This window comes from Bubalus kerabau, chromosome 1 (genome assembly GCF_029407905.1).
Source record: "Bubalus kerabau isolate K-KA32 ecotype Philippines breed swamp buffalo chromosome 1, PCC_UOA_SB_1v2, whole genome shotgun sequence".
Lineage (NCBI taxonomy): Eukaryota > Metazoa > Chordata > Mammalia > Artiodactyla > Bovidae > Bubalus > Bubalus kerabau.
In genome coordinates, this window is record NC_073624.1 from 7,680,369 (window position 1) to 7,824,547 (window position 144,179).

Genomic DNA, 144,179 nt, shown 5'->3' on the forward strand with positions numbered 1-144,179 from the left:
GGGGGCTGCCAGAGCTGGGATGCCCGCCTGCCCGTGATCGGGAGGATGGGGCGGCACGACCCCCCACAGGCACACCCCCAACCATTTGTCTTGGGCTGAGGAGGGGGTCGCGGTCGGCCAGAGCCACGAGCACAGTGACTGGCACTCAGCGAGCCCTCAAAGTGTCCCGGCCTTGACTGCAGCCCCCCGAGCGGGGAGAAAACAGGAGAGGGAGTGCCCTCTGGACTGACAAGAAACTAACTGCCATTGTTAGGTATCCAGGCTGGCCAGGCAGGGTCGCCACCGCATCCTTCTCCTGAGGCGCACGGAGCAGTCGTGTGTCCTGGGAGGTCGTGAGAGGCAGTGCTGGGGTGCGAACCCCGGGCCGTTTTTGTCTCTTGCCCGCTGCACTTGGCTGAGGAAAACGCGTACTCGAACCAGGCTTTGAAAGTTGAGAAGGGTTGGATGGTTGCAGATAACCGAGCGAGCTCTGCCCTGGTTCTCGGTGAGACCTTGGGAAGACGTTTGATCTCTGTAAGCCACACTTTGCTCTGACGTGAAAACGGCTGGACTTAGGAAGACATAACTATTATGTGAGTAGTGCTTTGCAAAGGATAGAGCACTTTCAGATACGTTGTCAGAGATAATTCCTCACAACGCACTGAGGAAGTGTTTTATTAGCCTCCCTATATAGACGGAGAAATTGTGTCCTAGAGACGTTTATAAAATCAGGGAGCAGGGGCAGAGCCTTAATGTTGAATAAATCAAAGGTATGCAGGAATACTGCCTGGCTGAGCATAGAGCTCTGAAAAGCTCAAACAGGCTGTGACCTCATCTGAGCTCCTAGCTATTAGTTTAAAGCAGCTCTTTTGCGGAATCTGCTTGCCCCTTCCCAAGTCCCAACGACTGTGTCCCAGCAAACAAGATCACCAGGCCCCAGCAGTTTGGACTCATACTATTTTTTAAACATTTCTTGGTTTGGGCTGGACCAACTATGAGGAGTCCTATAGGCAGAATCAAAAGTGGGAGGTAGGTAGAGAGGGGGTTGATTGAATTCTGAAAATTCCAGCTGACTATTTTGGGTTTTCTAAGTGAGCGTTCTTTTGAGGGCGTTGGTGATAGATAATTTTTGTCCTTCCTATTGACAGGTTCACCTCCTAGCAGATTACTGGAAGGCAAATGCAAAATGTAAGTAGGAATTTTGAAGTATCAGTTAAAGAACTGAAATAGTTTCTTTGTAGAATAATGGCAGTTAATTTGGTGGCACCACTTCTAGGTGTACAGTTAATTGATGGGTGCTTATCAAATGCCCATTTTTGAGGGGTGTATTTACTAATACATGTAGCAAGGTCTACGCAGCTGGCAGTTTATTATCACAGACACTGACAGGGACCCTAAGAGATGCTGTGTTTTTTTCAGTCCCCATCGGCCTGTGAAAGGGAGAGAGGCCAAGCGTTTTCTTCCGTGATGTGTGTCAGGTGTTTCCAGGCTGCCTGTTCTCACTGATCCTGTAACTTTGTTTTTCCCCACAACAAACTTAAAAGGCCGGAGGGGTTTTTATCCTTTTTAGAAATGAGGAGAGTGAAGCTTAGAAAAGTTAAGTAAATCAGCCTTGTTGGTGCTGAAAAAGCTTTTCACTAAACCACACTTTTCCCATTGTTGATCAATCCAGGTTCAGAGTCTGTGAATATTTAATAAACAGCTCCTTAGGCCCGGTGCCTTTGAGTATTTTATTTAATCCTCATGACAACCCACCATGCTTTTTGCTCATTTCAGCTGATCACCTTGAAATCAACTAGGAAACCTTAAAAAAAAAAAAAAAAAAGCCCAATCCCTCCTGCAGGGAAGGGGATAAACATTTATAAATCCATGGTGATGTTCTAGCCCCTCTTTCTAAATGTGATGTAGTGCTGTGGGGACACATGAAGTAAGTAATTCCTTTAACGCAATCCTGACACTTCAAAAAGGGAGATGCAAAACAAGTGTGGGCCTTATCTAACAAATTGAATAGCAGGAGCATATTCTTCCACTGACCACAATTAAATCTGAAAATGTCACTGGTTTCCTATGATAAGCGCACTCAATAGTGATTAGTGGGACTAAGCACTAGTGTGACACTTGGACCAATTCAGTTCCGTCGCTCAGTCACGTCTGACTCTCTGTGACCCCATGGACTGCAGCACACCAGGCCTCCCTGTCCATCACCAACTCCCAGAGCCTACTCAAACTCACGTCCATCGAGTCGGTGATGCCATCCAGCCATCTCATCCTCTGTCGTGCCCTTCTCCCCCTGCCTTCAATCTTTCTAAGCATCAGGGTCTTTTTCAATGAGTCAGTTCTTTGCATCAGGTGGCCAAAGTATTGGAGCTTCAGCTTCAACATCAGTCCTTCCAATGAATATTCAGGACTGATTTCCATTAAGATAGACTGTTTGGATCTCCTTGCAGTCCAGGGGACTCGCAAGAGTCTTCTCCAACACCACAGTTCAAAAATATCAATTCTTCAGCATTTAGGTTTCTTTATGGTCCAACTCTCACATCCATACATGACTACTGGAAAAACCATAGCTTTGATTAGATGGACCTCTGTCGGCAAAGTAATGTCTCTGCTTTTTAATATGCTGTCTTGGTCATAACTTTCCTTCCAAGGAGCAAGTGTCTTTTAATTTCATGGCTGCACTCACCATCTGCAGTGATTTTGGAACCCAAGAAAATGAAGTCTCTCACTGTTTCCATTGTTTCCCTTCTGTTTGCCATGAAGTGGTGGGACCAGATGCCTTGATCTCAGTTTTTTAAATATTGAGTTTTAAGCCAGCTTTTTCACTCTCCTCTTTCACTTTCATCAAGAGGCTCTTTAGTTCCTCTTTGCTTTCTGCCATAAAGGTGGTGTCATCTGCATATCTGAGATTATTGATATTTCTCCCAGCAATCTTGATTCCAGCTTATGCTTCATCCAGCCGGGCATTTTGCATGATGTAGTTGGCATATGAGTTAAATAAGCAGGTTGACAATATACAGTCTTGTCGTACTCCTTTCCCGATTTGGAATCATGCGATTCTAACTGTTGCTTCTTGACCTGCATACAGATTTCTCAGGAGGCAGGTAAGATTTTCTTAGGTGCTGCAGTTCATGGGGTCACAAAGAGTCAGACATGACTTAGGGACTGAACAACAGCAACAACAACAACAACAATGCCTTCGAGGTCCACCCATATTGTTGTAAATGGCAGGATTTTTTTTTTTTTTTTAGTGACTAGATCATTTTCAGTTGTATCTTCTGCGCTCAGTCGTGTCTGACTCTGTGACCTCATGGACTGTAGCCCGCCAGGCTCCTCTGTCTATGGGATTTTTCAGGCAAGAATACTAGAGTGGGTTGCCATTCCCTACTCCAGGGGATCTTCCCTATCCAGGGATCCAACCTGAGTCTCTCTTGTCTCCTGCATTGGCAAGCACGTTCTCGCCACTGCAGCACCTGGGAAGCCCCTATTCAATTGTATACATTTAACATATTGTATGTATTCATTTATCCGTCAATGAATGGACACCTAGGTTGTTAATATATCTTCACTATTGTAAATACTGCTGCAGTGAACACAAGGGTGCAGATATCCTTTTGATTTAGGGTTCATTCCTTCAGATAGATACCAAGAAGTAGAATGGCTGGTTCATATAGTTCTATTTTTAATTATTTTAGGAAACTCCATACTGTTTGCGTAGTGGCTGTACCAGATTTACATGTCCATAATAGTGTACAAGGATGCCCTTTTCTCCACATCCTCACAGACACTTGTTATTTCTTGTCTTTTTTGATAATAGTCATTCTAAAAAGTGTGAGGTGGTCTTTCACTATGGTTTTTATCTGTGTCTCCCTGATGATTAGTGGTGTTGAACACCTTTTCATGGGCCTGTCGGCCATCTGGTGGTCTTGGAAAAATATCTTTTCAGATCCTCTGCCTATTTTTTAATTGGATTGTTGGCTGTTTGTTTTGCTGTTATATGAATTCTTTATATATTTTGGATATTAAATCTTATCAAAGATATGATTTGCAAATATTTTTTTCCCATTTGGTAGGTTGCCTTTTCATTTTGCAGATTGTTTCCTTTGCTGAGTAGAAGCTTTTTAGTTTGATGGATGTTTACTTTTGCTGTGTTTGTTTGTTTTTTTGAATACCAGTTTTTGTTGTATTTATGATTTACAGATATTTACAGATATTCTCTTCATATGGCTTGTTCTCTCATTGTTTTTGCAAAGCAAGTTTTACATCTTGATAAAGTCCAGTTTATCATTTTTAAAGAGATATATCTAGGAATTCTTTGCCTAACCCAAAGTTACAAAGATTTTCTCTATGTTTTCTTCCATGAGTCTTTTTCCAAAAAAGATTAATTTATTTTTGGCTGCTGGGTCTTTGTTGCTGCATTTGGTTACTCTTCAGTTGCCCAGAGCGGGTGCTACTCTCTAGCTGGGGTGCACGAGCTTCTCATTTTGGTGATTTCTCCTGTTGTGGAGCACAGCCTCTAGGGCACGTGGCTCAGTAGTTGTAGTGCATGGGCTTAGTTGCCCCTTGGCATGTGGGATCTTCCCAGGCCAGGGATTGAGCCTGGGTCCCCTATAGACAGGTGGATTCTTTTCCACTGAGCCACCAAGGAAGTCCATGTTCTTGAATCTTCCTTCATCTCAGTTTTCTCATGTGAAAACTGGAGTACTAACAGAACTTACCTTGCTGGGATTTTGTGAGTGTTGGGTGAGGCAATGTATGGGAAAGCTTAGCGGTACCTGGCAGGTGCAAGTTCCCAAGAACTTTTGGCTGCAACTGTTCCCCCTGACCAGAATCACCCAGCCAGTGGGAACCAGGGCTTAAACGGGTCAACAGGGTTGAAACAAATAATAAACAGGAAAAGTGTTGGTTAGAGACAGGGTTCTGGAGCACATCGACATAGGGCAGTGTGCCAGAGGGCAGTGGTCAGGACCTCTTTGAGGAAGTGATGCCGTCCCCGAGAGCTGCGTGGTCAGCAGGTGCTCGTCACACGCTGGTGGGGGCGGAGGCAGGACTGGCAGAGTGCACACGGCTGGAAGGCAGGCTAGCAAGGAATGTGGTGCTGCACAGTGGGGACAGCATGTGACCAAGAGCCCAAACGTCCTGTGACAGCAAGTGCTCTGTCCATCGAAGGAGGGAGTCTGTGTGCCAGTTATCAGGGCAGCTTCCTGGAGGAGGAGGCCTTGAGCCGCCATCAAGCACTTACAGTGTGTCCCTGGCCCTAAGCTGAGCCCCATGGCTGGTGTGGTCCCCTGCAGAGGAGACCTGCAGAAGAGCTGGGGAGTCCCCTGGGAAAGGCTAGCTGCCCCTGGACAGAGTCCAGCGGGGGCCCCTCGTCACTTTCGCCAGCCAGCTTGGTCCCTGTGAATCTCCGCCTGCAGGCTCAGAAACCTGCCTCAGCATCAGGAAGCTCTTCCAGTTCTCACGCCCCAGGTGCCACAGGCAAGGGCGTGGGCCTGATGGACACACGCTAGTTAATGTATTTGCCTGGAGAAGTAGAGGACTATTTCAGCCATGTGGCCAGGGGCCGGGGATGGAAGGAGACAGGCAGTCCCAGACTGTGGCCCCACATCTGGGACCACACCCCAGGAGGTGGTTGGCATGGAGAGTCTGGATATCCCTGGGCTGACCCTTTGCCAGGGCTGGGACGTGTGTCTGCAATGGCCTGTCTTCTCTCAAAGCCATTGCTAATGGGCCCTTCTAATGGGGTAGCAGCGACGTTGGGGACGTCAATGTAGGCGTGGCAACTGTGCTGTTTCTTTGTGATGATTTTGTATCTTTGAGCTGATCCATTAGAGGACAATCAATTTCACGTTTCCTTTTTTAACCTGAGTGGGAGAAGCTTAATATTTTCCCCATAGACTGACATAAGGGATCTCGCAAGAGTCCCACTTTATTCACTTGTAAAATGAGGATTATGGTCCTCACTTCTGGGAGAGCTGGAGCTGTGCTGTCTACAGTAGCCATTTCCCTTTCAATTCACTAAAATTAAAGAACAATTCAGTCCCCCAGTTGTAGGAACTGCCTTTTCAGTGCTCAGTCGCCACGTGTGGCTAGTGGCTCAGTATAGGACAGACTTTATATTTTAGGGTTAGGGCCAAGGTCTGCACCACCACAGAACATCCTTACCAGAGAGTTCAGTGAAACGCTGTGTGTCAAGCACGCTGCACAGTGTGACGTTTGGTGTTTGCTGGCGTCAGTGGCCTGGCAGTGGGGGAGGCTAAGGAAGATGCGGCCTCTGGTCAGGAGTCTTCTCTGGGGTGAGGTGAGATGCGGTGAGTCTGGTTCGATGAGTACCCTCACTCCCACACAAGAAACCAAGCATTCCCACCATCCCAGGGAGTTTACCGATAGGTGCCTTCACAGTCAGGCCATACTCTACCCCCGTCTGGCCCTTGGCAACCACTGTTCTGATTTTTGCTACTAATGGACTAGCTTTGCCTTTTCTAGAATTTCACATAAATGTAATACAGTATATGCTTTTAAATTTGGCTTTTTTCACTCAGCATCACGCTCTTTCGAGGCTCATCCTCATTGTTGCATGAGTGAGGTTGCTTCTTTGCTGGGCAGTGTCCTGGTGGCTGAGCGTCCATCCACCTGGCGCTAGACATTAGGTTGCTTTCAGTTCGGGGCTGTTAGGAATAAAGCTGCTGGGAACGTGCATGTGCAGTTCTCTGCATGGACAAATGTTTGGGGTAAGTACTTAGGAATTTCATAGAATTCCTGGATCTTAGAATACTGGTATGATTGAATTTATAAAAAACTGTCAAACTGTCTTCCAGAGTTTGGCATTTTACACATTGAATGGCATGCTGGGAGAATTTTAGTCGTTCGGTGTTCTTACCAACATTTGGTATTGACAGCCTTTTCAATTTGAGCCATTTTAGTGGGTGTATATCTTGTGGTTTTGGTATCTTGTGGTTTTAATTTGCATTTCTCTGAAGACTAATGATGTTAAGCATTTTTCATTTGCTTATTGTCATTCACATATCTTATCATGTGAAGTGTGTGCTTAAATCTTTTGCCTATTTTTTAATTGGGTTATTTGTCTTCTTACTATTAAGTTGTAGGGGTTCTTTATTTTAGATGCTGGTCTTTTTTTAGTGTATCAAGTATATGTATTATGAATATTTTCCCAGGTTGTGGGCGGTTCACATTTTCTTAATGGTGTTTTATAAGTATTAAACTGTGTTTTACTCAATAAAAAAAAATTTTTATGAGTTATGATTTTTGCATCCTAAGAAATCTTTGCCTCTCCAGATTTGCAGAGATTTTTTTTTAGTATGTTTCCTTCCAGAAAATTCAGTAGTTGTAGCTTTAACTTTTCAGTTCAGTTCAGTTCAGTCGCTAAGTCGTGTCCAATTCTTTGCAACCCCATGAACCACAGCACGCCAGGCCTCCCTGTCCATCACCAACTCCTGGAGTCTACCCAAACACATGTCCATTGAGTCAGTGATGCCATCCCACCATCTCATCCTCTGTCGTCCCCTTCTCCTCCTGCCCTCAGTCTTTCCCAGCATCAGGGTCTTTTCAAAGGACTCAGCTTTTTGCATCAGGTGGCCAAAGTATTGGAGTTTCAGCTTCAACATCAGTCCTTCCAATGAACACTCAGGACTCATCTCCTTTAGGATGGACTGGTTGGATTTCCTTGTAGTCCAAGGGACTCTCAAGAGCCTTCTCCAACACCACAGTTCAAAAGCATCGATTCTTTGGCACTCAGCTTTCTTTATAGTCCAACTCTCACATCCATACATGACCACTGGAAAAACCGTATCATTGACTAGATGGACCTTTGTTGGCAAAGTAATGTCTCTGCTTTTTAATATACTGTCTAGGTTGGTTATAACTTTCCTTCCAAGGAGCAAGCGTCTTTAAATTTCATGGCTGCAATCACCATCTGCAGTGATTTTGGAGCCCAAAAATATAAAGTCAGCCACTGTTTCCACTGTTTCCCCATCTATCTGCCATGAAGTGATGGGACCAGATGCCATGATCTTCGTTTTCTGAATGCTGAGTTTTAAGCCAACTTTTTCACTCTCCTCTTTCACTTTCATCAAGAGGCTCTTGAGTTCTTCTTCACTTTCTGCCATGAGGGTGGTATCATCTGCATATCTGAGGTTATTGATATTTCTCCCGGCAATCTTGATTCCAGCTTGTGCTTCCTCCAGCCCAGCGTTTCTCATGATGTACTCTGCATAGAAGTTAAATAAGCAGGGTGACAATATACAGCCTTGACGTACTCCTTTTCCTATTTGGAACCAGTCTGTTGTTCCATGTCCAGTTCTAACTGTTGCTTCCTGACCTGTATACAGATTTCTCAAGAGGCAGGTCAGGTGGTCTGGTATTCCCATCTCTTTAAGAATTTTCCATAGTTTATTGTGATCCACACAGTCAAAGGCTTTAGTTTGTATATGGTTTGATGTGTAAATCAATTTCTTTTTGGTGTTTTACTTATAACTGCTTGTTTCACTATCATTTACTTAAAAGATTATTCTTTCACTGTCAAATTACCTTGGTGCCTTTGGTGTGCATAAGTTGTCCGTGAGTATGTGGGTCTCATTTTCTTTCATTATTTTATTTCACTGCCCCAGGTCTTAGTTGCAGCTATAGAAACTCTTAGTTGCAGCGTGTGGGATCTAGTTCTCTAACTAGGGATTGAACTTCAGCCCCATGCATTGGGAGCACAGGGTCTTAGCCACTGGCTCAACAGGGGAGTCCCTGACTCCTTTGCATTTCTATATGCATTTTAAGATCAGCATGTCAATTTCTGCTAAAAAAAAAAAAAAAAGTACATTTTCTTGATAGGGATTGCATTGAATCTGTAAATTAGTTGGAGAGTCATATAGGTGTACCTCAGATATATTGACAGTTTGTTTTCAGACCACAGCAGGAAAGCAAGTATTGCCAAAAAGTGAGTTACATGAATTTTTTATTTCCTAGTGCTTAACTCTTAAAATTAAGAGTTATGTTTACACTGTCCTATAGTTTATTACATGTGCAATATCATTATGGCTAAAAAACAATGCACATATCTTTTAATTTTAAAAATGTGAGACTTCCCTCATGGTCTCGTGGTTAAGAATTTGACTGTTAATGCAGGAGACATGGGTTCGATCCCTGATCTGGGAAGATCCCACATTGCCTTGGAGCAGCAAAGCCCACGCACTGCGTCTGCTCAAGCCTGCTCACCTACAGCCTGTGCTTTGCAATGAAGCGTAGCCCCCGCTCACGACGAGAGAAAGCCCATGCACAGCAGAAAAAAGACCCAGTGCAGCCAAAAATAAATAAGTAAATCATTTCAAAATATTATTGTTAGATTATACTATTGTATACAATTATACTATTGCTAAAAATGCTAACCATCTAAGCCTTCAGTGAGTTGTAACCATTTTGCTGGTGGAGAGTCCTGCCTCAATGTTGATCAGAGTGGTTGGGGTGACTGGTTATTTCTTTTTTCTTTTTTTTTGGTTATTTCTTAAAATTGACAACAGTGAAGTTTGAATCATCAAGTGACTCTTTCTTTCCCAGATGCTTTCTCTGTAGTGTGCACAGCTGTTTGGTAGCATTTTACCCCCAGTAGAATTTCCTTCAAAGTTGGGGTCAGTCCTCTCAAGCCCTGCCACTGTTATCACCTAGGTTTCTGTAATCTTCTACCCCATTGTTGTCCAACAGTCTTCACAGCATCTTCACTAAGAGTAGGCTCCATCTCAAGAAACCACTTTCTTTGCTTATCCATGAGAAGCAACTCCTCACCCAAATTTTATCATGAGGTGGCAGCAATTCAGTCACTTCTTCAGGTGCCACTTCTCATTCTCTTGCTGTTTCCACCACCTCTGCAGTTACTTCCTCTCACTGAAGTCTTTTTTTTTTAATTAAAAAGATAATTTATTTCTTTTTGGCTGTTCTAGGTCTTTGTTGCTGCATGAGCTTTTCTCTACTTGCGGTGAGCAGGGGCTACTCTCCACTTGTGGTGCTCGGGCCTCTCATTGCCGTGGCTTCTCTTGTGGAGCACAGGCTCTAGGGAGCTCGGGCTTCAGTAGCTGTGGCTCCTGGGTTCTAGAGCACAGGTTTAATAGCTGTATCACACAGGCTTAATTGCTCTATGGCTTGTGGGATCTTCCCGGATCAGGGATTGCACCGATGTCCCCTGCATTGGCAGGCGAATTCTTTACCACTGAGTCACCAGGGAAGCCCTCCACTGAAGTCTTGAATGCCTCAGAGTCATCCACGAGGGTTGGAATCATCTTCCAAACTCCTGTTAATACCTCTTGCCTTGCATCTGTTGGCAGCTAGATTGGTAAATCCTTTCCAGAAGGCTTTCGGCTGATTTTGCCTGGATCCATCAGAGAAATATCACTATCTGTGGAAACTATAACCTTATGAAATGTGTTTCCTAAAAATAAGACTTCAAAGTAGGAGTTACTCCTTGAGCCGCGGGCTGCAGAAGGGATGTCAGCAAGCATGAGGACAATAGTAATCTCATTACATCTCCGCCAGAGCTCTGGGGGACCGGGTGCATTGTCAACAAGCAGCACTATTTTGAAAGAGATCTTCTTTTCTGGGCAGTATGTCAACAGTGGGCTTAAAATATTCAGTAAACAACATTTATACAGAAGTACTATCATCCAGGCTTTGTTTTTCCATTTATAGAACCCAGGCAGAGTAGATTTAGCCTAATTATCAAGTGTCCTAGAATATTCAGAATGGCAAACGAGCCCAGGCTTCAACTTCAAATCATCAGTTCTGTTATTCCCTAAGAAGGGAGTCAGCCTGTCCTTTGAAGATGTGAAGCCAGGCATTGCACTGACTTCTCTTTAGTTATGAAAACCCTATATAGTGTCTTCATTTGTTATTGTTATTCAGTTGCTCAGTCGTGTCTGACTGTTTGCGACCCCATGGACTGCAGCACGCCAGGCTTCCCTGTCCTTCACCACCTCCTGGAGTTTACTCAAACTCATGTCCATTGAGTCGGTGATGCCATCCAACCATCTCATCCTCTGTCATTCCCTTCTCCAGCCTTCAGTCTTTTCCAGCATCAGGGTCTTTACTAATGAGTCAGTTCTTCACATCTTCATTTGATGTTTTATCTGCATTGAAAATGTTTGGTGCAACCACTGCTGTTAATTATCTTAGCTAGATCTTCTGGACAACTTGCTGCAGCTTCTTCATCAGCACTTGGTATTTCACCTCGTACTTCTGTGTCATGGATGTGGTTTCTTAAACCTCATGAACCAGTCTCTGCTGGCCTCAGATTTTTCTTCTGCAGCTTCATCACCTCTCTCAGCCTTCCTAGATTAAAGAGGTAGGGCCTTGCTCTGGAGTAGGTTTTGGCTTAAGGGACTGTTAGGGCTGGTTTGATCTTCTTTCCAGATCACTAAAAGTTTGTTTTCCACATCAACAGTTAGGCTGTTTTGCTGTCTTATCATTTATGTGTTCATTGGAGTAGCAATGTTAAGTTCCCTCAAGTATTTTTCCTTTGCGCTCACAACTTAATCTGTTTGGTGCCAGAGGCCAGCTTTCAGCCCAATCTTAGCTTTTGACATATCTTGCTCACTAAGCTCCATCATTTCTGGCTTTTGCTTTAAAGGGAGAGATGTGTGACTCTTCCTTTCACCTGAACATTTAGAGGCCATCATAGGGTTATTAATTGGCCCAGTTTCAATATTGTTTTGTCTCAAGGAATGGGGAGGCCTGAGGAGAGGGAGAGAGATGGGGGGATGGCCAGTCAGTGGAGCAGTCAGACCACCCACATTTATGGATTCGGTTCGCCATCTTAGATGGGCATAGTTCTTTTTCCCAAGACAATTTTAATAGTAACATCAAAGACCACTGACCATAGATCACTGTTTTGTTCTTTAGTCGCTAAGTCATGTCCAGCTCTTTGCCACCCCATGGACCGCAGCACGCCAGGCTCCCCTGTCCTTCACCGTCTCCCGGGGTTTGCTCGACCACAGCACGCCAGGCTCCCCTGTCCTTCACCGTCTCCCGGGGTTTGCTCGACTTCATGTCCCTTGAGGCAGCAATGCTATCCCACCACCTCACCCTCCGCCACCCCTTCTCCTCCTGCCTTCAGTCTTTCCCAGCATCAGGGTCTCTTCAGTGAGTCGGCTCTTTGCATCAGGTGGCCAAAGTTTGGAGCTTCAGCTTCAGCAACAGAATCAGTCCTTCCAATGGATATTCAGAGTTGATTTCCTTTTGGATTGACTCGTTTGGTCTCCATGCTGTCCATGGGACTCTCAAGAGTCTTCTCCAGCACCACAATTCAAAAGCATCAATTCTTTGGTGCTCAGCCTTTTTTACGGTCCAGCTCTCACATCCATACATGACCGCTGGAAGAACCACAGCTTTGACAGTACAGGCCTTTGTTGGCAAAGAGACAGCTTTGCTTTTTAATACCATTTGCCACAGCTTTCCTTCCAAGGAGCGAGCACCTTTTAAATTTCACGGCTGCACTCACCATCGTCCACAGTGATTTTGGAACCGAAGAAAATAAAATGTTACTGCTTCTGCGTTCCCCCCTTCTATTTGCTATAGCAAATATAATAATGAAAAAGTTTGAAATATTGGGAGAATTACCAAAATGTGACACAGAAATGAAGTGAGCAAATATCATTGGAAAAATGGCGTTGGTAGACTTGCTTGATGTAGGGATTACACAAATCTTGCTTGTAAAAAAAAAGTGAGTATCTGCCAAGTGCAATCAAGTGAGGCACAATAAAACAAGGTATGTCCGTACTTAATTTTAACAGTGTGTGGTCTTCCCAGTCTTCTGATCCGTGAACAAGGATGTCCTTGCTTTCTTTAGGTGTTTCATTTCTTTCATTCTTTCAGTGATGTTCTGTAGTTTTCAGTGTACAATTGTGCATGTCTTTTGTTAAATTTCTTCTTAAACGTTTTATCCTTTTTGATGCTGGCCCGTGCGCTCCTTGAACAGCATAACTACGTCCTGAACTTAACACTTCGGGAAACTGTCTAGAGATCAGGTTCCCTGGTTGGTGAACCCTGGAACTTACGTTTATTATTCTAGTTTTTGTCCCTTCAGTTTTTAGCCTGTGTTTTGGATTTGTTTGGAATATAGCCCTGTGTCGTCAGCCATCACAGGGGCTTCTCTGCAGTGAGAGAAAGGATGCCAGGGAAGGCAGGGCTGGAGTCCAGCAGCCTTTGGCTCGCTCTGGCTGTAGGACCTTGCGCACACATCCATGCTGCAGTCTTCTCATTTGTCAGCTTTTGGAGCTGGTTTTGAGGATTCAGTGAGCTAGTAAATGAAAAAGCACCTGGACACTGCTGCACCCATTTCCTAGACTGATGTCTGAGAAACAGCCCAATTGGAAACTTAGGGCTCCTTTTAGACCTTTTGATTGTGATAATTTTCAAATACACAGAAACACTGGAATCACCTTATTGTATCCCTGGCTGTGTATTAATTCAATCTTTCCTCTCCCTAGCACTGCCTCTGGCCTGGGCGAGGACAGCTTGTGTCCTCCTCCCCATTTAATTATTTCTGTCCCCACTTCCTCCTTGCAAAATTGTGAATGTTAACACTTCAATCCAGCTGTATTTGGCCAAAGAGGCTAGGGTTACCTATGCTGGGAATCCACTGCTTGGAAATGGATGGAATTCTAAGTATCTTCCCTGTTGGGCGCTCAGATCTACCCTGGGTCTCTAGTTGTGGGGACCACACTGGGGACCTTTCTGTAATAGGGACTCACTTCTTCTCTCTGGTCAGTCATGGGGACCTGAAGCTGTTTTTTTTTTCCCCAGTAGGAACTGACTCTTCTCTTCAGGGGCAGAGACCGTCCTCACCTCTCTCCTCTAGATCCCATCCATCTCCCCCACAAAGCTGTGTACAGTCCCCACAAAGGAAAGTTTAAGTGCTGTCCTCCCCAGAAACTTCCCAATAGCCAGAAGCTTTTACCCCTACTTCCTCTGTTCCCTGCTTACACCACTTAAGACTTTCCACTTTATCTTGCTTAAGCATCATTCTGTCTTTTCTTCTAGATCACAAGCTGGCTAGCCTGAGGGCAAAGCTGCACCGCATCCACGTGTGTTGTCCGGCCTGGCACAGAACGTAGGCGCTGCATGTATGTCTGCTGGACCACTGACCTGAGGCAGGTGGACACTGGGTAACATTTTCTGGGGTGGGTGCTGAGTGTGCTGGTCCACCTCACATGGACATACTGGTTATTTTTGCTGAGACCAAGTAAACTAGTGGAAAGGCCAAACAGGAGTTTGAATTAAGGTACTTGAAGAGGGTCTTCTTTCCTTAGCCTTTAGCAGATGATCGAGTCAATGTAAATTAAAGCTCCATTAGAGTAACAAGGAAGGCCTGCCAAATGCTGCCAGAGCAGCTCACTCCAGGGTCCTTCTGACTTTTCAGACTTGTCCACAGTGGATGTAATATTCTGTAGAGGAAGGGCCGGTTCTCTTTCTGTTCTTCAACACCCATCTCAGTACCAGACTTTGTGCTAGTCTCTCTCAGCCTTCCCACTGTGGGTTTTATTTCCAGAGTGTCTTTTCCTACAGCCTCGTCCCCCCAGGACTTCTTGGCTAGCAGTCAGCAAAAGTGTGTATCACAGAGAACAGGGCTGTATTGTTGCCCCAGCTTCCAGTGGAGCTACTTGTGACTTCAGCAGGTATGACTCCTCTTAGGTGGTCATTCTTACTCCTGTAAGATGAGGGTGACTGAATGAAGACCATGCGGTCATACATAGGGGACCATAGAGAAGGAGCTGTATCAAGCTGATAAAGGTTTGTTATCAATTCAAATGGATACAATTAATGTTTAGCTGGTGCTTGTCTTTTTCCCTGGCAAGTCTTTTTCCAAAATTTTGGATGAATTTATCAAAATCTATCTTATCACAAAATCACTTCATATAGTAGTTAGGGAGGGCTGTTAAGCCAGTGCTCTCATCTTCCGCCCGAAATCCCAGGTGTCAGGCATTTAAACCGATGGGTTCCAACACAGAGATGCAACCGCAAGAAGTGAAACAAAATCAGGGGTCTGTCTCACACGGTTTATTTAACAATAGGTAATAAGAAATCAAATTTAACAGTCTATACAGTGATCCAAAGTTCATATTTATAAGTAATCAATTTTAATCGCATGATTTACAAGTTGAGGGTTTTTGCTTTCTATTTTCAAGTTTTACAGAAAGTGTGTGTGTGGGGGGTGGGGGCAGGGTAAGGAGGAAGAAAGCAAGCACAGAAGAAACCCCAGGGACATTCTGCGTGTTAAAATCATCCCACTGGAATCGTTTCTTACCCTCTTTTTAATTTTTTCCTTTGTTAGATGTAAAAATAACGAAAAAAATTCTTTCAAGAAACAGAACCACAATATATATAATACATCAATTTGGCAGCTGCCCCTGTATATTTTGAAAAAGTCATTTTTCTCTCTACATGTACAAATTACTTTAATACTTGAAGTTTTTACGATCAGACTTACGGAATAGAAAATTTTCTGGAGCACAAAAGTTGACTTGAGGGGAGCAAAGGGGTTTTTTTTTTTTTCTTTTTTCTTTTTTTAAACATTTTTAAAAGAATGAACGTCTTTGCACCCAGAGAAAAAAAATTGGTATTTTAATATATATTTATATATATTTATATATATATAGAATGTAATTTTAAAGTAACATTAACCCCTTTTGTCCTCTGGTTTTAGAAATGTTCTTTTTTAACTCTTTCATAAAGTGAGGAAAATAGGGAAAAATGTCAACCATCTGCACCAGTAAATAATAACTATTAATATTACATATTTTCATTAATTTAAAAAAAATAATAAAACCTATTGGAGGTGCAAGGCAGGAGCATGTGGTTGGCTTCACAGACCTCAGCCTCCTCCCAGTGCACACTTGAACCAAACACACAAGGGAAAAAAAACAGGCTGGTGGTAACCAGCCATTAACAAAAATATATTCTTTGTATTCTATCACCCCTCAGGTTCATCTCGCATGTTTGCTCGAAACCACAAACAGCTACTGCACAGTTCTTATGTGTTCCAAGGAAAATTGTCTCTTAGGCTAAGAAAGATTCAAAAAAATTGTTTGCAGTACAAAAAGTCTTAAGAGAAAATAATTTTTTTTTTGCTCCCAAAATACTACAAGGTGTCTCTAGTGTATGTCTAGTGTACTCTGTGAGAGGTTTGAATTCAAGTCTGAGTTGTCGGTGCCGAGTCCCAGGTCCGTGGCGCTCGCACCATGGAGGTTTGCCATGCCTGGATTGCTAGCGAGCTGAGAGAGCATCGAATTCTGGTCCGGGCTGGCAAAATGCCCTTGTTCCATGGGGTTGCCCTGGGCAGCGACCAGTCCAGGATGTGGAGAACTGGTCTGTGGGGAGACGTGGTGTGGAGAAGGCTGAGGCTGCATCCGTGGGGAAGGGCTGGAGTGGGGGGGCTGGGACTGAGGCCGCGGAGAAGGGACAGGCTGGGGAGATCGCACTTGATTGGAGAGAGACGGGATCTGCTGGCCTTGGAGGTGCGGGGACTGAGCCTGACTCGGGAGCATGTGCTGCTGGGGGCTCATGGGGTTGGGCTGGGCCGGCGAGCCCATCTGTTGCTGAAGGAGCCGCTGCTGGTAGGCCTGCAGACTGGCTCCCGCCTCTGCTCCCAGGGCCTGCGGGAGCTGGCCCATCTGTCCCATGCTCCCTTGCGGTATCTGCTGCATGTGATGCTGCATTCGCGGTGGCGGCTGCTGCTGTGGGGCAGGGTAGCCCACGCCCTGGGGAGGCTGGAACTGGTTGTGGTTGGCCAGCCCCGGGCCCATCCCTGGCCCCGCTCCCTGCTGCTGCTGCTGCATCATCTGCTGTCGCCTCAAGATGTCTCGGAATTGCGAGGGCATGGTGCTGTGATTCATGTTCATCTGCTGAGCCTGTGGGCTCATCCCGCCCATGGGTGGTGGGAGCTGCTGCTGCTGCGTGGGCTGCTGGGGCAAGCCGGCCCTCGGGACACCTGCCTGCATGGGGTTCAAGTTCTGCATGGCGGGGCTGGAGTGGACCCCCTGCTGACCTGGCATAGCGGGGGGCTGCAGGCCCGGCTGCCCGGGGAGGGGCTGCGGGTTGGAGTTGGCGTACTTGGCAGCCCGCTGTTTGATGAACGCAGCCAATAGCTGGGGGTTGGCATGAAGGATACTGAGCACCTGTTGCTGCTGCAGGGGGGAGCTGGGAGACCTGAGAGTCCGCAGGAGGTTCTGTAAGGCTTGTTGAGACACAGTGCCTGGCTTGAGAGGGCTCACACCTACCTGGCCCAGGCCCGGCTGGGGAGGCATGTTCAGGGGCTGCCCGTGCTGTGACACGGACATCATGGCTGGCCGGGGCATCCCGGACTGCAGCTGCTGGGGCTGGGGCAGTCCTCCCTGGGCCCATGGGGGTTGCTGCTGCATGCCAGTGGGCCCCATCCCTGGCTCCAAATGCCCACCAGGCCCTCTGGCCATGGGGGGCGGGTTCATACCCATAGGGGCCATGGGAGTCATCTGCGGCATCTGGTGCTGGATCGGCCGCTGAAAGATTTGTACGTGGGCCATCTGGCGTTGCGTCTCGGCTGCCCTCTGAATCTGCATGGCCACTTCCACTGCTGCAGGTGGGGGTCCCGGAAGTGGGGGCTGAGCAGTCTGAGGAGGGGTCGGGGGGGTCACCTGGCCTGCTGCCTTGCCCTGGGACACTGGGCCAGCAGCTTGAGTCCTGGGCAAGTAGGGTGGCATGTTGTTGGGAGGTGTGGGCTGGGGCTGAGAGGGGGGTGGGGGCTGGGGTGTCTGCGGGGTGGTGGGCTGCTGGCCCGTTGGCGTGGTCGGGGTGGCAGGGGTAGGGGAGGGCAGGCCCTGCTGCTGCCCCACCACGCCAGTCCGCTGCATGCTGGCCATCCTCCTGCGCAGCATCTGGGCCTGCTGGAGCCTGTGCTGCAGCTGCTGCTGCCGGAGCTTCTGCTTGATGTTGAGGCAGAAGGGCACGGGGCACTTGTTCTCCTGGCAGTGCTTGGCATGGTAGCAGCACAGGGCGATGAGCTGTTTGCAGATGGGGCAGCCGCCGTTGGTCTTGCGCTTGCAGCCCTTGGTGTGCTGCACCACCCGCTTCATCTTCTGGCAGGACGGCAGCGAGCAGTTGGCGTTGCGGCACTGGCAGGCATGCACCAGCGACTGGATGCAGCGCTGGATGCTCAGGCGGCGGGAGTCTCCCGGGCTCTGCGTGGCGGCGGCCTGCTGGTTGTTGCTCTCGTCATCAAGCCCCAGCCCGAGCTTCTCCATCTTGTGGTCGTGGTTTTTAGTGTTGTAGCAGGTGATACACAAGTCATAATCCTGGGGAAAACAGAGGCGCAGGTCAACACTCCAGGATTCAAGCCATTCAAAGGCATTTACATATCCTGCTTGGGCTAAAAAGCCCTATTTTAGAGAAAGCTTCTTTAGCCCAACCATTCAAATCTGACACCAGACCCCACCTGGCCTGTTCTGGTCCTCACACTGGCCCCGGAGCCTGCCCTCAGGCCAGTACCACCTCTGAACTGCCTCTCAGGTACCTGGAACCCCCAGCCCTCCCCGCCAAGGGACCGACCTCACACACGGTGCAGTGCCAGCGTGTCTCCACGTGGTGCTTGCACTCGTTGCAGGTGTAGACAAAGCGGTCCTGGCTCTGGGTGTGCAGCTCCACCAGCATGCACATGGTAGACCACTGGGCTCTTCGCAACGACGAGAACTCCAGGTGCTTGTCCCTCGCAAGGGTGAGAAAGGCATCCCGCCCATCCATCAGGTCACAGGGAATGAGGGGATCGGGGTCAACAATGGGAGGCAGGGAGTTGGCGGCAGGGCCAGCGATGAGACGGATCACAAAGAAGACCTGCAAAACAGACAGTCTCCTCTGGACTCTGGAACTAGAGTATTGCAGACAGCTGGGCCAGGCTGTGCACCTGGGGGGCTGAGATGCCTGGCTTCGTTTTGTGACCACCCTGCAAGGTTACACGATACTGCCCTTGTTCTCCTGCTTCACGCATTTCTGTTCTCTTTTTTGAAACTGACTACAATGGGCCTAAAACATCTACATCTTATGTTTTCTATCTCATTCAGTAATTCTTCAAAAGAAGAATGGTCTGACACAGGGCCATTCTGCTTCAAAGACGTCAACTTTTAAAATGCAATCCATGGTTTAACCTGACTCTAATTATAAGGAAACAAATCAGAAAAACCCAAATGGATACATATTCTACAAAGCAATTGGCCTGGAGTCTTCACAAAATGCCCATGTCATGAAAGAAAATAAAGCTAGGAACTGAGACATGGCAACTCAACATGGAGCAGAGGAGCAGATGGGAGGTGGCTGCAGGGGTGAGGTTTCCTGAGTGTGAAGTCACAGCACGCTTATGCAGAGCGTGTCCTCTGTCTTAGAAGGAGCTTACTGAAATAAAATGTAGCAGAACGTTAACTGATGAATCTAGCTGAAGGCAACAGGAGGGCATCTTCTGTAGAACTTTCCTGTAAGTTTGGAAGGAAAAAAAATTGGCAGGGGTGGGAAAAATAAAAAACCAAAATCTTTTTCCTTGCTACAGAAAAAAAAATTTTTTGTTGAAGTTTAAAAACACAACACAACCACTGTTTCCCATAACTACTGGTATAAAGGCTGCAAGAGGAAGCTGCTGTTATTTCTGTAATAAAATGTAAAATGGAACCTTCAAGAGATCAAGAACTTGTAACTACTGTATTGCCCACTATATCCTGTCAGTATTTTTGAGGCTGAAAATCTGTGCAAACTGGCAATAATATTTGTTATATATCTGGGCAGCAATGTTGGCACAGAACAAGAGTCTAGAAAAAGAACACAGTGACTTTCTTGGTGGTCCAGTGGTAAACACTCTGCACGCCACTGCAGGGCATGGGTTCAGCCCCGGGGTGAGAGCGGGGACGGGACATGGGACTAAGACTGCACATGCCAGAAAACAACCCAGGCAGGACAAGAGCATCCACACTGAGAAAAGACGCATCAAAGCCAGAGTTAAAAGCTCAAGGGGGGACCTGTGATACTGGGTTTGCTACTGTGGCTCAAAGCAAGCACTCATAGAGTGAGGAGGAGTGTTGTGAAAATGCGATCACACACAGGGAAGTACTGTATCTAACAAGTGGGGGCAGATCAAACCACCTGGTGACTCCCTAGGAAACCTTCACTATGGCCAACCTCCAATAACAGCCATCGTGACTGACTCTGCTGAATGTCACCCTAGAGCTAAAACAATACCTAAATTTAATAAAATGATTACAATTAGATTCTAACTCCTAACAGGAGACTACTACCCACAAATTCTTCAGATGTATCTACAACTGAAGTCATACCTACTACAACATACTCTAAGGGCCTTTCCTAATCGCTGTTATTTCAGAGTTCCACACCTAAAAACAAATCATCAGTTCCATCTCCACATTAATAGCCTCTTCCTGTAAGAACCTGATGTCTGAACATGGAGATAAACAGATGTTTAAACAAAGCAACATCTTCAACACGCCTCATCTTACCAACAATAATGTCGAAGGGGAAAAAAACCCAACATACTCAGTTATATTCCCAAACAACAAATAACGAAATAATTCAAAGTTTTAACTTTGCTGTGAAGGCATTCACAAATGCATATATCAAAGTTTAACTTTTCTTCAATTCTCTCCATTTGCCAATTCCCTTTCAGTAAGGCAAAACATTCATTCGTTTTGCCAAAGTTCCACTAGAAACTTGAATGGCCAAATAGAGTTCTAAGGGGCTTTGGTCTAAAGCAAGACCACAAAGATACCCAAAAGATATCCAACAAGCCGACCTTCTGAACAATGGACAGAAACACAAACACAAAATGGTTACAAACAATAGGGTCAGACAAACTATGCTTACACTTTTCCCAACACCATATAGCTTTGTAACAGCTACACATCTAAGTAAGACACCTTACCATTTCCTGTTCTCACCACCCTCTTTTTGCTTTCTTCTCCCTCAAATGATTTCCTTCCGAGTTTCATATGATCTGGTGCTCACATCATAAATACCAACTACGGTGGGCAGTTCTGGAGGACCCTGGCCTTGGTTTTCCTGCTCTGAGGCTGTCCTCTTACCTCTTTGTGCTTCTCCATGGTGGCATACAATTTCTGTGAGAGGTCGTTGGATACGTTAGGCATGCCTGGCTTCTTCTTATTGCCGCGACTCAGGCTGCTCTTGTTTTTGCTCGTTTTCTTGTTGTTTTTCTTTTTAGCATTTTTGCTGTCTCCCTTTGTCACCTGCAGGTTAGCATAAGAAAACAAGAAAATGTTAATAACTCTTTGTTAAGAGACTGTTTAGAAGTTTAGAACAGTTATTTGTTAATAATAACTGTTAAGAACAAGTTTCTAATGGAGGAACAGATCATAACCTTCTAACAGCTGCTCTCTCTTCATTGCTCCTCTCTCTTTTTAAAGCTGTTGGTTACAGTAAACTAAGGTTTACTAATGTTTTTGCATTAATTTTCTCTCACTGAAAAATCTCTCTGCTATCTCTTCATTAGGCAACAGCAGCCTTAGCTCCTTGGCCAGCAGAAGCTGCGGACCGGGAGACACCTCAGGTGGAGCCAGGCCATACCAAATCTGAGGATGGAGAGGAGTGAGCAGCAGGTAGTGAAGTGTACATGGGAGCAGGGAGCCAAAGGCCCTGGCTCTATTTCCTTCGACTCACTTTCTAAAATTTCATGGACCTACTATTTAAAAAAAAAAGAAAACCCTTGAAAAACATTCAATCGAGGAATCTAAACTGCAGGCTGTAAACAGTTCTTAGACTAAGGGTGACTTCAGTAGTTCAGGCTCAGCAAGGGCAACCGAGACATACTGCAGGGAAATAAATGACAAGGAAAAACTCCTCAGGTGACCTGCTATAAGGCAGCTTCTGTTGGGGGGACTGGTAAACTCTGGCCCAGATCTGTTTTTTGTACGGCTAAGAATGATAGTTTTTACATTTAAACGGTTGTTTAAAGAAGAAAAAAAGAATGTGCTGGAGACAATATAAGGCCTGAAACATTTAGACTTTTGCAGCAACAGTTTATCAACCTCGTGTTCTAGACAGGTAATATTCTGTTCTCCAGGGTTTCCATTACTATGAGCTCTGGTGCAATGGCACCCCACTCCAGTACTCTTGCCTGGAAAATCCCATGGATGGAGGAGCCTGGTAGGCTGCAGTCCATGGGGTGGCTAAGAGTCGGACACGACTTAGCGACTTCACTTTCACTTTTCACTTTCCTGCATTGGAGAAGGAAATGGCAACCCACTCCAGTGTTCTTGCCTGGAGAATCCCAGGAACGGGGGAGCCTGGTGGGCTGCCGTCTATGGGGTCGCACAGAGTCGGACACGACTGAGGTGACTTAGCAGTAGTAGCTGGTGCAAAAAGAGCTTAAAATCTCTAAACTAGAACCATAGTAACTTATCTATACCAATATTCCCCGCCTGCCCATTTAGAGAGCTGGAGCTTCAGGGCCCGTTGGAAGCCTCAGCTCACGTCTGGGTCATATGAGCGGAGGCAGAGGTGGAAAAGGGAAACACAGAGCACTCACATCTGTGCTCTCATTGCTGGTGTTCTCCTCCCGCTTCCGCTCCTCCTCCTCCTGTTCCAGTTCCTTAATGCTCTCTTCCAGGACGTTGGGCCAGAAATCACCCTCAAAGTAAGGCAATTCCTTCGCGCTTGTCAATCGATCTTCAGTAGCTTGTTTTAAAATGTCCTGTGAAAATATCCAAGAACAAATAGCAATGTCTATTTTTTTTGGGGGAAAAAAAAAGTGTTTATTATATAGCAGCAGAGTCACAGCTAATGGATTCAAGAAACGCAAAGAACCAGATTTGTCTTCTGGAAGACAGCAGGGATTTTGTGCAAGACAGCAGGGATTTTGTGCCCAAGCCTGGTGCCTGGGGAGACAGTGTCACCAACAGGGAAAGGTCTGGTCTGAAGTCAGTATTTCTGGCTTCCTCTTTCCTCTACCCGTGAGGATGGGGAGATTATCTGCCTTTATGTAACCAAGTGACAAATGCCTCTGTCGGGAACAAAGGCTGAGGCAGCAGCACTCACACCCATGCCTCCAGCACTTCTGAGACAGAATGCAGTGTGATGGGAGGCGCGCTGGCCTTGCAAAAATCCTAGAAATATTGGCAGTTTCTACTGAGACGTATGTTCAGAAAAATCCCAGTTACAGACACTGGAAACCATATAGCTAAGAACGATTTTCTGGGCTGCTTATTAGGACAATACCAGTTCATGGAGAAGGAAATGGCAACCCACTCCAGTGTTCTTGCCTGGAGAATCCCAGGGACAGGGGAGCCTGGTGGGGTGCCATCTATGGGGTCGCATAGAGTCGGACACGACTGAAGTGACTTAGCAGCAGCAGCAGTTCATGTTTTCCCTCCCCATGAGTAAAAACAGGTAAAAAATTTAACAGTTCAAGTTTCTTATTATGAGACATCCTACAGTCACAAATGGTTGTCTTAAATTACATGGAAGAGTGAGAAGAAACACAAGATTTTTGTTAAGGTAGTAAAACAAGCCGAATACAGAGCAGCAGGACTAGTCAAGCCACGGTGCTGCCATCCCCCGTCCTGACCTTATAATCATGGACGATTCGCTCGGACACAGCTTTGTCGAGCATCTTTTTGTACCACTCCTGCAGTCGCTTGGGCTTGGGTATCTTCTGGTCAGGGGGGTGGCAATGGAAGATGTAGTCGTCTCCTTCACTTGGCGGACACGCCCAAATATGCCCTGTTGTGTATCTAACAACACAGACAGAAGGAACATTGAAGAGAAAGATCATCCATTCCAGAAAGAATGCTACACTTTAAACCACAAAGAGGAATCAGTACAGAAACTAACGATTCTCCAAGATAACATGAAGTGTGTGATCTATGCCAGAACTAGGCATAACCCTGGATCAAAAAAATCCCCAATTTGCATTTAAAGATCAAACAAAAGCTACAATGCAAAGGAAAGTCAATCCATGTCAGCAAGAGAGTTAAATGAAATGCAAACCATCAGGAGGAATAACCTGCAAGATGACGTGCTGAACATTCTCAAGCATATATATACCTTGAAGGTAAGGAACCAGTACAAAGGAGTTTTGTATCTTCAGACCTTAGTGTGATTTTGGTTTTGATACTCAGAGGTGTGAAAGGACCAAGTGCAGTTTAAAGTTCTGGCTTTTCAAATCAAACTGTATCAAACGGCTTAACTGAACAAAATAAAGTAATTTGGGGTGGGTGCAACTAGCATCACAATACCCATTTCTTTCCCATGGCAAAGCCAACAATTTCAAAGGGGCTCTAAATTATAGTTCTGCCAGATGAAAACCAAAGTAGAGGAGAAAAAACCAAAGTTACATATTTGCATGTACTGTGTCTCACCAAAATACCACAGTGGTGATCAGTTTAAAACTAATCAGCTTAAACAAGTTGTTTTTAAAACTAGCATTTGTTTTTATGCTTACCCTAATTTCTTGACATATTCCAAATATCCAATTAGGATTTCATGATAGACTGCAGTCCTCAAGCATTTAGGACGGAAGAAGTGAACACTATCGAGGTATGATATGTATACTCTCCTGTATCAAATGAGGAGAAAGAAGCCAGGTCAAGTTGCATAATGAGTTTCTGACGATGTGGCTCAAGACATCTCTCTTCTCTGTGCCCTTGGCTCACCTTGTCATTTTTAATGTTTATCACACAATATTACAGTTATTTAGGTAAATGACGAGATCATGAGCTCATCAGGGAGTTTTGTGGGTCTGTGGCCCTATTACCATCTCAGCACCTAGCGGGCCTGAGACACAGCATAATTAGTCACTACTGAGCAGTCCAAATACATTCTGGCAGACTCTTATTCTGGCCTTTATACTACGTGGAGAATTCTACACCATATTCTACTTCATTTGTGTGATATTATTTCACATCTCAAGAAGGTACTCGACACAACCTAGATTTAAGTGCATTTTCTGAAAAGTCATATTTTAGGCTGCCATTCATATCTCTTACCCTGTTATTATGAATATGAAAGAGCAGTATTTTCTATTTTTTTTTTGGTTTCACTTCTGTACTACACACTTGAGAACCTGCATTTCCAAAAGAAGCACATCAGACCTTTTCTTATCCACTATGCTTGTTCACCTTACTGTAATTTCAAACTTCCACACAAATTACAGAGTAACCACAGTAAAGTCCTACCTCTGGTTGGGCGGAGGGCAGTCAGAGCCATACTCTTGAACATGCATACCAAAGAAGCACAAGTCAACACCATCGATCTCTTCGAAGGCAAAGAGCGCTTTGGTTCGATATGGAAAGGATTCTGCCATCTCTCCACTATCTACAAATCTATACAATTCATAGTGCAGGGAAGAAGTACAACATTTCATTCAGATTAGAATCATCAACAGTAACTATGTGTGAGCAATTGTGGATCCACAGAGAAGGGGGAAATAACTAGATACCTTGCTTTCATGCCTGGTTTGACTTCCACAGTTTTGTCAGAAGCATGAACTACTCGAACAGTGACCTCTCCTGACTCAGGGTGATTTTGTCGCCTCAGAAACTCATTCACACGATTCTCCAGAAATGTCCCAAGCCTGGTAGATGGCAGTCCTAGGAATTTACAAGTTCAGGAGAAACCAAGGTGCACATTTATTACTATCAGTCAAATTTCAATACCATATCTCATTTCTGCCTTTTCAATACTAGCAAGATTATCACGGACTCAATGGCCATCAATTTGAGCAAACTCTGGGAGACAGTGGAGTACAGGGGAGCCTGGCGTGCTGCAGTCCAAGGGGTCGCAAAGAGATGGACTCAACAACAACACCACCGAACAGCAAAAAACTGCACAGGCATCTATCTCCAGAACTAAAACTACTGCCACCCCCAGCCAACTGAAAAGATCACACAGGGCTAAATGTAGACCCTACACAAAACTGAGGGAATCACTCACGGGATGGCAATTCTGGCCTCTATCAGGAAATGTGCTGAACAAGAAAAATACATCTGCTCTTTTTTACACATTATTAGGTGTAAGTAACTTCACACCAAAAAGGATACTACAGTTCAACTTCAAGTACATCATGGAAAAATTATTTGTTGTTTAGTTTGGTTAAATATTTAAAATAATGTTGAAACAAAATAATTCATTCTGGATGTTAATTTTTAACTATGTTTCAAGCGAAGTTTTCCCAAAATTTACGTGTAAGAAAGGAACTTACTTTTAGCAGAAAACTTATTTTCTTTTCTAGTTCGTGCAGTCTTCTTTAAACAACCATCACAGACAAATCTAAAATGTAAACCAAGACTTTGTTTAAACAACTTAGAGAAGCATTTCAAATAACACACTCTACAGAATCTATCTTATGTATGCATAAAGTTGAAAATAAAAAAACCTGGGAGAAATACAACCAATATACAAAGAGCTTTCAGAAAACATTAAGAGAAAAAAGATAAATAGGTAGAAGACATGAACAGCGTATAAACTAGCTTACATGTGCAAAAATGGTGAAGATCACAGATTAAAGCAGAAATTTTTGTTTTTTGGCCAATCACATTAGCAAAAGTGTATATGTTACAGGTGGGAATATAAAAAGGGACATTTTGAAAGCAGCATGAATAGATTTTATATGTACATTCTCTTTGTCCCTGAAATTACATAAGGATGTGTGCATAAGTAGAATTTTCAGAAAAACTGGACACCACATAAGTACTCATCAACCAGCTGGCTGACCTTCAGTTGCAAGGATCACTGCAAGTCTCATGATCCTCGCATCCTCTGTAATTAAGGAGAGAAACCTATCTAAAGACAAGCTTATCTACTACTATTTTCCTTAGTGTTTTTTTTCTGGAAATTTTGTTCTTTAGCCTCATTTTCTCCCATAAACTCTAAACTAGCATCAGGTTAGTCCAGGAAAAAAGCAGAGGCGAGAGTAGAGCTCCCATCTTGATGAGAGTCACTTAATGCACAGACATCCCCTCCCCAACGCTTCCCTTGAACGGAGCTGGGAGCAGCCTCATTCCTGGAGAGCGAGAGGTAGCCGTGGCAGTAAACACTTGGCAGTGTCACAGTGGACAAAAATCCACTTATTTCCGTGAAAGGCACTGATGATAGGCAGCCTGGGTAGATATGTGGAGAATACTCAAGACACTAAACACAAGGCCCACGCCTATCTAGCTCACTGAAGTCTGTATCTCATCATTTTCATGCATCTCTGCCTTGCAAGGGGGAACACCCATGTTACCTGTTATCCAACTGCCCAAAAGACTTTAAATAATCCAGACTAACCAGGGCCACCATTCAGTATACAATCTCACTGTAATGTTCTCTCGGAGGCAGAAACAAAGTCGTCGTTTTGGCGTTCTCCATTATTGACATCATCTAGTCTGTCTACTGCAATATTAGCAACGTTCAAAATCTGTCAAGTTTAGTTGACACAACTAACACTTTAAGGGCTCTCCTGTGGCTCAGTCAGGAAAGTCTGCCTGCAATGTGGGAGAGTTGCGCTCTATCCCTGGGTTGGGAAGATATCCTGGAGAAGGAAACGGCAACCCATCCAGTATCCTTGCCTGGAAAACCCCATGGACACGGGAGCCTAGTGGGCTACAGTCCATGGGGTCACAGAGAGCTGGACGTGACCGAGTGACCAACACTTAGTTGTGTCTAACATTTCCTTTCTAGCTTCTAGGTGCTACAGATTTCTGTTACCTCTACTGATAAATCCTCTATGTTTACTTTTGATGTGCAATGACCACCAAAGAATTTAGAAACAGTGAACCAGCAGAGAGAAGTGTTTATACATGGACTAACACAATGCAATAAGAGAAGGACTGTTCTGGATTCCAGGTTCATTACTGTTTCAAAACTGAATTTTAATGACCTTTTCCCAATCCAGAGAATAATTCTAAGAGGAATTAATTTTGATGATAAAATACAATCATTGCAAAGATGACAAAAACTTGCTAAAGTTTGCAACAAAGTCTGGGGAAAATACTGATGCCTCACCCCGATGGCCAGATGATCTCATGATGGAGGACACAGATCTGATGCATCTTTCTCCCACACTCTGTACACTCAACAAACCTGCAAAGGCAAAACGTCGAGTTAAATCCAAAACTTGAACCAAATGAAAACTGCCGTTATTTCTCGTTTTCTGACAATTCAAAAGATGGCCAAGATCATGTCCAAAGAATTGAAGTAATAGTATTTTTAAAAGCTCTTTAGTGTAACAGAGCGAATCTCAAACACAGTTAAATTCAGTCATTTTATGGAGTAAAAAGTGATAGAAAAAATGACTGCTGCTTAAACCTCCGAGTCTGACACCATCCTGTCCATTCCAGGAATGTCTAGTACCAGTACATCTCTGTACCTCTGAAAGGTGTCACAATAAAGGAGGCGATTACGAAACGGCTGGAACACAGAGAGGACAAGGTTGGAATAACGGCACTGAGCAGAGATAGCCTGGTGCTTCACGTGAGCCTCGAAAGCACCAAAACACTAGGGAGGGTTAATGAAATGCAAATGTAAACCATAACCTCAATTTTCAACATTTCTACCTTTCCTGCTAGATGTAGGTTACAGATTTAGCCCAAGAATAATAGCATCACCACACTGGTTGCACAAACCAAGAGAATGATAGGAAGAAGGACAATGAAAGTGTACTACTCAAGGGGAACTACTTACAGTTCAGGATCCAGAGTGTCATTTTTTCTCTTTGAAAATTGTTCTTTATTTATTGTACTAAGGAAAGAAAAGGATACAATAAGAAAAAGCAACACAGGAAGATTAGCAAGTTGACTATTGTTCTAATAACCAAATGACAAAAACCCCACCCTGTAAGGAGATTATTTAAATCTAAGACTATATCAAGGATACAAGTGGTACATTCTTAGCTCCCACAAAACACACATTTACCTGCCTATGTTTTGGGAAATGACTTTATAGTAAATCTGTTCCCACTAACAGGACAACCCAGTAAGACCTAAAAATGAATTTGTACTTTTTTCTTTTCCTTTAAAATCTTGCCTACTACTCTTAGTGTTATGTATTTATACCTTTGAATAGTTTAATGTTTCTAGACAGCTCAGTCTAGCAGTATGAAAGAAAGTACGTATAGAGGCAGCTAAACCACTATTGGAAAAAAAAAAAAAAGCATTTTTTAGGACAGTCCAATCAAGCAACTTTTTATATTAATAAAAAATTTCAGCATTAAGAATACACATAGTTCAGGTTACTGATAGGATTAGTCCAAAAAAAAAAAAAGGGTTCATTAAAATTTTTTCACATGGCCTCCTATCCTGAAATCTAGCCTACTACTCTGCTCATAGTCTCACAAACACAAGAGGCCACCTACAACAAACTTAAAAAAATTTTAAAGTTTTTTAAGCTAGGGACCTAACTTTGACTACTGTGATTCTTCCTCATAAAAATGAAGCGATTTCCCCATTGAAACTGTTTTCTCCTAGTTACAGACTCCAGATTCATCGCTATGTGCCCTAAGATATTGCTACCCAAAGTGAGTTTGGAAGACTATCAGCCTGGATGGACCTGGGAACTTGTCAGTAACGCACACTCTCAGGCTCACTGCCAACTGCAGAACTGGAAGAGGGGTTCCTGCACACTTCAAAGTCAGAGACCTGCTGTCCTAAGGTACAGAACTTGTGATAAGGATGCCTCCCTTTTTTGCATCAGGGAAACCTACCTAGACCTGACTTCCCTGGTTAGCCAAGAGTTAGAAAATCTCAAGGCTCAAGGGGACCCAAACCAGTACCAGACCCCAACATTTTATATGTCAATGGTGACTGAAGGAAAAGTACAACTTCAAAATCCAATTTGAAGACACCAAGTTTTTCTCAGAAGCCCTGTTTTTACTAGTAACATAACAATTCTGAATTGCTATGGGAAATATTCTGAATTGCTTATTTATTGTAGGTTAAATCGGAAGAGAAGCTGAAGAATATTTAAAGGATACCAAATAGTTCTTTCTTCCTAAAAGAGTTAAAATTTGACGGTTTGAATCTTAGAGATTAGAGGCAGTTTAGGCAATGTTTAAAAAATTTTTTTGGCATTTACCGAACCACAAGAGCTTGTGGATTGCAGAAGTCCAACCAAGTCTCTTTAAAATAAGTCATTCTCACAACCTCCTAAATCCCTAATGATATTATGATACACATGATTCTAAGGATTTTGGTATTATTAACCTTTATGAGAAGGCTGTATGGTGGTTACTTGTTCAATTCTCCTCAAACTCAAAACAATTAATGATGAAGTTACCTTGCACTCCACACTTGCACTTTTTGGGAGAAGCTATTTCCTTGTAGAAGGAATCTATGACCATCCAGTACTGCCGTACCCCCCTAAATCAGTACCGAGAGAACTTATGCTATGATCAAAATGTTCTCCATCTATGCTGACCAATATGGCAGTCACGAGCCACAAATGTCTACTGAGCAACTGAAATTAGAAATTTTAAATCTTATTTATTTTAATTTCCATTTAAATAGCTACCTGTGGCTATACCATCCTGGACAACAAAATCCAAGACCACTTAGAAGCCTGAGCACGATCATCTGACAACAAACTGAAAAGACAGTACTTGCTAAAATAATAGTTACTTACGTTTGAGGTTGGGAAGGGTCATCCCCCAAAGAAACGCTCTCCCCTTGGATTTCATTGAAACACTTCTCACAGAAATGATACCTGTCGGCAAGAAGGCCATACTGGGGTGAACTGTTCCGTTCACACAACACAGCCCAAGCCAAGCAACGAAGCCACCAATCACAGCAGGCCAAGGAGGGGGACGGGAGCAGAGAGCAGGTCATCAACGGCGACAAGGACATTCAATGATGCAGATTTATGGGCACCACAGTTTGGGTTTTGGTTTTTGCAATCAAAGCCAAGTGCAGACAACGACAAGCATGAGGGAGAAAAAAAAAAACACAAAACAAACGAAGAAATGAGGGATTGCAGGGCAACAAAAAACATAAAAGCAAGACAAGACAACACAAAGCAGAAAGCCAAGGCAAAGCACAGATTAGCATTAAATATCTCAATGGGATCACAAGTAGCAAATGATTACAGCAAATAAACAAGCCTCACACAGACCTATACCCTTTCATTTGAGTAATTAATGCTACTTGATGCAAATAATCAAAGATAGGATAAACAAAAATCCACTATGAACACAGTACCAGGAAATAATCATCTAAAAACAATTTTGGTCTGAAAAAAACAAAAAACACCAATTTCTCTTTGATCCCAAGGAAACCTCAGTGTACAATAAAAAGTCTGCACAAGCAGTTAAATACTGATTGTAGCCACCTAGTTTGAGAGGGAAATGAAAGGCCGTGGTATATGCAGACACGTGATTACATATTCCTTGGTACAAAGACTGCAAGCGCTGTAGACTGGTGTTTAAAATCCAAAAATGGTATATAAACGCCAAGATGATAGCATGAGACTATAGCATGCCAGCTGTCACTTGGTTTTTTTGAATATAAGGTGCTAATAACAACTTGACACCCATTTTTTCCTAGGTTTTCATGAATAAAAAACTGTGGATTCTTACCACTACAAAGCATTAGGAGAACGCACCTAACTTTTTGTAAATAAAACAAAAAGTTTAAGTGACTTTTTCAAAGCTAGAAATACAGCTGTAGTGCACAAGTTCAGCAAAAAGCCACCACCATGGGGCTGCTATATCAAAGTACTGACTATCCAGCCATGCTCTTACACTGTCTTAGAGCCCCAAGTCAACACCCTATGCCAGGTGCACCGCTGACTGATTTCACAAAATAAGAGACAAATCATGATTAATGAATGCAGTCTGTGTGACTACATTCCTTACTTTAGCAGGAGAAAAGGCCAAAGTGTCTAACTTGTTAAAAGCACACCATCCACGGTCATGTGCATCTTGTAAGGAACAGGCCGGTACCGAGCTGTTTTTGGAGGTGCTCCTTTTGATGTACTTAATAGAGAAAAAAGCAAGTACCCTGGGATCCTCTGATTTTATATGCTCCAAGAAAAACTGAGGAATCCATTGCACACAAAAAGGGAATTATTTCCTAAAAGATACAGCTGACTAACAAATTTCTGGTTAAAAGTTTTCTGGGTAGTTTTGGGAATTTCACGGAGAGATAGACCAATTAGTTTGACAATTTTCTGTTTTGCCAGAGGCTGTGGTAAGCTATAAAAAGACAGTGGGAAAAGAATGTGGAGCCTGGGACATAATCCCATGTATGCTACCAACTCATAAAGTTGCTTGACTTCTTCATGCCTTGGGTTCCTGGCTTATAAAAATACGGGCCCAGACAACTGACCCAAGGCTCCTTTCTACTAGAAAATCATGCAATTTCGCAAAGGCAGAATGCAAAGACCAGAACTTGTGCTGTACAGCTGTGTTCAAGCAAGCCACACACAAACCATGACTGTATGTGTGCTGGTCCATCCGCATGCACTCCCTGGACACGTGGACACTGTGACCTTGGTCCACACAGGTCAAGCTTACCTGTTCTGATAACTGTAGTAAGTGGCATCACGAGGGATTGTGCATAACTGTTTGCCATAGCAACAGAGTGTCTGTGGAGAGAACTCCAACTGCAAGAGAAACCATTTGGTGAATATGGTTTGAAGGGCAAGCTAAAATATTTACACTGGCAAATCAGAAAGAGAACTTAAGCCTCAGTCCTCATTATGTCTCTCACGATAGGCAATTTCAGATTCCAAGACAGTTCACCGAACTAAAACTACTCTCGTTTACTACTGTATTATTCCACCACTCTGAGGTAAGCTTAATAGCTGTTACTTCTCCACCAGTTGCCAAACAACTGAAGAGGGCAGAAGCAGCTCAGTGTGAATTGGCACGCACAGGGAAACTAGCACATGCCAGGCACAGTGCCCCGCAGGCAAAAATGACCAAGTCCCTAATTCAAGATGAACTTAAAACCTGATGATCCGAGGATTCTAACTGGTCAAGTTTTCACTGTAATTCTTATCTGTGCAAAAATTTCCTACCTTTCTGCCACAACAGTATCCAAGGCTTTGCATGACAGGGTCAATTTCTTGTTCGAAGACCTCAGACAGCTTGGAGCAGTATTTGTACACCCGTGATGTTTTCCGATTATATAACCAAGCATTGTTGAACATGAGCCAAATGTCATCCACATACTGCCAGGGCTCCTGATATTGTCCAGTATCTAACTTCCTCTTGATGGTAGAAAGATCCATAGGGCTCTTCACAATATCAAAGTAATCCTAGAGGGACAAGTGACACCAAACAAATTACCAGAAGTCTCAGTATATTCAAGGTCCACAGTATAACCATTTAAAATTTTCTAGGCAATGCTGAATCTTTGATGTGTCTTAATGTCCAAATAAATGACTGATGCCCATCACATCTTTATTTATTTAAAATATATTTTTGTTTATTTGGCTGCATCGGGTCTTAGTTGTGGCATGCGGGACCTGTCCTTGCGGCACATAGGCTCCCGAGTTGTATAATGTGGGCTCCAGAGCACTCAAGCCTGGTTGCGCCACAGCATGTGGGATTTTAGTTCCCCAACCAGGGACTGAACCCAAATCCCCTGCATTGCAAGGTTGATTCTTAAGTCACTGGACTACCAGGAAGTCTCCCAACACTTCCTTAAATCATCAGTCTATAGACGTACTAAGCAGACAGGGGCAGAGAGAATAACAACTATTCTCGAGCTTCTTATTGTTCAGTTGCTCGGTTGTGTCTGACTCTTTGCGACTCCATGGATTGCAGCACACCAGGCTCCTCTGTCCTTCACTATCTCCTGGAGTTTGCTCAAACTCATATCCATTGAGTCGGTGATGCTATCTAACCTTCCCATCTTCAGTCGCCCTGTTCTCCTTTTGCCTTCGATCCTAGACTTTCTAGTAGCAAGCTAATGGTCTACAGGAGCGATTCCAGACACTTTGTTATAGTATGTGTGTGATCAACTTCAAGACCAAGAAGTCAAAGACTCTTAGCATTTTAGTACTAGATGGGGCCTACAGATGAAACTAAGATCATCTATAAAAACAGAGGGAAAAAAAAACAAAAGATTCCAACAGATTTTTACCCCTTGAAGCACTCCATTGCCTTATCCAACACCACTTAAAATCCTCAAATGAAACTTGCCAGTAGTCTGGTGTATAAAGGCAACTTTAAAAGCAGATGAAGCTAATTTGGGTCTATCTTTTCTATCATGAAACTACTGCTGCTCAACTGATAAAAATAAAGCATATGAGCCAGCAGTCCCATTTTTAGATATATACCCAAGAGAAATAAAAAGACACACACACACAAATTTGTATGTAAACATTCATAGGCATGCTATCTTCAATAGCCAAAAAGTATAAAAAACCCAAATAACTACTGACTAATGACTGGGCAGAGAGAACGTATGTATATCCACACAAACACTGGTGGGCCATAAAGAATCAAGTACTGATTTGTGCTACAATATAGACAGATTTTGAAAACATTATGTTAAATGAAAAGAACCCTATCACAAAGAGCCACATACTACAAGGCTCCATTTGATGAAATGTCCAGAAAAGACAAACCAGAGACTGAGAGCAGACCAACAGCTGGTTGGGAGTAGGGGGACTGTGGGCAGGAAGGGAAGTGACTGCTTATGGACAGTTTCTTTTTTGGGACGATGAAGAAAAATGATCCAAAATGGACTGTGGTGATAGTCGCACAATTCTGTTAATACAAAAAACCATAACATTGTACACTTAAATGGGCAGTTTGTATAATATGTGAATTCTATCTTTAAAAAAAGCTGTTACCAAATTGTAAGAGAAATGAGAAGTAGCACCCACATACTTACAGGGATTCCTAGAAGCTGAGGGTCCACAGGCTGACGAAAGGGAAGGGATTCCGGATCCTGTCGGTAAAGTGCCTCCAACGTTGACATCAGTGCCTGTCGTAACTCTTCAGGTTTGAAAACTGAAAGAGTATATTAGAAATTAGTTACCAACTAAGAGAAAGAGGGAAAAAAGTTCAAGTCGAAACTATAACATATATGAGGTATACACAAAATTCCCTACGTTGTCCCCATCAAAGATCACTACGGGTGTTTCTATTTTCTGGTTCAGACAGATCCTTTAAAACACCCTGTCTAGTCATCTTTAAATACCCTTCATGACTCAGTTAAATTTCTTAGTCAGAAACCCACTTAGTCTTGACCAAGTAGCAAGAGAATCCTAAGTGCTCCAAAAATTTATGAAAAGACTTTGTCAGCATATTCCAAATGATACAATGGGCAGGGGATGCTGTCAAGCAAGAGGAGCAAGAAGCCCCCTCTTCACAATATCAGAGTATAACTAGTCAGAAATTAGACCTGGTATTGTCTCATCACCAAAGGAATCAGAACCAATGAAGGCCAAGAGCCCTTCGTTAAAATGTTTGATGTTTTAGAGCTTCAGCAGTAGACATATTTACTGTTTCAATGGCAAATGTTAGTTTTAATTCTAAAAAAAAAAAAAAACAAAACCCTAAATTGTTATCACCAGAATGATGTACTCAGTTATCAAATTATGCTCAAATGTGTTCTCAGTATGTTTCCCAAAAGTCAGGAAGATTTGCTGGTGTGCGCCAAATGGAATTAATTTATGCTCCATTTAAGAAGCTGGCCATTCAGGGTCCATCACTGTGAGCAGAGGCTTATTTCTTCTATTTACAAATTAATTTCATCTTCAAGATGGTATATCTGTCAGTACCTTGAGTATTTTTTCACCACGTGGTGGGGGCTGCCATGAAAAATTCAAACAAATAGATGGGAGAAGCTTGTCTCTTAATATATTAATATTTTGCTGTGTTCAAAATAAACAGAATTTGAGCAAATTTGTGAGATTAGCTGTTTTAAATATAAATTCCTAATAGTAAGACTGGGTCTGTTGCAGCCTACATCAAAATCACATCTCCATATATAAAACTTTATTTTTATTTATTTTTTAGAAGGATCTTAGTTCCCCAACAAGGGATCGAACTCCATATCTCCTGCAGTGGAAGCATGGAGTCTTGACAGTGGACCACCAAGAGGTCCCAACAACCTTATTTTTAAATAATTTTTTAGCCCCATCATTTTAAGGTACATTGTATTCATGGAACACTTTCATATATATCATCTCAGGAGCTAGCAGACCCCCTCTAAGGTAAGTCCTACCACCTGTGACACTGAAGGGGTCACCAGAGCCATAAGAAGTTCTAGTCCTAAACTAGCTAGTAAATTAACTTCCGTGGGACCTGTTAAACACTTTCTGCTGAAGCATACTTGCTTGCCTCATTACCATTCAGTAGCATGGTTCAGAGCAGAGACTCTGAATCAGCCTGCCTGGACTAAGAGAGCTGGGATAAGTTACTGGACCTTGCTGAGCCTCAGCTTTCCCGACTGAAACAGGGGTCAGGAACCTCACTCAGAGGGGCTGTGAGGTTCTCGGATGAGACAAGGCAGCTTGTGGTACAGTGCCTGGTGCACAGCAGTTAACAAAGAAAACAAAGAATATTATTATTGCTGTTATTTTCTGCATTTTGATCCAGACTATTATTTAATAATTTCTGTCCTCTGAAAGAATTCTGAGAAGTTGTTTGCCACCCAGCGACTGCTGGAAGCAAATACACTTAAAGGAAAGAAAATTCCTTCTCCAACATTAGTAATAATGAAGACCAGGCCCAGGGCGCCAGGCTTAATGAAATCACATGAGAGTTCAATTCCAAGGCCCAAGAAGCCCAATCTTGCTCTACTGAAGTCTTTAGTTTTCCCTCTGCCTCCACGAACCCAGAGACTAAGAAACTTACTCTTCTTCTTTGACTGTCCTGGGGCTGGAGATGACTGGGTTGCTGAAGTACTTGGCTGGTCGTCTTCTTCTTTTGTCTCAGTTTTTAATTCAGTGCCTCTCTCTTCGGTTTCTGTAGGTTCTACTTTACAGTCTTCTGCTTTAGTCTAGAAGGCAAGGTAGGAATTTTTGGTATTCCAAAGATAAGTAACTGAGTAGCAGTACCATCATTATCTTATTTCCTCTCCCCTTGTGAATGGAGCTCAAGACCCTTTCTCATATGGAAATCAGTAAAATGAGACCTAATTATCAGAGTCCTTTCCTGTAACATGTTCCTAACCCAAAAAGGTAGTAACTGCCCTCCTCTCACCTCTGGAATATCCTCCGGCTGAGTATCTGCTGGTTCTGGTGCCTCCACTTCCATTTTAGGCTCCATTTTTACTTCCTGTGAAGGCTGCTTCTCAGGAATGGTCTGAGAATTCACTTCCGTGCTACTAGTGGATGGAGGGTTTGATACCTGCCCTTCAATGCTTACAGCTGGCTGGGAAAGCTGGGTAGAAAAGGGCAGGGGAGAGAAAAAAAAAAGTCTGTCTATTACAAAACCAGAGTTTAGGCTATATGACAAGATGGCAGAATAACCACCTATTTCTAAGCTAGTGTCATTACACCCATTTATGGTGTTTTGGGGCTAGTAAAAAACTGCCTGCAATGCAGGAGATGCAGGAAACATATTCGATCCCTGGGCGGGGAAGATGCCCTGGAGGAGGAGGAGGGCACAGCAACCCACTCCAGTATTCTTGCCTGGAGAATCCCCGTGGACAGAGGAGCCTGGTGGGCCACAGTTCATAGGGTCGCAGAGAGTCAGACACGGCTGAAGTGATTTAGCACACATGTACACGCATGGTGCTTTCACTTACTCTACCTAGTTGGCCCCCCTGAAGTAAATGTTGCTTAAGAAAAGGAGACCGAGGACTAACAAATATCGGTTGGCTGGTTGTAGACACAAGAGTCAACAACTGTTTCTCCAGTACCATTCTGTGACAGTGCCTGGGAGGGAGGTTTCAGAAAGGACTGCCCCAGAGGAGCTCATGTTTATAGAAAAATGGAAAGAAAATAAGAATGACTGATGGGCAATCTTTTAGTTTTAACTTCTCCTTAGAAAAAGTTTCATATGTACAAGTTGGGAGAATATAATAAATACCCACCATGAGCAGCTATTTTGAGTCATCACATTCTAATGGATAACTAACAATCTCTATTTTTCTTAAGTCTTCCAATAACATACCTCTTAATGGGAAGTCAGTATTTTCCGAATCTATCCTACATAGAATAAAGATGCCTTTTTGCATCCTGCCTTTTCTTACATATCAGAGGCTAAGATGAACCAGTCACACATGAACAATGTATTAAGAAGTAGCGATGACTCACAGCACTTCTCAGTTTGCCAACAGGACAGAGAACTGAAGTGTTAGTATCAGCGATCATGTAGAAAGTTTGAACAGTGACACGCAGAGTTCTGTTAATAAGGATGCAACTGTCAGGTGGACATCTGGATCTCTGCTACACAGGTAACACATCTTTCGCAAGGAGTGTTTCAGGCCCTTATGAAACACCTTCTCATGAATTTTCTAACTTTGGCTAGTACCACAGACATTCATAAATCAGTGATTTTGTTCATTTGCTCTTGAGCACAGCAGTTCAGGCTGTTTGAAAAGACTCTTTAAATATCTGTAAAATTCACGTGTAGTATTAAATGTCTGGTCACTCTTCTCCCCTTACATGCTTTCAAGCCTCTGAATACAACATGACCGCGGTCAACATAAGATCTAAACAAAATCTTTGAGGTCCTTCTATGTGAGGTATGACAGCAAAAGTCCGTAAACGTAAGAGGTTCCGGTCTGAGGAGGCGACGACGAGAGAAGAAATGACAGCAAACAGACATGGCGGAGGAAACCCCCCGAGGTCCAGAGATACGGACTCGGCGCTCTCACTGCCATGGGCCCAGGCTGGATGCCTGCTCAGGGAACTAGGGTCCCGCAAGCTCACCACCCCCACCCACCTCCCAGCAAAAAAAAGAAAAGAGAAACCGCACTGAAGTAGTGTAAAACTACAGCACAGCTGACATGGTTCTGCTGAAAGCCCAGACTCTGCTTACTGGAGTTGCCGGCTGCGGAGGCAGCAGGGGTGCCGTCGGGGTGGGCACAGAGGCTGCTGTGCTTTGCTGGGACAGAGGCTGCTGCTGCTGCGCCTGGTCCACTGAGGGAGCAGCAGGAAGCGAAGGCTGCACTTGGGGAGGAAGTTGTGTTGGTGGCGGCGTAGGCGTCTGTCTTGGAGGCGGATGGAGAACCTGGGACTGTGGGCCAGGTGGCATGGCTGGAGGCGTAGGAACAGGGGCTGGGATTGCTGCTGCTGGTGGCTGCTGAGCCCCTATGCTAGGGGGAGTGTGGTGAGGGGTGGGGGTGCGACTAGGTACGGGTGAGGGTGAGTTCTGATGCAGAGCTGGTTGAGGGAGAGGGGGACAGTGAATGTGGCTCCCTTGAGACCCAGGAGGCATTATAGGAGAGTTCACAGGACAGGAAGAACTGGACATCTGTGCCTGTTAAAAGGAAAAACAAAACAAGATGCAATTCAGAACAGAATCAAAGAAGTATTTACGTAGGCAGGCTATATACATTTAACAGAAATCAGCAATGAGTGTCTCCATTTCAAAATGTGTCAAAAACCCGATTACTGGGGGCCTGTCTTTGGAAAATCCAACCAGTACAGTACTTAGTTAAGTGGATGTCTCAGGTGCTGTGGGGGCATGGGCAGGTGAACATGTTGTTTTCTAGCTGTCCAATGCTCTTTCAGCCAAAGTTCTCTCTTCTGCTTCATAGCACGCAGTAAGATACCACTTTTAAAGAGTTCACGGTTTTAAAAACTGGCTAAAATGGTTTTCTTTAAAATCTAATCTCCTTCTTACTTGGGCTTCCTGGTAGCTCAGTTGGTAAAGAATCCACCTGCAATGCAGGAGACCCAGGTTCAGTCCCTGGGTGGGGAAGATCCCCTGGATAAGGAGATGGCAACCCACTCCAGTATTCTTGCCTGGAAAATCCCAGAGAAACCTGGTGGGATGTAGTCCATGGGGTCAGAAAGAATTGGACACAACTGAGCAAGCAAACAAACCACAGTCACTTTTTTCTTACTTATTAGCAAGGAATACCACTGGTGTATCACAGAGTCATCACTTCATGTTCAGAATACTATGTCCATAACTATTTTTATTAAAAGCTTAATTTTTCTGCCCTTCTCTGTAAAAACCTACATCAAGAGAAGCTTCAAGAATTACACAAATTTAGAACAACCATCTGTGAGACATACTTGAGACACTGGTGCTTGACCGCCAGACGGAGCCAAAGGCATATTTGTTACATTCATTCCCTGTGTTGAGAATTGAGTCTGAGGAAGAAACTGGCTCTGGCTGGAAGGCTGCTGCATGCGAGGCCCGTAGCCCATAGGCTGTACACACACACAAAAAAACAAAACACAGAGCACCACGTTGCTTCATTTTAGTTATTCTACTAAGGCTGGAATCACCAATTAATTGCTCTGGCCCTGCTATGGGAGGGTGGGGAAGAACAAGAAGAAAGTGGCATGAGAGCAGCAGACACACTCATGCCAAGATAACGGAGAACAGCCTCACTACTTACCCTAAAGCCCACTCTAAAGAAGTTACACACACGCATATAGACCGAGGTACAGAGGTAACTGTCTTTATACACTGTTTTATAAGTGAGAAGAGCAAATCAGTTTCATGAGGTTTTTGCTTATGTAGGTATTATTAAAGCACAAGCTGTAAGACTCTAAAATGAGTAATTATGGATACCAAAGGCCCAAAACTTCATAATCTAAGAAAGGCACTTGTCTCATAGATTAAAATGAAAAATAAAACCCCCCATTAAACACAGCAGACCAGAGGCGAGACAATTCCAAAAAGGCCCAATGACTGATAGTACTAACTCTGAGAGGTAGGGTAAGGGCTGGGGGCCAACATGGAAAGGTGGATGACAGGTTTAGAATCTGCGTAAGGAGGAAAGAGATGCTCAGAGTCCCTCTTCTCCACTCTTGAGAACCAGACAACTGCCCCTCCATCACCCTTGACAGGTTCCTCCCTGGGCAGGCTCTGTGTTTGGGGAAGATAGGCATTACGGAAGAGAGAGGACTCTGTCCAAGTGTGCAGACTACTCAAAGCTGAGTGAGACTCTAGGCAGTGCTGACTGGGTGCTGTTACAAGCTTTTAGTACTGTGACTAGATATAAACAGTATTTGGAAGCAAATCTTTCTTTTAGTGTTTATTTTATATAAATTATAATCCAGAGAGAGTTCTGTACAGTATCCTATATACTTTAGACACATGCTTTTCCCAATTAAAGCTGTAAACAACTTTCATGCCATCATGTAAGTTCTGAAATTACCACTTATGAAGCATTCCAATTTACAGATGTACCATAATTTAACCATAATGAATCCCTTAATGTACATTCAGGCTATGGCCATTTTCTAAAACACATTATATAATATACCATCCTTAATATGAATTTTCTTCAAATTATATCCTTTCCGTATCTCAGGAATTATTTCTATAGGATAAATTTCTAAAAACAACAAATATAGGTAAACAGAGGTAAGTGAAAATTAAGAATACTGTCTAATTGTGGTATATGGTTTAGTTTTAATCATTTAATCATGTCTGTGATAAGGGCTAAATACAACAGAATTCCACACAAAACAAAAACAAAACAAAAAAACCCAAAAACAACAGCATTAAGAACTAATTGCATATAGTTAGCTGTTTAAGCAAGTGTTAGAATTTGTTGTCTCAGAGAAAAGGAACTTTAAAAAGGTCAAGTAAAGGCCAAAAAGATGACCCAGAGGTCAAACTTACCGGGTTAAGTGTTCCAGTTTGCGCTAACTGTACATGGTGCTGAAGAGGAGAGGTTTGCCGGGGTCCGATAGGGGGCTGAGGCATACTCATCTGGCCAAACTGATTCAAACCTGTAATCAGTACAAAATACTAAATCTGAACACCATGTGACTGGAGAATAAGAGTTCTTCTTTACAATTCTATGTCATTTTATCAGGACGAATAAAGGAATGTGCTTCCAACTGTGAAAGAATCTCTGTTTCATTCCCAACAGCTACAGAAAGGCACTGTTAATTAATGTATGGTCTCAACCAAATTTGGATGGAATAAACCTCATCTTGGCTAGTTGTTTTTGAATGAATGCGTGATCATTTGTATCTTTTGCTCCTAGACCTGCCAGTCAACCTGCTCTTCCCACTTCCCCCCTCCCTGGGCTCCTAATCTAAAAGGCTTTCTGATTTCTCAAGTAGACAATCGTAATACCTGCTGCTGAGTGGCAGCAGGAATCAAGGAATCATTTTAAGCTTGTAATACACTAGGAATTCTGTTAAAAAACAAAAACCTTACCAGGTTGTGGAGTTACCCGAGGCATCATCTGGTTTGGCACACTGCCACGGATCATAGATGGATCAGGGAGAGGGCCATCTAGAGCAGAACAGAGAAATGGTTAGAAATGCACCTTTCAGCCAGGTGTTCCCATTTAAATAAGAGTAGTAACTTACAGAATTCAGTCTATCAAAAGAATAAAGGTTTGAACCAGAGAGGAATCTGAAGAAAATGCTTTTCTGCAGTACAAGAAAATACCCCAAAATGGTTTTAGTCCATTTCTTTATGAACCAGGGTGCTTTTGCTGTTGACAGGAAATGATCTAAGATCTTATATTTTAAAAGACTAATATAGTATTTAATATGCTGTCATTTGATTAAGCCTGATTATTTCACTGATAAAAAGAATATCTCTATAGACAAGAGCCACGGATTTTGTCCAGTGACCAATTTTGATTGTGTACCCCCAATAATGTGTTTTGATGTATACATGTCCACTGTGAACACTGACTTTAAATAATATACATATTATATTGAACTATATATCATGTACCTCTTAAATACAAAAACAGAAATAATTAAGAATGATTAAAATCTATATGGTCTAAAATCACCTTTGTTATGAAAGGTGGTTTGCTTGGTTCCCCTGGTTTGCTCATTAGTTATGTTTATGGTTAAAAAAAATTTTTTTGGATTCTGCTACAATTTATTTCTGTTTATGGGATAAGAGAGGGATTTCATTCCATAAACACGCACTTAGGGCTACTCAGTTCCACTAGTATTTGTTCCTGCCTACACTAGAACCATTGTTTGTATTTTAAAATACAGACTACAATTTAATACCTGACAAACTTTAAACTTGGCTCCAATTTCTGAAGAAGTCAAGTAAATTGCACCACACTCAAATATCTCAAACTTATCCACTTGTCTCTATATCGTAGTTACTGCTCTAATTCAAACTATCAGCACTGAAGCACTGTCCTCAACCCAATCTTGACTTTGTTTCTGAACAATTGTTCTACCTATTCAAAACAAAACAAAACAAAAAAACCAACCCAAACCCATACACCTGCAATTTTCCCTTGCTAGTGGGGCCTCCATGCATGTTGCTCTCTCTGCCAGAAATGCTGTTCTCAATTCTTGTCACCATCATGGTCCAATGAGAAAATGTATCCAGCACACCACAGTTAACACATGAGGCTGCTGAAAGCGCTCCACCTGACTACTTCAAGACCTGTGGGGTGTCAATTTCTCAGCCCACTCACCATCCACCAATGGCCTAAGAGTCGGTACCTGCTGGCTCAGTTGGCACTACTTACAGGTAGCCAGCTTTTCCCGACTTAAAAAACCACAGGTTTTCCCCATCATAGCCGTTCACACATCATTTAAACAGTTCTTAGCCTATGAACATACTGGGTCAAGAAGAAAGTGTGACAAGGTAAGTAATCTGATACTGTTTAGGATGTACTGAAGCCAATGAGGTGCTTGTCTGCTGAGTCTACATCAATTGGCTGCCTACCACATGCAAGTCAGTAAAAACCCATGGGCTATCAGTTCCTAGGTGTCACTATGAGAGAAGAATACCTTTGGCACTAAAAATGATGCCATATTGTTAAGACAAGTAGCAAATCTAGGAATCTTCAATACACTGTTTACTGTTTTTACTAGAGAACGAACTACATTCTTTGAAAAGGCAATAGTCATTTGAAAGCTCTAGAATAGTAACATAAGCTAATGCAAATTAGTGAATTTGGTTTATTTCAGTTTCTCCTAAAAATACATAAAAAGCACTTACTAGAAGTCATTCCTGGTTGTGGCTGCCCCATGTTAGGCCCTGTGTTCATAACTGGCACCATACTTGCAGCACTTGGTAGCATGTTCTGTTTCTGTAGTCTAGTCCTTCGCTTTTCTTCTAGTTCCTTCTGAATCTTATAGATCTTCTCAGCTAGCAGGTGGTAGTATTCCGCCTTTTTGAATTTTGTTAAGTAGAGATGAGGAAAAAAGACGAACTACCATCAGGTAACAGAAAAAATGAACTAAGAGCGAATATTTGCTTCATTTAAAAAAGGCAGAAATGAAAAGGGAAAAGAAGCATTCTAATCTACTTTCTTAGATCATTCCAAATATGAGCTCACATTTAAAATTATCAGTAAAAAATTGCTATATAATGAATCTACACAGTAAGGCATGACTTCTCAAAGTACAATTCCCAACATGTGCCAAGAATATGCTACTTCTTAAAGAAGTGCCAATTTAGAGAAGAAAGTTCAACTGATACAGAAATACTACTTGAGATGAAGATACTAAGCAGCTGATTCACCACCATATTCCAGTGAAAATAGCACGGAGCATGGTAACAGCTCAACCACTTTTTAGCTGCCAGAAGGACAACCCAGATAAAGTGCCACATGAGTGCGCTGTATTAAGAGGAAAAATGCAAGATTCTTGACATACACTTTAAGAAAAGTGTTTTGTTATCGCAACTCCACAGTGCATTACAGGACAGAATGGCTAAAGGGTGTCCTCTGAGGTATAGTGTTCTGTGTACATGCAACAAAGAGGAACAAAAATAAACAACCAGAAGAGGTCCACTTTTGCTTTAAATAGAAAAAACAGATGCTCACTCGATTGTTTGCCGATTCATACATGTCCCCTTCCACTTTCCGGGCATATGCAACTAGGTTTTCCATCCGTCTGTCTTTTAAAGCAGCAGGATCCGGAGTGGGAAATATGGCTTGAACGCTAGGAATATAAAATCCTACCACTGTTATATCACGTCAGCTTTTTTTTCTCATCATAGAAACACACAGTATTTTAAATATTTTCCTGGTTAGTATTTTCTCATTTTTATACAATGAATACTTTGGATAAAATTTTTAAATAAGGCTTGAGATGTGTTCAAACATAAATTACTGACCAAAAGAAGTATCTGTATTAATCAAATCAAAGGGTTTTCCTGATCAGAATATAAGAAATGACTCCATAGAAATACTCTGGTCCCTATTACTCTAATGTAAGGCAAAAAAAAAAAAAAGAAAAGAAAAAACTGTGCTATCTGCATAAAGGGAAGTGAGAAAACCTGACCTTTGCTATAGCATCACGTAGCAAAAGCCTTAAGATCCTTCTACTCTTGCACTCAGCTTAGTAAAATAAAACCTAATAGTCTCTACAAAATCTTAAAAGATCAAAAACTTGAAGTGAAGGCAGCAAAAATGCAAAGAAAATTCTGCTAAATTCAATGTCTTTTACTCTCTAGCAATTCCCCAAAATGCTTGGCACTAACTTTCCTGAAGGCACCAGGTGGAGAAGAAATAAACGGAAATCCGAGTTAGTAAAAAGTTCCCAAGCATATAATGTTAACATCAAGTCAGATGATCAATCCCAAATAACCTATTGTTTCTATTAAGTTTCTAAACAATTTGATCACAAGATAAGTTTGTTTTGGTTATTCCTTATTAATTCATTGTATTAAAAATAATCTGTTTTTTCTTTGTGTCAAATTCCATTTCTGGTGCTATCATTTGAGAATTCCTAAATGAAGCTCAAGTATAACTGATAAGCTAATGTACCATAAAAATAAACTAAGAAGACAAGACAGACTACCCTGTTTCAAGGTAATAAAAAAAATTGGATGAACTGGAGATCCCTCTATTAAGTAGAGGGAAAAAAAAAAAACAAACAAAACCCTGATTCTTCCAAGAAAAAAAAAAGTGCTGCATTTTGTTGAAGTATAAGCTCTGTAACTAGTGAGGGCAAAGCTCTATTTTTAGGGTATTGGGTATATTACATTTTACCATTCTATATGCCTTACGCCTCTTTCATCCAACAAGACAGTGTGAGGCAGTGTGCCTGGCATACATTAACTTCACAAAAAACAGTGCACAGGTATTTCACAAGTAATTGCTATGTACACATTTAGAAGACCAGAAAACCAGAGAGGCCACCCAAACAGATTCAATTTGTCAAGATAATAAAAATTTTACCAAGGATAACAGAAGGCTGTGTTGCCACTACTATTCTAATGATCTAAGTTAAAACCTAGTTTTTCTTTTAAAATATGAGCTTTGTAAAGGAAATGATTATTATAATGAATAATCTTTAATATATATTGATTAATGTCACTAGACAGAATCCTCACACATGGTTAAAAGCTAAAAGACACCTAAGAAATAATGGAGAAAAAGTTGAGAAGCAGAGAATAGAAGCAGGAAAGCCACAGGAGAAGTATCAGTAGCAACCAGGCTAGAGAAAAATCAGTAATTTCTCGTGTTTAAGTGCCTGGCAGATTGACCTTGTAACTCCTTATGAATAAGACATGCCAACAATCTTACAGTTTGTGGACAAGATGATTTCGAAGATCCTGAGTAATATCCTCATGCCATTGCTTCCGAATTCCAGTACTGGATGGTTGAGCTGCTGTTGGCATAGGACCCAGAGAGGCCACACTGCCATTGTCACTCATCATTGGGCTTTAAAAAGGAGTGAAACAGTTTTAGCAAAGAAGGGTAGTAGGAGAAAGAGGCTCTCATTTAAGAGCTAACAGTGATGACTGCAATAGGGCCAATACACTAGGACACGTCTATTTACACATAAATCTGGGGGAAATGGTATATATGTATTTGTACTTGTGAGGGGAAACAATTAAAACACACAACATTTCACTGTGTGGAAGGGTGGCTGATATCTTGTGTTTAAAAGACTAAGTCTTGTGTTACAAGACTAAGCTGTCATTTTGACACAGCTTACCCAAGAATCCACTGGGTGATGGACTAATTGCTAGCATTGGGATAAAGCAAACTCGCTTTTTACGCAGCTGCATTTGTTAACTTCCTACTGTATTTGTACAGGTGTCAGTTACCCCAAATAATTGATATAATTTCTAAAGAGGTTATACAGAGCCTAAAGAAAACACATAATTTGTCATCATTCATCAAGGATATTGTCAAATCAAGTAAACTTAAAAAGCTCAAATAAGGAGCTCTAACAAGTGTCTGAAATCTGACAAAGGGCACAAGACAAGATTAAAACTTACTTTTGAGAATTTATGGCTGAATGCAACATTGAGTCAGAAAGAAGATTTGACGGTTGAACCCCTACACCTCCATTTACTCCCATAGGACTAGCACCTATATCAAAACAAAAAGCAAGAGACGGTATTTTAAATACCAAAAAATGATAACAAAAACAACAAAAATTAAGGATAAAAAGAAAGGAAGAGGAAAAACTATGAAAGTACTAGAATAAAACATTACAAAAATTTTTTGTCCATTCAAAAGACCCAAAACAGAAGTTTTAAGGATATTTAGAAATGTAACAGCAATTAGTAATAAGTAAAATAATCACCATAAACCAAATCAAGAGACAGATGACAAATCTGGGGGGGAAAATGCTAATATTATACATGATAATTATTTGCAATATAATCAGCAACACATATATAAAGGCTACTACACAAAGTTCCTTTATAGCACAGTAAGAAAACATGAACAAGAGGAAAAGAACTTACATAAAAAAAGAAATACAATGGCTTAAAAAATATACATGAAAAACATATAATTTTTTTTCATGTATGAAATTCCAAAAACTTTTTTTTGGGGGGCCACTGGGCTTGTGGGGACCTTAGTTCCCTGAACCAGGGGTTAAACCTGTGCCCCCTGCAGTGGAAGCATGGAGTCCTAATCATTAGACCATCAGGGAATTCCTATGAATTCCCTTAAAGTTTGAGAATACAAAATGTTGAGAAAGGTTTGGGAAAAGAAGCATTTCTCTGAAAATTCATAGGTGTGTAAACTGATCCACTCTTGGGAAAGCTATCTGGTAACCGTTAAACAAATGAAAAAAAAAAAAAATGTACACACATTTTCACCAACTTAGATTTCCACTTGCTATTCCATCTTACAGTTATACTCACATACATATGGATAAACATAAGAGTAATGGTGTCAAAAGAAGCAAAAAACTAGAACTAAAATTGTTTAGGGAACTGAACTTAACACATGCACGTGTTTTCATAAGCACCATCTATGTAAGAACATAAGAAAGCTAAGGATGATGATCCCCAGAGAGGGGAATTAAAGACAGTATTTGCATTACACATTTTAAATTGACTACTCCTTCAAACTGGCTTGAATAGCTCTATGTATTCCTATTACTTTTTAAATTAATGATTTAATGAATATTATTTCTTTAAAACAAAGAAAACCATACTAAACCAGATTTTCATGTGGTTAAAATTTTTTGATTAACAGTTTTATTAATATATCCTTCAATATATTTAGTTAAAAATAAGAAAACAAAACTCCTCCCTAAAATGCAAATAATTGACTGGATTTCTCAACAGTGTCTAATAAAAATCCTATTGCCTTCTTTCATCACGCTTCCCAAATGGTTAGGCAGAACTCTCCTAACAGCATCAAGGCAGGCTCTGAAATGCAGTTGCTGGTAGTGGCTTATCTGTCACTATGAAAAATTCATTTTTAAGAAAATTACACATCCTTAACACAGATTTGTTTCACTGGTGGTAACAGTATGAAGGTAAAGAAAAGAGTGATTATACTATTACTGATTTGCTTATTTTACTGCCTTCTGATGGCACACGAAAAAGACATTCCCTCCAAAGTATCCAGGTTCATTTAATCTTTGGCATTGATTGCAAGTAATGGCTCAATCTAACTTGAGAAAGATACCTTTACACAGATTTGTATTTAAGACCCTAAGAGAGCATTCACTTGAGACACAAAAATGTAGGAATAAAAACACTACTGGCACTGACAGCGAGTAAGTCAGAAAGAAAAAAAAAATGAACAAAAGAAAAATTCAAAGCACCTAATAAGGAGAAAACATGTAATATTTTAAGCCCTAGGGAGAATCTTAAGCCTTAGGAGAACATATATTTTTTTCTAAGCCCCAACAAAATCTTTATACATTAAGTGAATCCAATAGTAATCAGAAGATTAAGCATGTGGTTAAACAGGGTCATGGGGGCCTTACAGAGAAAAGCTCTAATGCAGAGTTCCAGGAGTGGCTCCCTCTTTCCCTTCTCTGCTACAGAATTTCTATTACCTGAAATATGCAGTAGAGATCCTGCTGTTTTGTCTCTGTTCATTTACCTGCTCATCCACACTAGAGATGTCTCAAAAGTAGGGACAACCAGTTACTGAGCCCCTGCGCCACAACTACTGAGCTCGCAAGCCTAGAGCCTGTGCTTCGTGACAAGAGAAGTCGCTGCAAGAAGGCTGCCCACCACAACGAAGAGTAGCCCCTGCTTGCTGCAACTAAAGGAAATCTATGTACAGCAATGAAGACCCTGCCCCCCCCCAAAAAACAGAAGAGATCAAAATTAAAAAAAAAAAAAAAAAAAAAAAGAAGACTCAGAAAGGTAAAAAATCCAAGCAGCTAACTTGCAAATAAATTAAACTCCTCTCTCCATAACTCTTTAACAGGTTAGCATTCCTTGTTATAAGAGAGTGTATACTTTCTTAAGTTAAAAATAATAAAAATCAAGATTTACATTTTTATGAGTAGCGTGCCCAACTTGGCTTTCTCATTTAGAATCAAACAACAATGTGCAAAAACTAAAGCCTACTACACCTATCAATAGAACAGCAAAAATGAGTTTCCCACAAAAAAGCATGGTAGATCACTTCACAGCAGACTGCTGTCTAGTTACAGAGAGCTTCATCACCAAGAACGAGTTCAGAGTAAGAAGCAAAGCACTAAGTCATGGGCTTACCAAAACTGCTTAGATGTCTAACTGCTTGACAGTAGAGACATAGTCTTAGGGTCAATCTCTTTCCCCATATAATTATAGAATAGAAACCACCCTCAAATTAGGGTATAAGAACACTGCTCACTCTTCCCCTCCCTCTGTTCTATCATAGAACGAGGTTAGGCAAACAAGTGTATCTGATAAACTATTTGAAAGGCAAATCACTCCAGCTACCAGATACATTGAAATCTGTATAAACAATTATCAAACACCTCAATCCAAAAGAATACTTCCAGCCCAAACACAACCATTTCTTTCTATACTTTAAAATATCAAAAAATTTGGAAACTTAAATGTCCACCTATAACAAGACTGTTCTATACAACAAAATACTACAGAAGCATCAAAAAGGATACATTAGGTACAGAAACAGAAAGATGTTCACACTGTATGAAGAAACAGTCTTAAAACTCCTGGGATCCCATTGCTAGAAACAGAAACTAATAGAAACAACAAGATTAAGAAGGATATACATCAATAGCTGTTGCCTCTGGTACATGGATTACAAGGGGATTTTTACACTATAATCTTTTAAAAGTTATTTCAAAAAATTAATCATGTATCAACAACAAAAAAGATGGGGAGATGCGGGAACAAACAGAGAGGGAATAAAAGAGACATACACATATACGCAGACTAAAATAAACCAAGGAGCTACCCTTGCATGTTACATGGCAATCACACACACAGCTGGTGTCAACTCTGTCATGATGAGGACACAGACTTACTCATGTTGCTCATGGGCCGCATCCCTTGGGGAGACTGCCCAGATTGCTGGTTCTGCTGATTCTTCGCTTGCACCTGGGGCTGGGTCGGCATCTGATTTACTTGATAGGGCAGTCCAAGGGCTGCATAGGCTCTTTCTATAGAGCTGGGATCAATCTGACTGACAGTGCTTAGGCTGGGAGTGGACTGTTGACCCACCCCTAGAGAGCTAGTATTGCCAAGTCCAACTGGTGCTCCAGTCAAAATTGCTAGGGAAAACAGAAGAAAGAGTATTACAACATTAAAGATGCTGAGACAGGAAATACTATCATGTCTGAGTTTTAAACACAAAAATACTGTTGTATAATTATGAAATACATGCATCTTGTTTCCCATTATTTCCTTAAATTTCTAAGCATAGAACTGATTGGTCAAAGGGCATCACTGGCATGAAAAACTTTTGATCCAAAATACCCAAAAGCCTTCCCCACAAGCTGTATCAATGTTCCCATGAAGAATGCATGACAGCGTGACAGGAGAGAAATGGTATTTTATTTCATTACTTAATTTAATAGGGAACTTTTGGGTATTTCCTCCTCCTAGTGAACTATTTCCTAGTCCTAATTCTCTACTAGGATATCTATGATTTACTCACTCATTTATGGATTTTCATTCCTTTTAAAAATATGCTATATGCAGTTCCAAATTTATTTTTCAATCCTAAATGCCACCTTTCAATCCTAAAACCTAAATTTAGGATTTAAATTTTTAAATCCTAAATGAGACTTGGTGGCTGCACTTTCTACTTTTGATACTTTTTTTTTCTCTAAGAAAAGCTCATCAACCCCAGGCTTCTAAAAATAACCTCAAACTTTTCTTTAACATTAATTTCAAATTATCTAAATATTTAGATCACAGGTAGAGAAGAGTAATAATCTGCCCAATGTCAAAGCAATGATCTTTCTGGATCTTATTTTAAGTAATAAATACTTCAGTTCTAACCTTATTATTGTGAAGTTTGTGATAAGTGGAAATAATCTAGTATGACAGCACTGGCAGTCACAGGAACTTCATACAATCAAGAAGTATGTTAAATTCATCAAACTGCACTGGTGAAGAGTCTAAGAATACTTTGATATAAAAGTTTCAAAAGATTCCATCACTTACACTGTTGATTTCTCTTATCTCCAGCATTTTTCAGGGGGAGACACACAGGACAATCATGCCTTGTACAATTCTTCCAGTGGGAAATGATTTGTCGAGAAGATGCACAGTGTGCCACTGATAAGAAAAATGATTTTTTACATTATTATTAGCTAACTTATGGACCATCTAATGAGTGCTACAAATGTTATTAATGCATGTTCCTAACACCTCCTAAAGGGTAGTTATTAATCCTCAAATTTTACAGTTGAGAAAATAGGCAAAAACTGGTTAAGTGATTTGAACAAAGTCACAGAGCACCCAAAGTGGGATTCAAACTCAAGCAGTCTGATTTCCAGAGCCTCTATTTTTGACCACAACACTGTGTGAGAAAAATCTTTAAAACACAGATTTCTCTTAAAAAAAAAAGGGGGGGGGGTGGTGGTGGTACAGGGCTTCCCTGGTGGCTCAGTGGATAGGAATCTGCCTGCCAATGCAAGGGTACTCTGGTCCAGGAAGATTCCACACGCCACAGAGCAACTAAGCCTGTGTGCCACAACTTCTGAACCCTCGAGCTCTAGGTCCCGAGAGCCGCAACCACTGAAGCCTGAGTTCCTACAGCCTGCGCTCCGCAACAAGAGAAGCCACCGCAGGGAGTAGCCCCTGCAGCCTGCATGCAGCAATAAAGACCCAGTGCAACCTTCCCCCCAAAAAAGGGTACAAATGAACTTATTTACAAAACAGAAAAAGAGTCAGAGATGTAAAAAAAAAACCTTCTAGTTACTGGGCAGGGGAGGTGGAAAAATTGGGAGATTGGGAAGGACACATATATACTACTATACTCTATGAAAGAGATAACTAGTAAGAATCTACTGTATAGAATAGGAAACTTTACTTAATACTTTCTAATGACTTACCTGTGAAAAGAATCTAAAAGAGAATGGATATATGAATATGTGTAACGTTCACTTTGCTGTACAGCAGAAACAAATACAACATCGTAAAGCTACAATGCTTCAATAAAAATACAAACAGATTCCTAATGGCTCTATAATTATATTAAGTTGGGTAACATTCTTTTTAGTATTTGCCTACATGACAGCAAACTCTCAATATTTAAAGCTATGCTGGGGCAAATAAAAGTCCCTTGTAAAAGAGAAGTCTCTAAAACTTCCTCTACTACCACATCTCTAGATACTCACAAAATGATACTGAATTTTATCATAACATAGAGTAAGGCATTATCAGTAAGGAGTCTCAGGAGAGAGAAAATGTGATCAGCTCTAACTATAAATAAATATTGATTGCAGAGCATAAAAAACCTCTGAGCCCACTCACCTTGGCAGGACTTGCCCGACTGGCAGTGTGTCATGTGGTTTAGGACGTTCTTCATGGTTCGACAGTGGGGAAGGTTGCACTGCCTCACCTCCCCGTTGGCCTGCTCCCGGCGCTGGCACTTGTGAGCGTGCAGGAGGAGGACAAGCTGCTGCTGGATGAGCTTGCGCTTCTCCGGATCAGCCGTATGTGCCCCAGAACCCATCCCCTGGGCCACCGGAGCCACCAGGCCTGGCTGCTGGACCGGTGGGGCCTGCTGCTGGCCCTAAGGGGTACAACAGTAAAGACACATTCAATGTTAGGTGTCACTGGGTGCTACCTCCTGAATAAATACGGACCTGCAGATTTTCAATGAAAACCTTTAACAACATGTCATCTACTAGGTGCCAGACCCAATTTTTTAACACAGGAGATTCTAAGATAAATAAATGATGGCTTCTGCCATCAAGAAGCTTAATTTAACAAGAAAATAAATTACTATTACTATATTAACAAGTAATATAATCAAAGTATGTGTAACATACAGAGAGTAAAAGAAAGAGAAGGACATGGTAAAGTCCAGTGCGAGGGGGAAAATAAAGGAATCTGTTGTGAAAGGCATGTTCAAGTTAGGTTTTGAAATAGTGAAGAGCTTCTCAGAAGACCTGGCAGGGGCCTTTCAGGTGGGTGAAAAACTAGTTTTTGTAAACTCTGGACAAAATTCGTTTTGTCCTATAGAAAAGTAGACATTTCTGGAGACAGAGAAACGTGTTAATCTTTTGTCTCCAGTACTTAGCAGAGTATCTGAAATACAGGCATTCAGTGACTATGGGACATAAAGCAAAAAACCTAAAATATCTGAAAAGGAAATAAAATTCCTACAGTACAATTTTTGAATACAAACATGGACTATCTGACACATTTACAACTAGAGATAGTTTTACTTTAGAAAAACAGCAATGTTAGAAGAGTTGGAGATTTTTCCATAACAGTCACTGTTAAAAATAATGTGTAACTTTGAGAGGGAGGGAAGTTACTTCTGTCTAACAGTACCAGATATAAATCAATAGATATCCAGATGACTGACTGAAGAGGAAAAAGGTTCCACTTTCCTATTCTATAGAAAGAACTGCATATACAAGGAGTTGAATATAGCAGGACCCCAAAACTTTCATTGTGGCAGCCCCACTTGCTTCTGTTTGAGCTAACACCTTTACTGATCAATACCCAAGTAAAAAAACACCATGTGAAATGGAAGGCAGGCATAAGCTTCCTTGATCACAGGGACCATCCCATTAAATCCTAGTGTTGTGCTTTATAGCAGAACAGAAAACATAAAAGTTTAACAGAATTCTTTAAAAAAAAAAATCTTTTGGCTGCACCAAGCATGCATGGCATTTGGGATCTTAGTTCCCCAACCAGGGATGGAACCCACGCCCCCTGCATTGGAGGCACAGAGTCTTAACCACAGGACCACCAGGGAAGTCCCAAACACATTTCTTTTGCTCAAGTGTCAGATGGAAAACAAATCTGCAGACAGATTACTACCCACCATATTGGGCATTCCTCCACCAGGAACTGCCTTTTTGTCCATTGCAAATGGAGATAAGCTATTTGGTAGTACAGACTTTGTCGGAATCTGGAGACCAAGGCCACTGGCTCCCATCTGCTGTCCAGAATTCTGAGTGTATGGTGAACCGTAAGGATTAGGGTTGTTCATCATTCCCATCTAAGAACAAGAAACAGAAAAGAAATTACATCTTATTCCCCACACTAACAGGACATAACTATTTCCTTTCCTTTTCCACTTCCTAATTTACAAAGACAATTTTAAAAGAAATTCTCCGTATATAAAAAGACTAGGGGCCTGAGGTACAGTGAATTTAGAGGTATTTCCTGTAAACATGAGATGTTACTAAAAATGTGTCTTCATTTAGCTACCCTACTAAGCAGGTTTTGCCATTCATCTCCACTTTCAGTAACTAAATAACTTTCATTTAATGTGCAAACTATAACTTAACAAATTCAATTCAACTCAATAAACCATCTAATCCTTAAATATATTAGAGAACTTGATATACCAAAGCATTTGAATGCTTATTCCAGCATTTAAAAAAAAAAAAAAGGAATGGGGGAGGGGACTTCCCTTATTGTCCAGTGGTTAAGACTCTGTGCTTCCCGTGTAGGGGGCATGGGTTTGAAGTCAGGGAACTAGGATCCCAAATGCTGTGTGGAGTGGTTGGGTTAAAAAAACAAACAAACAAATATCAAAAACAAGGTAGAAAACTGGTAGTTTGGGGGATATGTCTTTTTTTTAAATTTAGGGACACAGTAGAACAGTGATTTAAAATTTTTTTGAATCTGAATTATCTAGATACAACGTGTAAACTTTAAAGCCTGCATTTCTTGATATCTTAGACCTAGCTGCTTTATTAAATTGCCTCCTTGGCTCTTAAATTAATCTGAGTGTATCTGTAATCCCTATGTACTTTAAAAAGGAAGTTTGGGGACTTCCCTGGCAGTCCAGTGGTTAGGAATCTGCACCTCCACTGCAGGGCACACAGGTTGGATCCCTGGTCGGAGAACTAAGATCCCATATGCTGCAGAGCATGGCTTTAAAAAAGGTATTTCCCTGTCTTTATCTAAGTCTGTGTGGAGCCATCATACTGTAGCTTAAAGAACACAGATTAATTATTCAAAAGCCAACTGTTTTATTGATAACAATGATGCAACTCACAACTCTATTCTTCCACATAAGACCCCCGTGTAAGTCAATCACTGCCTACTTGCAAGCACTCAGGATACAAACTAAGGATGCTAAAGGAGTCATGCCAGATTTCTCACCTTTCTTGGACAGATCCAATCTATCAAAGGGTCCTTCAAATTCTACCTCTAGCCACCCAGTCCCATGCATCCGTGCCCACTGTCACTGTCTTAATTCAAGTCCCTGAACACAGCTTTTGTAGACTATATCTAACAGGTTTTCTTGCCATCTGTCCTCACTTTTTTCTACTCATAAGGGGGAAAAAAATGATGGTATACCAGACCTTTCATCATCTTCATGAGAACTTGACTACTTCTCCATGGCAGAAGTACTACTTATCTCCCTTACCCATTTACTTGCAAACCTGAGAGCATCATGTTTCTTGAATCTCCAACATCTGCTTCAGCTTTTCCCTTTCCCTATAACTAGGCAGTGAGTGGCACACCTTCCTTCCCTATTTTTTGGCTCCTGAATGCTACCCTGTAAAGGAAATAAAATACTAAATTCACAAAGAGGCAGGGATGATGATAGGGAATGAGACTGAGGAAGTGGCATCGTTCCGGTGAAAGCATAAAAAAACAGGCAGCCTCAGTGGGATGCAGCCAGAGTAAAAACGTATTTGGTCTCCAATAACTGGAATTTCCTATGTGAATCTGACCAGTGAAAATGTAGGGATAATCAAATACAAAAACAGGCTTACGTGAAAAGTTTCAGTTTCTTCTGGTAGTTCCAAATGGGGCTGGGAGCACTGCTGCTACATGTTGCTTTTAAAGTACTGATATTTACACTAACATAGTTCCAACAGTGTGCTCGCCTACACTTGGGGGAGTTGGATTTCACTTGTGTTTCTTATTAGCATGGAAATCCACGGTAGATGTAAAACAAAAGCCATTTAAGAGTCCACAATTTATATAAATAAAACCCTGGAATTAGTAAGATGCCTTCACGTCTCTTGTTTAGACGCATAATGTCTTTATCAAGTACATCCTCGTACAATTTGGTCCTTCACACATTTGTTCACACAGACATCACCTTGACTGCTCACACCAAGTTTCAACAATTCCTGACACTGCTTGTTCCCTCAATCACAATGCATAACCTGGAAATTCCAAGTTCACTCTAGCAGAACCTGGTCTCAAATATACAGACTGCACTAACTGCTGGTTAGATGGCAGTAATTCATTCCTAACACTTCTGGTCACCGTGACCAACAAAGACCCTCAGGCTTTCTGTGTGCCATCTCCCTCAGAGTTTTGCTGCCTGTGTTAGAAAATAAACACCACCAACCCCCTAACCCCTACCGTTTCTATCTACTCAACCCCCTCTACTCTCTCACTAAGTATAACAGGAAGGGAATATACTGTACTTAATTTCTGCTACACTGTAGTGAGTTATCTCATCTTGTTCCCTTCCCTTCAGCTAATGTGATCCAGATGTCCAACTACCTACCACCTACCTGGACCACAGCGATACAGATCTCCACCTCAACTGAAAAGGCAGAGGACCAGGAAGCCACAGTCAGTTCTAGGCAACTAAAACCAGAGGAACCACAGGGGAGTATTTTATCTTTCTTTAAAAATAAATCTGACTCTACAGGTTGTTTCTTAGCGTCTGATGCATTAAAAACAGAAACTTAGGGAACACAGGAACACATAAAACACACAATGGTAACACACATGACAAACAAAAACCAGTGCCCAGAACACAACAACGTGAACAGTTCAGGAATATTTAAGAGACAAAATCCCTTAATAAGACTTGCATGCATCAACAGTAATGCACACACTCCATGAATCCCCAAATAATAAAAACAAAATTAAACTACATTCTGACCTGGTCTACCTAATGGATTTGATAAATACATCTATATCCAGTCATTCCCCAGGCACTGTGTCAACTGGTGGTGGGTGGGAGAGGCGGTGGCAGGGTGGTATGTACAACGATAAACAAGGAAGACTAGGGATCTTTCAGAAGCGAAAAGACATCTAAACATTTTCCATACTCATTCCTATGACTCTTACACTGCTGACTTAATTCAGGGGCCTCACCTCCCCATAGGGACTATTTTTCAAATTGATATGGCACACCTGAAACCACACCCATCAAGACTGCAGATATGGAGTAAGAGTCTCCTTTAAAATCCATCAGGATTTGGCATAAAGACTTGTCTTTTTCTCTCTCAGCATGGATTCTTCCTCTCTGCCTCATACTTAATACTCTTACTTTTAAACTTTATGGGTTCAGTACTCTATATAGGTGGTATTCACTTAAAACAAATATTTTAGTAATAAAGTCTTTATATTTGAATTGCCCCTCCCCATGCAAATATAGGCTCCATAGAGCCAAGGATTTTTTTGTTTGATTAATTTACTGCTATATATCCAACCTGAAACAATGCTGATGTAGAAATGTGTGATTCAGATTATAAATAGAACAGTGATCCACTCTCAACCTAGGCATTCTCCTAATGAGCCTTTTCTTATTTTTCTTCACAGCACTACCTGGAATACTATTAATTTACATCTTATGTGTAGCCTAGAAAGTAAGTTCCCTGAAGTGAGTTTATCCACTGCTCTAGCTTCAGCATCAAAGCCACAACTCAGTAAATATTTGCTCGGTCAGTGAAGGTGTAAGGTGTGCCATCCCTGCCCCATATAAACATCAGGGGGCAGGGACTCCTAACAGGCATATCCCCAGAATCCAGAAGAGGTACTTAAACACTCTACCTTCTTCTTCCTCATTCCACATATTTTAAGTGAACCACATCAACACACAACATGACAGTGCCCGAAAGGGAGAACCCAAGTAGGCAGCTGACACCAAACAGAACCCTTTCCTAAGTTGTCTATATTTTTTACCCTGTAGCTATAAAATATATATATACACACACACACCCCCCACACACATATATTTAAGGGCTTTCATTTATCTGCGTGCCCTCAGGGTTCCCGCTCCCAATTCATCCACGTTTTACTTTCACTCTAGAACCCTCACCATATGATTCTCAGGAATACACAAGTCCTAATGTTGCTCAAATTACTCCTCTTACAGAGCATGCTTGCTCCTAACTCCATGTGAAAATCTCTCCCACCTCTAATATCACCTTACAAGTGAAGCCATCTCTTTCATTCAACAAGAACTTAGGAATAATTACATGTCAGAGACTGGCAACTATAGTGTGATGCCATTTCAAGAAAAAGGAATAAAATGTGCAGGAAAAATATGGAGGAATAAACATCAAATATACACTGATAAAATTTTAATTACACAGAGTACATATTTAAATGTATTTTAAAATGTATTTAACATTCTTTACTTGATAAGGCTAAGAAAGTAGGCTTTTTAAAAGAGAGAAGTCTTTCAAATAACAGCCAAGATCAGGTTAATTAGAACACCTGGAACGTTGGTTGGGGCTTAATGGCACACTAGTGCATCTTAGGGTTTCCCAGGTGGCTCAGTGGTAAAGAACCTGCCTGCAACGCCAAGAGACGTGGGTTAGATCCTTGGGTTGGAAAGATCCCCTGGAGAAGGAAATGGCAACCCACTCCCATTTTCTTGCCTAGAAAATCCCATGCACAGAGGAGCCTGGCAGGTTGGAGTCCATGGGTTCCACGAGTTGGACACAACTTAAGTGACTAAACAAAAACGCATCTTAATATCCATCAACCAATAAGGAAAAAAAATAACACATCTCTTAAAAACCAGGGACATTCCAAGCAATGGGAACAAATGAAGTCTATCTGAAGATAGTATAATGCCAGCTCTCTCAAAACTGTGTTTTAAGGGAGGCTATAAAGGCTAAAAGGAGATGAAAATATTCTAATACTTGTGTCACAGGGAACAGGAATTAGCTGGCAATTATTTGAAACAAACTGTGAAGGTACTCAAAGTTGTTAAAACAAATTTATCACTTACATTTAATGTAAGAGCATTATAAAATTTGTGACAATAGATCCCTGGCATATAATATGTGGGAGATGCTACATAATATAAGAGTAAACATGAACAGTGAAGAATGAATGAATAACTGACCTCAGGCCCACCTCCTCCACCCCTGGAACACTCAGAAACACACTGACAGGGCACACAAACCGAAGCTGCACTCACCTTGAGAGGCTGGGGGCCTCTCAGTCCCGTCTGTCCTCCCATCTGGGGAGAGCCTTGCTGCAGCGGCTCAGTCATTAAGTTGCCAGCACTTCCCATGCCTGGGTTCGGGTACTGCATATTCGGTCGCCCCCGGCCTGCTCCAATTGAACCGTTCATGACTTGATTAGGCATCATCCCTTGTCCACTGCCGGCAGTCAGCATGCCAGGATTCATGCCAGCGTTCATCCCCGTGTTCATTCCCATGGCAGGCTGATTGACGGGACTGCTCATCATACCTGTTGCAGACGGCGTGGGACCCTGATTTGGTCCACTACTGCCCATCCCCATGTTGGGAGAAGTCAAGCCTGCCTGGGCCATTGGGCTTTTGACCATGCTATTTATCAAACCTAATCCAGGACTGTTTTGTTGGGCTTGGCTGGCCATGCCTTGGCCTGGGCCACCAACCCCCATATTGAGGTTAGGGGAGCTACCAGACCGTAGCAATTCTGACAGTTGTTTATGTTTAGAGGCTGCATCTTGTACTATGCCAAGACTTGTCTGAAGCTGACTAATATCACCACCATTGGTTAGTCCCAATTCTGTAGAGTTGATTAATTCATCTGGTAAGTCATGCTCCAAGTCAAACAGAGAGCCAAAATCTAAAAACAAAGAGGAAAGATAAAGGTTTAAGTATGACAGTCAAAATTACAAATTTCTCTATACTTGTTCTTGATAAGCATTAAATATCATCTCTAAACCTTACCCCACGGAATACTATCTGTTTGTATTAGTTTTTCATGTTACACTAAAGTTTTATTTTACATGTTTGTGTGTGTGTGTACATATAAAATATATATAAAAGAGTACTATCATGCCAACAAGTTTAAACATTTATAAACTGTACCTAAAATAAAACCAAAGAATACATATTAGTGTGATACACATTATAAGTTGCTGAAAGTTTGTATTGACAGTCATGAAAAAGATATATAATTAAAATTGTTTACTATTCCAGAATTTCTTACAAGGGGTTAAAATAACTAATCTATACACAGACTAAATCCAGAATCTATACACAAACTTAATTCAGAATGAAACAAAAGATTAAAAATATAGTAATTATAAAAAAGACAACTCATAAAAAGAAAAAGACCTGCTCTTTGTAGACCACTCAGGGTAAGCTCCAGGAAGACAGGAGCTGCTTACCTCTAACTGCTATCACACAGCGCCTGCCACAAAGCTGAATGAAGCTGTGTTCACCTGACTTCAAACCACAGATTAGTTTTCCTTAACCAAAATCTCGCTGAGTAAGATATGAAACCATGCGTCTAGTTCCTTCACTAACCTACAAATCATCACCACTCTATCTCTGCCCTACCCCCGTGCCAAAAAGAAGATGCGAAAATTATAGATTAACCTAGGGTTCCTTGTCTTGGCACTACTGAACATTCTAGGCTAGATAATTCTGCTTGGGAGGAAGGAAAAATTGTCCTGTGCACTATACTCAGCAAATCCCTGGTCTCTCCTTTTAATGCTAGTAGTACCTCTAACCAATTTGTGACAATAAAAAATGTCTCCAGATATCACCAAATGTGCCTTGGAAGTGTAAAACTGTCCCTGGTTGTTGACAATATTAATTCATTATACGCTGATGGTGGAATGTTTCCTTGTGTACTCCAGTAGAATGAAAGCTGCTTAAAAGTATATATGATTGCTGCTACTGCTAAGTCACTTCAGTCGTGTCCAACTCTGTGCTACCCCACAGATGGCAGCCCACCAGGCTCCACCGTCCCTGGGATTCTCCAGGCAAGAACACTGGAGTGGATTGCCATTTCCTTCTCCAATGTATGAAAGTGAAGTCGCTCAGTCGTGTCTCTTAGCGACCCCATGGACTGCAGCCCACCAGGCTCCTCCATCCAGTGTTATGTAAATAGAAGGACTGAGGTGTTTTGAGTTTTAATTCTCCAAGTAGTTTTAACATTAAAAGGACACTGCTGAACTTCCTTGGTGGTCCAGCGGGTAAGAATCTGCCTGTCAGTGCAGGGGACACGAGTTCCAGCTGCAACTAGGAGCCCAAGTGCCACAACTAGCGATCCCATGTGTCCTAGAGCCTCTGCTCAACAAGAGAGGCCACTGCAATGAGGAGCTCCAGCACCACAGCTAGAGAAAGACTGTGCGCAGGAAGCAAAAACCAGCGCAGCCAAAAGTAATTAATTTTAAACAAAAAAGGCCCTACTGGGTATTTAAAAAGTAAATATAGTTGAATCTACAACTGATAATCCTATTAGAGATAATTCATCCAAAGACAAGATACCACTTTAATAATGATCTTCTTGGTCTAATTACCCTCAGTTCTTAAGTACAATTCTTCTTCTATGTGAACTTCCTGTTCTTTTGCATTCTGTCATGGCACTGAAATCACAGGTGTGTCTCTTTCTCTTCCTCCTCTCCTGCAGTCTTTCCCCCCCTACCACCCCTCACCCCACCTATGCACCCAGACTGTAGCTCTGGGAATGACATGAGTTACTTACATACCAACTCCTCAAAGGGTGATATTTTAGTTGAACTGAATTGTACCTCAGGATCTCAGGACGTGATTTAGAGTACAGGATTATTCTCTTTCCTTCTGAAAAATCATGTGCCCCTCCATCATAAAAATAAAGTACCTCATGATTAGTTTTGGAATATAAATAAGGTTTCAAATAAAATTTACCTGACATCACTACTCAAGACAACTGCTTAATTACATATTTCTTTCATTTCCTTCTGTTTACATAATTCACAACACTGGAATCATACAAACTTTTAAGCAGCTTTGCATTCTACTGTCCCCCTGGAGTACACAAGGAAACATTCCACCGTCAGCATATGTTTAGTGTTTAAGAAAAAATAATCTCTACCTATTTAGAAATTTAAAATATACACATGGGGAATTCGCTGGCAGCCCAGTGGTTAGGACTCCAGGTTTTTACTGTCTGGGTTCAATCCCTGGTTGAGTAATGATAAGAATACATTTCAAAACTTAAAGGAAATAAAGCTAGAAATCAACAAATATCTAAGATATTTGAAAAAAATAGTAAGAAAAAGATGATCAAATAAAAAAGCAATGCAACAAAAAAGAAAAATGGAGAGGTTACTAACAAAACCAGAAGTTAGTTCTTCAAAGAGAGTAATAAAAGATAAACTTCTGGGAAAGTTAAGGAGAAAAGACAATAAAAAGAAAAAGTGGCATTACTAATCATTTTTATACCAAGAAAAAACGGAAAAGTGACAAAATTAATGAATTCCTGTTAAGCACTCAATAAACCTCAATCAAAAAGAAATTATACATATCCCTGCATCTCCAACAAGTCAATGGTAGAAGTTCTCAAGAGATTCAACAATACCTCGTTTGAATACCTGATTCAAACCCAACTGTGGAAATACATTTTAAGAAGAGAATCAAGATAACACAAATACTGATTAATGGATAATATTAAGAAAATCATTAATTTTGTTGGGTACGACAACACAATAGTTATTAAAATAAATCCTAAGAGATACATATTTAAGCATTTCTAGTGAAACAAGAAGCCTGGGATTTACTTTTAAAAACTCCAGCAGAAAAAACAGAGGGGGGGAAGAGACAAAATTATTAGTAACCTGAAGTAACAGGCACATGGGAATTCTTTTTTCTATTAAATTGAATTCTTCCATTTAAAAAGTTTAAAAGGAAACAGAGAAACCCTGAATATTCCTATTACTATCAAAGAACCATAGCTTAATTTTCCCATAAAGACCAAATATAATTATTTTTGCAGGCATGTCCTACTGAACTTTCAAGGAAAAGACAATTCAACCTCACACAAATACTTCTAGAAAAGAGAAATACTCTAAAAACCACACATGGCCAGTACAAGAAAAGAAAATCATGAACATAGAAGCAAGAATCCTTAAAAAAGAGCAAACCAAATTTATCAGTGTCTTAAAGGTGTAATCTCATGATCAAGTTGGGATCATCTCAGGAATCCAGGAAAAGAGAGGTTTGCATATTCACCATAGTAACAGAGAAGAAAGAAAACATTAGGTTCAATGACTGGAATAAAAGCACTGGATAAAAGTCAATACCCAATCACGATTTTTAAAACAAAACCACAGCAATCAAAACCCGATGGGAAAAAGAATAGACATACGTATAACTGAACCACTATGCTGTAGACTTGAAACTAACACAAGTGTAAATCAACTATGCTCTCGTCTGTAGTCATGTCTGACTCTTCTTGCTACCCCATCGACTGTAGCCTGCCAGGCTCCCCTGTGGGATTTTCCAGGCAAGAATGCTGGAGTGGGTTGCCATCTCCTTCTCCAGTGTATCTTCCCCATCCAGGTACTGAACCCACATCTCATGCGTTGGCAGGTGACCCTTGAGTCACCAGGGAAGCCTGTGTAAATCAGTAACACTCCAATAAAACACACACACACACAACTGATGAGAACTTCCTTAAATTGATAAAAAGGGCTCTTCCAAAACCTAAAAACTGACAGCAATTACGGATAACGCACCATTAAAAACAGCCTCTTTAGCATCAGAACAAGACAAAGATACCCAAAACAACCATTTCTATTCAGTGCTGAACTGGAGTCTCTAGTCAAAGCAATAATACAAGAAATATTCATGAGTCAAGACTGAAAAGGAAGAAACATAATTACTGTATGCAAACAATACACCTGTCAATAGTGAAATTCCAAGGCAAAGAAGTGGAAATAGTAAGAGGTTAGCAAATTAAATTGCATTTCTGCATATCAGTAAAAAATGATTAGAAATAATTTAAGAAACCCTAACCTTTCCTTAAAACTTGTTATTTTCAATGATTAAATTAATTAAATTTGGAAGACTATGCTAGAGTGTCACAGGCTTCCCTGGTGGCTCAGTGGTAAAGAATCCGCCTGCCAATCCCTGAATCCGGGAAGATCCCACATGCTACAGGGTAACTAAGCCCCTAGGCCACAACTAAGGAAGCCCGCGCACCTACAGCCCGTCCTCCCCAACAAGGTGAGAAGCCTGTGCACTGTGAGTAGAACAGCCCCGCTCACCGCAGTCAGGGAAAAGCCTGCACAGCAAAGAAGGCTCGAGAGTCGCATCTACTTTGAACCACGACTAAACAGATCTTACTATTTCATTTGATTACCACTGACTGTTCTGAGCTAGTCTGATTGTGCCTCTGAGTTCTGCACATTTAGGATTCCCAAATGCCATCAGCCATCACTGGTACCTAACAGCACAGTTCAAGGGGTCCAAATACCTGGGGTTTAAAACCTAATTCTTACAAGCTGACTTAATTTACCAATTACTTTCCAACTGAGCTCATGTTACCTCTTCTATCAAAAGGCTACTTATTCTACCCCCATGAATGAATGGAGGTTTTTTTTAAAGAACTAACGAGATGGTTCTTACATATTTAAAAAAAAAAGTAAAATTCCAAAGTATATAAATGTATGTGTCTATTAAAAAACGTGTAAATTCATTAACCCTCTTTTAAAAGTTATATACCAGTTGGGGACTGAGCAAAGGATCCTCAGATCACCTAGTAGTGTTTACTTGGAAACAGACTGAATATAAAAGCAGAACCATACTGGGCTTCCCAGGTGGCGCTGGTGGTAAAGAACCCACCTGCCAATGCAGGAGACTCAAGAGACACTGGTTCAATCCCTGGGTGGGGAAGAGCCCCTGGAGGAGGGCATGGCAACCCACTCCAGTATTTTTGTCTGGAGAAGCCCATGGACAGAGGAGTCTGGTGGGCTACAGTCCATAGGGTCGCAAAAAGTCAGACATGACTGGAGAGACTGAGCGCACAGCACACACGGGGTGGGGAGGAATTGGGAGAGCGAAGATGCATTTTCCTCAGCCTCTTAGAGAACACGGCCCCTGCCAGGGAGGGCCCAAGATCAGAAATGACTGATTTTCTCATTTTATAGGTGCAGTTAGTGATCCATCACCAGCTTCCCTGAGATTGTACTATTTTGTTACTGAATAGGGACTCTATTAAAGCCCCTGGATTCCAGCTGAATGCTCTATGTAAGTAAGCAAATAGACGTCATTTTTAGCAGTTGTTTTAGAGTAGTAGTCAACCTTATGAGAAATATAACTTTTCTGAACATTTTTAAACTGAGAAAACATTTTTTAAACAAAACTTAAATATTTACAGACTAAGAAAAATTACCCAAACTGTATCAGTTCTACACTGATAGAGTTAAGAGGTGTGCTCAGTCGTATCTGTCTCTTCGAGACCCTTTGTACTGCAGTCCGCCAGGCTCCTCTGTCCATGGGATTTTTCAGGTAAGAATACTGGAGTGGGTTGCCATTTCCTTCTCCAAGGGATCCTCCCAACCCAAGGATCAAACCTGTCTCTCCTACATTGCAGGCAGACTCTTTACCCACTGAGCCAACAGGGAAACCCCAAAGGATTAAGAGTACTAAAGCTCAATAAATGTAATACGAGGGTTTTACTTTAACAATCAAACTTCCAATCTTTCCCCATTAGGTTCTTCTGCAAGGGGCTTCCCAGAAAAAAACCTGGTTCCAAGTTCATGAGCAGCATATAGGAAAAAGATTACTAAAAATGAGATATTATGTCTTTAACCAGTTTGTCATAAACAGAAATAAAACCCAATGGTCTAAAACTAGTAGAAAAGCAAATCCCAAACAAAAAGTAGTATGTATGAAGATGCAAGGGAAAAATAATTAGAAATTTAAATGCCAGGATTTAAACAAATACTGAACAGTGGGTTTCAATACTGACCAGCCTCAATCCATGACTAAGCTCCTCAGCTTCTTCCTTTTCCTTCAAGGAAAGGAAAAATATAAAGGTTCAAATAAATCACCTTCTGAGGCCCCCATCTCAACTTGCCCTGCACAGGGATTAGTTCAGATCAGCTGAATAAAATTTACGTGTTCAACAAATAAAAGCAGCAACCTAGAGGATCCTTAAGGTTAATACCTTGGGATTTTTACTGTAAAGAGAAAAACTGCCCAACTGAAGAGTTGGGCTTCATGAACAAAGGGCTTCCCTGGTAGCTCAGCTGGTAAAGAATTCACCCACAATGCAGGAGACCCCAGTTCAATTTCTGGGTTGGGAAGATCCACTGGAAAAGGGATAGGCTACCGACTCCAGTATTCTTGGGCTTTCCTGATGGCTCAGTTAAAGAATCTGCCTGCAATGTGGGAGACCTTGGTTCGATCCCTGTGTGTGGAAGATCCCTGCAGAAGGGAACGGCTACCCACTCCAATGTTCTGGCCTGAAGAATTTCACGGACTTAATATAGCCCATGGGGTCGCAAACAGTCAGACAGGACTGGGCCACTTTCACTTTTCAGGATATGAACAAATCTTCATGCTCTAGCTCACTCAGACAAAGAAGATGAAGAATAAATCGACAGACAAGTCTAGAGTAAGGCAGACTGGTGAGGAGGCTGCTGCTAAAGGGGCATCAAAGAGGTCTATCAGAAGAACTCTCTAACTATAGTTAGGGGGTTACGGAGAGAAAAAGAGAGGAAGTTACTCTCTTGGATAACCTGGACATGCCCGTATTTAAAGGACAATGATCTTACCAGCAAAGGATGCTAAAATTCAACATCCTCCTCCAGTCCATCTACCCGGAATACCGTCCTGGAAACCAGGTTCCAAGAAGGCAATGTTCGTGGTGTTCCATGCTTGAGAGAGAATTCACTGAATATAGATAACAGGAGATAGTTGGTGGTCTAAGTTAAGAGCAGTGACGCGCATAAGCCAGACTGCAGTGGACTGAGAAATACGAAGTTAAGATAGTAAATGACAAAAAAAAAAAAAGGATAGTAAATGACAGAGAGAACTTTTTCTAGATAGTAAGGTGAGCTTCTAACATATTTAACTTGCTGACTCCCCTTTTTCTTTGATTAGAAATGTACAAATCTGAAATTTATCCCATTACCTTTAAAGTATCCCATGACAAACACTGTAGAATAGTATCACGAACAACTTGAACGTCTTATCCTGTAAGACGTTTCCTGCTTACTTTCCAAAGTATCAACCGATCAACATCAACAGCAGGCTGCTTCTATCAAATAGTTTATTGACAGGTTTCCACATACAGTTCTCAGATGCTCAAATACAAAAGAACTTTGAGTAAAATGCTTCTTCGGGACTTCCCTGGAGGTCCATGGTCCATTGCTTCCATTGCAGGGGGCTTGTTTCAACCCTGGGTTGGGGAAGTAAGATCCCAAATGCCAGGCGATGTGGTAAAAAATAATGTTTCTTCACCTGAGTATACATTCAGTCCAAACATGGTGGCACAAAATGAGCCTAAGAGGACAGATTTTAATCTGGTTTGAAAAGTTTAGCATAATACATTAGGTTCAGCCAATGGACCGTGGATAAGAAATGTGACTATTTAAACAAAAATGAATTTGGACTGAACATGTAGGAAACTAGTGTTGAGTCAAAACACCCTTTCATTCTTACATTCTGATTCTGTAGATTACCCTTGGTGTCTTCTCTATTTCTGTGGTCCTCACAGCAGATTTAACTGTATCATCTCTTGTACAATAAATACTTAGCTGAGAAATTGGGCAGACATTCACTACTGTGAAATATATAACTGAAGTATAACTTTCAAAATTAGGATTACTAACAATATAATCCCAAACAGTGGATTGTCTGAGTATAAAGAAAAGTTTAAAGCTACAAACTAGGATGCAAAACTGAAATAATGTTGGCTCAAAATCTAATTCTACTGCTTAAGACAATCTCTTGCACTGACTAATTTTTTTCCCCATTTAGAAAGTTCAAACTTTATTTGCTGAATAAACAGGCTTATTTTTTGTACTTCAGGTAAGCTGAATTCAAATAAAAATTCAGTTCTCTTAAACTGTGTACATTAAGCGAAATACCTGTACAAATTATTCTAACACTAGTCAATTTGCAAGTATCTGCTTAAAAGACAGAATCTATCCATCCACTCCTCTAAGCTAGCTTTCTCTGTGATATTAAAGGACTTCCCTGGTGATATTAAAAGTGCCTTTAAATTAATGTACAATCCAGATCTCAAAACCTTTCTTTCATCCCCGTGGTGGGGCCAGAGGACGAGTAGGAATGGGACGAGTTAAGAGTGGAGAGGAACTGAGCCACAGCAAACTGAAGGGCAGCCAGGTGAGTGACGAGGTGGGCAGAAATCTGAGGTTTTAAAAAAAATAGGGATTGGAGATGAAAGTCAAATCTACAGAACTTTAATAATTCTGAAAACGGTTTGGCTAGATATGAAACCATCAATCTCACAAAGATCTCTCCTTAATGGTTTGGGGCACTTCTATTCTTAAATTAACTCAGCTGTTTTGGGTGCTTAAAAAAGCACAATGTTGGCCTTTAAAATCGAGGCAATTTTGTAAACTTCATGATAGGTAACTTCTCTTCAGTACTGTAATTCATAAGTATTTTAATACTCTGTAGATGAAGCAGAATTAATCTAACCATAAAAACCCACCTGTCAAGGAAAAGATCACAGACACTCAAAACTACAATACTGAGCTTAAAGGAACACTAAAAAATGTAATGAAATATTCACAGTGGGGGTTCCGTGGTGGCTCAGTGGTAAAGAACCTGCCTGCCAACACAGGAGACATGGGTTCAATCCCTGATCTGGGAAGATCCCACAACTAAGCCCATGCACTGCAACTACTGAGCTGTGCTCTAAGAGCCCAAGAGCCACAGCTACAGAAGCCCATGCGTGTGCACCCTAGAGCCTGTACTCTGCAATAAGAAAAGTCACTGCAATGAGAAGCCCACACATTGCAACTAGAGAAAAGCCTTTGCAGCAACAAAGACCCAGCACAGCCAAAAATTATATTAAAAAAAAAAAAAAAAATCCATGCTGGAGAGACAGGTTAAGACTTCTACTACTTTACGAAACATGTTTCGTAAGATACAAGTTTGATCAAAGACGATAATCAATATTAAGTTTTATAGGATCACACAGCTATGCATGTTGGCTGGTGCTGAATTTCGAAAGCCAACAGGCAAAAGCACGTATTAATTTTCAAAATATGCATTCTTAACAGTCTTGAAACCATGACATTAAAAGGTGTACCTATACTTTGCAAAGTGACTGACCTGAAGTTTTATTCTTAACCCTAACACATTTATGATATTTCTTGGTGTGAAATTCAAAAGATGAGGACACTATTATTTTCATTTCAATAAATACCCACTTTACCAATCAACTCAATTACATGTTTATATTAAGCCTAAACGGCATGCTAACATAACTACCACTGAACATTTCTTGATTTTGAGTATAGTAACATCTTGTGAGAAGCTTTGCTCTGAGGGCTGGATTTGTTTGCCTAATTGGAGTTTGTTCCAAGGGAATGCCTAGGGGACTCCTAGAGAAGCTATCATACTCTTTCTTTAAAAAAAAAAAAAAAAAAAGCCTCCTAGAAACTGTACATCTGCAAAGAAAAAGAGGAGCATGACTTTTTTTAATCGGCTGTATTTTCTACATGTATGACAAACAACTGGTAACAAAACTTGGATCTTAAGAAAATAAACAATTCACTTTGAAAAGTACAACTTACCAAAGCCCTCAAAGACAAATGATATGTGCATGTCCAAGAGATAAACGACAAACCCTAGGTCTTCCAGCCATTAGGTTCTGTGGCTGTTACTGATTCCGTACAAGGCTTCTGGAACTACTCTTCCCCTGACCATGCCACTATTCTCATAAAATGTTTATCCTGATGGTGAGATAAATATCAAATTCCTTAGCATACTTCTGTCTTTTTCAAAATAGGACCCTAACATCCTTTCCCATCTGTCGCCTACGAAAACATTCCACCATATAGTCTGTGTTCTGGTCACATATAAACTACTTATGTTTGTTCCACCTGAAATACCATTCCAACTTTCCCTACTTCTTGTTTTTTTTTTTTTAACTGGCCCATGCGGTTTGCAGGATCTTAGTTCCCTGCTGAGAGACTGAACCCAGGCCCTTGGCAGTGAAAGTGCAGGAGTCCTAACCACTGGACTGCCAGGAAATTCCCAACTTTCCCTACTTCTAAGAAAAGGTAGGTCATGCTCTCCTACTCTTACCCATTCTGTCAAAAATAATCCCTGGACTTACCTGGTGGCACAGTGGATAAGAATCCACCTGCCAACACAGGGGACACAAGTTCGATCCCTGGTCCAGGAATATTCCACATGCCTCAGAGCAACTAAGCCCACGTGCCACAATTACTGAGTCTGTGAGCCACAACTACTGAAGCCCACTCAACCTAGAGCCAGCAAGTAGCCAACGACTGAGCCCGTGCACCTAGAGCCTGTGTTTCCCAACAAGAGAAGCCTGTGCACCGACAGAGAAGCCCCCGCTCCCTGCAACGAGAGAAAGCCTGCCTGCAGCGAGAGAAAGCCTGCCTGCAGCAACAGAGACCCAGTGTGGCCAAAAACAAATAATAAATATAGCAGCTGTACATGTCAAGAAAGAAATAATCCCTATCCTCTGCCTTCATCTAACCCATTTTAACAACTTGTATCAGAGTATAACTTATGGGAAAACTGTGTAGATATGTATACCAATTCCAGCAGATTCTAAAGGCTTTGAGACCAGAGACTGCACCTTGCTTTCATCTTTATGTGAGAACACTTATAACTCGGTAGGCAGTCAATGTTTGTTCGCTGAAATGAAAAGTTTTCCAAATGAAAATAGTGACTACTCAATTCAGGAGAATTGCACAACTTCAAAATGTGCAAAACTTAACTCACCAAAACCCCTCCCCCATCCATACCCACACACATCTCTTCCTATGCTTGCTGTCTCAGTAAATGACATCCTCATCAATCCTGCTGCCCAAGCCTGAAATCTGGGAATTTCCCTCTCTGGCAATATCCTGACATTTAATTAATCACCAAGCTCTGCTGACCACCCATACCCCCTCAAACCTCACTTCTTTTCATCTACTAATCCAGGCCACTCTCATCACAGCTGGAATTCTGAAACAGTTATCTCACTGGTCTCCCTATTTTCTCCTTTTCCTTTCCAAATCATTCCTCATTCGTCAATCATCTCAGCCTTAGACTCTAAGGTACAATTCTGTCTATACATTTAAAAAAGCTAAAATGTAAAGTCTAAACTCTAGTAAGCAGTAACGCCAGTAAGTCCTGTATGACTGGCCCCTTGCTAACTTATGCAGTTATATTTCTTGCTGTCCCCCAACTAGATGACATGCAAAGATTCCCTGACAGACCAGACTCTTCTCCTTAACCTGGGCTCACTCTTAGCAGCCCTGTCTATCCTTCAAATCCCAAGATCAGATTCCAGTTTCTTCAAAGACAGCCACCAGAGCAACAGTAGCTACAGGTTAGGTACCCCCATTTCTCCCACTGTACACTGTACTTCCCAAATACAATACTGGCCCCATCAGACTTGAATGTTGTTCTCCTCCCCTTATCTGCAAACCCCAGGAAGGAAGGGTCCATGACTTTCTGGATTACCACAATATTCCTCATTCTGAGGATAAATGCCTAGCACACAGAAAATGTTGGTCCAACCCAGGACAACTAACTGGCAGCCTGTCAACTCTTTTAAACTAGTATTTTTCAAATACTAGTCATGAGCCACAAGCCATGGTGGGTCATGAAATCAATGTAGTGGATCACAACCACCACTTTTTAAAAAAATAAAATGCAACAGAAAGTATCAGAGTAGATCACAAGAAGCAAGCAGGATAAATACTGTTTGTTCACTTGCTGAGACAGGGTCTCTGGTTCTCCATATAAACTGTAGTTCTTATTGGGTGCGGCCAGAAATACTGAAAAGCTGTACCCTGCTCCTTCTACTTTTCTTCCTCCTCCTTTAAGAAAGTTTTAAGATAAATAAAAAATGCTCAACCATACAATTCTTTAGAAAAAAAGACATTCTTACCTTGAGCATTTCCAGTAAGAACAATCTTTCTTAATTGCCTTCAATATGTGACAGTATATATATATATATAAACTCTTAAATCTCTACCATATTATATTCTCAAAAAACTTCACATTTGAGTAGATGATGTATAGGCTAACTCTGCACCATATGCCTTACTTTTAAGACTACTCTCTCATTATCTTTAGCCAACCTATCTGTATATCCATTAAAAAATATACCTAGAACTGCTTTTGTGCGGTATATTTAGCAGTAAGGTTAAAAACACTTAACACCTAATAAGCTCATACTATATTACAGCAAGCACCACCCTAAGCGTTTTTAATATTTATTTATTTCATTTAGTTATTTGGCTGTGCCTGGTCTCAGCTGCAGCGTGTAGGATCTAGTTCCCCAACCAGGGATCGAACCCAGGCTGCCTGCATTGGGACCACGGAGTCTTAGCCAGTGGCCCACCAGGGAAGTCCCTATTCTAAGCATTTAATAAAGAGAACTCTCATTTATTCCTCACCACAATCCTACACATTGGGCACTACAGGTGAGGTTGCTGAGACAGAAAGATTAAGTAACTGGCCTAAGGTGCACAGTTAACAAAGGCAGGCCTGGGATTTGAACTCTGCTAGTTGGACTCTAAAACCCATTCTCTCAGCCACTCACTTTCCCAGTACTGTACATTTTACTTTTTTCCCCATTAGTTTAAATTTTACATTCTCAACTAAATCACTCCTAATTGACGTTGGGGGCATTTATTTTAAAAAATGTACATTCAAAAACAAATGATATCCAAATTGTTCAGAATAGGCCTTAAAACCTCAATATTTATTCTCTTAAATCTTTTTCAAGAACTGAGCAGTAATAAAAAATTTTCCCATTAAAATTTTAGAAGAAAACTACTATCCACATAATTAAAAAAAAATCATCTGCAATAGCCAATGTTTTAAATATTTTACACGTGGCATAATTTAAGTTTCAGCTTGCCCATTAATTTCTCTTAATGCCTTGCCATACTGGGGGGGAAAAAATACCAACTTCAGAAATTCTCAAAGGAGGAAACCTTAAAATTTAAATCACACCAAACAAGATGTCTTATTTTTCCATTAATTGTTGGGTCTAAGAACTGGCAGAATAACTCGTGAATTGTTTTTGTAAATATACCAGGAAGAAGCTTTTTACACTCCCACTTGTATCTGCAACATTCTTCCTACTCTTTTTTTCTTTCCTATTTACCGCTTACTGTTCTTACAAACCCACTATGCACTAATATTCAATTCCCCTCCGTTTTACAGAACAGACTAAGCAGAAGGTTCAAAAGCAAAGTAAAACAGAAAACAATGCCAAAAGGCAACCAAGGCAGAAAGCCTTTCCTCCCTCCCCTTCATCCAATCGCTGGACATGGCAATGCATTTCTTACCTCCACAAAATAATGTGAACTCTAGCTGAAAAAGGGAACCCTACTGCAACACACACAAGATTTACAACTTAACGTCATCTTATCTTACTATCAACCACAGACAACTTTCTGGGAGCCCTATAAATGAACTTACAAAGTCTTAAGAATAAGCAATTACCAGAGTTTAAGGCACTTAAAATGTTTTGTAATTTAACTTAACACAAGGTCAGCAGTACTTTGCTGGACTGAACAGCCATAACTCAAAAACTTCAGAAGCAGAACTCTCAAGCAAACCTTCATGCCCCCAAAATAAAATTAAAACATAGTATCACCGGTGTAAGAGCTAGAAAGCAAAGTCTCCAATCAAAAATATTTTCCTTGATGATAAACCACTAAGACACAATAGTGTCCTGAGAAAGAAACAGACATTTAAAAAATCCTTGCCACACACACAAAAAATCCATTATGTACCATAATCTAGTGTTCAAATGCAGCTATAGCTGTCCTTTGCCTTCAAAATGAAAACGGGCATAAAATCCAAGCTAATTCTCACACAGAGTACACTGTAGAGCCACAAAACTGTATCAAGACCACAAAGAGCCTACTAAACATACCAGATCATGCTCATGCCTCTTTCCAGACTCTGTCCATACAGCATCCAGTGTACACAAAGCAGTGCTAGAACACATCCAGTGAGCAATGAAGCAACGTATCATCCCCATCTTTCCCGCCACTTAAGGTATTACCAGAAACAGGTTCAAGAAATATTTGCAGGACTTACATATTAACTATTCTGGTCAATAATTTTACCAAAACAATTTTTTTTACAAATGCTTTTATGATGTAGGGCGGTAACAGACGTGGTAGGACAGAAAGTCATGTAAAAATTTCAACGGATCATGTGCGAATATTGAGACAAGACCATAAAGATGCAAAAGCTGTAATTCTCTTTCTCCTCATTTTGACATGTAAAACTTGAACTTAATTCAAGCCACTATAATCAACCTGGAAAATCTTTTAGAAGCATCTCTGAGAATTAAATAAGTCATTTTCATTCTGCATCAGTGGATAACCTTAGAAGTTCAAATTTGGAGATTCAAGCACTAATTCTGTTTTGTAATGCTTTAGCATGTCAACCCAATTGTGTTCCAACTTTCTTCCCTATAAAACTGGCACACGCAAACACTCTTGGCAGGTACACGTACACTATTAAAACTGCAAGCCTCAACCATTTAAAAAAAGTTTCTGGAGTCTAGAATTCGGGGATCATTTTGAACAGTTCTAGATAAAATCAATCAGTAAGTACTGAGGCATAATTTACGTTCACATTTATAAACTACCTAGGGTGGCAACTCTAAAAAGGCAAAAGTTACAAGTTTAAAATGTAAAGTTTTAAAGAGTGAAGTGTTTCTATTAAACTTACCTGCAAACTTAAAACTACACCGTGCTGGATGTAAAAACAATCAATCGATAGAAATACAATGGTGCCCAATGTGAAGTTCACAGGGGGACAGTATATCCTTCCTCCAGCCCCAATCAAAAAATCCAGACTGGTTAGGATTAAAAATTAGATACCAAACAATTCCTGGATTAGAATCTTAAGTGGGGCGGGGCGGGGGGTACAAAAATCAATCTTCACTACAAAATTTAGAGTAAAGTAACTAAGATAAACTGTTAATACTAAGACTGAGTTAAATCTCAATGTTGAGGAATTTTTTTAATATAAAACCCTACTTGATACATTTAGTACTCTTACAATTATTCACAGGTATTTCAAGTAGCAAAACAGTTTCTGTGTATAAGTCAGGTGAAACACTACCAAAGTAAGTTAAAGTTACCAAGTACACAGATCAACCTGAACAGAAGTATCTGATCAACAGAGCAGTCTCCTTTCAGGCCTTGCAGTACTCCCAAGACTAAACTGCTTAAATGAGGAATTGGCAAAATAGTACAGGTAAAAAGTTTTCTTTACAATATCCCCAGTCACTGGCTAACTCAAATCTATTACCATATTACACAAAAACTAAACAGCAAAAACTACCACAGTACACAAAAACTAAAGAAACAACACAAAATCTACAGGTGGAAAATGAGTCTAAAGGTAATCTGAAAGTTGTCCTGAGCGACATTTTAATAAGCGCAAAGGAATACGATACTCAATACGTGTATGAATTCTGAGGGAAAAAACAGGTTAAAAAAAATAATCCCTGAAGACTACAGAAACTTCAAGGAATGAGGACAGATCAAAGTTCATGTACTGTCAATGTTACAAGCCTGAAGAAGAGGAACTCTGCAAAAATCCTCAATCTTTGCAGGTTATCTTAAACTCAGGATACATCTTATAAAAGCAAAAAATCCAAAGCATTTTGCCATATCCTTACATTTTCACCCACTGAAAGGAAACCTACTTAGAACCATGCTTTCGAAGTTCTCTACAAACTCAAAGGGTACATTTAACTCCATTATGCACTATCACTGGCAGATGGAGGGATGACGTTGAGCCTGTTTTCTCAGGGTGTTAAAGAGATGCTCCGTAGTAAAGGGGAACATCTTGTAGACTGTCAGATGGCCAGCCATTCTTCGTCTTCATTATCCTGGCACCTCAAACAACTATGACAGCCAAAGGGAAGGTCGGTGCCCATCAGGATAGCACCAAACTCACTGTGAGAAGGGAATGATACAAGTCTCATTTCCCTTGACAAAAGGCTGGTCCACAACTGAGTGAAGTAAAAAATTTGAAGTTTTTTTAAACTGCAATCTGGATCCCCATACATTGTTTAAAGTGTAAAAAGACAAAACCCACAAATACAAAACTTAACACACATTTTAAATTCTTGTATGATCAGTTTATGTGGGCAGTTCTTGATTGGGACTCTCAATTTCTAGTCTTGATTTCCAAGTACATAACTCCATAGAATCGGTTAACCCCCCAACTCTTCCCAAAGAGAAAGTAACTACAAATTGCAAAGAAAATGCCTCTGCTCTCTTCCAACCTAAAACCCCAGAATTTCAGACATTTTGGTCTGGCACCAAAGAAATGAGAGAGATAAAATGAACTGCGCTCCATATTGATTTTTAAAGCAAATAAGGGGGCGGAGAGAGCTAGGAATGGTTAGTAAAATAATTCATACCAAATTTCAGGCTTGACGTTTAACTTCACATCAAGCCTGAAATCCTGGATCTCACATACACAAACAAGTAAAACCAAGAATTTTTACACCTTCATCCTCAACAGAAAATCTTATGCAAAAAGGAATTCTTGAAGAGTAGTAGAAAGTAGAGGAAACAAGACAAGTAACGATCAGGAAGAAAGAATTCACAATTCCTCACTTAACCACAATTTACAACTAAAAGTGCGCAAAAAAAAAAGAAAAAAAGTCCTTACACTCAAATGCACTAGCATTTCCAAAATTAAACTGCATGATAACGACAATAAAGGCCATTTTTACAGCACCACTCAAGAGCCCTAATTCCAGAACACACATCGATATGACATAGTGTGGCAACGAATGTTTAGGAAGCAAAGAAAATGGTTCGGCTACTGGACGCCTTCGATCAGCTCATTCAAACACCTTTAAAATCAATCAAGAGGCAGAGAACTAGGAAGAGAGAAGAAAATATGGACGAATAAAGGTGCAGCGAGCAGAAAAGATTGAGGAGGAGGTGGAAGGCCAGGGCTCCAGAGACTAACCTGTGCCATCGCTGGCGGACGCCGAGAGGGCCGGAGATGAGAGTTTAGGCCGCTTGGCTGAAGGCGGCCCCGGTTCCACGACATTCTCGGCCATTTTTAATTCTTTCGGAGATACGGGCGAGGAAAAGGAGAATCCTCGGGAAATCTCTTCTTCAGCACGGGGTCCCCGCCCGGATCCCGAGGGTGGGCTTAGGGGGCTCCGCCGGCCCCCGAAGGGGGTGGGGGGAAGTTCCTTTTTCTCTCCGCCGGATCGCGGTGGCTGAAGAGGGATGTGGACTCGATAGAAAAGGTAGGGGCAAGTGCGAGGGGCCGGGCCTGAGCTCAGGCCCGGAGGAGGGCACAGGCACACAAATGCGCCGAGCGCGTCCGCTGCGGCGAATCCCCGAGAACTCGCGACTCTAGAGGCGCAGTCCCCGGCCCGCCACGGCCGGCCCCTGCCCAGCCGAGGTCTCTCGGAGCTCCGCCGCCGCCATCAGCTTCTTCCTCCTCGGCGCTGTCCTCCTCCTTCTCATCGCCACAAGGAGGCGGGGGCGAAAAGCGGGGAGAGGAGGAGGCGACAAGAGACACTCACCTCCTCCTGGTGCCCCCTCCCGGACCTGAGCCCCCACCCTCCGAACCCTCCTCCTCCTGCTGCCGCCGCGCTCCGCGCCGCCACCGCCGCACCGGCCCCTAATGGCCGCAGAGAGCTCGCCCGAGCTGAGAGCCAGGCTGGCGCCGCCGCTTCACATCGCGCGGCGGAGGCGCGGCGAGGACGCCGGGCGCGGAGCTCGGCGGCCCAGAGGGCCGAGGGGGGCCGGGCTGAGCAGCGCCGCCTGCCCGCGCCGACGCCGAGCCCACCGAGGAGGCCCCGCTTCTGGCGAGCGGCGCAGGCGGCTTCCTCTCGCGCCGCGCTCTCTCCTCCTTCGCCCTCCCCTCCCGCGGAAAATAAATAAATACGGCCGCCGCTACGGCCCCCACCCTCGGCGGCCAGGTGCCTGGAGCGCCCGCCCCCCGGGGCTCCGCTCGGGGCCGCCCTCGACGGCGGGCGAAGGCGCCGCGGGGCGCGGGGTTATGTAATGGTCCCCCCTTAGGCGTCGACGCCGGCCCGGCTCCGGGGCCGCGGTGGGGGTGTGTGCGGGCGGGAGGGGGCTGGGGGTCGCCTCAGCCCGTGCGCCCCGGGCCCCCTGCCACTGTCTCGGCCCCCTGCCGCCTCTCTCCGGCCCAGCTCCCCTCCGCACTCTCGCTCCCGCAGTTCGCACTCAGCCCGGCGTCCCGCTTGCCCACTCTCGCCCGCTCCCTCTCGCCCTCTCTCCCCCCCAAGCCTAGCACACAAACAAGATGGCGGCTGTTGTTTCTTCCCTCTGCCGAATCCTCCTTACAGGCTAGCGGTAGCAGCGGCGGCCGGAAATGAGCCAAGGAGGGGGGGGTGAAAAAAAGGGGAGGGGTTGGGCCTCCGGAGGGAGGTGGCAGGGGGCGGGGCCTGGGCCCGAGCCGCTCACACAATGGGGGACGAGGAGCCGGGGGGCGGGGCCGGGTCAATCACGGGATCCGCCCAAGGCCCCAACGCGGTTGGCGCTTCCGCAAACTCCCCCGGCGTCACCCGGTGGCTCCCTTTAAAGGGGAGGATTGCGGGGTGGGGGGGGTCAGGGGCGGGCTTGGGATCTATTTTCAGTCGGTGGACATTTACGGGGGAAGGTGCCTGGGTTGGGTCTTTGCGTAGGAGATCGGTGGGAACTGGGTGGCGGGGTGACGGGGCCGCGCAGCTACTCAGGGAAGGCGACAAGTCGCCACACAGGTGGCCGAAGAGGAGCGCCTTGGGGATGGCACTGCGCCCGGGGCCCTTGGGAAGCCAGTCTTCCCAGCCCTGTTAATCTATTAGGCAGGGGTACCCCGCCGCCCAGTATTCCAGGCCACAGATCGTGCGTTCCTCTCCGTCGCTTTCCCAGGGCTCCCATCCAAAAATCACACCAACTACGAGTTGTTTCCTTTTTCTTTTAATGTTAGGTTTTTTTGACAATGAACATATTTTATTTTGATAATCAGGAAACAAAAATCACAGCAGTGGGAAGATTTTTTAAGACCAGATCTACTAAACTCGTTTCTTGCCCACCACGTGTACACATGCCCCTACGAGGCGGCACTCTCACCAAAGGAGCCTTGAATTATTTTTCTGAAATCATCCAGGACCTGATGACATTTTAGGGTGTTTCTTTTAATTCGCTCTCAATAATACAGCTTTAAAAAAAAAAAAAAAAAGGCCATGTTTAGGCAGTGCTTTAAAGATAATGTAATTATGGGGAAAATGATGGAGGAAAATGCTTGAATATAAATAAAATGTGTTTATGACATCAGTTTTGCAGAGGAAGGCCTCACCAGCATTCGTATCTACATGTTACAGGATTTCTCTGTGTTTGGCCTTGGGTAAATTGATGGCAAGGTCTCCCCAAAGAAAACCCTAAGCCAGTTTCTATGGAGATAGTTAAAAACTTTTAAACATGTTTCAGATCTCATGCTTCTTAGTTGATGTTTCCTTACTGTCAAGTTTACTTTGATTTTTGTTCTGTTCAGTCCAGTCACTCAGTCGTGTCCGACTCTTTGCGACCCCATGAATCGCAGCACTCCAGGCCTCCCTATCCATCACAAACTCCCGGAGTTCACTCCAGACTCACATCCATTGAGTCAGTGATGCCATCCAACCATCTCATCCTCTTGTCGTCCCCTTCTTCTCCTGCCCCCAATCCCTCCCAGAATCAGACTCGGTAGATGTTGTTTATTGCCTTTTAAATGAATGACTAGGAGAATAAATAAGAACCTAGAAGTGAAAATCTTAATAAAGCAATTCAGGTTGCCAACAGGGATGAATTCTGTCCCGTGACTTCAGGCCTTATTTACCCCAAACTGCAGTAGAAAGGGCAGAGAAGGCAATGGCACCCCACTCCAGTACTCTTGCCTGGAAAATCCCATGGATGGAGGAGCCTGGTGGGCTGCAGTCCATGGGGTCTCTAAGAGTCGGACACGACTGAGCAACTTCACTTTCACTTTTCACTTTCATGCATTGGAGAAGGAAATGGCAACCCACTCCAGTGTTCTTGCCTGGAGAATCCCAGGGACGGGGGAGCCTACTGGGCTGGCATCTATGGGGTCGCACAGAGTTGGACACGACTGAAGCGACTTAGCAGCAGCAGCAGTAGAAAGGCAGGCAAATTGAAAAGGGCAGTACCGACTTACCTTAAAGTTGTTATAGGATGGATTCACCTTGTTGGGCTACAGTCAGAACTAGCCTTTAGGAATAATTCAGTTCTCTTTAGTAGTTTATACCCACGTTTACAGTAAAGAGGACAGAGGGAAAAAATATGCACAACACCTGGAAATTTTGCCCATCATTTCCTCCTGAGAGGTTTCTCATCTGATTTTTTTTGAAGAGTTCATGACTTCTGGGGAAAGATTTGCCTTGTTTGCAGATGGTGCAGCTTGAGGCTAAACAGCATTCAAACGTCCCTCGCCCACCTAGCCTCAAATACCATGGGACTAGGTATGGAACACCTATTAGAGAAGATCCTGTGAAACATCTCAGGGGAAAATTCTGCAGAGAGTAGTCAGGGGCCATGGACCTGGCAAAGGGAAGGCTCTGCTGTAAACCGGGAATTCTGATTCGACGCCCTTCTCTCCAGGCAATTGACTCCTCTGGGTCTTCACCCAGAATCTGACACTGAAGTCAGCCATGTTGCGAGTGACTGAAGGAATTTTATCACACAAAATGCGATCAGGGTGAAAACTTCACATGTTTCCAAAAACATGGAATTGAATCTTCAGCTTGGATTATATCTAGCCTAATCAAATGGAAATCTAATCAAATGTGGAGTGCCATGTGTAAATGAAGAGTATATTCATAAAGAAGAAATTGCCTGCTAGTAGCTGGGTGGTGGGAGAGTGGGGGACACACGCTAGGCAGTAGAGACGGGCAGATAAGAAGTCAGTCAGGACGGGGTTTAAATCCTGACTCTGTCGCTTGGCAGCTGTGTGACTTGGTTCCTCGTTGCTAAAGTGGACTTCTTGATTAGACTTACTTTACTGTTTCACAGACGAAACGTGATCATTTATGAATGGTGTTTATCACAGTGCCTGGAATACAGCAAGTACTCAGTACACCTTAGTTGTTTCTGGTCATTCCTTCTAAAAGGGAAGAGGTCTTACCTAATTCAGAGAGTTGCTGGGAGAATGCAAATGAGATCACTGCATGTAAGGTGATTAGGCCTGCATGTCAGGCCTGGCTAGCGCTCCTGAGCTACCACACTCATTTCTCCGTAGTCAGAAGGAAATGTCTCACAGGGTCATCCAACTCCTTTTAAGACATTCTCGGTTCACCTTGAAACCCTCTGATCACTAATTCAGCTTTCCAGATGCCCTGATTGCCAAAAGAGACATCTAGATATTGGGGATTCCCAGGTGGCTCAGTGGTAGAGTCCACCTGTCAATGTGGGAGATGCAGGAGACAAGGGTTCAATCCCTGGGTTGGGAAGATCTCCTTGAGGAGGAAATGGCAACCTACTCCAGTGTTCTTGCCTGGAGAATTCCATGGACAGAGGAGCCTGGTGGGCTATGGTCCATGGGGTTGCAGAGCTGGACATGAGTGAGCACAAACACACATAGATAATGGGCACAAGAATAGGAGGAGATAGATGTTACCGCAGGGTGTATCCATCAGTTGCATCTGGTCAAGATACTACCCCTATGACCCGCTGGCACTGTAGCTTAGTTCACCCCTGCCCCCTTTCCCCAGGATCTATACCTTGTGTTTTGTGTTTCTTATTCCTACGAATAACCCCACTATCCCTCTATCTGTGGATGGATATCTGGGACCATCCATGAATCCACATAGTCTTCTTCCCTGTTCCTTCTTCCTCACACCAAGTCATCAAGCCCTATGAATACTACTTCCTGAATTATCTTCCAAATTGAGGATGTTGAACCACGTGCAAGTATCACCTATTCACAAAAATTAAAGCAAACTCTTACAGGTGTGGCCTCAACAAAGTTTTTTTCCAAAGCACTTGTCATCAAGGGAAAAACAGTTCACGAACTTGGGTTGCTCCTGCAAATGTGAGCATGCACGGGGAGGTGAAAGTGACTGTACACCCATTACAAGGAAGTATTGATTGATGTACTGTATGTAAAATGTTGTCCACATTTGCAAGAACACATTTTTTATATTACTCATTTAATAAGGTATGTTCTTAAAAAAATTTTTTTTGTGATAGCCGATTTTGGCAAGGATGGGCTTCCCTGTCTCAGACGTAAAGAATCTGCCTGCAATGCAAGAGACACAGAACACACAGGTTTGATCCCTGGGTCAGGAGGCTCCTCTGGAGGAGGAACTGGCAACCCACTCTATATTCTTGTCTGGGAAATTTCATGGACAGAGGAGCCTGGTGGGCTACAGTCCACGGGGTCCCAGAGTCGAACACAAGTTAACAACTAAATAACAACAACAATTGGCAAGGATATGGAGAATTGTGGCTTTCATACACTGTTAGTAGGGATAGAGCATGGTATAAATGTTTAGATTCATACCAAATGTTTACAGACTTTGAAAATTCCAGTATCTCTAGGATGTATTATACAAGTACACAGAGATGAGAATATCCCTCACCCAAAAAGGGGAAACAAACCAATTGCCTATCTCTATGTGAATGTTTTAAAAAGCAAAACAAAATGCTATGGCTATGTTTCCACTTATATAAAGTACCTGGAGCAGTCAAATGCATAAAGACAGAAAGCAGAATGGAGATTGCCAGGGGCTGGGGGGAGGGGGGATGGGGAAAGTAAAAGTGAAAATCACTCAATTGAGTCCAGCTCTTTGCAACCCCATGGTCTATACAGTCCATGGAATTCTCCAAGCCAGAATACTGGAGTGGGTAGCCTTTCCCTCCTCCAGGGGATCTTCCCAACCCAGGGATCAAACCCAGGTCTCCCGCATTGCAGGTGGATTCTTTACCAGCTGAGCCGCAAGTGAAGCCCAAGAATACTGGAGTGGGTAGCCTATCCCTTCTCCAGCGGATTTTTCCGACCCAGGAATCAAACTGGGTCTCCTGCATTGCAGGCAGATTCTTTACCAACTGAGCTACCGGGGAATATACTTTTTTTTTTTTTTTTTTTACCACAATACAAAGCAATCAAACAGCCTTACAATGATGGGATAGTATGTGGTCATTTAAAAACTAGTAGGTAGATATGTACTACCATAGAAAGATATCCATATTACTAAGGACAGGGAGAAAATGATAAGACGGCAGGTAAAAAGAATGGCTCTATGTTTACAAATATTATTAATGATAATAATGGGAGTGAATATTCACTGAACTGTTACCAGTGTCGGAGTGAGAGCTTTCATTCTGCAATTTCTGTGGTGTATGACATCAGAGCCCAAAAGTGTTTTTTCAAAAGCCTTCAATAGTTCCTCTTTATTGTGAGGGCAAAGTTTCATGTTCAGGAAATGGCTCTTGCCCACCTGTCTTATTCCTTTCAACTTCCCTCCTTGCAGCCAAGTGGAATTATTTCTGTTCTGTTCGAGCCGTGGTTTCTCTGTGCCTGGGACAGTCATACAAATATTCTTTCTGTCTGAAACACCACCCTCAGCCCTTTTCCCCACCGAATTGCCAGTTCACCCTTCAGATCTCAGCTTACACGCCTGTTTCCACTTAAGTCCTCCCCAGTCCCTGACTCCTCCCAGGGCCTCCATGGCCAGTATCCTATACTTCTGAATTGCCCCATATTACACGCTGTTACACTCCTTGTTGGTCTTTCCCTGTGACAGTGAGAAGGGTGACCATATGGTCCATTTCTCTCTCCCCAGCTCCTAACTCAAGTGGTGGTTTAGTCGCTAAGCCGTGTCCGACTCTTGCAGCCCCAGGGACTGTAGCCTGCCAGGCTCCTCTGTCCATGGGATTCTCCAGGCCAGAATACTGGAATGAGTTGCCATTTCCTTCTCCAGGGGATCTTCCCGATCCAGAAATCGAACCTGGGTCTCCTGCATTGCTGGCAGATTTTTTTACCAACTGAGCTACAAGGGAAAGCAAGAACTCAACTCAAATTTCTTGAACAAATGAATGGATATCATTGACTTGTGAATCTGGTCTGGGTGGGCAGGTCTCCCTTCCCACCCTCATCTGTTCTAATGCAGCAAGGAGGACTTTCTGGCCCTGAAAAGGACTTGGTCTTTTTTTTTTTCTTTTTTCCTGTCCATCAAGATGCCAGTCTATCTTCCTTCTCCTGGCATCTTGAATATCTTAACCCAAATTATTTACAATTACAACAGAAGGAGAATAAGTGTTTGTATTCATTGATGATCTAGGAACCTAGGACTCTAAGGCAAGTGAAATGTCCTGTTCAGGACCCCAAACTGAGGCAAAGACAAGGCTTGCTTGACCGTAGGTCTTCCAACCCCACATACAGGCTTCTTACCACTGAACCTTTGGGGTGGGAAGCACCGCTTCTAAGAACTGCCACAGAATTCAGAGCCAATGTGTGTTTGTTGAATGAATGAATGAAGGAAGAAGACAGTTGTATACATAAACATACAGTCACAATGTCTTTTCTATAAAATAAGAAAACAGACTGCCAAGGCCACAAAAACAACCATAGAACGTGTAATAACTGTCCATGTCATTAGGCACGGTGTCCCACCGCCAGGACTGAAGTGGACTAGCAGAGCCTGAAAGGTACCTAAAGAATTTGTATTCTTTATACATGAACCAACCTTTCCTGAGCATCTTCTCTGTGCCCAGCACTTTGCTGGATACTGTAGATTTCAACAAGGGAAAAAGCACTATTCCTGTCCACTGGGCACACCGTCTATTTGGAAAGAAACTCATGGAGGTAAATAGTTCCTGGACAGAGCAATAGAGGCTCTCTCAAGGCAAACAAAGATGGATAATTCATGAGCGAAAGCACTTGTCACATTGGTGCCTCGATGTTGCTCACCAAGGCTGGAGCATATGCTAATGAGAACAGCCAGGGAGGAGAAGATCCCGAAAAAGTAGGCCTGGCCAGGCCACAAAGGGCCCATGTGTCATGCCGGGAAGTTTGGGCTGAGACCTAAGTCCTGCTTTTTTGTTTGGGTTTTGTGGCCATTTGATCTCTAAATTAGCACATCTGTACAGTAATTCAGTGGAATATTAAAATATGTTAGTAGTATTGCAGATGAAAAGCTGATTGACTGAACAATAAGAAAAACCATGACCTAAAATGTGGTACTTCATATTCTAAAAGGGTGCTCCAAAGGATGGCAAAAGAGACAGATATGCAAATAAGATGTTTTCAGTGCCTTGTACCCCTAAGCTGAGGGTAGCTTGCCACAACGCGTGGGCCTATCAGACTGTGACTTTACCTAAAGGATCTCAAAATAGCTCTGCTCTCTGCGGCAGGCAAGCTTCTGCTCTCTGCGGCAGTAGCTCATTCTTTACTATTGTTGCTATGTGACAAACTATTGGCTCTCAGTGTTAATCCAAGCCTGCTAGAGAAAGAGGGCGGGCCGAGGACTCTGGGAGAAGCATCTTTACTCGAATCTAATGGAACTAACGTGTCCTGAGCATTTCCCAGGTACCCGTATGGTACCTGGGCCTGAAGATATAGACACCCAGTTCAGTTCAGTGGCCATTTATTCAATAGCTCTTACATTGGAGGTCTGGGCTGGGCTCCAGGGATACAAAGATAAGTAAAATTCATATGGTTTCTGCCCCCAGTTTCTCACTAACTAGTGGGAGAGATAGTTTTGTTAACAGAAAACTACAACCTACATGCAAAATGCAATGAGGACTTCGCTGGTGGTACAGTGGATAAGAATCTGTCCGCCAATGCGGGGGACACGGGTTCAATCCTTGGTCTGGGAAGATTCCACGTGTCATGGAGGAACTAAGCCCATGCACCCCAACTATTGAGCCTGAGCTGTAGAGCCAGGGAGCCACAACCACTGAAGCCCGTGCACCACAGAGCCAGCAAGTTGCAACTACTGAGCCTTTGTGCTGCGACTACTGAAGCCCGAGCACCTAGAGCCTATACTCTGCAACAAAACACATCACCGCAAGAGAAACCTGGGCACCACCATGAAGAGTAGCCTCCACTTGCTGCAACTAGAGAAAGCCCTCGAGCAGCAACGAAGACCCAGCGCATCCAAAAATAAATAAAAATTTTGAAAAAAGATGCAATGAAAGAGGCTTGGGTGTTATCTGGACACTTAGTGGGCAGGGTGCATCAAGTGAATTCAGCTTTGGACAGGGTGATCTGCTTGTGGGACACCTGTATGGAGTTCTCCAGTGGACAGCTGGACATACAGGGCTGGAGGAAACGCAAATTCCATCCTTGCCTTGGAGGGTCTTGCTATGGAGTGAAAGAAATAGAAATGTGAATATATTAATAATAGATCAATTACAGTTCTCTGCAGTGAAGGCTAACTGGTTGATGGTATGACCACCTTGGCCTGGAAGTTGTGATGTCCCTCTAGGAGACAGCCTAGGAGCTGAATCTGGAATGATTCAGAGTGTTATCCTTGTTTTTGTTTTTTAAAAAGGAAGAGGCCTATGTGAAAGAGTTGAACAACTCCTTTTTGGCTCTGTAGTCCAGGCACAGGTAAGGGAAGAGTGCCCAGAACTGGCACAGCACACATTATCTTTGCACTATTTCTTTTTCTTTTTAAAAATGTATTTATTTATGGCTGTGCTGGGTCTTAGTTGTGGCATAAGGGATCTTTAGCTGCAGCATGGGGGATCTTATTCCCTGACCAGGGATTGATTCCAGGCCCCCTGCTTTTGGAGCACAGAGTCTTAGCCACTGGACCACCAGGGAAGTTCCTCTTGGCACTATTTCTTTGGTTCATCTTGGCATAAATCAAAGTCAGAGAAACTTCAAGTCAGGCCCAAATCAATCTTCTCACCTGTCCTTGAATTTTAATCAAATTCTGTGCTTTGACCCAGTTCAGCTTTCCAGGTAAGAGAAACAGACTCTACAAAGGCCCAGTGAAGTCACTCTTGCTGTAGCTAAAAGTGTGTGAAAGTGAAAGTTGCTCAGTCCTCTCCATTTCTTTGGGACCCCATGGAATTCTCCAGGCCAGAATACTGGAGTGGATAGCCTTTCCCTTTTCCAGGGGATCGTTCCAACCCAGGGATGGAATCCAGGTCTCCCATGTTGCAGGCATATTCTTTACGAGCTAAATAGAAGATTCATGAAGTCATTTATTAATTTATCAGAAATGATTTGAATTGGCACTTCATGCAGCAAACAAAGGGTTAACTTATCCACAGGTCTCTTGCAAATAGATAAAGGAAAAAAATAAAATAGGAAAATATTGGGGGAAAAAAATCTTCCCAAATAATAAACAGTTGTGGTTGACAAGCACTAAGGTGACTCCCAGTAATTCCCACCTCCTGGTTGGTGTCCATGCCTTGGTGTAACTCCCTGCCCTTAAGTGTGGGCAGAATGTGTGACTCACTTGTAACCAGTAGAATACAGCAAAGATAATGGGAGGACACTCCCAAAACATGCTGTGTTACCTATGACTGCTTTTAGAGCAGCCCCGCTGGGAAGCCCACCTGGCAAAGTGGTCTCAAGGAATTGGGACAAAAACCTGGGGCCCTCAGTCATACAGCTACTAAGAAATGAATTCTGCCAACCATCTGAATGAGCTTGGAAATAGATTCTTCCCCATGTGAGCCTCCCAGTGAAAATACTGCCCAGCCCTTGTGCAGCCCTGGGAGACCCTGAGTCAAGGACTCAGCTAAGCTATGCCTGCACTCCTGACCCACCTAAGTTCAGCTCAGTTCAGTCGCTCAGTCATGTCCGACTCTTTGTGACCCCACAGACTGCAGCACGCCAGGCCTCCTCAAACTCATGTGCATTGAGTCAGTGATGCCATCCAACCATCTCATCCTCTGGCGTCCCCTTCTCCTCCTGTCTTCAGTCTTTCCCAGCATCAGGGTCTTTTCAGATGAGTCAGCTCTTCGCATCAGGTGGCCAAAGTATTGGAGTTTCAGCTTCAACATCAGTCCTTCCAATGAACACTCAGGATTGATCTCCTTTAGGATGGACCCACCTAAACTGTGAGATAATAAAGGTATGTATTGTTTAAAGCCACTAAATTTGCTACTTGTTATGTAGTAATAGATCAAGAGAGAAAATACCAACAGAACTTGTTTTCTTTAATGCAAATGTATTTTTAAGTGAGTAGTATATTAACATGATTTAACACTGTGAAAGGTATCTTTTCTTTCTTCTTTTTTTAAAAAAAATATTCATTTATTTGGCTGTACTGGGTCTTAGTTCAGGCATGTGGTTTCTAGTTCCCTAATCAGGGATCAAACCTGGGCCCCCTGCATTGGGACCATGGGGTCTTAGCCACTGGACCACCAGGGAAGTCCCCAGAAGTATCTTTTTCTTCCTGCTTCTGCCCCTCAGTGACCCATTGCCTCATTCCAGTGATGATCTTTGTTACCAGTTTCTTCCATAAGCTCCCAGAGCTGATCAGCGCATAGATGAGGAAATAAATGTCTATTTCTTTATATTTTTAAAACTTTTTTCTTTTTAATTAAGTGGTATTATACATATGTCATTCTGAACTTCTTTTATTTTTTTATCATACCCACAGAGGAGTGTATGAAACATAAACGTACATTTTAAAGACGTAGCCGACACTTTCGGAACCATCACCCACACAGTGAAATAAATAAAGCCAGCATCTCAGCAGGGCTTTTCTCTATTTGCGGTGAGTGGGGGCTACTCTCTAGTTATGGCGCTTGGGCTTCTCATTGCAGTGGCATCTCTTATTGCAAAGCGCGGTCTCTGGAGCCTGAGGACTCAGTAGTTGTGGCACTTGGTCTCTGGAGCACAGGCTCAGTAGATGTGGCGCACGGGCTTCGTTGCTTTGTGTCGTGTGGGATCTTCCCAGATCAGGGATTGAACCCATGTCTCCTGTATTGGCAGGTGGATTCTTTACCACCGAGCAACCATGGAAGCCCTTCTTTATCTTTTTAATGTAGTTTTTCCTTCTGTGTTTGCAGCCTCAGACACTGTACAGAAGTGTAGCTCACCTGTTTTTGACCTTTATATAAGGTGAGTCATGTTCTTCTTTTGTGACTTATTTAGCTTGCATTTTTATGCAACCCAGCTATGTGGATGCATGAAGTGGTGATTCCTTCATTCTGTTACTGTATGGTTTTCCACTGTTGTGGAGATTTATTTTTTCCAAAATATTTTTTTTTTATATGTGTCTTATATTTTATTTGACCATTTGGTTTTTAGTCACCAAATCTTATCAAAATAAACAAATTCCAAATGTGTTCCTATACTCCTTGAGAAACAAAGACCAAAATTATGATTATCACTATAAACCTGAATTTTAAAAATAACAGAAAATTAATAGATACTAGAGAACTCTAAAAAGTGGTTCAGTAAGAAACATGAAAATTAGAGTTTAGGATGACTGATTCTCAGCAGTAGGTAGAATTGCAAAAGAAATCTGTCAGTAATGGTTTTCAACACTATATCAAAGAAGGAATTGGACTGTGGAATAAAATCAATGTCTAGGTCCTTATACATTCAACTAGAGATCACAGTGGTAGGATACTGAGTAGTCAATAACCTTCAGCTGGAGTTTCCTCATTTCAACTCCACATATAAACACTAAAACAAATTCATACTTGCACTGATTTTTCTCCTGATTAAAGAAGCAATTCTATAGTTCAAACCCTCCTGAAGAAATTCACAGGTATATAAATGTACAGAAGTTAAAAATTGATGAGACATAAAATAACACACTGACCTGGAACGAATCCATTTCTACATGCTGGCTCTGATGCCTTAGTTTATTACATCAGGGTTGTTCAACAACACTGTTGAACATCAAATAAGTTTTCCCTTTCGTTATGATTACTCACTCTCCTGAGCCTAGTCTTTTTTATTTAATTTATTTATTTATTTATTTTTTGCCATACAACATCCAGTGTGAGGTCTTAGTTCTCTGACCAGGGATGGAATCCATGAACCCTGCAGTGGAACTAACAACTGGAACGTCCAGGGAAGTCACCCCAAAACTTGTCTCAACCAGGACTAAGCTCCATGTAAGTATCCCATGCACTGCTGAACATATAGTAACAGTTTCTATTAACTGAGATCCTTTAATCTCATGCTTCACCCTATTTCCAAAAGCCTACTTTTATTAATTTCTCATGTTTATTTTATGTTTGACTGCTCTTGCCCAGGATATTTCACTTCCCATGTAACATGCCAGACCTATGCCCAAACCTAAGATGGCAGTGAGCATGCCACTCTAAATACAACAGATAAAAAGGGTCAAGTGGCAGCATTCTGAAAAAGCAAACTTTTTAAAAATCTGCTTTTAGGCACATTGGATATTCAGGTTCAGTTCAGTTCAGTTCAGTCACTCAGTCATGTCCAACTCTTTGCGACCCCATGAATCACAGCACGCCAGGCCTCCCTGTCCATCACCAACTCCCAGAGTTCACTCAAACTCATGTCCATCGAGTCGGTAATGCCATCCAGACATCTCATCCTCTGTCGTCCCCTTCTCCTCCTGCCCCCAATCCCTCCCAGCATCAGGGTCTTTTCCAATGAGTCAACTCTTCACATGAGGTGGCCAAAGAGTATTGGAGTTTCAGCTTCCAATGTACATCCAGGGCTGATCTCCTTTAGGATGGACTGGTTGGATCTCCTCGCAGTCCAAGGTACTTTAAAGAGTCTTCTCCAGCACCACAGTTCGAAAGCATCAATTCTTCAGTGCTCAGCTTTCTTCACAGTCCAGCTCTCACATCCATACATGGCCACCAGTGAGACAAGGTGGCTATGGTTCTCCAGCATCACATCTCTGTACAGGGTCCTCTGAGCAGGATTCACATGCTGCCACTCCTTCCAGGTAAACTTCACACTCACATCCTTGAATGACACTGATGTCTGTGAAGGCACATTTCTCATCAATCAAAGCTCAAGGCCACTCGAAGTCGCGTTGTGATGCCTAGCTCTCGCACCTGCCGGTAACTGAGAAACCCCACGAACTTCTCACCGGACCTGCAAATGCGGACGGGAAGAAGAGGCTATTTTTTCCAAAATATTATATGTTTTATTTTTAATTATTAAACATTAAAATATTTTTATAAAAAATTATAAAAATGAGTAAACAATTTATTTTCCACTTTACTAGAATGGATAGTTAAGGTTTTACATTTTTTTTTTCCTAATAAAAACAGTTTTGCCCTGAAATTCCTTTAACTTATCTGGTACACATGGGCGAGACTTTCTCAAGGACCATAGATGCCAAGAGTAGAATTTCTGGGATATAAAGCATTCATATCTTCAGCTTTTCTGAGCAGTTTATCAATTTACACTCCTGCCAGAAGTCTGTGAGAGTTCCTATTCTCCACATCATCGGGGACATTTGGTATTGTCAGACTTCTTAATTTGAGCTACTCGGGTGAGTATACAGTGCAGTCTTGGTGTGATTTTAATTCATATTTCCCTTAATGCCCATTTGGATATCTTCTTTTATGAAGTGCCAGTTCAAGTTTTGTTTATTTTTACACTGTTTTTTTTTTTTTTTTTTTTGCTGTTCTTCACAGAATATGGGATCTAGTTCCCCAACCAGGGAATGAACCCGTGCCCTAGAGTGGAAGTATGGGTGTCCTGACCACTGGAGCATCAGAGAAGTCCCCAGTTCAAGTTTTCGTTCAGTTTTCTGTCAGTTCGTTTGTCTTTGTCTGATTGATGATTTGTAATTTCCCACTTTGTCATTTGTCTTTTAACTTTGCAAATGGGATGCTCACCCTCAGGTATAAAAAGAGATGACAAAGCTATGACGGCATTCTTTTTGCTATTACCAGATCAGCCAGGGATCAAGGCGTCTGGTAATATTGTGCTGACAAGCATGTGAAGGATATATAGCAGTACATTACACACGGGTGTGTAAACTAGTGAACTTCAAGACGAGTTTGGCACATCTAGCACAGTGTGAAATGAGGGTGTGGTTTGACTCCAGCCCTTTCATTTCTAGGAATTTATCCTATGACACACACAGTCCCTAACTTCTGATGGTTCAACCTTGGGATGGTGTGAAAGCAACATTCACTCAGTAGAAAGCATACTTCAAACTTTGAATTTGGGTCTTTTCCCAGGCTAGCAGTATTTGGGAGAAAATTCTCTCAGGATATTGGTCAGGGCAGCAGCCACAGCTCCCAGCCAGCCATGTGATCACCAGGGTAAACAACCGATATGGCTACAACCATTCTGAACCCAGACGGTCATTCTGTGTTTCACTTTCAGTACAGTATTCAAAAAATGACATGAGGTAGTCAACACTTTATTATTAAATAGGCTTTGTGTTGGATCGTTTTGCCCAGCTGAAGGCTAATGTAAGTGTTCTGAGCATGTTTAAGGTTGGCTTGGCTAAGCTTGATGTGCTTTTAAGGAGTGTTAAATGCATTTTTTATAAAGATGTATTTGTTGTGTTTATCTTATTTATGGCTGTGCTGGGTCTTTGTTGCTGCATCTGGGCCTTCTGCTGCAGCGAGTGAGGGGGCCACACTGCAGTTGGCTGTGCTGGGTCTTTGTTGCTGCATCTGGGCCTTCTGCTGCAGCGAGTGAGGGGGCCACACTGCAGTTGGCTGTGCTGGGTCTTTGTTGCTGCATCTGGGCCTTCTGCTGCAGCGAGTGAGGGGGCCACACTGCAGTTGGCTGTGCTGGGTCTTTGTTGCTGCATCTGGGCCTCTGCTGCAGCGAGTGAGGGGGCCACACTGCAGTTGCAGTGTGCAGGCTTCTCATTGCAGCGGCTTCTTTTGCTGCAGAGCACAGGCTCTAGGCACACAGGCTTCCATAGTTGCTGCACGTGGGTTCAGCAGTTGTGGCCCATGGGCGTAGTTACTTCTCCGCATGTGGGGTGTTCCAGGATCAGGGATCAAACCCATGTCTCCTGCATTGGCAGGCAGATTCTCTACCACTGAGCCACCAGGGAAGCCCTAAAGGCACTTTTGACTTACAATATTTTCAACTTATGGTGGATTTCTAGGGACGTCACCACATTTTAAGGTCGAGAAAGGTATGGATTCAGTTATCTGTGAAATGATACGTTCAAAGATCTTCAGGGTAACTTTGTTTATAATAGCACAGATGGAAAACAAATACCTAGCGGCTGGGGACTGCTTCAGTAATTTAAGATACATCTTTACAAAGGAACATGCAGATTATTTTTTAAGTTATACAGGCTGAAAATGAATATCTTTTAAGATACATTGTTAAGAAAAAAATACAGGGAATTCCCTGATGGTCCAGTGGTTAGGACCTAGTGCTCTTACTGCTGTGGCCTGGTCTGGGATCTAAGATCTTGAAAGCTGCACAGTGTAGCCGAAAGAAAAGAAAGAAAAAAAGAAAAAGAAAAATAGCCAGGTGTAGAATACTGTATATAATATGCTACCACGCCTGCGGTATATGTACATATATGCTTGGATTTGCACAGAATGTCTTGGAAGGACCCTTAAGAAAATAGATATAGTGATGATTGGGTAATCAGGGTGAAAAGAGATTTATTTTTTACTGTACATCTCTTTGCACCTTTTGGGTTTTCTACTAGGTGTACATTTCACCTATTAAATGTAAGTTTTATTTTATTTATTATTTCTTGGCTGTGCTGGGTCTCTGTTGCTGTGCATGGGCTTTCTCTAGTTGTGGCAAGCAGGGCTACTCTCTAGTTGCGGTGCCTGGGCTTCTTATTGCAGTGGCCTCTCTTGGCAGAGCACAGGCTCTAGGCGCACGGGCTTCAGTAGTTTCAGCACGTGGACTCAGTAGTTGCAGCTCATGGGCCCTAGGGCGCAGGCTCAGTAGCTGTGGCCCATGGGATTTGTAGTTCTTCCGTGGCACGTGGAACCTTCCCGGTCCAGGGATCAGACTCGTGTCCCATGTATTGGCAGGCAAATTCTTATCCACTGTACCACCAGGAAAGTCCAAATAATTTTAAAATGTACTGAGATCCAATTATGGGCCAGGCCTGTGCTAAATCCTAGCGATACCGTGGTGAACAAAACAGAGACTTTACCTTTTGGAGTTCCTGGTCTAGTGAGGGGTGACAGTCACTAAAGCCATCATTATGGTGCCGTGATGAGTGCTATAATACAGGACATTGAGGCACTTTGGAGGAAACTGACACAGAGCAGAGTCATCAAAGAGAGCCTTGTAGGTGGGCAGCCTGATGTTTACATGAGGAGCAGAAGGACAAGGGAGCCAGCCTGTGGAGCTGGAGACCACAGGCCCGGAAGAGGAAACAGCACTTGTGGAGGGAGAACAGAGAGCTCTGGCCATTTGAGGAACTGAAAGAAGTTTGGCCCAGCCAGAAGTTAACATGAACTGAGTTGGTTTTCAGAAAAAGCCACAGTCGAAGTGTGAGGAAAGGATTGAAAGGGGGCAAAAGTGGGGTCCAGAAGACTGGTTAGGAAGCTTCTGACATCATCAGATGACAGAAGACAGGTGGTTGGACCGAGAGGGTGGCAGTGGGGCTGGTGAGGATGGGTCAAATTCCAGAGATTGAGAAAATAGAATCACCAGACTTAGTGGCTGGATGACAGGGAGAAGGAGAGAGAAGATCAGTATAATAATAAAAGCTACTATTTGGTAAGGACTTTCCACGTGATATTACCTGCCCAGCATGACTCTGTTGTTCAGTGGTCTCAGTGATCGGGAAGGTATGTCTGCCACGATGAGAATGTACAGATTTAAAGAAGGTTAAGGAACTTGCTTGAAGCCACCTAGGTACTAAGCAGCAGAACCAGCATCTGAAGTCATTTATCTGGCTGCCAAGTTCATGCTCTTAACCCATTTCTAAAGGGCGACTCCCAGATGTCAGGTTTGGGCAATTCAGTGGTCGATGATGCTATTTATTGAGAGAAAACACAAGAGAGGAAGGAGTTTCGAGAAAGAAAATGTTCATCTGATTCTTCCAATTTGAGGTTCCTGTGAGACCCTAACTGAGTAGGTTAAGTACAATAGGCAGTTTAATATATATATAACTGGAGAAAGTTCTGGGCTGGAAATTTGGGCATCATCAGGATACAGCCTGAGGTCAAAACAGTGGATGAAATTAGAATGAGACAAGTAAGTAAGAGCAAAGACAAGCCTGAATAGTTTTTTAGCAAGGAAGTCACATGAACAAATCTTGTTTATTGGAAGACAACTCTGGCAGCAATGTAGAAGATTGACTGATTTGGAGAAATAGGTTGCAGAAAATCTGACACGTGTATTCATGTGTTTTTATTGAGTCATCTTCCAAGTATCACCACACACTTTGTGCCAGGGATCACCAAGCCCAGGGAACACAGAGGTAAACCAGACGCTGTCCTTGACCTTGTGGGACTTTGGGGCCAGGAAGGAGTGAGATTAGGGAACCTCGCACTACAGGAGGAGTAGTTGGGCACACTGTGCTATGGGAGCACAGAGGAAGGAGAAGAGACCTAATTCCACTGTGGGCTGGGGCTTCCATAATGGAAAGTATGGATGGCTGGGGGTTTCCTGGTGGTCTGGCGGTTAGGCTTTGGTGCTTTCACTGCCGTGGCCCAGGTTTAATCCCTGATCGGGGAACTGAGATCCCGCAAGCCATGAGTCATGGCCCCAAAAAAAAAAAAAAAAAAAAAGGCAAAGAAGATATGGGTAGAGGTAGACCTTGATGAACAACTAAGCAACACCTAGGTGAGTGAGGAGCAGAACATGGTAGGCAGAGCCAGCAGAGTGGGTGCATTCAGTAACTTCACTGGGATTCAGTGAGACTGGGGGAATGGGTGCCTGTATGGGGAAGGCGTAAGCTTGAAGATCTGGATAAGCTCCTGAAAAACTGGGGTGTGCTTAAAGGAGATTGAATTTTAAAATTAAATTAAAATTTTTTACCGCGCTGCTCAGCCAGCGGGATTTTAGGTCCCTGACCAGGGATTGAATCTGTGCCCCAGGCAGTGGAATCTTGGAATCCTCACCACTGGACCGCCAAGGAATTCCCAGGAGATTGAATTTTATCTGAAAAATGAGGCTTTGGAGGTAAGCAGGGAGGTTGTGTGATCAGATATGCCCTTTAGAAAGATCTCTGTGTCTGCAATGTGGAGAATGGGCAGAAGGAGGCCAGATGACCAGCAAGGAGGATGGTGGGGAGGATGCTGCAGTGGGAGTGGGGAATGCTGGCAGTGATCCTGGTAGAAATGATAAGGACTCGAACTCAGGTGTATGTAATACAGCTTTCTCTAAGTTACGCTGCATAACAAATACTTTAAAATCTCATGGCATGTGGCCACATACACTTTATTTTTTGCTCAAGAAACACAAAGGTTGTAGTTTAGCTATCTTTCCTCTAGATGTGTGCATACTAAGTGGCTTCAGTCTTGTCCGACTCTTTGCAACCCTATGGACTGCAGCCTTCCAGGTTCCTCTGTCCATGGGATTCTCCAGGCAAGAATACTGGAGTGAGCTGCCATTGTCTCCTCCAGGGGATCTTCCTGACCCAGAGATTGAACCCACGTCTCTTATGCCTCTTGCATTGGCAGACTAGTTCTTCACCACGAGCGCCACCTAGGAAGCCCCTTCTTCTAAATGCAGCCGCACAAATCTTTTTCTTCCTGGAACCCAGGATGAAGGAACAGCCACCTTCTGAGACGTGTTCTCATAGTGGAGTGTTGGCGCAAAAGCCCCCCAGACAAGCCACACGATTGGGTTTAAAGCTCTGCTCAGTTGTGATAAAGGTTGCCTACACTCACATCCCACTGGCCAAAGCAGATCAAGTGGCAAGATCCAAAGCAGTAGGCCAGGGAGATATGTGAAGGGTGGAAAAAAAAAGTATTACTCTCTCAGTTGCATCCAACTCTTTGTGACCCCATGGGCTGTAGCCCACCAGGTTCCTTTGTCCATGGAATTCTCCATGCAGGAATGCTAGTGTGAGTAGCCATTCCCTTTTCCAGGGGATCTTTCTAGACCTAGGGATTGAACCTGGCTCTCCCGCATTGCAGGCAGATTCTTTACCGTCTGAGCCACCTGGGAAGCTCCATGTTATGGGTTGGAAGGAATGAATGACTATGAATATATAAGACAGTTTATTGCAACCTGTCATTGAGGAAAGAAAGGAAAAGTTGATTAGAATCTTGGCATTTGGTGGGATTTGACTGGATGTGGGGGATGTGCCAAGGATTCCCTCAGATGGTTAAGGATGGTACTGCTCACTAAGAAAAGGGATACAGGAAGAGGAAACTTGCAGTAGATGATGATCTGCATCCAATCTGCCTTCTTGAGATAATGGTACCCTGGTTTTGCCTTAAGGGAACCATTCTTCCCCTACTTTCAACCATAATGCTCTGGATGAAACTTCTTCCAGCCCCTTACCAAGGATGAAGCATGTGAGCTAGTCTTAAGTCAATAAAAACATTCTATACTCTTGAACACAATCATTGGTTCAAGATGGGGTTCATGATGCAAATCTGGCCAATCAGAGCCAGTGAGGCTCAATTTTAGGTCTTACTTCCTGACTTGAATGAGAAAGACCAGAGTATCTGAGGCACAGGGGGAATGGAACCTAGGAAGAGTCATCGTGGAGGAAGCAGAGCATGGAGGAGATATGAGACTGGTTCCTGATGACGTCACCTGAACTTTGACCAAGCCATATGAGGAGCAATCCCAGGGAAATGCTAATTCTAAGCAACAGAAACCCAGAGGGAAAAGCTAGAGAAAGTGGTTCATGGAGGTAAGATAGTTCAAGCAAGAGATAATGCGGAATGGAAATAAACCTGTGACTTTGGAAATGGCTAGAAACACTGAATGACAAATGTATTTAAGGACCATGGAATTTGTTGGCTCACAGCATATATGGATTAAGGAGAGAAAGACGATGATGATGTTCTAGTAGACAGTGAGGAATATTTGGAGAGATGGTGAAAGCATTGAGATCAAGAGTACAGAAAATGGGGCATGATTGAGGGTCAAGGAATAGGTTCTGTTTTGGGCATGTTCAATGAGGCACCTACAGAAAGACTGATTGCAACATGATAAACAAGAATGGAGAGGCAGACTTGGAAAATGTCACATATAGTTAAGAGTTGAAGCTAAGGGGTAACTGAGCTTTCCCAGAGAGAGCTAATAAAATTGGAGTGGAAGAGGGTCATGGACCTTAAAGAATCATATCCTTTAAGGAGCTGGAAGTGACTGTGGAGCAATGGCAAGACTGAGAGTCACGTCTTGGGGGAAGAGTGAAGTGCTGCAGAAGACAAGGACTTGCCGCTGCTGCTAAGTCGCTTCAGTCGTGTCTGACTCTGTGCGACCCCATAGACGGCAGCTCACTAGGCTCCCCCGTCCCTGGGATTCTCCAGGCAAGAACACTGGAGTGGGTTGCCATTTCCTTCTCCAATGCGTGAAAGTGAAAAGTGAAAGTGAAGTCATTCATTCATGTCCGGCTCTTCGTGACCCCATGGACTGTAGCCTACCAGGCTCCTCCATCTATGGGATTTTCTAGGCAAGAGTACTGGAGTGGGTTGCCATTTCCTTCTCCAGACAAATACTTGGGGAATCTCCAAAAGTAAAGGGTCTTTCTTAACAGCCCCCTCTCCCACAGAATCTGTACCCAATTTATTGGCATGCTTAGACCAAAGTGCGTGCTTAGTTGCTCAGTCGTGTCTGACTCTCTGGGACCCCGTGGACCATAGCCCACCAGCTCCACTATCCATAGAATTCTCCAGTCAAGAATACCGGAGTGGGTTGTCATTTCCTTCTCCAAGAGTTCTTCCTGACCCAGGGATTGAACCGGAGTCTCCTGCATGGGCAGGCAGATTCTTTACCACTGAGCCACCGTGTTTATTTTATAGTTTATTTTATTCATTTATTTTTTGGTGGCACTGTGAAGCTTGTGGGATCCTAGTTCCCCAACCAGGGACTGAACCCAGGCTCATGGCAGTGAAAGCGTGGAGTCCTAACCACTGGACCACCGGGCTGAAATCTCTCCCTGTATCTCTATCCCCACCACCAGCAATGTGGCCTGAACTTCACCTGCATCAGAAGATGTCCTCACTGGTCTTTACTGCAGCTGCTCTTCCCGCCACCCCCCCCACCCCCCCACCCCCGCATCAAAGCCATTCTCCACATAAAAGCCAGAGTGATGTTTCCAACATGTGAATTGAATCATGTCACGCTCAAAGCCCTCCGGTGGTTTGCACTGCTTTCAGAACGAAGCCCACGGATGATAGGGTTGTGACAGGGAACCCATGGTGGGCTTTAAATAAAAGAATGACATCACCAAATTTCTGAGAATTTGAAAGGCATCTGAAAAGTTACTGTAAAAGCTGGCTGGAGTAATGGAAAGGAGAGAAGTAGGAGTCCAATGAAGAATTTGTTTTACACAATGAAAGAACATTGCAGAGGGGATGGGTGTGAGGAATATGTAAGCAATTGAATCTATAAGCTTGGTGGTTGAGTGACTGGCTCCTTGTGGGGCTGAGGTTTCCAGGTAGGGGACAGTAGCATTATTAACCAGGAAGAGGAGACAGGGAGAGGAGGCAGCGATGTACCAGGCAGCCGTACGCGGTATGGGCAGCTGGTCTGGCTTAAAATTCAGGGTCACCTGTCTCCCTGGGCCTTCTAATATTGCTGAGAACATTACCCAGCATCTCTGGTCAGCTCTCTCTCCTGGTCTTCACAAGACTCTTGCTAATCTTTTTTCTTTTCTTTCCGCTGAACTATGTACTTCTTTGCCTTCCTCTTTCACTCTCAGTAAATGGCCTTGTGTAGTACATTGCAGGGCAAAGAGAAAGCATCAGAACACAACTCCTACCCTTTCTCTGGTTTCAACAGTGTGGCAGAAGGAACCAAACCTTTCCTAGATTAAAGGAGGAATTTGGGAATCAGAGAAGACTTATGCCAGAAAGTGCTATCCTTCCCTGGTACCTCAGGTGGAGGCATTACCATATAACATTTTTATGGAAAAAATCCCCAGGAGGAAAGCAAATGCATTTGGGGTCAAAAAGCCCAAGGAATTTTTATCATTTCTTTAGGGAACAGAGCAAAACCTTATCAATCAGAAGAAATTGTGCTTGTTTGTTTGTTTAAAATATTTATTTATTTATTTGGCTGCTCTGGGTCTTAGTTGTGGCATGCAGGAATCTTTAGTTGTGGCACATGGGATCTAGTTCCCTGATCAGGGTTCGAACCTGGGCCCGCTGCATTGGGCGCTCAAAGTCTTAGCCACTGGACCGCCAGGGAAGTCCCGGAAATTGTGTTTTTCATTGGACTGGACAGTGTGGAGTTAGAAGAAATGAATTCTGTGGTGGGAAGGTCAGTTTGCCTTTTGGGAACTGAGGGGCGAAACAGCTACAGCTTCTGCTGATGCAGAGTTTAAACTGAACACCTAAGATGTTATATCCCTGTTAAGAGTACAGGGCAACCCCCATTTCTACCCCCATCTGGGCATCATCCTCTTGGAAAGTGGTAAACACCCAAGCGCAAGAGGGCTGCGCTGACATCCAACTGAAATACGACACCAGAAGGGCTTCTCTCATGCCTGGAGGGATGGGGAGTCCCAAGGGGAAGAGGTGCGTGTGCATTCAATGGTGTCTGACTCTTTGTGACCCCATGGACTGCAGCCCGCCAGACTCATTTGTCCATGGGATTCTCCAGGCAAGAATACTGGAGTGGGTTGCCATGCCCTTCTCCAGGGGATCTTCCTGATCCAGGGATCCAACCTGTGTCTCTTTATGTCTCCTTCATTAACAGGTGGTTTCTTTACCATTAGCGCCACTTGGGAAGCCCCCCAAGAGGCAGGAGCGGGGCTCAAAGTGAGGAAGGGCCAAAGAGCCAGAGGAGAGAATGAGAAGATCCACATGCCAGAAAGGGCAGCCTTCACTCCTCCTTAGTTTCCTTTTCTGGGCCCTCCTCTGTCTTTAAAATGCTGAGTGGAATTCCATGGTGGTTCAGTGGTTAGGACTCCATCCTTTCACTGCCAGGGGCACAGGATCCCTAGTCAGGGAACTAAGATCTTGCAAGCTACGTGGTGCAGCCAAAATTGAAAAAAAAAAAAAAAAATGCTGCACTCCCCAAGGCTTAGTTCTTGGCCCTCTAATACCATTCTCTACCCCTGGGCAGGCTTTTAGTGCCATCTGTATATATGTCCAGTATAAGTTTGTTGAATGAATCGTGCGTGAATGAAAGGGAAGATTTCTGGAGCAAGATGATGTTAAAGGTCAGTTATGTCCCACCCACAAATTCATAAAGTCCCAATGCCCAGTATCTCAGAATGTAACTTATTTAAAGATAAGATGTTTAAAGAGGTATTTAAGCTAAAATGAGGCCCTTAATCCACTATGTGTATGTGAATGAAAGTGAGCTCAGTCATATCTGACTTTTTACAACCCCATGGACTGTGTAGCCCACCAGGATTCTTGTTCCATGGAATTTTCCAGGCAAGACTGGTGTTTAATAAGAAGAGGAACAGATAGCAGTGATTGGATCACACAGAAAACAGACCATGTGAGGACATAGGGAGAAGGTAGTTGTGATGTTATGATATAAGAAATATACATTTGGTCTTTCATCCCCATTTTATGGGCTTCCTATGTGGCATTACTGGTAAAGTACCCGCCTGCCAATGCAGGAGACATAGGAGATGTGTGTTCGATCCCTGGGTCGGGAAGATCCCCGGGAAGAGGAAATGGCAACCCACTCTAGTATTCTTGCCTGGAGAATCCCACGGACAGAGGAGCCTGGAGGGCTACAGTCTATGGGGTCACAAAGACTGGGACATGACTGAAGTGACTTAGCACACATGCCCTACTTCATGGCAAAGACTTCCTAAAATCCTAGTAATTTTCTGAGCAATGGGGGTGAGAGGAGTGTCTTGTTATTCATAATAAGCCCCTTTCAATCATACTGGAGTTTATGCTAATGAGGTGACTCTTGGTGGGCCCCCTGGATAGCTTCAAGATGGAAGCTCCTTACCAAAGGAGGAAGCCCTGGGATTAGAGAGATGGAACTTTCAACTCCATCTTTACCCACTCACTTCTGGGAAGAAGGGAGGGGCCTGATTGGATCGATCATTCCTCCATGATGGAATCTTCGTAAACCCTAATGGCAACCCACTCCAGTGTTCTTGCCTGGAGAATCCCAGGGACGGGGAAGCCTGGTGGGCTGCCGTCTATGGGGTTACACAGAGTGGGACACGACTGAAGCGATTTAGCAGCAGCAGCAGCAGCATGGAGCTTCCAGGTTGGGGAATGCATCGACATGCTGGGAGGCTTCACCCCCTCCCCCATATTCTGCCTGCCCGGTGTGTCTCTTCCATCCCCTGTTCCTCAGTTGTGTCCTTTATAATGGAGAATAGTCAGGAAACTGCCTTCCTGAGTGAGCCATCTTAAGAAATAGTTGCACTGGAAGAGGGGGTCATGGAAACCCCTAATTTAGAGCCTCCGTCAGAAGCATGGGAAGCCTGGGACTTCCCTGGCTGTCCAGTGTTGAGACTCCGGTCAATGCAGGTTTGATCCCTGGTCAGGGAACTAAGATCCCACATGCTGTGTGGTGCAGTCAAAAGATTAAGGGGGGGGAGGATATATATATATATATATATACACACATACACACATATGAGAAGTCTGAGAATGGCGATTGGCATATGAAATAGGGGACAGTCCTTGTGAGACTGAGCCCTAACCTGTACGGTCTGGTGCCTATTCTGGGCAGTTTGTGTCAGAATTGATTGAATTGTTGGGCACCCAGCTGGTATCTTGGAGAAGGCAATGGCACCCCACTCCAGTACTCTTGCTTGGAAAATCCCATGGATGGAGGAGCCTGGTGGGCTGCAGTCCATGGGGTCACTAAGAGTCGGACACGACTGAGTGACTTCACTTTCACTTTTCACTTTCATGCATTGGAGAAGGAAATGGCAACTCACTCCAGTGTTCTTGCCTGGAGAACCCCAGGGATGGGGGAGCCTGGTGGGCTGCCGTCTATGGGGTTGCACAGAGTCGGACACGACTGAAGCAACTTAGCAGTAGTAGCAGCAGCAGCTGATATCTCAAGAGCTGGAGAATTGGTTGTTGGTGTGGGAAAAGAAGGAAATGGCACCCCTCTCCAGTATTCTTGCCTGGAACATCCCATGGACAGAGGAGCCTGGTGAGCTAAAGTCCATGGGGTCTCAAGGAGTCAGACATGACCGAATGACTGAGCACATTGAAGAAGAACCATACATGTGGTCACGTGGTATTGTAAAAAGAGTTCAGGGTAGCCATCTGCCAGTCAAGGAGAGAGGTCTCAGCAGAAACCAAACCTGCTGACATCTTGATCTTGGACTTCTAGACTCCAGAAGTGAGAAAATACATTTTGTTTTTCTTTTCTCTTTTCAGGCTGGATCTTAGTTCCCCGACCTGGGATTGAACCTGAACCCCCTGCAGTGGAAGCATGGAGGAGTCTTAACCATTGGACTGCCAGGGAAGTCCCCCCAAAATGCATTTCCGTTGTTTAAGCCACCCAGCCTGTGCTATGTCATCATGGCAGCCCTAGTGAGTTAACACTGTTGGTGAAGTCCTTGCAATAGAGGGACCTGTGGATGGACTGTGGCCCGTTGGCAGTGGACAGTTGGATGTGTGCGTCTCAGCCTCATGGGGTGATCTGGGCTGGGCTGGACAAAGCGGTTCTGGAATTGTTGGACGAAATGTGTAGCAGAGTCTTTTGTCTGTGTCTCCACAGGAGACTATGGAAAGTGAGAAGGAAGAAAACCAATCTTCACCCTCTTATACAGTATTCAGTCTGCAAGAACACTGTTGGTCGACTTCCCAGTGTTCACACACCCTTCCTTCTTCCTACCAGAGCCTCGGTTTTGTTCAGGTGTTTGCCCCCTCACTGCTCAGCCCCTGAGAACCTTGGGAATCTGACTCCATTCCCAGATTGTTTTGTTTAAGCCAATATGGCCAACTCATTCCTCTCTCCAGTGATCCGTTCCACAACTTTCATTGAAGGTAATCACCTCAAGCCATATCTCTGGTCACTGTCATTGTTCTAGGGATGGGCAGTAGTTCTCAATATCCCTTCTTCACTTAGAATTCTCAATTTTTAGCTGGACATTTGCCACTCTCCGCATAAAGACTATGTTTTCCAGCACCACTTGCAACTGGATGTGGTCGTGGAGCAAGTTTTGACCAATCAGCTTTAGACATGCTTGGTGAAGGCACTTCTGGAAAGTATTCTCAAAGGGGAATGTTTTATCTATTGCTGCATTAAAAATTATCCCAAAGCTACAAACCTGGAAACAAGAAACATTTGTTTCTTAAAGTTTCTGCAGGTTAGGAATCAAGAAGCAACTTAGCTGGGTGGTTCTTTCTCATGTGATCAAGGTATCAGCTGGGGCGACAATCACCCAAGACCCTGCTGCGGGTATGTGTGGTGGGGGATTTGCATTTGCGCTCACTCCTGTGGCTATTGGCAGTCCTTGAAAGATGCATTTCCAAATTCCCTCCAATAAGGCTCTGCACAGGACAGCCCTGCAACATGGCAGCTGGATTTTCCCAGAGTGAGCCATCCAAGAGAAAGAGAAAGCTAGCACATAACACAGAACCACCATCTTTTCATGGACTAATCTTGAAAGGAACATTTTACCACGTCTCCTGTATTATCTTCTCTGTGTGCATGTGCTCAGCCACTCAGTCATGTCCAACTCTTTTGCAACGCCATGAACTGTAGCCCACCAGGCTCCACTGTCCGTGAGATTTCCCAGGCAAGAATACTAGAGTGGGTTGCCATTTCCTTCTCCAGCTGATCTTCCTGACCCAGGGATTGAACCCATGTCTCCTATGTCTTCCAGAAGTGAATAAATAAGTCCAGGCCATCCTCAGGAGAAGGGGTTATACAAATATATGAATACTGGGAGGCAGGGATACCTGGAAGTCATTACAGAAGCCGCTCATCCTGGAGTGGGGCTTCCCAGGTGGTGCTAGTGGTAAAGAACTGCCTCCCAGCGTAGGAGATATGAGAGACGTGGGTTCGATACCTGGGTGGGGAAGATCCCTGGAGTAGGGCATGGCAACCCACTCCAGTATTCTTGCCTGGAGAATCCCATGGACAAAGGATCCTGGTGGGCTATAGTCTATGGGGTCGCAAAGAGTCGGATACAACTGAAGTGACTTAGCACACGTACACACACACACCATGGAGTGTGGGGGGAAGGTGTGCTCAGTGATTCTTTACCTTTCCTTCTGCCTGTTGGCTAGAAGACAGAGATGACTGCTGGAACTCAAGCAGCCACCTTGTATTATGAGGTGATTTTGGAAGTGGAAGATGTAAATGGCACAGTAAAAGGGCCAAGAGGGCCAGAATCCCTGTCATTGTGGAGGAACCATTCCCTCCATGGGCTATGTGTCTCTCAGTTTTTATTTAGGGAAAGAGTAACTCTTATCTTGTTTAGGTCATCATTTTTTTGGATTTTCCAGTTTCTGCCAGTCAAAGCTAATCCTCAATGATCTAGGTTCTCTTTGGTGTTGCCCTGGAAACTACTTCAGTTAGTTAAAAGGCTAGTTTCTTATTATTCTAATGCTTTAGATATAATCATTACGAGGACTTGCTCCTGATGTATGTTCATTGAAATCACTTTCAATCTCTTGCTCTCTCCTTCAAATTCAGCCCCAGACTGTTCTGTGTTCCCTCACCCTTGACTCATCCTCTCTCCCCTTTCAGCTGTTTTCCCATTGAGAGGCAGATACTCGAACATATTCATAGAATATGGAAAAGAAATTGACACAGGGAAAGAAATTAAAAATCCAGAAGAGAACAGGGATTCCTGGCAGAACAATGCCCTAGAGAAGGGGCTGGCAAAGAATAGCTGCCAGTTTTGTTTTGTTTTGTTTTTTTTCCAGCTGCCAGTTTTTGTAAATAAAATTTAATTGGAGCACAGCCCCACCCATTCATTTACCTATTGTCTACGGTTGCTTTCTTGCTACAAGGGACAGCAAAAGGATAGCAAAGCCTAAGATATTTGCAGTCTTGCCCTTTACAGAAAGTCTGCTGACTCCTGCCTTCGAGGAGGCAGGGGTGAGGGTTAGGAGCACAGAAGGAGTCAGAAATGCTGGTGAGGCTGGAGAGACAATAAATTGTTCAAGAGAGTGACAAAAACAGCCTGCTTACCGTGAGGCCAAGAGAAAGAAATTCAGGGTGGGGAGAAATGGGGAGGCTGAATGCTTCAGAAAGGCAGGGGAAGTGGGTATGCAGAACAGCTGGAGGGGATGCTAGGGACTAAGATTTCCCCAGAAATCTCATGCCAAGCTCCTCATGACAGCAGTTCAGACCCCGAGGTCAACCATGAGCCCAGCTCTCTGGCCCCTCTGCTTTCCACTGCCTGCCCCTGCCTGGGGCCCTGGTGCCGAGTTTTTGATGAGTAAACAGTGGCGGGAGGTGGCTTGAAGAGACAAACAGTGAAGGGCTGGCAGGAGGAGACTGCAGAGTTAGAGCTCCGGGCGTAGAAGGTGAGGGGGCCCGGAGGAGCCTCTTTCCCATAGCTGCTGGGACACAGCCAGCTTCTCCGGTTGCCAGTGAGAGCAAGCTGCTGGAAGTGAGGGTCCAGGCTGAGGGGCTTTGTTTGCCACAGAAGGGGGAGCACAGGGCTGAGAAGAAAAGGAAGGAGGAGGTGTATTGGGTGAGGGAGCTTGAAATTGTCTAGCGCTGAACAAATCAAAGAAAGCCAGACTTAAGGTTGGGTTTCCACCAACTTAACCCCAAGATCATAACTATCACATTTCAAGCACTAAAACAATCAGTAACTAGCTACTGAGAATACCTGGAAGAATTAGAATTAGAAAACCTCAAACCAAACAAAAATTTAATTTTGCCCCTGGTAAAAGTCCAGAGGTAGATGGTCCACAGCTGGCATTAGGGATTCCAGCAGGCATGAGAGACCCAGCCTCCTTCAACCCCATCTCACTGCCTTGTGCATCTTCCTTTCCTAAATCATCTCTGTTCTGAGATCTAGCAGCCAGGATATTTCCATCCCAGTCAGGAGAAAGAGATCCCTGTAAGGACCCCCCCCTGGAAACGGTAGTGGCTGTTACATATCCCACTGGCCAGAACTTAGTTTCACAGTTATGCCTTGTCACAAGGCAGCCTTGGAAATATGGATTTCATTCTGAGTAGCCACATGCACACCTAAATTTTATAGGCCAAGCAGAGAACATATACAGGGAAACAGTTTTCTCTGCCACATTTCTTCCATATGTCTATATACACAAAAGACAACCATACATCCCAATTTGCATGGGATTGCCACAGCTTACACGATTATCTGTGTATTAATAGAATTCCTTTTCACTCAAAAGGGTAGAAAAGGAAAAAGTTTGGTGGTTCCTCAAAAAGTTAAAAATAAAATAGCCATTGTGGTTCATTCACTAAGTCGTGTCCCACTCTTTGCAACCCCATGAACTGCAGCACCCCCGTCTTCCCTGTCCTTCGCTATCTCTTGGAGTTTGCTCAAACTCATATCCATTGAGTAGATGATGATGCTATCCAACCATGTCACCCTCTGTCACCCGCTTCTCCTCCTACCCTCGATCTTTCCCAGCATCAGGGTCTTTTCCAATGAGTTGGCTTCTCACATTAGGTGGCCAAAGTATTGGAGCTTCAGCTTCAGCATCAGTAGTTCCAATGATATGATCCAGCAATTCTACTTCTAGGTATATACCCCAAAGAATTAAAAAGAAAAACAAACAACTCAATCAAAAAATGGGCAGAAGAGCTAATCAGACACTTCGTCCCAGAAGTCATACAGGTGGCCAACAAACACATGAAAAGATGCTCAACATTGCTCATTATTAGAGAAATGCACATCAAAACTACAATGAGGTAACACCTCACACTGATCTTCTGGCCCTCATCAAAAAAATCTACAAACAATAAATGCTGGAGAGGATGTGGAGAAAAGGGAACCATCTTGTACTATTGGTGGGAATGCAAATGATACAACCATCATGGAGAACAGTAAGGAGATTCCTTAAAAAACTAAGAATAAAACTACCATGTGACTGTGCAATCCCACTATTGGGCATATACCCTGAGAAAACCATAATTCAAAAAGACACGTGTACCCCAATGTTGATTGCAGCACTATTTACAATAGCCAGGACAAGAGGCAACCTAGACGTCCATCGACAGATAACTGTATAAAGAAGCTGTGGTACATATATACAATGGAATATTATTCAGACATAAAAAGGAATGAATTTGAGTCCATTGAAATGAGGTGGATGAACCTAGAGACTGTCATACAGAGTGAAATAAGTTAGAAAGAGAAAAACAAATACTGTATATTAATGCATATATATATATAGAATCTAGGAAAAAGGTACTGATGAACCTATTTGTAGGGCAGGAACAGAGGCACAGACATAGAAGATGGACTTGAGGACACAGTGGGGGAAGGAGAGGGTGGCACAAATGGACAGAGTAGCGTTGACAAATATACACTCCCTTGTGAAAATAGATAGCCAGTGGGAAGTTGCTGCATAACTCAGAGAACTCAGCCTGCTGCTCTGGGATGACCTAGAAGGCTGGGTTGGTGGAGGTGGGAGAGAGGCTCAAGAGAAAGGGAATATACATACACTTAAGACTGAGTCACATTCTTATACAGCAGAAACCAACACAACATTGTAAAGCAATTATCCTCTAATTAAAAATAAATTAAAAAATAATAACGGAAAGTAGGGATTCAAACAGATACCTATATGCCAGATACCTATATATACTCATAGAAGCATTATCCATAATAGCCAAAAGGTGGAAACAACCAAGTGTCCATCGACAGAGTGAAGGATAAACAAAATGTGAAATATACCTACAAGGGAATAATATTCAGCCGTTAAAAAGAATGAAATACTGAGACACGCTACAACATGGAGGAACCTTGAAAACACTATGTTAAGTGAAAGAAACCGGACACAAAAGGGCAGATCCTAGATTACTCCATTGATACGAGTTATACAGAATAGGCAAATTCATAAAGACAGAAAGTGGTTACCAGGGCTGAGAGGTGGGGAAATGAGAGCCATTGTTTCACAGGTACAGGAGTTTCTATTGGGATGATGAAGAGGTTCTAGAAATGTATAGAGTGATGGTAACACAATAATGCGAATGTATTTAATGCCACAGAACACTTAAAAACTGTTAAAATGATGCATCATATGTTATGTGTATTTTGCCACAGTTTTTAAAAAGTGAAAAAAAAGCTTAAGGTATCTACCTAAGAGAAAAGAAAGCATATATATCCATTATAAATAATGACAGTTCAGAGCAGCTTTATTTGCAATAGCCCCCAAATGGAAACAACCCCAACATACATTAAGAGGTTAACGGATAAACAAACCCTGGTATATCCATACAATGGAATAGTGTTTGGTAGTAAAAAGGAATATGTTGATGATACCTACAATGAGATAGATGAACCTCAAAATGATTATATTGAGTGAAAGAAGCCAGTAAAGTAGTATATGCTGGGGACTTTGCTGGTGGCACAGCAGTTAAGAATCTACCTGCCAGTGCACGGGTTCTATCCTTGATCTGGGAGGATTCCACGTGCTTCAGAGCAACTAAGCCAGGGAGCCACAACTACTGAAGCCCGCCAGCTCTAGAAGCTGTGCACCACAGCAAGAGAAGCTATCACACTGAGAAGCCTGTGCATTGCAAACAACAGCAGCCCCTGTTTGCCACAGCTAAAGAAAGCCCGCCCAAAGCAACGAAGACCCAGTGCAGACAAAAATAAGATAAACAATGAAATAAATAAAATTATAAAAAATAGTATATGTCATATTCATACATAGCAGTTATATACATTCTAGAAAATGCACATTACTGTATAGTGGGAGTATACAGTGGTGGCCTAGAGAGATATCCAACACTTTGGCCACCTGATGGGAAGAGCCGACTCATTGGAAAAGACCCTGATGCTGGGAAGGATTGAAGGCAGAGAAAGGGATGACAGAGGATGGGATGGTTGGATGGCATCACCAACTCAATGGACATGAGTTTGAGCAAACTCTTAAGAGACGGTGAAGGACAGAGAAGCCTGGAGTGCTGCAGTCCATGGGGTTGCAAAGAGTCAGACACGACTGAGAGTGACTGAATAAGAAAGTTAAGCGGGAAGAATCACCAAGGAACACTAGGAAGCTTTGGAAGAGGTGATGGCTAAGTTCATTATCCTGATTGTGGTGATGGTTTATATATGTATATGTCAAATTTTTTTAATTCATACACTTTAAATGTGTACAGTTTTTATATGTGCTATTAAAATAAACATGCACACACAATTACATTAACATCCAAATAAATAATATTAAAATAAATGGCTTTCTGGAGAGGGACTTTGCTGGCACCCTGATGATTAAGAGTCTGAGCCCCCATGGCAGGGGCACAAGTTCGATCTCTGGTTGGGGAGCTAAGATTTCTCATTCCGCACAGCTCAGCCTGCATCCCCCCTCAAAAACAAACAAACAGTTTTTAAAAATTGTCCTAGTTTGGATGGTAAATTAAATCATCACCCTATATATTCTTCTCTCCACTTATAAAACATACTTACTTGCTCCCCAATAAAGAAACTTCCAAATCCCACTGTATCCAGCTCAAACTATAACCTAAGTCTGTAACTACCCATCGGGTTCAGATAAAAGTTTTTAAAGGTTAGTTGCTCAGTCGCATCTGACTCTGCGACCCCATGGACTGTAGCCTACCAGGCTCCTCTGTCCATGGGATTTTCCAGGCAAGAGTACTAGAGTGGGTTGCCATTTCCTTCTCCAGGGGATCTTCCCAATCCAGGGATCAAACCCAGGTCTCCCACATCGTGGACAGATGCTTTACCATCTGAGCCACCAGGGAAGTCCTGGTTCAGATAAAGGTGCAACCTAAAAACTAAAAGACAAACTATCTTTAAATATATACTAGCGGAGAAGGCAATGGCACCCTACTCCAGTACTCTTGCCTGGAAAATCCTATGGACGGAGGAGCCTAGTAGGCTGCAGTCCATGGGGTCACTAGGAGTCAGACACGACTGAGTAACTTCACTTTCACTTTTCACTTTCATGCACTGGAGAAGGAAATGGCAACCCACTCCAGTGTTCTTGCCTGGAGAATCCCAGGGACGGGGGAGCCTGGTGGGCTGCCGTCTATGGGGTCGCACAGAGTCAGACACGACTGAAGCGACTTAGCAGCAGCAGCACTGGAGTAAGAGGGGCTTCCCAGGTAGTTCAGTGGTAAAGTATCTGCCTGCCAATGCAGGAGACGCGGGTTCAATCCCTGTATCAGGAAGATCCCTGGAGAAGGAAATGGCAAGCCACTCCAGTATTCTTGCCTGGGAAATCATGGACAGAGGAGTTTGGCTGGCTGCAGTCGATGGGGTCACAAAAGGGTTGGACCTGACTGAGCGACTGAGCACATGCGCACAGAGAAGATAATACAGGAGAAGTGGCAGAATGTTACTTTCAAGATTAACTCATGAAAAGATGGTGGTTCTGTCTTGTGGCCTTAACTTTCCCTTTCCCTTGGATGGTTCACTCTGGGAAAATCCAGCTGCCATGTTGCAAAGCTGTCCTGTGCAGAGCCTCATTTGAGGGAGTTTGGAAATAGATCTTTTGAGGCAGAGGAGCCTGGTGAGTTGCAGTCCATGGGGTGGCAAAGAGTTGGATACAACTGAGCACAGACGCACGTAAGTGGAGTGAGAACAAGATTATCACAATGACTATTCTGAAAATGTCCATTATTCTCCAAGGACGCAAGGAAGGTGGGCACTGAGGAGGTGGCTTACTGGGGCCACATAATTTCAGTGTTTGCCTCCTGCTGATGCGGGTTTCCTTCAGGGTTGAGTAGTCACAGATGTTCTCAAGTTCGTGGTTTCTTTGCTAATACAGTAGTCCCTTCTTATCCCCGGTTTCAGTTTCACTTACACTTTGCCCCATTTCAGTTAGCCAGGGTCAAACGCCATCAGAAAATATTAATTGGATAACTCCAGAACAAACTATTCATAAGTTTTAAATTGCACAGTGTTCCGAGAAGTGTGATGAAATCTTGCCCCGTCTAGCTCTGTCCTGCAGGGACATGAATCATCCGTTTGTCCAGTGTATCCACACTGCACACATTTCCCATGGAGAAGACATTTAGCACCCTTCTTGGTGATCAGATCGACTATTTCAATGTCCCAGTGCTTGTGTTCAGATTACTCATTTCACATCATAATGACCCCAAAGAACAAGAGTAGTGATGCTAGAAATAACAATATGTATGGGGTTCTGTACTATCTGTGGTTTTAGGCACCCACTTCTGGTCTTGAAACGTGTCCCCCGAGGACAAGTGGGAACTACTGTTTAATTCTTTCTCTGAGCAGCTCCAGATTATTTGCTTCCTGTGCAAGGAAGTGCCCACAGCCAAAGAGCTCACCTACTTATAACTTTTAGGCCTGGATACTTTGGTCTATGGGCTTCCCTGGTGGCTCAGTGGTAAAAAATCTGCCTGCCATTGGAAGAGACGTGGGTTTGATCCCTGGGCTGGGAAGATCCCCTGGAGTAGGAAAAAGCAACCCACTCCAGTATTCTTGCCTGGAGAATCCCATGGACAGACGAGCTGGGGGCTACAGTTAATGGGGTCGCAGAGTTGGACACGATTGAGGTACTAAGCACGCGTTTTGGTCTACAAGTGAATCCCAGGGCTGAGCCTGATGGCCGCCACTTTCAAAGCCTCTAAAACAGGGTGGGGAGGCACATTCCTTAATCCTATTTTTGCCTTCAGGCTCCTGGCCTCTGGGGGAAAGTTAGCCTTATCTCTCACTGCTTTAAGCCACTCCTTGTAATTGCTTAGGTTTGAAATACCAAAGCAGATGGCTTCTTTCAGCCCTGAATCATCTCTGTATTATGGAACTCTTGGACAATTTGGATTGGGGGCTGCCAGCAGAGTACATTCCTTTGTACCTCTGCTGAAGACTGGAGCGCTTCTGTGTCCTGCTCTCTGAGAACTCTTGAAAGCAAACAGCACCCAACACACCCAAAGACTGAACTTTCTCTACCAGTTCTCCAGTATTCCTGCCCTGTTGGGAACATTAGTGTGTTGTGATGTCAAGTGGGCCACAGCCAACTTTTTTTTTTTTTTTTTAATAAGTTAGAATAGAATAGAAAATATCAGATGCTTGCAGCTCAGGGCAGGAATAGAAGCTTCACTCCACAAAGTTCCCTGCTCAGCAGCTTCCAGCACCTTGGCTCACCCTCCATGGCTAACTGATGGCTTTCAGACTCCGGCACTGATCTCAGAGGGAGAGCAGTGAGCGGTCTTCAAGGAGATCTTGGTTCCCTGCCCAGGAATTGAACATGGGCTGTTGATATTGTTCAGTCACTAAGTCATGTCCAACTCTTTGTGACCCAATGAATCCACACCAGGATTTCCTGTCCTTTACTAGCTCCTGGAGTTTGCTCAAACTCATGCCCACTGAGTCAGTGATGCCATCCCACCATCTCATCTTCTATCACCCCCTTCTCCTCCTGCCCTCAATCTTTCTTAGTATCAGGGTCTTTTCCAGTGTTCCAATGTCAGTTCTTCGCATCAGGTGGCCAAACTGTTGGAGCTTCAGCTTCACCATCAGTCCTTCCAATGAATATTCAGGACTGATTTCCTTTAAGATTGACTGGTTTGATCTCCTGGCAGTCCAAGGGACTCTCAAGGGTCTTCTCCAGCATCACAATTCGAAAGCACCAATTCTTCGACACTTAGCCTTCTTTATGGTCCAACTCTCACATCCATACATGACTACTGGAAAAACCATAGCTTTGACTATATAGACCTTTGTTGGCAAAGTGATGTCCCTGCTTTTTAATAAGCTGTCTAGGTTTGTCATAGCTTTTCTTTCAAGGAGTAAGGGTCTTTTAATTTTGTGTCTTCAATGATTTTGGAATCCAAGAAAATAAAATGTCACTGTTTTCACTTTTTCCCCATCTATTTGCCTTGAAGTGATGGGACCCGATGCCATGATCTCAGTTTTTTGAATGTTGAGTTTTTTTTTTGTTGTTGTTGTTGTTTTTGAATGTGGAGTTTTAAGCCAGGTTTTCACTCTCCTCTTTCACCTTCATCAAGAGGCTCTTTAGTTCCTCTTCAGTTTCTGCCATTAGAGTGTATCATCTATATATCTGAGGTTGTTATTTTTCCAGGCAATCTTGATTTCAGCCCAGCACTTTGCATGATGTACTCTGCATATAAGTTAAATAATCAGGGTGATAATATACAGCCTTGATGTACACCTTTTCCAATTTTGAACCAGTCCACTGTTCCATGTCCAGTTCTAACTGTTGCTTCTTGACCTGCACACAGGTTTCTCAGGAGGCAGGTAAGGTGGTCTGGTATTCCCATTTCTTTAAGAGTTTTCCACAATTTATTGTGATCCACATAGTCAAAGACTTTCCTGTAGTCAGTGAAGCAGAGGTAGATGTTTTTCTGGAATTTGCTTGCTTTTTCTATGATCCAACAGATGGCAATTTGAACCTGGGTAGCATGAATGAAAACCAGGAATTCTAGCTACTAGACCACCAGGGGCTAGAGCCCAGAAGCAAAATGGCCCTGGCTCTTTCCCCGGTTTGAAAGTAAGATTGTTTCAAGGAGACAAAAACTGTGAAAACAGGTACAAAGTTTATTATTAGAGACACAGCACAATGTATGGGAAAGCACACCGGAAAACAGTTTGTTTATCCAACTCAGAAGCACAGCAGAGATACACACTCAGAAAGAAAGTGTATAGACATCCTTTCTAATGAGGGAGAGTGCAGTAAGTCAGAAACTAGGCAGAGACATACACCCAGAGTGGAGTGGGGGGGTGTCCTGAGTGAGGAGGAGCACAGTAAGTCAGAAACCAGGCAGAAATGCACACCCGGATGGAAGTGCAGACACCCTGAGAGAGGAGGAGTGCAGTAAAGAGGTGATGTAAATCATTTATATAGGACAGTCCTTCCGGGTCTTTGTTTATAGCTTTGGCCAATTATCTTGTTTCTTTCTTCACACCTAGATGCATGCACAACTTTTTGCTAAGATGGATCCCACTGCAGAGGCCTATGGGTGCATGTCCACATTTATTATGGGGTGGGGCCCCCTCCCTTTTTGACCCTCAAGAAGCCTTCCTGTGCATGTGCAGACAGGGAAGTCTTTCTTGACCTCAGGCGTGGGCACCTGATCTCTTTAGCAGAGCTCAGCTTTTGCCACAGCTTTGTCCTTGGAATGCCTGGGTGAGACCAAAGTCTCGGTTTTACTCTACTTGACAAACACCAGGTGTCAGGTCCAGAGGCCTGCTGTCTCCTACCTCAGCACCAATTCAATATCTTCAGACGAGGCAGAAGTTTGTGGAAAGATGGAGGAGCAGGCAAAGGGAGCCCCAGTAGTGTTTTATTTTCTGTTCTTAGAAGCTGTCATATAACACTTCTACTTATAGCTCACCAGCAAGAGTTTAGATACATGGTCACATCTAGTGCAAGGAGGGTGAGAGATGTTATTTATTTATTTTTTGTAATTTTATTTATTTAGTATTTTTGGTTGCACTGGATCTTCGTTGTTGCTTTCGGGCTTTCTCCAGTTGCGGCAAGTGCAGACGACTCCCTGCTGCGGGGCATGAGCTTCTCATTGTGGTAGCTTCCCTGTTTGTAGAGTTCTAGGTTCTAGGCATGTGGACTTCCGTGGTTGCAGCTCACAGGCTCTAGAGCGTGGGCTCAGTAGTTGTGGTGCACGAGCTTAGTTGCCCTACAGCATGTGGGGTCTTCCTGGACCAGGGATTTAACTGGTGTTCCTTGAATTGGCAGGTAGATTGCCATGCACTGTATTACCAGGGAAGTCCTGAGAGATGTTATTTTCATGCTGGTGACTGTGTGCCCTTTTAGTGATATTACAATGGGAAAAAAAGGAGAGAGCATGTTCATTATAAGGCAACTAATAGGATTCACTTGTAGATTCAAGGCATCATGCTGCTGCTGCTGCTAAGTCGCTTCAGTCATGAGTGGTAACCAAGTATTTCATTTTTTTTTTAACCATTGATTTCTTTCAAAACTCTCAGAGCTGTTCTCACATAGCTAGAAGACACCTTCACTTTGGTCTGCCTTTGACCCATTCCCAACTCTTCAACCATCAGACATAGTGCTTAAACTTAGAAGTGGAATCAAGATTCCTAGATTCAAATCCAGACTACCCTGCCTATGAGCTGCACCACTTTTTCTGCCAAGTTATTTTAACCTCGTCTCAGTTTCCTTGGCTGTAAAATGATGGAGACCAATAGTATTGTAGCAGAGTATTTTTTACAAGGATGAAATATGAATTTGCATGTAAAGAAGCAGAGTGCCAGGTGCATAATAAACTTAATAAGTGATCAACAACAATTTATTATTCAGTAGCTCTTTGCTACCTGAAGGCTTAACTTCTCAGCACATGAGAATCTTCCAGAATGTGCTGTGGTGCCCCTAGAGGGTCCCACTCCCCATTGTATGGTCCCTCATTTATTCATTTTTTAAAATAACATTGTTTCCAATTAAAAAGTAATACAACCCAATCGTTTTACCTTTGGAATCTATCTTAGAAACTTGCTGAAGGCAGAGACGAACCTGTGTGCTGCATTGTTGTAAGAGCAACAAATTGGGAAACAACCATTGGGAAGAGAACATTTTAAAAGTCAGGAAGAGAAAGACAAATACCGTATGATATCACTTCTGTGTAGAATCTAAAATACAACGCAAAGGAGCATATCCATGACACAGAAGCAGACTTACAGATACAGAGAATGGGCTTGTGGCTGTCAAGGGGGTGAGGGGAGGGAAGGACTGGAAGTTTGGGATTGGCAGATGCAAACTGTTATATATAGGATGGATAAACAAGGTCCTAGATACAGGGACCTATATTCAATATCTTGTGGTAAACCGTAATGCAAATGAATATGAAAAGAATATATACACATATAACTGAGTCATTTTACTGTACAGCAGAAATTAAGCCTGACATTATAAACCAACTATAACTTCAACACAAAATTCAAAAATACTATGGAACAGCCAGACTCTGGAATCCCATGAAGTCATTTAAAGTCCCAGATTGACCTTTTCTGAAACCACTCTTCCTCTACCCGCCTCCGGCCTTCCTGAGGGGGTCTCAAACATTCCGCTCTTATTCCTGTTGTGGGACTTCTACATGAGCCCTTTCCTCAGCTTGGCATATTCTGTCCCTGACAAATGTCATTTGGATATAGCTTTCCCTAACCCACTTTTCCCAATCTAAAAGAGTTCCTCGGCTTATCTCTAGCACATTAATTAATTAATTTACTAAAAATTATTATTAACTAATTAATTAATTTACTGTCTGTCTCTTCCAACTGGAACATAAGGGTCAGGAGAGTGGCGCCTTAGTCTTGTTTATCATTCTCATGACAACCAAACCTGCTACATAGTGGTGATTCAATGCATAGTTGTTAAATACATAATATTAGCTATACTTATTAAGTGCTTTCTATTTTCTGGGCATTGTTTTATGTCCTTTAAGTGTATTAATATATATAGAATCCTTACAACAATTCTATGAGGCAGTTGCTATCATATTATATCATTTTACAGATGAGGCTATTGCCTAAGGCCAAGCGGTTAATAAGTTGCAGAGCTGAATTCCAACCTAGGGAGTGGGTCCTGATCTTATGACCTTAACCCCTACACAACATGTAGCTGAAGCAGGGCTCAGGGCACAATTTATAACTGTAAATGCCTAGTTTTAATACAAAGAAAGATCTTAAATCAAGTCCTTAAACTTCCGCCCTAAGGAACTAGAAAAAAAAAGAGCAAATAAAACCCAAAAGAAGGAGAAGGAAGGAAATAATAAACACTAGAGCAGAAAACAAATGAACTAAAGAGCAGAAAAGCAACAGTGAACATCAATAAAACCCAAAGTTTTTTGAAAAGATCAACAAAAGTGATACACTTTTAGCTAGACTGATCAGAGAAAAAGAAAATTAAAATTTCTAAAATCACAACTAAAAGAAGGGACATTAAACTAAACTTAAGAAATAGGAAGGATTATAAGAGGATACCATATGGGAAGGTGCTGCTCAAAGGGTACTAATCTGCAGTTATAAGATGAATAAGTCCTGGGGATCTAATGCACAGAATGAAACTCTGCCCAATATTATGCTGTGTACTTGAAATTTGCTAAGAGAATAGACATTGGACTTCCCTCATGGCTCAGATGGTAAAGAATCTGCCTGTAATTCAGGAGACCCAGGTTCGACCCCTGGGTCGGGAAGATCCCTTGGAGAAGGGAATGGCTGTCCATTCCAGTATTCCCGCCTGGAGAATTCCAGGGGCAGAGGAGCTGGTGGGCTACAGTCCATGAGGTTGCAAAGAGTCATACATGACTGAGTAACCAGAAGTTTTAATTTTTTTTTTCATCCTCACCACACACATGCAAAAAAAGTAACTATCTGAGATAATGGATGTGTTAATTAACTTGACTGTGGTAGTCATTTCACAAAGTATACATAGGTTAAATCATCGTGTTGTACGCCTTTAATGTATACAATTTCATTTGTAAATTATACATCCATAAAGCTGGAGAATACTATGAGCAACTGCACTGCAACAAATTAGATAATTTAGATCAAATGGGCAAATTCTAGAAAAGCACGACGATTGAAACTCCCTGAAGAAGAAGCTGAGGACTTCCCTAGTGGCTCAGTGGTAAAGAAGCTGCCTGCCAGTGCAGAAGACACGAGTTTGATCCCTCGTCGGGGAGGATCCCACGTGCCTCGGGGCAATTAAGCCTATGTGCCACAACCATAGAGTCTGTGCCCTGGAGCCCATGCTCTGCAACAGGAGAAGCTGCCACGGTAAGAAGCTCACGCGCTGGAACAAAGAGTAGCCCCTGCTTGCCACAACAAGAGAAAGCCCGTGAAGCAACAAAACCCAGCACAGCCAACCAAAAATAAATAAAGTTATTTCAAAAAAGAAGAACCTGGGCTTCCTTTGTGGCTCAGTTGGTAAAGAATCCTCCTGAAATGCAGGAGACCTGGGTTACATTCCTGGTTGGGAAGATGCCCTGGAGAAGTGAAAGGCTACCCACTCCAGTATTCTGGCCTAGAGAATTCCATGAACTGTACAGTCCATGGGGTCACAAAGAGTCAGATGTGACTTAAAAAAAAAAAAAAGAAGGAAAAGCTGAAAATGTGAATAGGCCTATTGTAAATAAAGACATCCAATTAATAATTTTAAATGTCCCACAAAGAAAAGTTCAGTCTCAGATAGCTTCACTGGCAAATTCGACTAAACATTCAAAGAAGAATTATGGTAGGCGGAATAAAGGCTCCCCAAAGATTCCCTTGTCTGTCACAATTCAAAGAACCTGTGAATGTTAATTTATATGACAAAAGGAATTTTACAGATGGGTTTCAGCCAAGAATCTGGAGATAGGGAGATGATCCCAGATTTTCTGAGTAGGCCCGATGTAATTAGAAAGGTCCTTATAAGAGGGATGATGGAAGAGTCAGGGTTAGGATGCCATGTCAAAAAGGAAGCAGAGGGAAGAAGAGTCTGGAAAAGAAGCTACTACTCAACTGGCTGTGATGATGGAGAAAAGAGCCATGAGCAGCTTCTAGAAGCTGGAAAAGGCAAGAACCAGAAAGATTCTGTCCTGGAGGGCTTCCGTGGTGGTGCAGTGGATAAGAATCCACCTGCCATGCGGGGGACATGGGTTTGATCCCTGGTCCAGGAAGATCCCACATGCTGCAGAGGAACTAAGCCCATGTGCCAAACTACTGAAACCCATGCACGTAGAGGCCATGCTCTGCAACGAGAAGCCACTGCAATGAGAAGTCCGTGCACCTCAGCGAAGAGTAGCCCCCGCTTGCTACAGCTAAAGCAAGCTCCAATGCAGCAACAAAGCCTCAGCAAGGCCAAAAATAAATAAATAAAAAGAAAGTAATGTGTGAACATTTGTGCAAGGAAAAAAAAAAAAAGATTCTTTCCTGGAGCCTCCAGAAGGAAGCAGTCCCCTTACACCTCAATTTTTGGACCTTTTTAAAAAAATTCGTTCTCTTTGGCCATACCTTGCAGCGTGTGGGATCTTAGTTCCCTGACCAGGGGTCAAACCCATGACATTGGAAGTAGGAAGTCTTAACCATTGGACTGCCAGGGAAGTCCCTCACTTTTTGATTTTTGGATGTTCAATCTCCAGAATTGTAGAAGAATACAGTTGTCAATTTAAGCCACTAAGTTTGTGATAACATGTTACAGCAGCAAAAGGAAATGAATACATCAATCTTCCAAAGATTAGAAGGGTCAACTCTTCCAAAAACAGGAAAGAAAACTTCCCAATCGTTGCATGAGGCCAGTATTACTCTGATATCAAAACTAGGCAAAGACATCACAAGAAAAGAAACCTACAGATCAATAACCCTCACAAATTTAGACACAAAAATCCTGAACAAAATACTAGCAAAATGAACCCAAAAGTATATGAAAAGGAAAGAATGAATATATGTGTATAACGGAATCACTTTCTGTACAGCAGAAATTAGCATAATATTGTAAATCAACTATATTTCAATAAATAAGTAAATAAAAATAAAAAATATGTAACAGGATTATACACCATGATCAAGTGGGATTTATTCCAGAAATACAAGGTTGGTTTAATATCTTGTGCAGAAAGGAGTAAACACATGGAATTTAAGACTGCTATCCTTAGAAATGCTGGTTTGCAAGGTGGGCCCTTGGCTGGCATCTGGAAATGGGGATTTCAGGACTGGTAAGTGCAGTTCATGGTGCCTATACTATGTATACAAATAATGTGGTTTACGCTAACTAATACCTCCTTTCCTTCTAAGAGTCTGGAATTTTGGTCCATGCTAGGCAAAGGATGCCTAAATGACTGGTCTTTATTAAAAACCTTGGACGCTGAATTTCAAACGAGTTTCTGTGGTAAACAACATCTCACGCATTGTCAGGACTTGTTGGAGGTGTTAGGTGTGTTTCCACTTGAAGAGCACGCTGAAAGCTTGTATTGGTTTCCTCTGGACTTTGCCCCACGTGCTGTTTCTCTTTGCTGATTTCGTGCTGTATCCTTCCACTATAATAAAACTTAGCTGTGAGTATGACTACATACTGAATCCTGTGAGTCTTCTTGACCTTGAAGATGGTCTTGGGGATTTGAAAATTAATTAATGTAATATAGCACATGGATAAAATAAATGACAAAAACCATATGATCATCTCAATAGATACAGAAAAAAGCATCTGACAAAATCCAACAGTTTAATAATAAAAATACTCAACAAACTAAGAATGGACAGTAATTCTTACAACCTAACAAAGATAATCTATAAAAAACCCATCATAATTAACTACAAACTTAATTGTGAAAGACTGAATGATATACTGTTCGATTACTGCAGATGGTGACTACAGCCATGAAATTAAAAGACGGAAGAAAAGCTTTTCTTTCCTTGGAAGAAAAGCTATGATCAACCTCGACAGTGTATTAAAAAGCAGAGACATTACTTTGCTGACAAAGGTCTGTCTAGTCAAAGCTATGGTTTTTCCAATATGGATGTGAGAGTTGGACCGTAAAGAAAGCTGAGCACCAAAGAATTGATGCTTTTGAACTGGTGTTGGAGAAAACTCTTGAGAGTCCCTTGGACAGCAAGGAGATCAAACCAGTCCATCCTAAAGGAAATCAGTCCTGAATATTGATTGGAAGGACTGATGCTGAAGCTGAAGCTCCAATACTTTGGCCACCTGATGCGAAGAGCTGACTCATTGGAAAAGACCCTGATGCTGGGAAAGATTGAAGGTGGGAGAAAGGGATGACAGAGAATAAGATGGTTGGATGGCATCACCAACTTGATGAACATGAGTTTGAGCGAGCTCTGGGAGTTGGTGATGGACAGGGAGGCCTGGTGTGCTGCAGTCCATAGGGTCGCAAAGAGTTGGACACAACTGAGTGACTGAACTGAACTGCATGATATACCCCTAAGATCAAGAACAAGACAAGAATGTCCACTATCATCACTTCTATTTAACATTGTTTTGGAGATTCTAGATAGGGTAATCAGGCAAGGAAAAAAAGTTCATCCAGGTGCTCACTTTAGCAGCACATATACTAAAATTGGAATGATACAGAGAATATTTGCATGGCCCCAGTGCAAGGATGACACACAAATTCATGAAGCATTCCAGATTATTTATTTATTTATCTTTGGCTGTTCTGGGTCTTTGTTGCTGCTCAGGCTTTTCTCTAGTTGCGGGGAGCAAGTACTACTCTCCAACTGCAGTGTGAGGGCTTCTCAATGCAGTGGGTCCTCTAGTTGCGAAGCACGGTCTCTAGGACACTCAGGCTTCAGTATCTGCAGCTAGAGGGCTCAGTAGTTTCAGCTCCTGGACTCTAGAGCACAGGTTCAATACTTGTGGCCCACAGGCTTAGTAGCTCCAAACATGTGGGATCTCCCTGGATCAGGGATGACACTCGTGTCTCCGGCATTGGTAGGTGGATTGTTTACCACTGAGCCATCAGGGACGCCCACATATTTTTAATTATTAGAGAAATGCAAATCAAAACTACAATAAGGTGCCAGAGTGAGACTGGTCTGAATGGCCATTATTTTAAAAATATACATATAAGCTGGAGAGGGTGTGGAGAAAAGGGAAGCCGCCTACATCGTTAGTGGAGATATAAATTGGTGCAGCCATTATGGAAAACTATCAAGAAAGTGAAAAGATACTCTCATCCAGAATATGTAAAGAGGACTTACAACTCAATAATAAAAGGACAAATAACTTCTCTAAAGATGTATAAATCAACAATAAATACATGAGAACATTTTCAACATCATTAGCCATCAGGGAAATGCAAATCAAAACCATAACAAGATACCACTTCCCATCCGCTAGGTTTGTTCTTGTTCAGTCACTAAGTCGTGTCCCACCCTTTGTGGTGCCATGAACTGCAGCACGCCTGGGCTCCCTGTCCTTCACAGGGAACATCAGCCAGTCCAGTGCATAGTCCTTCTACTAGGATGGCTATTGTCATTAGACAATGACATGTGTTGGCGAGGATGTGGAGGACTTGGAATCCTCATACACTGCTGGTAGAAATGTAAAATAATGTGGTTCTGTGGCAAACAGCTAAGCGGTTCTTCAAAAAGTTAAACATAGTGGAGACAACATGAATGGCCACCACTGGATGAACGGATAGAGAAAATACAATACACCCACACAGTGAAATATTACTTGGCTTTTAAAAAGGAGGTACTGATGCATACTACAACATGGATAAAACTTGAAAGCATAAAACATAACCATTATAGTCACAGAACGTCACATATTGCATGATCCCATTTTTTTTTTTTTTGGCTGCCCCACTGGCTTGCAGGATTTTAGTTCCCCAACCAGGGATTGAACCCAGGTCCTTGGCAATGAAAGCGTGGCGTTCTAGCCACTGGACATCCAAGGAATTCCCTGTATGAATGATCCCATTTTATGAAATGTGCAGAAATAAGCAAATTCATAGAGACAGAAATAAGATTAGTTTCTAGGGCCTACTGAAGTTGAGGGGAAGTGGGGAGTGACTGTTAATGGGTATGGGGTTTCTTTAGGGGGTGATAAAAATGTTCTAAAATTGACTATATGATGATGGTTGCACGACTCCATGGATATATTGAAATTCATAGAATTGTACACTCTAAGTGAACAAATGGTATGGTGTGTGAATTATATCTCAATACAGTTCAAAAAATGCAAGAAAGCAATCAGGCATGACTCCTGAGAGGAGAGGCTGGAGCAGGAGAAATAAATTGAAAGTTACTGGGCCACAGATGGGGACGGGAGAGATCTGACTGGAGAGATGAGTAGGCGGGTAAGAAGATTTGGGATCAAGTCCTGCGACCTTTCCTCCCTGGAAAAGAGGAGAGGAGGGGAGTTCAGGAAAGAAGGCCAAATAGGAGCAGACAATGGGGTGGGAGATACCCATGTGATGTGGGCCAAGGGAGAGGAGTGTTTTGTGAAGGGACAAGGGCCGAGTATGTCCCACGCAGCTGAGTAGGCAGGAAAGAGCAAGCAGGATATAGGGCTAACCCCAGACTCTGCCCTCTTTGGCAAAAAGTCTGTGGTGGGCCCCTCTGAAGCCCCCCTGAAGCAGTAGAGGATGGAGTTAGGTGAAGGGGTAGGAAGAAGGGCACTAGGGCAGTTTCAGTCTGGCTGCTCACTGCCCACGTGACCTTAGAAAGACAGCAGACCTGCTTCCTCAGCTCCCGGATGGGGCTAGTTGCTGTTCAGTTGCTAAATCACATTCAACTCTTTGTGTCCCCCATGGACTGTAGCACTCCAGGCAACTCTGTCCTCCACTATCTCCTGGAGTTCGTTCAAATTCATGTGCATTGAGTCAGTGATACTCTCTAACCATCTCATCCTCAGTCTCCCTCTTCTCCTCCTCTTAATCTTTCCCAGCATGTTTTCCAGTGAGTTGGCTCTTTGCATCAAGTGGCCAAAGTATTGGAGCTTCAGCCTCAGCATCAGTCTTTCCAATGTATATTCAAAGTTGATTTCCTTTAGGATTGACTGGTTTGATCTCTTTGCTGTCTGAGGGACTCTCAAGAGTCTTCTCCAGCACCACAGTCCGAAAGCATCAATTCTTCGGCGCTCAGCCTTCTTTACGAACCAACTCTCACAACCGTACATGACTCCTGGAAAAACCAGAGCTTAGACTAGACAGACGTGTGTCGACAAACTGCCTTTTAATACGCTGTCTAGGTTTGTCATAGCTTTCCTTCCAAAGAGCAAGCATCTTTTAATTTTATGGGGCTAGTACTGCTGGCCTTTTAGAGTTGATGAGGGGATGAAATACTGTACCCTCTGCAGACCACCTGACACATAGCACTTTAGTTGTTAAAAGCTCTGGGTCCAGAGACAGGCAGCTAGCTAGCTGTGTGATCTTGGCCCATTTCCTTCACTTCTTTGAACCTCAGTTTTCAGAAGGTTCAGGGACATCTGAGTCAAAACCACCGTACTGGCTTGTTGCAGGAGATAGATGAGAAAATGCAAGGAAAGCATTTGGCAAGGGGCCCGGACACGGTATGGACTTCACGAAGAGCTGGTTGTTCCCTTCTGCTCTCAGCCCCTGCCCTGATGCACGCCCAGGCTGGGTGACAGTCAGGGTCAACCGGGAGCAACTCCCACGAACGATGTTCCTAAAGGAGAGGACTCCCTGCTCCCAGACAACCACTCAGCTCTGCTAGCCTGGCATCAGTGGGCCACGGAAAAGACTGAGACCAAGGGTAGAGGCTGGGCCTTAGCTGGAGCTGGGTGAGGGGTGGATGTGTGCCTGCCTGCGGGGTGGAGGGACTGTCGCCTCTCCTTCTCCGGTATTGGCTCCCAGACCGCAACATGATCACCACCTTGACCCCGGGAGGGAACAACTGCACCGAAGCCATCCTGTGACGCGAGTCCCTCAGTAAGGCCCCCTTAACCTTGAGCAGCTGCCGCGTGCACGGCCAACAGCTGGGCCCCGAGGCCCATAAATCACTGATGGCACAAGCCAGCCAGAGCGATCTGCGGAGCGGCTGCCAGGGGTGGGGGTGGGGCTGTGGGCGCAGGCGGAGGCTCAGGAACACTCCCCCTTACCCCCTCCCCCAAGCCATTCCATTCAAGCCCAGGGTGGCGGCTTTATAGGCTTGCTGGGCAAACTTTCCTTGAATCCACTGAGGTCTTCCGACACCACAGACCCTGCACACGGGGAAGCAGAGTGGACGTCTGGGGAGGCTACACGCTTCTTCCAGCCAGAGGCCCTGTGCATCTTGCCTGCGTCCTGGTGGGCGAACCCCAGGACACACAGGAAGTCAGCTAATCCTGCGGATTCCACAAATGCGCCCAAACATATGCTCCCCGCCCCGGGCAGAGGCAGGGAGACCACCACCCAGGGGACTCGGACACACGCCCCAGGCGATGTTAGTGCAGGGCACCAGAAGACAGCCTGGATTTTTCCATTATCTGATGAGAGTGCATTCCAGACCATTCATCCACGTGTTTACTTTGCTTCTGTGTGATTTGTCTAGAAATGTCTGTAATGGCATTTTCTCTTGAACATTGTAATAGGCCGCGGAGAGGAGAAGAGCGTTAACCATTATTTGCCATTAGACTCCTCACAGCAAAAACCGGCAGGTGTGGAAACACACATGGGTCGTTGACAGGACCTTCTGGCGATCTGCCCCACTTGCTCAGGTCTTGAAAAGACTGAAAGGAAAAGTGCAAACATGGAAACAGTTGTTTGGGCTGGTGGGGTGATTTGCTTTTAATTGTCCCTGGCAAAACGAACCTATGGGGTGGGGAGGACAGTAGCCCTGGCAACTGGTGGTGACTGGGCAGGGTTTCTGGGGGTGTCAGTGATGTTCTGTGGTCCATACAGAAGTAGGTTGTTACCTGGCTTGTTGCTGTTGTTCAGTTGCTCAGTCGTGTCTGACAGCGACCCCATGGACTACAACACACCAGGTTCCCCTGTCCATCACCAACTCCCGGAGTTTACCCAGACTCATGTCCATTGAGTTGATGATGCCATTCAACCATTTCACCTTCTGTCGCTCCCTTCTCCTCCGGCCTCAATCCTTCCCAGCATCGGGGTCTTTTCCAATGAGTCAGCTCTTCGCATCAGGTGGCCAAAGTATTGGAGATTTGGCTTCTGCATCAGTCCTTCCAATGAGTATTCAGGGTTGATTTCCTTTATTATTGACTGGTTTGATCTCCTTGGTTTCCAAGGGACTCTCAAGAGTCTTCTCCAGCTCCATGATTACCTGTGTAAGTTTGCTCTATTCACCTAGCTGGACACTTACCATTTGTGTGCTTTCCTGTAAATTTTACTTTAATAGAATGTTTGCTTTCACAAATGATTGTGAATGATATTTTCTTATTTGTAAACAGTAAGATATTTTCAAAGGTACTCATAGAGTGAAAGGGAATTGATTGATTACTGAAGCCGATTCCCCTGCTGTGCTGATGAGAAAGGAAGAGTCAGAATGAAACTGTTCACCCAGACCCTTTGAGTCAGAAGCTGAACCAGAAAAGGGAGCTCAAAACCCCCTCATTTCTATTCTACCAAACCAGGTGATCTCTGCAAGCCTGGATTAAGAAAACTTCTCGTGGATCATGATTTTTTAAAAAAAGAATACTGACAACATTTAAAAATTAACATGGTGTTACTTTAGTTTTTGGATTGGTTATATGTACAAAAGCTACAAAATTTAAAAAAGTTACCAAAAAAGTATATGCTGCAAAGTCAGTCCCATTCTAAGGGACTCTGTCCCACCCCAGCCCAGGTACCATTGCGGAGATTTCTGGGCATCTTTATGGAGCCAGTCTGTGTGTGATTAACATGCTTTCCTTATTCACACGAAGGGAACACACTGAACACACCATTCTACACCTTGTTCCATCGCTTCATAATTCACAGTGAACCCTGTTCATTTTACCATCTGAGCCACCAGGGAGGCTCTAACCCTGTTCATTTGAATACCCTTAGCTGCTGCCCAACCACACCCCTGCCTTTTAAAGGTTATAGAGTGCTCCTTTGTACGGACTATTTAAACAAATCCGCTATTAGTGGACATTTAGACTGGTTCTAATCAGTTGATATTAGATCCATGCTGCAATATATAGATTTTTCATGTTATTTGGCAAAAGTGTACATAGAGCATAGGATAAATTCCTGGAAGCAGTAGTGGCTCAAGGGTGCAACCACTTAGAATTTTACTAAATATAGCCAAATTGCTAGCCTAAACTGTGTCATCTTACAATCTCATAAACAAGGTACCAGAGCACCTGTTTCCCTCTACTCTTGCGACACAGTGTTTTCAAATTCTTTGGATGGTGCTGATCTGATAAATTCAAAAGGGTATGTCAGGCTGATTATCATGTATGTTTCTCTTATTCTAGGCAGACTGAACACTTTTTCATTTGTTTGAATCATTTGTTTTTTCATTGTGAGAACCATCTGTCCATATCCTCTGTCCATTTCTCTATTCTTTTTAAAAAAATTTTTCAATTCCATTTTAAATTGAAATGTTGGCTTTTTATTATCAAATTTTTATTTGGGAATGTCATTTGTAGCGTGGAAAAAAATCACACTCCTTCAGCCCAAAAATCAGTTATACTTTGTGTGTTCCTTTCGTGGTCTCTTCCAGGAGCATACACGCTTTGACACCGTTACAACCTATTAACAGTATCTACCATTATAGTGGAGGTTTCCCAGATGGCTCAGTGGTAAAGAATCCACCTGCCAATGCAGGAGACTCAGGTTTGATCCCTGGTTCGGGAAATATCCCCTGGAGGAGGAAATGGTAACCCATTCCAGTATCCTTGCCTGGAGAATTCCATGGACAGATAGACACCTGACAAGCTACAGTCCGTGGGGTCGCAAAAGAGTCAGACATGGCTTAGCGACTGAACAACAAAAACCATTTAGTGAGTGCTTCCTGGTTGCCAGGCGTTGTTCTAACAATCCTAAGGGTACATGAAATTTCTAGTTCTGCTTTTTCACATAATGCAGCCGGAGTGGTTTTCATGTTGCAACATTGTCTTTATGACTCTCACTTGCAATGGCTACTTAGCAAGCTGTCAAGATAGTGGCTATCCTATTATGGAATCAGCTGTTTTCTAATTGTTAACTTTCAGTTGCATCTATTGCTTTATCATTTCTGATAAGTAAACTCTTCAAATAAATTAAATTAAATTCTTAAATTAGATTAAATTCTTACACTGATGTTGTAAGTTGCATCTTACTTTGCCTGCGTTGTCACTCGTGTGTCCAGCTCCTCTGTCCATGGGATTTTCCAAGCAAGAACACTGAAGTGGGTTGCCATTCATTTCCTTCTCCAGGGGATCTTCCCAACCCAGGGATTGAACCTGTGTCTCCTGCATTGACAGGCAGATTCTTTACCACCGAGCCACCAGGGAAGGCCTCAAAGTACATAGCAGAGTCTTGATTGATTTCACTCATGCACAGCCAACTCAGAATTCAGCCTAGGCAGGATCTTTTTGCTTTGGAATAAAACAGCAGAACTGATGTCAGATGTGGGTGGAGACAGATCTGAAAGGAGCTTCCCACCCTGGTGATTAAGGCTCATCTGCTCTGTGAACCGACATCTAAATGATAATTATGGGGATAAGGTAAGCCAGCACTACCCAAAACTTGTTGTATTAATTGGTTGTGATTATAGATGATTCCCTATTTCCATGTTACGGAGCATTTTTTTTTTTTTTAGTTATAAAGTAGGCAGTGAGGAGAGCTGCCGAAGAGATGACGAGTTTCCAGGGTGGGAGACAGAGGGGGGTGGAATTCTGAGGAAGAAAATGGGAGGAGGGGTGGGGAGGGTGGGGGAAGGGGACAACCAAAAGAGTGTGGATTGCCCCGGGTCCTTGTGACACAGCAAGCCCACGAGGGCATCTGACCCACTTTTAGGCAGGAATTCTGCTTTTAGGCAAGTTGAAACTCTTGCCTACACACCTGAATGGGTCAGGCAAGACAGACAAAACTCTGTCGGTCCCCAGTACTCCAGAGTGAGGTGACCTGCCCCTTGGAGCACGGGCCGGGGCTGGCAAGTGCGGTTATTTCTTTGCTGTACTGGTGACTGGCTGCTCAGCACCCCCAGCTCCTCATATCCAGGGAAATCACCCAGCTCCTTCCCAGACGTTCCCACCCGAACACCCAGGACACTGCTTGACTGTTCCAACCTGCACGCAGGTTGTGGGTTGCAGCTTCTCGTGTTGTGGCTCTGAGGTTTTATCACTATCAACTTTGGTTGCCAAGGCAACCACATAGCAGTTTAGTCTCCTGACACTCACCCATCTAGGCTGGCTTTTACTGTAGTGGGTAGTCTATCTCTTCTCCAGGGGTTCTCCTTGATCTAGGAATCCAACTGGGGTCTCCTGCATTGTAGGCAAATTATTTACCAGCTGAGCTACCAGAGAAGCCTTCATTAAATCTTCTTTACTTCAAAAAAGCACATAGAAATGGCCACCCAGTGGCTGTCTGGCTTCGCACTTCTAGGTCCAGTTCTTTCTCCCTTGTCTTCCTCCTTGCCTACTGGACAAATGCAGAGATCACCAGAGGGAAGGGCTGGCGTGGGAAGGAGGAGGTGTGTCCACAGGGAGGCTCAGCGGTGAGCCAAGTGGTGGTCCTTCATTCTTTTTTTTTTTTTTTAAGATTTTTTCTTGGACTTCCCTGGTGGTACAGTGGATAAGAATCTGCCTGCCAAAGCAGGAGACACAAGTTTGATCCCCAGTCTGGGAAGATTCCACATGCCTCGCAGGGCAGCAAAACTCGTGTGCCACAACTACGGAGACTGCCCACCTAGAGCCTGGGCTCCACAGCAAGAGAAGCCACCGCAGTAAGAAGCCCAGGCACCACAAGGAAGAGTAGTGCCCGCTTGCTACAACAGGAGAAGGCCCTTGCTCAGCAACGAAGACCCAGCAGAACCAAAAATAAAATAAATAACATTTTTTTTAAGATTTTTTTTCTTGATGTGGACCATTTTTAAAGTCTTTATGGAACTTGTTACAATATTGCTTCTGTTTCATGCTCTGGTTTTTTGGCTGGGAAACACGTGAGATCCTAGCTCCCCAATCAGGGATAGAACCCACACCCCCTGCACTGGAAGGTGAAGTCTTAACCACTGGATCCTTCACTCCTGCCTTGTTCTTCACAGCTTGCTGAATAGGTCCCTCCCTTGCTGGTGCCACCAGCCTGAGGTCACACAGCCAGGGTGGCAGATCTAGACACAAGCTCCAGTGTTCTCATATCCAATCTGTGGCTCTTTTTCCTGCAACCAAGAGGGAGAATCTAGGGAATCGTGGGAGAGGTGAGTCTCCAAGGAGAATGGGGGACAGTAGGCAGGGGTCACTGCTCAGCTGTGCTACCCCAGGTGCCAGGCTATGCCAGCCAGCCCAGCTTCCTTCAACCCCAGCTTCCTGGACTCAGACTCACAGAACCCAGTACCAACCACCGTGTGTTGAAATGAGTCCGTGATTTGCCTGCCTCCTTGTAGTGATGCCTGCTTTTGTTTTCCAAGCATCTCTCTTTCCACTGGGAGGCTGACTCTACCCCATCCCATGGCAGGATGGTTACTCTTAGGGACTTGTTGGTGCTGTTCAGTCACTAAGTTGTATCCAACTCTTTGTGACCCCCTCGACTGCACACGCCAGGCTTCCCTGTCCTCCACTATCTTCCAGAGTTTGCTTAAATTTATGTTCACTGAGTTGGTGATGCTATCTAACCATTCCATCCTCTGCCGCCTTCTCCTTTTGCCTTCAATCTTTCCCAACAACATGGTCTTTTCCAATGAGTCACCTCTTCCCGTCAGGTGGCCAAAGTATTGGAGCTTCAGCTTCAGCATCAGTCCTTCCAATGAATAGTCACGGTTGATTCCCTTTAGGATTGACTAGTTTGATCTCTTGGCAGCCCAAGAGTCTCTTGTCTTCTCCAGCACCACAGTTCAAAAGCATCAGTTCTTCAGCACTCAACTTTCTTTATGGCCCAGGGCCTTGACTATCACCTAACTATGGGACTGGGCCCAGCAGTCAGGGTTTGGATAATGAAGGTGCCCAATCTCAACCCAGAGTGACTGGTCAGAGGAACATGCTGCCCTGTCTCGCCCAATCAGTTCCTTCCCATCCATTTGCTTAGGGACACCAGGAGGGACAGGGTTCCACTTTCAGGTTATGACCTTCAAAGGTCGGGGCCAGAGTTTGTCAGCAGCTGCCTTTCTCACCAGATGGAGGTCTGGCCATGGCCAGAGGAATGAGACACACATTCCAGGAGAAATAGGGACAAGCAGGATCAGGAAAAGGAGAGCCTTGCCCATCCTGTGCCTTCTAGCCACGCTACGAGAATACCTCCCCTGGGCTTCACTGTTACCTGGTCACCCAATTTCTACACCAACTCAAGAGGAAGGCCAGGTATATTTTCTGACTGGGATCCAGAGTTACCAGTGATCAGAACTGCCAGAGTTACTGATTATTCTTAGCATAAATGAAATGCCCAATCTCAGTGAATCGGTAGTGAAAGAAGTAAAGGTGTTAATCGCTCAGTCATGTCGGACTCCTTGCAACCCCATTGACTGTAACCCTCCAGGCTCTGTCCATGGGATTCTCTAGGGAAGAATACTGGAGTGAGTAGCCATTCCTTTCTCCAGGTGATCTTCCCAACTCAGGGATCAAACCCAGGTCTCCTGCATTGCAGGCAGATTCTTTACTGTCTGAGCCACCAGGGAAGCCTGGTGAAATGAAATGAAATGCCCAAATGAAGTGAATTTCAAGTGAAATGCCCAACATCAGTGAATCAGTAGAGCATAGTGCTTAAGAGCACAGTTCTGAAAAGCCAGATTACCTGGCTTTGTGACTTCACTAGCAGTAGAAGTTTGGCTATATTAATTATCTTCCTCTAAACTTCATCCTTTTTATGGGGATGATAAAGATACACTCGTGATAAGTACTCCATATAGGTGGGTTGCTATCTTTCCTTTGTTGCTTGTTATACTATTAGTGGACTTCTCCGGTGGCGTTAGTGGTAAAGCACCCATTTGCAATGCAGGTAGATTCTGGAGACAAAGGTTTGATCCCTGGGTAGGGAAGATCCCCTGGAGGAGGGCATGGCAACCCACTCCAGTATTCTTGCCTGAAGAATCCGCATGGACAGAGGAGCTTGGCGGCTACAGTCCATTGGACCGCAAAGAGTTGGATACAACTGAAGCGACTTCACACACATGCATACTGTTAGTATTTTCATTTTAATATTTATTATATGTGTTTGGATTATGATGATAAGTGTTGGCTAATGTTTTTTTCTACAATTGATATTTTTTTGAAGGCCCACGTGCCAGGCGGTGTGCTAAGTTCTCTATGTGGATGATCTCAGGACAAGTATGAGAAATGGCAACCCACTCCAGTGTTCTTGCCTGGGAAGTCCCAGGACACAGCTTAGCAACCTAAAAACAACAACAAATTGTCCTCTTGCAGAGATGCACACAATGCTATTACTGCTCTCATGATACTCACAGAAGAGAGAGGGAGCCAATTGTGGACGTGGAAACCAACAAATCAGAGGAAGAACAGAGTTACGGAAGACGCTGCAATGTGGGGGTTCATGTAAGCTGGCAAGAGCAAAGACACCTCCACCCATGCGTTTCCAGCACCAGACAGCTCCTGGTACCCAGCTGGGGTTTAGTTAGTGTTGAATGAACAGAAGAGCCAGTAATGCTGGGGAAAGGCCCCCTGGGAACGTGTTCTCCAGGCTGGGGCTTACAGAAAAGAGTTACATTGGGCCGGGGGAGACTGAGTCTGAAAATTCCTGGCTTTGAGAAATCCAGATTTACTTTTAACATGGAAAACTTGGGGAATCTCACATTAAAACCTGGGCTTGGGGGCCTCTCCTCGAAAGTTGGAAGATCTTGCAACCTGGGGCCCACAATTCTTCCTAGTGACTGTCTCTTTGATGAGCGCAGTGGCTCCCTCCAGGCATGAGCCTCCTTGGCCTTCAGTCATTTGCTCCTCCTTTCCTTCCTGGTCCTCGAAGGCAGCTGTGTAGACTCTTGTACTGAACCCACGCTCCTGGGTTTCCTCGCTACTCTTATTTAGAAAGCTTTTAATTCAGGGATTCTCAACTTGAAGGGTGCAGGAGAGATGGCCTCTTACACACTAGAAAGATTCTAGCACAACTCCTTCCCCCGTCCTTCCTCTCCCCACGCACAACCAAGATCACTTTTGGAGGCCCAACCTCACCCCTGGCACACTGGCAGCGCTGAAGTGTGGAAATTCCACCCACGAAGTTTCCCTGATTCTGCGGGAAGATGTGTAGACTCTCATCTCATGCACCAGCATCACCCCCTCCTCTCTAATCATCGCTAGAGCTTGTCACCTAGCAACATAGCATCCGTGGGGTAGCAACTGCTCACCAGTTCATTCATCCCTTCAAAAGACACTGACTGAGTTGCTCCCACGCCCTGGATAGGCAGAGACTCAAAAAAGATGGTTGTGAGAATGAGTGAAGATACAGGGATGAATGAGGCCCGAAAGGAGGTCAGACTCTGGAGAAAAAACAGATTAAAAAAAAAAAAGATTTGTAATACAGGCCATGATGGATGGATGTATGCATATGTAAATTCCAAAGAGGAAGCAACAGTCCTATACAGGGAAGTCAGAGACTGAAGATGGAATAGTTCAGTTAGGTCTTAAGAGAGGCAGGACTTTGTTGGGACAGGAAGAAAGAACAGGAGAAACCACATTCCCGGGCACAGGAATATCACAGGCGAAGGCTCCAGGCAGGTGGAACCACATGGCGGGTCTGAGGCCACAGGGAAGTATCAATATCAATAGAGCAGAGAATGTACCAAGATTCTGAAAAATCTACATCCATGAAGGGTCAAACCAGTCTCAACATTCAGACAATAAGATTGGAGTTTCCTTTGAGAAAGAGGGTAGACTCGCATCCCTGCACAGCCCCCTCTGAGCACAGGGCCTGGACTGTGCCGGTCAGGAGAATGTTTGCAGAATAAAACTAAAGATGAAACAGAGACAGGAAGGGAAAACAGGAACCATCCACACACCAGGCACAGCCAAGACACTGCCTGAAAGTGAAAGCTTCTCAGTCATGTCCAACTCTTTGCAACCCCATGGGCTCTTCTGTCCATGGAATTCTCTAGGCCAGAATACTGGAGTGCGCATAGCTGTTCCCTTCTCGAGGGGATCGTCCCAACGCAGGGATCGAACCCAGGTCTCCCACATTGCAGGTGGATTCTTTACCATCTGAGATAGTAGGGAAACCCAGATGCTTCCTGGGTGCTTCCCAAATACTTTCTTACAGAAGTCCCCTACACATAAATGAGTTCCGTTCTGAGAGTGAGTTTGTAAGTCCAATTTGTTCATAACGCCAACAAAGTTAGCCTAGATACCCAACTAACACAATTGGCTTTATAGTACTGTACAAGGTTTAGAATACTTTTCACACAAATCATATGTTCATTAAAAAACAAACACAAAAAATAAAGAAAACATTTTTAATCTTACTTACAGTACCTCAAAAAGTACAGTAGTACAGTAGACAGCTGGCATACAGGGGCTGGCACGCACGTTTGCATCTTTGAAAGTCTGCAGCTTGAAGATTCATGTATAGGGAACTGACTGTACCTGTTTCCTTCTGGAGAAGGGGATGACAGAGGACGAGATGGTTGGATGGCATCACTGACTCAATGGACATGAATTTGAGCGAGCTCCAAGAGGGATGGTAAAGGACAGGGAAGCCTGGCGTGCTGCAGTTTATGGGGTCACAAAGAGTCAGACATGACTGGGCGACTGAACAACAACACTAAGACAGCTGGCACACAGGGGCTGGGCGCACGTTTGCGTCTCGTGCTGCCCCCTCACTCTGTTCTTTACCATGCTGCTCTGTGTTCTCCATCCATTAATTCCTTTATTCATTTCCAGGGAGGAGAACAGAGACAAAACTAGCTGCTTTAGCAGGGAGAAATTAACGGGGGAGATTGGTTAAACAGATTTTTTAAAATGTGTTTTATTTATCTATGGCGGCGCTGGGTCTTCTTTGGACTTCCTCTAGTCGTGGCAAGCAAGGGCTATTCTTTGTTGCAGCGTGCAAGCCTCTCACTGCAGTGGCTTCTCTTGTAGCAGAGCACAGGCTCTAGGTACATGAGTTTTGGTACTTTTGGCGCCAGGGCTCAGTATTTGAGGCTCCCAGGCTCTAGGTCTCCAGCTCAGTAGTTGTGGCACACAGTCTTATTTGTTGCGAGGTATGTGGAAACTTCCTGGACCAAGGATTGAACCCCTGTCCCTGGCATTGGCAGGCAAATTTTTATCCACTGTACCACCAGGGAAGTCCTAAACAAATATCATAGGACTGAAAAGGCGAGGCTGGAGTTAACACAGAGACAGTAACTGCAGGTGGCCACCACCTGCCTTGGGCCCCGGGAGGACAAAGGCAAGAGCTAGAGCTGGAGAACCTGCACACCTGGAGGAGGGGCCCATGGAGCTTGGACTCCGATTAGGCCATCATGATAGCACCACACCTCCTCCTCCACCAATTCCTCAAAGCACCCATTATTCCTCTGCATCCCTAGGCTTCCCAGTGCAAGCGCCAAAGACTCTCTACCTGAAGGACTTTCTTGGGCCACAGGAACTTACTCGAACTGAATGTGGGCAGTACGAAAGTGCCAGGAAATTAACACTCCCAGGAGCAGCCCTGAACGATGGGAAGTAGAAGTTAGTGGCTAAATAGCATGCTTCCCTAATCCAGAGTAGCACCATCCCAAGGACGCTCTGCACCACTTCCAAAGGGAGTCTGTGATGAGCTCTAGCCATCCACAGTGGTGCTGTTGCTAGTCGCTAAGTTGTGTCAGACTCTGCAACCCTGTGGACTGTAGCCCAACAGGCCCCTCTGTCCATGGGGTTTCTCCAGGCAAGAATATTGGAGTGGGTAGCCATTTCCTTCTCCAGGGGATCATCCCAACCCAGGAATCGAGCCAGGTCTTCCATATTGCAAGCAGATTCTTTAACATCTGAGTCACCAGGAAAGCCCCCAGGGGTAACCAATCATTAATGTACCCTGTATATCAACCACATCCTGGGCATCAGCTTCCTTACCTTTCCTGTCTTACTTTTCCACTCCTTTTACTGGGACTTTCTGGTTTCATTTTCAAAATAAGCTACCTGCTCTCAGATTCTTGCCTAAGGACCTGCGTCTGATGAAATCTAAGGTAAGACGTTACCAGAAGTGGTTCTAGGAAGTAAGCTCTCAGAACGGAATTTTGGAATTGGATCACTTGCCAGCCAAATGGCAATGAGGACTCTGTTATTCATGGTGAGTGGGATGAAGATGACCCCAAACATGCTGGACCAGCACAAGGACTGAGACTCTCATCTTTGGTTGATGGGGATGTGGTACCAGTAGAAGATGCTGCATTGGCATCTGCAACAATGCTACTGCATGAAAAACACCAGGATCAGGGATTATTATAAGGATTTGGGGGCTTTTTAAAAAATATATTTATCTATTTGGCTGCGCTGGGTCTTAGCTGCAGCATGTGAGATCTAGTTCCCTCACCAGGGATTGAACCTGGGCCCCCTGCATTGGGAACACGGCCTCTTGGCCACTGGATCACTAGGGAGGTCCCTAGTTGGCTGTTTTAACTGCCACAAGAACCCAAAAGGAAGAAAACAATTGGCTCAAGTCAGTCAACAATCAACTCAGAGCATGATGTGGAAGCCAGAAAGTCACCATGGTGACGTCTAAAGAGACCCTCATCTCCTGCAGCCAGAGGACAGACAGTGCTGGAAACCAGGCCCAAGATTTTATTTATGAGTTACAAAGAAGGCTGAACTCACAGCCCCAGCAAGTCTCCTCTGCTAGGGACTAGAAAGAGAAGGAGTGAGGCTCTGAGGCCTGGATGTGACATTGAGTAGATGCCTTAAGAGAACCTTAAACATCTAGATTCACCAAAACCATCAGGGACAGCAGGACTGGCTCCTCTTCACTGAGAGAAAGTGAAGGAAGATTCCTTGGGATTCCAGACACAGTTTTGTAACCCCCTTTGTAAGTAACGACGCTTCCCCCATGGCTCAAGCAGTAAAGAATCTGCCTGTAATGCAGGAGACATGGGTTTGATCCCTGGGTCGTAAAGATCCCCTGGAGAAGGAAATGGCAAGCCACTCCAGTGTTCTTGCTGGGAAATCCCAAGCACAGAGGGCCTGGCAGGCTACAGTCCATGGGGTGGCAAACAGTTGGACACAACTGAGCATGTGATGGATTTGTAAGTAACAATTTGCTTTGAGAATTCAGGTGAATCACTCCAGCCAGTAGAGTAACCTCTTTCTTTACCAGATGGGAAGTGCCAAATGTCCAGATTCCAACTGAATGAAACCATAGCTGTGTCCCCTAATATTAGGACAAATTCCTCCTTTGGGAACTAAGGCCTCCCATCAAGCTAAAGGTGTGGGGAGAAGGAGCTGAGCAGGTGTAACAGTGAGAGGTGCTGCTCCTGTCTAGACCTTCAAACAGCACCACGTATTGACCACACGTGCAAGAAAGCACGTGTAAGACAGACTCCCATCCTTTCAGGGTGTTCTTCTCAACTGGCATCAGAAAAGAACTTCCAGTAGGTCACTCCACCATCTTTCAGGCCAGCTGCCCCCAGGTGGTGGGGTACATAGTAACACTACTGAATTCTATGCACGCGTGCTCATACCTACAGTTCTTTTGCTAGGAAGCCAGTCCCTTGATTGGATGTGCAATGGAATACTATGAAATACATGTTGCATGGAATACTATGAAAGTGCAAAAGGCATTCTAAGAGACTATGGACGGTGATGCAGGGAGAAGCACTGATGACAGAATGTATGTTTTTCTAGAGAGGAAAACTGCTGCCAACACGATGGAAGGGGTCCAGTGTAACCAGCCTACAAGCAAGTGGCTAGTCCCTGGGGGATGATGGCATGCAGGGTTGGGGAGGTGAGTGCTGGTCTCTGCTTGGGAGGTTATACACTCAGGAATGGCAGAAGCCAGATTAGCTTGTTGAGGGGAGGGCCTTGTTAGCTGTGCATATTATCTTCATCCTTGCCACATGGACCCACTTGAACCAGGGTGGCCAGGGAAAGAGGCTGACTGACAGCCGCAGAATGTGTCATTTTGTCCACTTGATAATACTGAGAGCCTCCTCTGCAACAGATATCCTGTGAAGAGCATTCAAATATGACACGAATAGGTCCATACTGCCTGTTCTGAGCACCCCCATCTTCATAGCTCTTCCCTAGTTTTCCTGCTGGACTCCCCTGGTGGCTCAGTGGTAAAGACTCGGCCTGCAATACAGGAGACCTGGGTTTGATCCCTGGGTTGGGAAGATCTCCCGGAGTTAGGGCATGGCAACCCACTCCAGTATTCCTGCCTAGAGAATCCCGCCGACAGAGGAGCCTGGCAGGCTGCAGTCCATAGTGCTGCACAGAGTTGGACATGACTAAATTGACTTCAGCAGCGGCAGTTCTCTGGTTACTCGTCTTCCAGTCCTGTCCCTTCAAGTCTCTGTTAGTTACAGCCTGTAAGTCTAATTTCAGGTCATCCCCAAGTCTAGACCATGTAGACAATGACATACACTACTCCAGTTTCGCCCCTTGGGAGGATTTCTCTTCACCATTGCTTTTGCAAGAACACTCATGATTAGGGTTGTAGGGTGACAGGCTGATGGGGAACTTATAATAGAAGGATCAGGCTGAAAACACCTGATCAATCACCAAGAGACAATGAGGCTTTATAGGATGCATCAGAAAGTTCCCAGCACGGTTAGAAAGATGTTGCTTTTGTTGTTTAGTTGCAAAGTCATGTGCAACCTCCTGGACGCACCACCAGGTTCCTTTGTCCCTGGGATTCTCCAGGTAAGAATACTGGAGTGGGTTGCCATTTCCTTCTCCAGGGGATCTTCCCAACCCAGGATTGAACTCTCATATCCTATGTCTCTGGCATTGATAGGCAGATTCTTTACCACAGAGCCAATGTGGAAAAACTCAGTGTGGAAAATTCTAAAAAACAAATGATCTGGTTTCTTAAAAAATTTGTAAAGGAGAGGAAATGTTATAGGTTAAAAGAGGGTTAAGAGACAAATCAATCAAGTGCAATATATGGATTTATTTGTATCCTGACTATAACACACAAATTATTAGAAAATCACTTATGGGATAATCAGGAAAGTGTGAACACTGGTGACTGGCTATTAGATAATTATTTAGGAATTACTGTTAATTGTTTTAGGTATGAAAATTATTTTGCAGTTATGTTAAAAAACTAAGTTCTTAACTATGAAAGATTGAATCCTTCCCTGTTAGAGATACATACTGAAGTCCATTTATGACTGAAAGAGAATGAATTCTAAGATTTGCTTTAAAGTAACTAGGCAGGTATGGATGAAACAAAATTGTATGTTGATAAAGACAGATGTTAGATGACGGGTATGGGTTCATTATATTATTCTACTCTCTAGTAAGTCTTAAATTCTCTGTACTAAAATGTCATTTCATTTTGTTTTAATGTATCTTGACCTTATGCTCCCTTTGGCCTCATTTCTCTAGTTTCTGCTCACATCACAGTTTCTCCAAAGATTAATCACTCCCTCACTCATGTTCTCTCAGGTCTCTCTGGTTTGGCTTTCAACTATGTTGCACTTTTGAAATTACTCCCACCAACTTCACCAAGGGTGTCCCCGTTATGAGATTAAATGGTCACTTTTTCTTTGTCCTCCTTTTCCTTGACCTCTCCATGATATTCCACACTGTCAATCCCTCTGTCTTTCTTTGGAACACTTTCTTCCCTTGACTTCTGAGAGACCACTCTCCTGATTTCCCTCCAACTTCACTGGCCACTATCTATTCCAGTCCTGTGATTTTAAATACACTACAGGTTCTCACGGAGAAGGCAATGGCACCCCACTCCAGTACTTTTGCCTGGAAAATCCCATGGGTGGAGGAGCCTGGTAGGCTGCAGTCCATGGGGTCGCTAGAGTCGGACACGACTGAGCGACTTTACTTTCACTTTTCACTTTCATGCATTGGAGAAGGAAATGGCAACCCACTCCAGTGTTCTTGCCTGGAGAATCCCAGGGACAGAGGAGCCTGGTGGGCTGCCGTCTATGGGGTCGCACAGAGTCGGACACGACTGAAGCGACACAGCAGCAGCCCAGGTTCTCAACTTCCGGATTTAAATCTCTAGCCCTTGGGACTTCTCTGGTGGTCCAGTGGTTAAAACTCCACTCTTGGAATCTCTAGCCCTGCTCTCATCCCTGGGAATTCTCTTTAAATACCTACCTCCCCATGGTATCTCCACTTGGATATCTCAATGGCAGCTCAGGTGTAACATACCAAACTCCATTTTGGTTTCCCCCAAATCTTCCCCTAGTCTTCTCAAGTCAGTTCAAAGCACTGCCATTCTTCTAGCTTCCCGTCCTCGAAGCCTCTCTCCTTCAAGACTTCTGTCTAATCCATCAGCAAGTCCGGTCACTTCTACCTTCGATTGGAATCACACCTCTTCTCCCTGGCTCCTCTCTGCTCAAGCTCTCACTTTGGGAACTTAATACCCCACCCCCACCCCGCCCCCCCCACCCCCGGAAAGCATGGCCTGGGCTTTCACCCATCATTTCAGTCTTTCCACTCCTTCCTCTGTTCAGTCTCCTTTATCTTCATGTTTATCTCCACTCCTTAATGTTTTAATCTATTCAGCTTTTTAAATGTTTTCTAAACAAACAAAGGGCTTTTCATCAAAAGCCAGTAAGTGTCTCAGGGGGCACAACTGAAATCTGACCCGATGCCAAGGATCTGTTTCACAAAGACAGGTCGGGGCCGTGGGTGGAGAGTGAGGGTCAGGCAGAACCAGATGGTCACCTGCTTATAATTGTATCTGAGTGCTGCGCACCTGGGGGGCTCATCTTACCATCGTGACTTTCGCTTATGATAAAAAATCCTCAATAATATGATTAAACAAAAAATTCAAGATTACCAACTTTCCTGTAACTTTAAGGACAGGAACTCTCGCCCGGCTCTTCGGGTCAGCCCTTGAGGCTGTGATCTCACCCATATAGTGAGGGCTGACAGTCACTAACTGCTATCAGCGTGGCCCTGATCCTGTCTATAATCTCCACCAGGGCAGGGGTCCAGGGCGCTCCAGCGGGCTCGCCTCCGCAGCTCCCAACCCCCGGTTCGGTGCCAGCGGCCAGGACACCTGGGCGGCAGCGGGGCGAGAACGGGGCTCCGTCCCCCCTGAGGCCCGGCACGTGCAGCCGCCGGGACCCCGCGCGCTCGCCCACCCCCGCCCCGCCCGGGACCGAGACCGCGGGACTGCCCGTGGATCAGCGAAGGTTAAGGGTCGAGGTCCGCACTGAGCCCTGCGGCCAGGGTGGAGGGGCCCGGGGATCGCGCGCTGAAGCCAGAACAAAGGTTGGAAAGAGCGGAGCCCTAGGGCGCGGCTCTCTCCGCCCCGGGCCCAGGTGTCGGGGTGTGGCCGGACCGAGCCGGCCACCGCCGCCCGGGTCTCCCTCCTCCGCGGAAGCCCCCGGGGCCCCGGCGGCCGCGGGGTCTTGGGGCCGCCTGCCCGCGCCGAGCCGCCCGCGGGCGCCTTTGTGTCCGGATCTGGGTGAACGAAACCGCCACCGGTTTGCTCTCGCGTCCGAGTTCCCTTTTCAGATTCCCTCCCCCCCACCCCCACCCCCACCCCGCTCCCCGCCCGGGAGCCGGGAGGCCGCAGCCAAGGCTTCATCTCTAAAAAGTAGACGCGGGCCCAGCCACCTCTACCCCGCCTCCGGAAGTGCCGGTCCCCGCCACCCACCCCAGGCAGGTGCGCGGCCCTGGGGGCCACAGCGAGGCGGCGCGGCTGGGCGGGGGGTGGGAGGGCCTGGGCGGGCAGGCAGGCAGGGCCTTAGTGGGAGTGTGGGGGGTGGGGGCTGTCCCGGGGGTTGCGTCCGGGTCATAAAAACCCCGCAGAGCAGGAGGCGGGTACTGCACTGTTGGGGGTCAGGGGTCGCAGGCTTGGGGACGGGATTGGCAGGACGCGGTCCGAGCGGCAGGCAGCGCGGGCACACGGGTTGCGTGTGACCTCAGCAAGCGGCCTCTCTGGGCCTCGGCTTCCTGGTCTGTCTAATGGGAATGGCGTTTGTGCGCGCCACCTGCAGGGCTGGGCCGAGCGCCCCTCCGCTTCTGCCGGGCAAACCCAGTTACACAGGTCTGGGCTCCTTCCTCCCCTTAAAACGGAATTCCCTTGTGGCTCAGCTGGGAAAGAATCCGCCTGCAATGCGGGAGACCTGGGTTCCATCCTTGGGTGGAGGAAGATTTCCTGGAGAAGGGAAAGGCTACCCACTCCTTGGCCTGGAGAATTCCATGGACTGTATAGTCCATGGGGTCGCAAAGAGTCAGACAGGATTGAGCGACTTTCACTTTCACTTCCCATTAAAACAGAGGTCGGCAGAGAACCAGAGGGTTGGATGGCATCACCGACTCAATGTGTTTGAGCAAAAACTTCAGGAGATGGTGAAGGACAGGGAAGCCTGGCTGCTGCGGTCCATGGGGGTTGCAAAGAATCCGACACACAACAACAGCCCATTAAATATTCTGAGGCTTCTGGCACGGAGC

The 144,179-nt window shown here is 43.6% G+C and overlaps 1 protein-coding gene, 2 long non-coding RNA genes and 1 other non-coding gene across 6 annotated transcripts; 2 read left to right on the plus strand and 2 right to left on the minus strand.

The window, feature by feature from the left end:
• Window positions 1–15,012: 15,012 nt before the first annotated feature.
• EP300 (E1A binding protein p300) lies at window positions 15,013–78,670 on the minus strand. Of its 3 annotated transcripts, none has more exons than XM_055566438.1 (31): window positions 78,010–78,670; window positions 60,024–60,661; window positions 54,705–54,881; window positions 53,177–53,438; window positions 51,863–51,976; window positions 50,719–50,964; window positions 47,255–47,348; window positions 46,554–46,691; window positions 44,847–44,964; window positions 44,018–44,189; window positions 42,245–42,322; window positions 41,699–41,808; window positions 40,135–40,272; window positions 38,930–39,370; window positions 37,145–37,324; window positions 36,797–36,941; window positions 34,827–34,945; window positions 33,001–33,240; window positions 32,495–32,583; window positions 30,607–30,687; window positions 28,672–28,728; window positions 27,994–28,071; window positions 26,210–26,277; window positions 25,448–25,598; window positions 25,185–25,331; window positions 24,452–24,565; window positions 23,576–23,741; window positions 22,538–22,702; window positions 21,078–21,239; window positions 18,550–18,831; window positions 15,013–18,296 (listed from the first exon to the last, which is right to left on the minus strand). In XM_055566438.1, exons 1-31 carry the CDS (start codon window positions 78,101–78,103, stop codon window positions 16,122–16,124), a joined length of 7,239 nt encoding a protein of 2,412 aa, XP_055422413.1. In that variant the 5' UTR covers window positions 78,104–78,670; the 3' UTR covers window positions 15,013–16,121. The 3 variants fall into 3 exon arrangements, with proteins under 3 accessions (XP_055422413.1, XP_055422405.1, XP_055422415.1); XM_055566430.1 differs by having other exon boundaries at window positions 30,607–30,717; XM_055566440.1 differs by lacking the exon at window positions 40,135–40,272 and having other exon boundaries at window positions 30,607–30,717.
• Window positions 78,671–79,993: 1,323 nt separating this feature from the next.
• LOC129641906 (uncharacterized) lies at window positions 79,994–81,504 on the minus strand. The gene is made up of 2 exons (XR_008709503.1): window positions 81,217–81,504; window positions 79,994–80,223 (listed from the first exon to the last, which is right to left on the minus strand). It is a non-coding gene; the product is annotated as an uncharacterized LOC129641906 (long non-coding RNA).
• A 41,607-nt stretch (window positions 81,505–123,111) lies between these two features.
• On the plus strand, window positions 123,112–123,218 carry LOC129642500 (U6 spliceosomal RNA). The gene has a single exon (XR_008709769.1). It is a non-coding gene; the product is annotated as a U6 spliceosomal RNA (small nuclear RNA).
• Window positions 123,219–130,103: 6,885 nt separating this feature from the next.
• Window positions 130,104–131,525, plus strand: LOC129641309 (uncharacterized). The gene is made up of 2 exons (XR_008709298.1): window positions 130,104–130,184; window positions 131,221–131,525. It is a non-coding gene; the product is annotated as an uncharacterized LOC129641309 (long non-coding RNA).
• Window positions 131,526–144,179: the final 12,654 nt, after the last annotated feature.

Excerpts from the sequence above, each read along its gene's own strand:
- EP300 (XM_055566430.1), bottom strand. The coding sequence starts at position 78,103 with ATGGCCGAGAATGTCGTGGAACCGGGGCCGCCTTCAGCCAAGCGGCCT. Across the intron at positions 51,977-53,176 it reads GTCGGGCAAGTCCTGCCAAG|TGGCACACTGTGCATCTTCT; the intron begins GTGAGTGGGCTC and ends TTTTCTTATCAG. Across the intron at positions 34,946-36,796 it reads AGGACAGTCAAAGAAGAAGA|TTTTCAAACCTGAAGAGTTA; the intron begins GTAAGTTTCTTA and ends ATACTCTTTCAG.